The sequence below is a fragment of the Erythrolamprus reginae genome, chromosome 3 (assembly GCF_031021105.1).
Source record: "Erythrolamprus reginae isolate rEryReg1 chromosome 3, rEryReg1.hap1, whole genome shotgun sequence".
NCBI lineage: Eukaryota > Metazoa > Chordata > Lepidosauria > Squamata > Dipsadidae > Erythrolamprus > Erythrolamprus reginae.
In genome coordinates this window covers 111,179,731-111,323,909 of record NC_091952.1, presented here as the reverse complement: position 1 = coordinate 111,323,909, position 144,179 = coordinate 111,179,731, and the positions used below count along the sequence as shown (strand labels likewise).

General features: G+C 39.0%; 4 protein-coding genes across 6 annotated transcripts; 3 read left to right on the top strand and 1 right to left on the bottom strand.

Annotated features, from left to right (window-relative positions):
• Positions 1 to 31,436: 31,436 nt before the first annotated feature.
• On the bottom strand, positions 31,437 to 57,309 carry ZBTB41 (zinc finger and BTB domain containing 41). 2 transcript variants are annotated; one of them, XM_070746348.1, is made up of 11 exons: positions 57,230 to 57,309; positions 49,157 to 50,361; positions 46,959 to 47,166; positions 46,178 to 46,247; positions 45,013 to 45,160; positions 40,927 to 41,056; positions 39,354 to 39,448; positions 38,449 to 38,556; positions 38,006 to 38,111; positions 36,540 to 36,628; positions 31,437 to 34,723 (listed from the first exon to the last, which is right to left on the bottom strand). In XM_070746348.1, the coding sequence occupies exons 2-11, from the start codon at positions 50,268 to 50,270 to the stop codon at positions 34,074 to 34,076; spliced, it is 2,718 nt and encodes a 905-aa protein (XP_070602449.1). In that variant the 5' UTR covers positions 50,271 to 50,361; positions 57,230 to 57,309; the 3' UTR covers positions 31,437 to 34,073. The 2 variants fall into 2 exon arrangements, with proteins under 2 accessions (XP_070602449.1, XP_070602450.1); XM_070746349.1 differs by having other exon boundaries at positions 57,226 to 57,263.
• A 2,150-nt stretch (positions 57,310 to 59,459) lies between these two features.
• Positions 59,460 to 102,975, top strand: LOC139164361 (abnormal spindle-like microcephaly-associated protein homolog). Of its 2 annotated transcripts, none has more exons than XM_070746379.1 (24): positions 59,460 to 60,002; positions 64,777 to 64,920; positions 73,855 to 75,088; positions 75,292 to 75,387; positions 77,992 to 78,141; positions 79,833 to 80,075; positions 80,404 to 80,471; positions 80,916 to 81,057; positions 81,343 to 81,473; positions 83,433 to 83,608; positions 83,698 to 83,843; positions 83,928 to 84,013; positions 87,155 to 87,364; positions 91,089 to 91,284; positions 91,388 to 91,533; positions 91,621 to 91,740; positions 91,831 to 91,956; positions 92,231 to 96,406; positions 96,884 to 97,054; positions 98,338 to 98,530; positions 99,127 to 99,281; positions 100,648 to 100,824; positions 102,509 to 102,645; positions 102,727 to 102,975. In XM_070746379.1, exons 1-24 carry the CDS (start codon positions 59,706 to 59,708, stop codon positions 102,830 to 102,832), a joined length of 8,826 nt encoding a protein of 2,941 aa, XP_070602480.1. In that variant the 5' UTR covers positions 59,460 to 59,705; the 3' UTR covers positions 102,833 to 102,975. The 2 variants fall into 2 exon arrangements, with proteins under 2 accessions (XP_070602480.1, XP_070602481.1); XM_070746380.1 differs by lacking the exon at positions 59,460 to 60,002 and adding an exon at positions 60,221 to 60,299.
• Positions 102,976 to 108,339: 5,364 nt separating this feature from the next.
• On the top strand, positions 108,340 to 122,178 carry LOC139165774 (coagulation factor XIII B chain-like). Its single transcript, XM_070749017.1, is given in 12 exon segments — positions 108,340 to 108,387; positions 108,389 to 108,410; positions 108,900 to 109,100; positions 110,150 to 110,347; positions 111,705 to 111,881; positions 111,989 to 112,165; positions 113,440 to 113,619; positions 114,120 to 114,350; positions 115,348 to 115,554; positions 118,706 to 118,888; positions 120,997 to 121,207; positions 121,951 to 122,178. Coding segments are annotated over 12 exon segments (1,839 nt in total). The 3' UTR covers positions 121,955 to 122,178.
• A 4,737-nt stretch (positions 122,179 to 126,915) lies between these two features.
• On the top strand, positions 126,916 to 143,305 carry LOC139164346 (complement factor H-related protein 2-like). The gene is made up of 4 exons (XM_070746347.1): positions 126,916 to 127,060; positions 129,022 to 129,078; positions 138,501 to 138,683; positions 141,591 to 143,305. Exons 1-4 carry the CDS (start codon positions 127,000 to 127,002, stop codon positions 141,785 to 141,787), a joined length of 498 nt encoding a protein of 165 aa, XP_070602448.1. The 5' UTR covers positions 126,916 to 126,999; the 3' UTR covers positions 141,788 to 143,305.
• The last annotated feature ends 874 nt before the right edge of the window (positions 143,306 to 144,179 follow it).

Genomic DNA, 144,179 nt, shown 5'->3' with positions numbered 1-144,179 from the left:
ATAAATAATTGTTGAAGAAAAAAAAGGTGATGCATTACTGTGCTAATACCACTTTATAAGGCCTTGGTAAGGCCACACTTGGAATATTGCATTCAGTTTTGGTCACCATGATGCAAAAAGAATATTGAGACTCTAGAAAAAGTGCAGAGAAGAGCAATAAAGATGATTAGGGGACTGGAGGTTAAAATATATGAAGAACGGTTGCAGGAACTTGGCATGGCTAATTTAATAAAAAGAAAGACCAGGGGAGACATGATAGCAGTGTTCCAGTATGTCAGGGGTTGCCACAAAGAAGAAGGAGTCAACCTATTTTCCAAAGCACCTGAGGGTAGAACAAGAAGCAATGGGTGGAAACTAAACAAGGAGATAAGTAACTTAGAACTAAGGAGAAATTTCCTGACAGTCAGAATGGTTGATCAGTGGAACAGCTTGCCTCTATAAGTTGTGAATGCCCGACATTGGAGGTTTTTTTTAAACAGATGTTGGATAACCATCTGTCTGACGTAGTGTAGGGTTTCCTGCCTAAGCAGGGGGTTGGACTAGAAAACTTCCAAGGTCCCTTCCAACTCTGTTGTTATTATTATTATTACTTTCTGGGCGACCCACATACATTGCTCTTATCCTCAAAGTAAGTAGCCAAAAGGAAGTAGAACAAGACAAGCCTATTTACTTTTTCTTTCTTTTTCATGAAAATCATTCTTAAACATTTTAAAGTTTGAGTACAGTATTTTATATTAGGTTAAGAAAAATGTATAAATCCTTGTCTGTTTTATTATTTTTCAATTACAAATCCTATATGGAGGAAAGGCAATATTTTGGTAACGATATTTGCATGAAGAGAAAATAGATTTGCAATGCTATTTGACCTTGATAGGTTTTGGAATCAATGTTATTGTTGAAGTTCCACTTCAGCTTACTTGGGTCAATGTCTTCACATAACAAGATGGGCCTTTTCACTGTCCTCTAGTCTCTTATAACTCTGATTGCACCTCTCATGATGATTGCAATTTCCTGTCTATTTCTTGCTTTGATAATCCATCTAATTATGCCTGATTTTCATTTGACTGCCAAAACATCAGATATCCAATATGTTCTCCCCCCATATTTAATTTCTGGATTTCAAAATGTCTGATTATCTCAACTTCCATCAGCTACTTGAGGAAGGAGATTTTATTCCTCTGCTGACTTCTTGATATAGCTATGAAAATTTCCATTAAATAGGTGGGTGGACTGCTACTAAAAAATTATAAATTATGGGAAGCACGTCAAAATTATTCAGATTGTACATATTCACTCAGTTATTATGAAAAATGACAAGAACACCCTTGCCAAAGGATTGTATTTCAGGTACATAATCCTCTTCTCATATTAACTTCATATCAGTTCCTTGAGTAGGTTAGGCTAAAAGATAATACTGACTCCTGGATGTCAAAATTGAGTTGATGTTTGAAAGCATATTTATTATTTATTTATTTATTCGATTTTTATGCCGCCCTTCTCCTTAGACTCAGGGCGGCTTAGCAATAGCACTTTTTAACAGAGCTAGGCTATTGCCCCCACAATCCGGGTCCTCATTTTACCCACCTCGGAAGGATGGAAGGCTGAGTCAACCTTGAGCCGGTGATGAGATTTGAACCGCTGACCTTCAGATCTATAGTCAGCTTCAGTGGCCTGCAGTACAACACTCTACCTGCTGCGCCAACCCATATATACACAAATAGATATACACAAATCAAACCTGACAATCTGCTCCTATTTTCTCTATCCTTGTGTCTGTTCAGACTATATTCAGAATTATGGAATCTGTAATCCTTTTTATGGGATTTTGAATTTTGAGAATTACAATGATCACACTGAGTCTTATTGTATAGTAATATTAATATTAAGGGGCGTGCATAAGCACACCATTGTGCCTACTGTCCTGTTGTCCTTTTTTATCATTACTTTCTATAACATGTTTATAGAAACTACTATCCTATACTCAATTGACTAAATAAATAAATAAATAAAATATTCATTTCAACTTTATGTTGATTGTGATAAAATATCACATTTGTTATCCTTTTTTCTGACTGTGAATGGAACTGGAAGTGCCAAGATTTTCACAGTGATGTGCAAAATGTTAACATGTTAACCTTTCAGATATTCCCCACTGGATCTGCGAAACAGCTCTGTGAGAAAGATTGTTGATTGCTGGTGGGTGAATGCCATAGTTGAGTGGAAAGTCTCCTGCTTCTGGCACACTTAAAATACTTGGCAATTTATAGTTTTTAGGCTATTTCTGCTTCTCTATTCAAATATTTTCTAAACTAGTTTCCTCTTTTATACAGCTATCATGGTAGGTTAGAAACATAGAAGAAACATAGAAGACTGACGGCAAAAAAAGACCTCATGGTCCATCTAGTCTGCCCTTATACTATTTCCTGTATTTTATCTTACAATGGATATATGTTTTATCCCAAGCATGTTTAAATTCAGTTACTGTGAGTTTGCCAACCACGTCTGCTGGAAGTTTGTTCCAAGGATCTACTACTCTTTCAGTAAAATAATATTTTCTCATGTTGCCTTTAATCATTCCCCCAACTAACTTCAGATTGTGTCCCCTTGTTCTTGTGTTCACTTTCCTATTAAAAACACTTCCCTCCTGAACCTTATTTAACCCTTTAACATATTTAAATGTTTCGATCATGTCCCCCTTTTTCCGTCTGTCCTCCAGACACACTGCTCACCCATTTTGAGACTGTCAGAAATCACTACCCCTAAATCCTTCTCTTCTGAAGTTTTTGCTAACACAGAACTGCCAATGCAATACTCAGATTGAGAATTCCTTTTCCCCAAGTGCATTATTTTACATTTGGAAACATTAAACTGCAGTTTCCATTGCTTTGACCATTTATCTAGTAAAGCTAAATCATTTACCATATTACAGACCCCTCCAGACCCCTCTAAAGTGTGCAACCATATTGCACACTTTAGAGTCATCGGCAAATAGGCAAACCTTCCCTACCAAACCTTCCCCTATGTCACTCACAAACATATTAAAAAGAATAGGACCCAGAACAGACCCTTGTGGCACACCGCTTGTAACCTGTCTCTGCTCAGAATACTCGCCATTCACAATAACTCTCTGATGTCTATGCTTCAGCCAGCTTGAAATCCACTGAACTATCCAGGGATTAAGTCCAATCTTCACTAATTTATCTATCAGCTCTTTATGTGGAACCGTATCAAAGGCTTTGCTGAAGTCCAGATAGGCAATATCCACGACACCACCTTGATCCAACACCTTTCTAACTGAAAGACCAGGTTGGCTCTTGTTGTTCCAGATGACTTAATTAATCTTCTTCAACTTCCTGCCTATGAATTACTTAACCCAGGGATGGGTTCCTTCCAATTCAGACTGGATCGCCTGAACTAGTAATGAATGGCTATGATGTCACAATGGTGTCATGGATTCAGTTTGGTTCGTGTCAATCCGTGGGTGCGACCATCTTTTTTTCTGGTTTTTTTTTTATTGTTTTGAAATTTTTTCCTGCTGCTTCAAAAAGGGCCCTCCTGCCTGCCCCTGGGTTTATACTTACCTTTGTTCCTTTGCCCGAAGTACAGCTGATCAGCTCCTCAGCTGTGTTTCAGACTGATTATAGCTACCGAGCATGTACAAAAGCAGAATTGCACAACGGGATGCGCATGAAACATTGCAATGCAAACCAGTGGTGGAACCCACCCCTGTCTTAACCACAATAGCTATCTCTATGATAATTCTCTCTCCTGTGACAATGTACCATTTCCCCACACAACATCACCCGGTGAGGTAGGTTGGGCTAAAAGACAGTGACTGGTTCAAAGTCACCCAGTGAGCTTCTATGGCTGAGGGTCAACCTTGGTCTTCCTGATGCCAATCTATACTTAAACATTATACAACCCTGGTTATACACCTAAAGTTCAGGGGGAAATACTGGAATTCATCTTTCTTTTCTGAGAAATAAACATTAGAAATACTTGCCATTATCCAAGGATGAATCTTTTTTTTTTAATGTCTAGAGATAGCACGGGACTTGGTTACAGAAGAAACTGCTTTAAATGATTTTTCATCATCAATCCGTTAACTATCCTGATTGGCTGAAACTTTCAATTCTACTGAAAATAGCTAGATCCTTCTGCATGGAAAGCGTTTTCTCCATCAATGCACTCATTTTCTCCTAGTATGAACACATATGTTGTTCAGCCTCGGTTGAAGTAACATTCAAGATAAATGACTAAAAGCCTGGAACCAAGGTGCTCGCAGATGGATTCAACTCAGTAAGCCACTGTCATTTAAACTGTTTTTTGGCTTGTGCTCACTCTGTAGTATTTCTCACAGAACTATCATTCATTCTTGATCCTTTTATACAGGGATTGATCTTGAATTCTTCTTCCTGGACCTATGGGATTTCTCACTGAATTTTTCCAAAATTGATCACTGATTAAAGCATTCCTTGTTGTGTATTAATTTTATTTGGCTTGAACTGGGTTTAATTTAAGCTGAATGGAAAATTTATAATATTGCTATATGAATATTATAGCTTTTATACTACCAGATATTAGAATTGGACAAGCACTAATCACTAAATGTGAAAGTCAGAATAGCGTAATGTTTAAGTTAGATTGGGATGTGAGAAATTCTGCTTCCAATCCCCATTTGACCATTGAGATCAATTTGGGACTTCAGTTCAATACAGAGCAAATTAATTCATCATGTGAAACAAAGGCAGGCTCCCATGTATTCTCCTTGATGCTCTCAAAGCAAATATACAGTTAACAACAACAACAACTACTACTACTACTACTACTACTACTACTTGTTATTGTTATTGTTATTATAACAACACATGGAAAACCAAAGCTCTGCATGGACAGCACTTGAAAAAACAACTTGACATGGGCATGGCTTAAGAGATGAACCATCAAGAAAGAAATGGAAAATTTAATACTTGCTGCTCAAGAACAAGTACAGTGGTACCTCAGTTCTCGACCACAATTCGTTCTGGAAGTGTGGTCGAGAACCAATTTGGTTGAGAACTGAAACAATTTAAGATAAATTCCCCTCCTCAGTTGTCTCTCCCTCTAGCTTGCCTGCTTCTGTCCCCGTCCCTCTCTCTCTGTAGCTTGCCGTCTTCCGTCTTCAGCTCTATCGCTTGTCCGCTTCTGTCCCCGTCACTCTCTGTAGCTTGCCAGCTTCCAGCTTCAGCTCTCTCGCTCACCTGCTTCTGTCCCCATCTCTCTCTCTCTGTGTAGCTTGCCATCTTCCGTCTTCAGCTCTCTCGCTCGCCCGCTTCTGTCCCCGTCTCTCTCTCTCTGTAGCTTGCCAGCTTCCGTCTTCAGCTCTCTCGCTCTCCTGCTTCTGTCCCCGTCTCTCTCTCTCTCTGTGTAGCTTGCCATCTTCCGTCTTCAGCTCTCTCGCTCGCCTGCTTCTGTCCCCGTCTCTCTCTCTCTCTCTCTCTCTCTCTGTAGCTTGCCGGCTTCTGTCTTCAGCTTTCTCGAGTGTTCGAGTTCCAAATGTTTGTTCGGATTTCAGGGCAAAAGTTTCTTGAATTTCCTGGTCAAATATTGATTTGTTCGAACTGAGAAGCGTTTGAAAACCGAGGTACCACTGTACTTCAAAACTAATGGCATGAAAGCAAAGATACAAAAATCTACTGACAATCCAAATTGCTGACTTTGCAATAATAAAATTGAAACTGTTTCACAGTTAATATGTGAGTGCAGCAAAATCATGCAAACAAATTACAAGACTAAACATGATCGAGGTGTTAAATTAGTCCACTGGTCATTAGGTAAAAAATATGACATACCTGTATCCAAAAGGTCATGGGAGCACAAAGTGGAAAAAGTTACCAAAAATGAGACGGTGAAGATCTTGTGGGACTTTAGATACAGATAGATTATCCTGGTTGTTGAGAGCTGAAGTGTACAATTTATTGATATCACTGTACCAAGAGACACCAGAGTGGAAGAAAAAGAACTTGAAAAAATTATGAAACATCACTACCTGGCCATAAAAATTACATGGCTATGAATGAAACATGTAACAGTGATACCCATTGTCATTGGGGCACTTGGTACATGTACAAGAATTTTACAAAACAATCAAGAACTTGTAGCTTCCTGAAATAATACCAGCAGAACTGCAAAAAAACTGCACTACTTGGAACATCATACATTTTAAGAAGATACTTGGTTGATACCTAGGACACTGGCAGCAACCGTAATCAACCATTAGCACCAGTCAGTGGTATTGGTGACACATTTTTAAATGTTCAATTGACTGAGTTTCATGTTTAATGAATAAAAGAGATAATTTCACTAAATACAACTATATTAACAAATCACAGAAAATCCTACTTGCTTCCTAGGAAAATAAAAAGAAGTGGATACCGTAACCAGGTATCTTTGAGAGGTCATCTATATATCCATACCTACAGGTTTTGCCCCTGTGCAATAATTCGGCACATGCAATTTAGCAATAACACAAATTGAAGGGTGGATTTACTTGAAGTCTTCAGTAACCCATCATACAAATTATATACAGTGGTGCCTCTACCTAAGAACGCCTCTACTTAAGAACTTTTCTAGGTAAGAACCGGGTGGTCAATATTTTTTTGCCTCTTCTTAAGAATCATTTTCTACTTAAGAACCCAAGCCCGGAAAAAATTCCCAGGAAATTTGAGAGCAGCATGAAGGCCCGGCCAGTTTCCTGCCATTAGCCCTAGGTTTCTCTGTCTGGCGCAGTGTATAGGAGGCAGCCTTGCGCTAGGTGTATGGGAGGCGTGTGCTCCTCCTTGCCGCCTCAGAGTCCCTCTTTTTTTTTTTAAGCCTTAAAGTTTTTGATTTTTTTGATTCCTCTGACCTCACCTTCTTCCTTCGGCAGTGACTGTCCTCCTCCTCCTCTTCTTCCTCCTCTACCCCCTTTTTATTTCTTTCCTAATGGGTTTGCACGCATTATTTGCTTTTACATTGATTCCTATGGGAAAAATTGCTTCTACTTAAAAACTTTTCTACTTAAGAACCTGGTCACGGAACAAATTAAGTTCTTAAGTAGAGGTACCACTGTTTATGCTTGTGTGCATACATATGAACATAAAACGTAAGCATTGCACTGGTGCACTACTGGATCAGATCCCTGGCCCATCTAGTTCAACCAACTGCACTGGAACTACAATCCACTGTATACTGGAACTACAATAATTTTGGAAGCAGGTTGAAGAATAGAAGACAATATGAACATTAAGGACTAAAAGAGAGTAGGAGGATCTTTATCACTTTGCTAAATTAATTCTTAGGTGAGCAAGTTATGGTTACTGATACAGGATTGTAATGTAGCCCAACCTGCCACTGATGAGTGGAGTAGGCACAGCATTAGTAACCATTGTATCTTAAAATGAGATGGAGTTCACCACCTTATAGTTCCGGCAAAATAACTGGCCGGTATCCCAAAAATAAATTGCAGGGACAGTAAGTCTTCTGGACAAGGAATACAGGATGGAGACTTAGAAAGGGGTCAGCTGGCATGATAAAGTATGGGCTCGGTGATTATCCTAGGAGAAAATCCATTGCTGAATGGAATCGGAAGAGGCTTGAGATAGTTAAAGCCCAGTTCTTTCTTGATTTTAGGCTCAGGAAGAAGAGCAATTTAAAATAAAGGCTTGAATTGGTGTAATTGTACCAAAATCAAACTTTAATAGTGACCTCCCAGAGATAACAGAGACAAAACCTTTTACTGGGTTAAATTGCCAATGGAATTGATTGCTGCTACTTCTGTTTCTCCCAGTGAATACTGCTGGACTAGACACAGTTGAAAGTCCTGTATGGTAGATAATCTGGGAGGATGGCATTTTGCCATTCAAACCATTAAGGCATCTGCAATATTATGTTCTTCTCCTAGAGCAGTGATGGTGAACCTATGGCAGGAGTGCCATAGGTGGCACGTGGAGCCATATTTGCCAGCATGTGAGCTGCTGCCCTAGCTCAGCTCCAATGTGCATGTGTGTGCTGGCCAGATGATTTTTGGCTCACATAGAAGTTCTGGGAGGGTGTTTTTGGCTTCCAGAGAGTCTCTGAGGGGTGGGGGAGGGCATTTTTACCCTCTCCTGGCTCCAGGAAAGCATTTGGAGCCTGAGGAGGGTGAAACATAAGCCTATTGGGCCTATCAACAGTTGATAAACAGGCCATTTCCAACTTCCAGAGGGCCTCCGGGGATGGGGGAAGCTGTTTTCATCCTCCCCAGGCATTGAATTATGGGTGTGGGCAATCGCGCATGCGCAATAGCACAGCACGTGCTCTTTCGGCACCCGAGGAAAAAAAGGTTTGCCATTACTGTCCTAGAGCATTGTTTTGCAACTTCTTTAAGATGTACGGACTTCAACTCCCAGAATTCCCCAGCCAGCATGCAAGCCAGAAAATGAGAGGGCTACAGCTAGTCCTCAACTTACAACAGTTCATTTAATGACTGTTCAAAGTTACAATGGCACTGAAAAAAGTGACGTATGACCATGTTTCACAGTTACAACCCTTGCAGCATCACCATGGCCATGTAATCAAGGTCCAAATGCTTGACAACTGACTCATATTTATGACGGTTACAGGTGCCCCAGGCCCCCTTTTGCAACCTTCTGACCAAGTCAATGGAGAAGCCAGATTCACTTAACAACCATGTTACTAATTTAACTACTGCAATGATTCACTTAACAACTTTGGCCAGACAGGTCATAAAATGGGGACAAAATTCACTTAACAACTGTCATGCTTAGCAACAGAACTTTTGTGCTCTGTTGTGGACAGAAATTGAGTACTATAATTACATACAAATCTAAATAATAATAATAATAATAATAATAATAATAATAATAATAATAATAATAATTACATAGGCCTGTTTCATGAATGCCTATCAACATGGAGAATATTACTCATGATCAAGTCAAAGGCACTATTTACAATTTACTACTGGCAACAAGACATATATTACAAGAAACCCTATATTTCCTAAAGGAAGCTTTTAAAATCATAGATGTACAAAATAATCAAGTGGCATCATGTATTTCAAACAGAGGTTGAGATTGAGACAAATTAAAGTATTAACCTGGTGGTGTAGTGGTTAGAATCCAGAATTTCAGGCAAATTCAGTCCATAGCTTAGAGTTTGATCCTGATGGGGTTCAAGGTTGACTCAGCCTTACATCCTTTTGAGATTGGTAAAATATGGACCCAGATTATTGTGGGAAATATGCTGACTCTCTAAATAACTCAGAGAGTGCTGTAAAGCACTAAGGACGGTATATAAGCCTAAGTACTGTGGCTATTGCTTTTGCTATTAACTGCTATGTTTGGAACAGAGCTTTTAAGAGCATATAGCATGCTACTGGATGGACAAAACCTTATGTACTGGAACATCTTGACTAAATTCCTGCATATGAGCCAGAAATCACAGTTTCTATCCCAATATGAAACACAGAGATCAAGAAAGGGTGATTGTTTCATTACTTTGTTCATATTTGTCAAATGTGGCTTCTCCAAATGTTTTCATAGGTATTCATTAATCATACTCATTAGCATTCATCTGAGAATAGTATCTATACTTGTATTTACTTGTCACATTTGTACAAATAAGATATCACTAAGGAGCATTTTGTGCAAAGACATAATGTATACGGTATGTTATGCCTTTTTGGTATCTCTCATTTTCATTTATATTTACGTATGTGTCATTCTGCATGACCGGATCAGAAGGTTTATCTTAAATGCAAGTAGCTATAGCCAATACTTGGACAAAGCAACAGAAATACTTGCATGAATTAAATTATCAGCAAGTTAAAAATATCTAAACTGATTCTCTATGCACCACTGTGACAGAAATCACTGTAGCTATCACAATGTATGACGTTTCTAGCTGCATTCAAACAGATTCTATGTATCTGACTAGCAACTTCATTTAGAAAAAAAGCCCATTTTTACTTAATTTAGGAGAGAGGGGCAGCAACTAACAAGTCAAAGGAACAAGCAAACAATAACTAAATGTGTGAGAGAGGGCAGGAGGGAGGGGGAGAGAGAGAGAGAGGGAGAGAGAGAGACTAGTTCATTGAAACAGATTAGCAAGCAAACACTTGCTTTCCTATTGAATTTTATTTTTTATCCACTGATTATGTCATTATATATGCCATTGCAATAGTTTTATTCAGTTCCACCTGATAGCACAGTTTCTCAAATTGCAGAGGAATGCTTAGTTACTAGAAGCATTATTTACCAAATGCCAAAATTGTCTTTGAAAATAACTACTATTTTTGCAAGGAGTGGTATTTCTCACATGTCTGTGGCTAGACCTTACCATTACCATATATATGGCTGTTTAGACAAGCTCCATATCCATTCTATATAATGGCCATTGCGCATCCTAAAACATGATCCCAGGACAGACACTCTACACAAAGAAATAACATATATTCAATAAAAGCTTCAAATAAATTGAGTTCATTGTGTGCCTTCCACTCAAATTGAAATTCAGCTTCTTTGTAGCTTTGCAGTGTGAATTACAAAATTACCCATCAGCAAAAAAACCCAAAACAAAACAAAACAGAACCAACCCATTTCAGCTTGGTCATCTGCCTTGCTTGCCATGTTTCTAAAATCTGCTTCCATTCTTTTCTTTATTAAAGAAGAAACTGGGGAAAAGGAATATTCCTTCCTGTTATCAGAGATGCTAACCAGTGTTTCCCTCAACCAGATTCTGCCAAAAATATTTGGAACCAGATTTCCCATTCCTCGCAATGTTTAGTCCTAGAGAGGAATGATTTATAATTATTATTTCACATGATGGCAGTTTTCATGGTACATTTGTCATATGGTGCATCTTCCACTTTATTTTTTCTAATGAGAAGCTGTCTTATCTTTAAAATCTGCAGTAAACCACCATTGTTACATGATGGAGAAATTCATAAAACATGCAGATGATTGGTATGCATATACATACAGTGGTACCTTTACCTAAGAATGCCTCTAATTAAGAACTTTTCTAGATAAGAACCGGGTGTTCAAGATTTTTTTGTCTCTTCTTAAGAACCATTTTCTACTTAAGAAGCTGAGCCTGGAAAATTTTCCCAGGGAATTTAAGAGCGGCATGAAGGCCTGGCCAGTTTCTGGCCATTCCCCCTTTAATCCCAGCCATTTTGGGATTTTCTGGGCTGCCAGAAGAGCCTTTCAGTGGTGTTTAAGGAGGCTTTGGCAGTCCAGAGCAAACGAAGCATTTTCCTATCTCTGGGCACATGGAGAGGGAATAAACCACTTCGCTGTGGTGACTCCTTCGTGCTGCCTCCCATACACCTGGTGCGAGGTTGCCTCCCGGAGCATCTGAGCGCAGAAAGGCAAAAGGGGGTGCTTCACCCCAGCCAGATCAATTCAGCTGCAGCCAAACTGAGGAGTCACCACAGTGAAGGAAAGGCGCTGGCTACAAAGCGAGTGAGCGAAAGGAGAGGGGAGCCCTTCAGCATGGGAAGGAAGAGGAAGTAGGTAGCAGCAGCAGCAGCAGCCACTACCTTTTGGTCAAAGGAGCGGGAGGTACCTCCCCCCTCACCCACCTGTGTTTCTCTCTCTGGTGCAGTGTATGGGAGGCAGTCTCCTCGCCGCCTCAAAGACCCTCTTTTATTCTTTTAAGCCTTAAGGTTTTGGATTTCTTTTACAGTATTCCCCTCACCTCAACTTCTTCCTTTGGCAGCGACTGTCCTCCTTCTCTTCTTCCTCCTCCTCCCCCCACCCAAATTCTGAACTTTTATTTCTTTTCTGATGGGTTTGCTTTTGCATTGATTCCTATGGGAAAAATGGCTTCTACTTACAAAGTTTTCTTCTTAAGAACCTGATCACAGAACAAATTAAGTTTTTAAGTAGAGGTACCACTGTGTATGTTTGTGTGCATACATATGAACATAAAAACGTAAGCATTGCACTGGTGTATTACAGGATCAGACCCCTGGCCCATCTAGTTCAATCAACTGCACAAGGAAATCCACTAGCCACCCAGCTGAAGGGAGACAGTCACTGTGTCATGAAAGCTAATGGCTATTGATCCACACAATTTCATAAACTGGGTTTTTTTGAAACCAGCAACCCAGACTCACACTTTGTGATAGCAAAGTCCAAAGCTGAATTGTACATTAGGCAAAACACAGAACAAAACAAAACAAAAAGACTGTCTATCCTGATTTTTCTAGGATACAATTTTATTCAATAACTTCTTGTTCTAGAATTTTGGTTCTAGTTTGAGTACTCTTTCTTGTACTCCCTAACATGCTGATGGCCTTTTATTTTAAGCAGATGCACATTCATCAAACCGTTCACCATTATCCCCAATTCTCTTTTCTCATCAGTACTCCTAGCTCTGATCATATTAATTTGAGCAGTTCTGAAAATGTTCTAAATAAAAGATGCACTTTTATTTCATGTACAACTTTGTTACAGATTTTTGTAAAAAAAAGCATCCAATGTAATGCAATATTTCTCTCTCCTGCCTTTCTTCTTATAAAGCATGGCAGGAAGATGGATGATAAACTAGCATTCTGGTTTTTCAGATGAAGTTATTCTGGCAAAGAATTCAAATGCAGTTAAAATAATATACCCAGGAACAATTCTCACCTGATGAACTTTTATGTAAAACAGGCTTTAGAATTACTGAAGTGGAAGACCTCAGTTAGTTCATGCCCCCAAATATCCAAGTAAGCCCTAGAGGTCTGCCTCCAGAGGGAATTGAATCACAAACACACAGCAGGTGCTTTAAGAGCAAGGTGAAAAGTTATAATACTCAGTTGCAGAAAGACATTTTTAAAAAATCTGTGATTTTCAATATCTATTGTGAGAGGTTTCAGTGCAAGGAAAATATCTGATCTGTTTCAAGAGGCCAGGAAGAGCCATAATGTATGCGAAGAGGCAAAAATATTTTATAGGTCTTTGCTATTTACACCATTGGGATCCGACCATTAATGATACCCATGGTTTTTAACTGTTTTACCTTTTTTTAATTGCTGGTCTTAGATTGTTTTAGATTGTTTTTTAAGGGGTTTTAATATTACATTGTATGTTTTATCTTTTTTTGGTTGTGAGCCTCCCAGAGTCTCTGGGGAGTTGGGCGGCATACAAATTCAAACAAACAAACAAACAAACAAACAAACAAACAAACAAATATTTGGAAATGGAAGAATGGAGAATCTTTTCTTTTGCTTCCACTTTTTCTCTCTTTTGCCCTTACACTGTTGTAGGAGGCAAGGTTCAGCGAATATTTCATACTGATTTTGTTAACAAAATTCTGTTAAAAAAAAGTACTATATGGTAATATTCTTTTTTTTGGGGGGGGGGTGATGGATAGATGACACATCCAGGCTTCTCCTTAGCTAATCAGTGAATGGGTTTCATTTCCTATTTTGAGGTGGAGCACTGCCAGCTTCCAAGATTATGCTACCAAATTTGGAGTTACAAAAATTGAGATGATCACCAAAAAGACAACTTTTGACTATTAATAATTTCCAGATTTTTAATTGCAGACCAGATATAGCTAGCCTAGTCAAGGTGCAGAGTTTTGAAAACCGTCTATAGCCACATCCTAAATATTAAGTCGAGACCGGAGCGGAGCGAATATCAACAGGCTTTATTAGTCGGAAGTAACACATAACACGAACAGCACTTTGACAGCTGACAGGGGTTTTATACCCGGCACGATTATTACATAACCAATAAGGAACAAGTATTTCTCCCGCCAACCAGAACAACCAATGGCAAGACAGTAGCTATTTCTAGGCAAATACATTACACTCCTTCCCCCTTACTTTGGAAACTTCATAATCCCGTAAGTAAGCGGGGGAACGCCGCTCCCGCTCAGATCTCCGCAGGGGAGGTTCCCCTTCTGCCTGACGTAGATTGTCGGGGATGTCTTTCTGATCATTGGAGCTAGAATAGCTATTTCCCACAGGATCCAACCCAACAGGGGGGGCCACCTTCCCAGGGGAAAGAGGAAGATCAATGTTCTGCCCACTAGGGCTTGTATTTTCCTCCTGGTTACATGGAGGGGCTAGGCAACTACGACATCTAAGTTGATCTACATGGCGGTGCCACATACGCCCATCACTAAGCCCAACCACATAAGACCGTGGACCTTTAATACCAGTGACCTTTGCCGCAACCCAGGGGGGGCCCCCATCATACGAGCGGGCAAACACTGGTGCATCTAAACTAAAAGATCGGCCGGGTTCAGGCCAAGAAGGCCCATGAGAATAGGCCGGGTTTAATCTATCCAATGTAATTCGCAATTTCCGACTCATGAGAAGCTCGGCCGGGGACTTGTTTGTTGGGGTTGTTGGAGTAGAATGCTGAGAGAACAGAAATTCTGCAAGTTTCTCCTGCCAAGTGCCCCGGGACATTTTCTTTAACGCATCCTTAGTGGTCCGGACCATACGTTCCGCTTGCCCGTTAGATGCAGGATGCCAAGGGGCTATAAGGGCGTGGCGAATACCCGCCCCCGCTAAGAACCCTTCAAATTGGGAGGACGTAAATTGCGGTCCATTGTCGGATACTACCAAATCCGGGTAACCATGGGTTGCAAAAAGGGAATTTAGAACCTGAATAACCGACATGGATGTGGTTGAGTGTAATATGTTAACTTCCAACCATTTTGAGTACGCATCAACAGTCACAAGAAACATTTGACCCATGAAGGGTCCCGCCAAGTCAACATGTACTCTGGTCCAAGGGCCGGCTGGCGGTTCCCAGGCTAACGGAACCCCCAGCGGGGGAGACGGCCTATGCTCTTGGCAGGGCCAACATCTAGCTACCTGATGCTCCACGTCTTTGTCGAGGCCTGGCCACCACACATACCCCCTTGCCAAGGCCTTCATTCTTACCACTCCCGGATGCCCCTTATGCAGGAGAGAGAGCACTTTGTCCCTTAGTTGTGGGGGAATGCAAACTCGACAACCCCTTAGCAGACAACCTTGTACGACTGATAGCTCGTCTTTGCAGCGCAAGAATGGAATATATTCTTCGGAAGGGGCGACCCGGGGCCACCCTCGCAAAACCCATTGCAGGACGGTGGATAAACACTGATCATGTTGGGACCCCTCGGCAACTACGGATGCGGACAAGGCTAAAAGCTGGTCCGTGATGGCTAACACAGCGGATGCTGGAGCCGGGTCCAGGAGCAATTTAGGTGAGGACAACGGCTAAGTGCGTCCGCATGGGCAATATGTCTGCCCGGCCGGTAATTAAGGTGGTATGAGTAATTGGCCAAAAATACGATCCACCTGGACATCCTTGGTGACAAAATAAGAGGACTCTGCCGATCACCGGACAAAAGGCCCAGTAAGGGCTGGTGATCTGTTACAATATCAAAAGAGCGGCCATACAAGTAGTCATGAAATCGTCGAACTCCGGCTATGATAGCCAGAGCCTCCCTATCGATATGGCCAAAATTCCTCTTGGCTTTGGCCAGCGTCCTGGAAAAGAAAGCCAGCGGTACTTCAGCCCCATTTGGGAGTTTGTGGCTGAGTACCGCGCCCACCCCATAAGGGGATGCATCACAGGTCAAAATCAGGGGTAAGTATGGTGAATACTGCGCTAGGACAGTGTTAGACGTAAGAACTTCTTTGACGGCCACAAAAGCATCTGCCTCTTTGGGTCCCCAATCCCATTTCTTATTTCTATCAAGCAGCCTGTGTAGGGGCTCGGCCAAGGTCGCTTTATGGGGGATGAAAACTGCGTAGAAATTCAATAACCCCAGGAAAGCCTGAAGCTCAGCCCTAGAGCTCGGGGTGGGAGCCTCCCAAATGGCCTTTGTCTTTTCAGGGGTGGGGTGGATTCCCTGCTTATCAATGATAAACCCCAAAAATTCCATCTGCGGCACTCTGAACACGCACTTATGGGCTTTGAGTTTCAGCCCCGCTTCCTTAAATTTGGTTAGCACTAGCTTGACTCTATTCAGGAGATCCGCCTCGGACTGGGCGGAAACCAAGACATCATCGAAATATGGAACCGTGCCAGGAATCCCATACAACAATCGTTCCATGAGCGCTTGGAAAATCCCAGGGGCCGTAGATACCCCAAACTGTAAACGTTTGCATCTAAATACTCCCCTGTGAGTTGAAATAGCCTGTGCGTCAGCCGCCTGAGAGTCTACGGGCAGTTGTTGGTAAGCCTGGGAGAGGTCAAGTTTAGCAAATACATTGCCCTCCCCCAACGAGTGTAATAGATGTTGCACTACCGGAACAGGGTACGAATGGTGTGCCAGAGCCCTATTAATAGTGCACTTATAATCCCCACAAATTCTTATTCCACCTCCCGCTTTAACAGCCACTACAATTGGGGTCTCCCACGTGGATTGGTCAATTGGTTCTAAAACGCCCTGGGCCACAAGGTGATCTAATTCAGCATCAACTTTGGAATGTAAGGCTAAAGGTACTCTGCGTGGTTTAATTCTTACTGGTGGAATCAGGGGGTCTAACCCAAAAGAGATAGAGGAACCCTTATAGCACCCCAAACTGCTGTCAAAAACATCCGGAAATTGTAATGCTAGTTCAGAAAACGCTTTCCCACCAGACACAAAACTAACCCCTGAAACAGAAAGACCCAGGGAATCAAACCAATTAAGGCCCAGCAAATTTGCAAAAGGGCCATCAATGACAATAAGAGGTAAATGCCCTGAAAATTTCTTGAATTGGACAAGAAAACGGCCCTGACCCACAACCGGAATCAGGGACCCCTGATAGTCCCGAAGATTCAGGGGGCATGCCGAAAGAGACCTCTTAGTCACACGTGGAAAACAACTCTTGATGGTTGTCCAGGGTACAAGCGAATGGGCAGACCCGGTGTCAATCAGCATCGAGCAAGGTTTTCTTCCTAGAGTGACAGAGATGCAAATCTTCTCAGTTGCCGGGCCGGTAGCGGCGATCCTGACGGTGGTTCGAGGGGAGATACAACGGCTGGAAGAAGAGACTGAAGAATAAATGATGTTACAACTAGACCGCCGATACGTTGAATCTCTCGGCGGTGCACGAAAACCTCCAGCAACTGGATCCTTATAGCCTGTAGTCGGAGTAGAAAATGTACGGCGGAAGTTACAAGCCCGGGCGATATGTCCCCGACCCCCACAGCGGTGGCACGTCACATCCTCGAAGGGACAAACAGCCCGGAAGTGATCGCCGCCACAACCTCTGCACGGAGAGGGAGGAGGAGGGTGGGGCCGGGCGGTAGGAGGGGTCTCCCGCGGCCTGGAAACAGCCAGGCGACAAACCTCCTCCTCAGAAGCCAAGGTGCTTTCCACATCCTGAGGTAATTGCGATAGCTGCTTGACCGGGGCTAGCGTAGTAGCGTTGACTGACACATCCATAGCAGCCAGGGATTGACTAGACATTTCGAAAGCTCTCGCCTACGCGAGAGCGACTTTAAACGATAGCCCCTGGATCGCCAGAAGACAGCGCTTCAGGCGCCCGTCCTTCACACCGAAAACCAAACGATCCAGGAGGTAATCTTCCAAGTCTGCAAATTCACAATACAGGGCAGCTCTCCTGAGAGCAGCCACATAATCGTTGATTGACTCGCCCTCCTGTTGATTACAGTGAAAGAACACATAACGTCGAGCGCAACGGGAGGGGGAGGGGGCATAATGATCTTGGAGGGTGGAAAGAAAGTGTTCCCAAGGCACGTTGTGAATTAGGGTCGGAGCAAAGATAGCCCTGGCGGTCTCGAACATTTCGGCACCGCAAAAACTGAGGAAGTATGCCCTCTTTCTGTCCCCCGAAATCTCGGTGAACCCGTTTGAAATGAGAAAACATTCGAACCTTGCAACGTAGGAGTCCCAAGTTTCCACCCGCGGGTCGAATGGCGCAAATGTCAGTTGCGTAGACATGCTGGAGACAGGGACAAGTAACCATAGGCTGTGCACGCGTGGAATAAAACCTTCACCTCGTCGCCACTATTAAGTCGAGACCGGAGCGGAGCGAATATCAACAGGCTTTATTAGTCGGAAGTAACACATAACACGAACAGCACTTTGACAGCTGACAGGGGTTTTATACCCGGCACGATTATTACATAACCAATAAGGAACAAGTATTTCTCCCGCCAACCAGAACAACCAATGGCAAGACAGTAGCTATTTCTAGGCAAATACATTACACTAAAGACTGGATGATAGACAATAATTTGGTCTTTTGCCCCAGATCCAGATTGGATGTTACAACAATAAACTGGACTATAGCAAATTCTCCCACGACATTGACTTTCAGGTGATGACTAGAAATTAAGAGTTCAGACTAAATTTTTGCACTGTTTCATGAATAATGTAACTCTGATAATCAGCTAATTGGTTTTTTAAAAAATTGTGGTTTTCTGAAAATGCCCTCTGACCACTGATGAAATCTATAGTACAGGCTTCATATCCAGGTAACTATGGAAACAAGAAGATATTTATTTTCTTCTATTTTGTCAAATTGCAATCTGATTCTGGAATATATTTTCAGCTACTTAAGAGCTCATTTCTATTAACTCAGCTGAATGCTCCAAGTATGGATATTATGGTAATCAAATTGGATTCTAATGCAAGCCTTTTATAGAAATCAGTGCTGGGTTCGGAAGGTCTGAGACTTACCTTTTTAAAAAATATAAGGAAAAGAAAAGGGAATAATACAGGCCCACGGCTTGTAAGAATGCCTAGTATACCCTGAACAGAGATAAGGAATGTACAATTCTCTGTAAATTTCTTAATTGCAAACAGCAGGTAGCCAGTAGAGACAATGGTGAAGGATACTGGAAATTGTACTTCAGCAACATTTAAAGGACCACAGATTCTTCATTTGCCACAGTAAGTAGTAAGGGACATCTTACCAATCCAATTATAGTGTTTTAGAACATTGCTCTACACTTCTCAGCAGCAAATATATTGGTTTTGTTTTCTACCTAATTTGCTTCAGCTGTTGCAGCCAATCAGGCTGAGTCCTGATTATTTAATCCAAATTATTTTTGGTATAGAGGTAATGCTCGACTTACGACCACAATTGAGCCCAAACTTTCTGCTGTTAAATGAGACATTTGTTAACTGAACTTTACCCCATTTTACAACCTTTCTTGCTGCAGCTGTTAAGCGAATCACTGCAGTTGATAAATTATTATTGTTATTGTTATTTATTAGATTTGTATGCCGCCCCTCTCCGAAGACTCAGAGTGGCTCACAACACGAGTAACATGGTTGTTAAGTAAATCAGGCTTCCCCGTTGATTTTGCTCATCAAAAGGTTGCAAAAGGTGATCACATAACCTTGGGATACAGCAACAATCATAAGTATGAGTCAGTTGCCAAGCATCTGAATTTTGATCACGTATTCATGGGAATACTACAAAGACAGTCATAAGTCACTTGTTTCATTGCCATTGCAACTTTGAATGGTCATTAAATGAATGTTGTAAATTGAGAACTACATATAGTTTAAAGAATTTTGTATTTAGGTTTTGATGCAAGAGAAAAGAAAATGGGTGTCATTATTGATATAAATCTGTGTTTTTCAACCAGGGTTCTGCGGAACCCAAGAATTCTGCAAGGGCCAGGCAGGGGTTCTGTGACTTAATAAGAAAAAAAATGAGTAAAAAATTAGGGCAAAACTGACCAGGACCGTATCACGCCTAATCTGCATATCTGCACCATGCTATGCATGCTTACTATGTAGTTATTAGTTGTTGCACTTGTTTACCTTCATGCTATTTCCATTTCCGTTGTTAGACCGTACAAAGTCGTATATATTAATTTTCAATATAGTTTAAATCTAAATGTATTTTTACTGCTAACATGGACTGATTTATTAAAAAATGAAAGTTAGATGAAGCTGACATTACTGACCAATCGCCTGACATTGCAACCAAATCCAAAGAGCCAACAGTGCAGAAAATTGATGCAGTCTATTCTTGTTGTAAGATTCATTAGAACAGTAACAATTATTTAGCTATGGGATTCACTTGAACAGGAGACCCAGACTGTCCATCACCTCATTGCATCGTTTGCAGGGCACAGCTTTCTAACAATGCCATGGCACTGGCTAAATTGAAACAACACTTAACTACATTACATCCCGATGCAGGAAAGAAAGATGTTGCATACTTCGCGAAAGTACTAAACCTGAACAAAAAACAAGCAGCAACATTCGAGAAAAAAGTCAAGATTAATGAGAAAGCTCAAGAAGCAAGCTATGGCTAAAATTATGTTTGGACAAAGTGCTGTATCTGAAATCAATAAGATTCCACTGACAGACAATATGATAGGCAGGTGTATAGCAGACATGTCAACTGACATTGAAAATAATGTCCTATCAAAGATTAAGAATCGCAGATTGTTTGTACTTCAGGTAGATTCGAGCACTGATGTCAGTGGGAAAGCACATCTGCTGGGGTTTGTATATTTTATTGACAATGGTGCTATAGTTGAGGACTTCTGCTGTAAAGTGTTTTCGGAAATAACTAGAGGACAAGATGTATATGACGTTACCAGTGCATATTTGCAGTTCAGGGACTTGACATGTAAAAACTGTGTCGGCATTTTTATGGATGGTGCTCCTGCAATGACGGAAAATGTCAAATGTTTTGTGTCACTGGTGCGACAGACGAATCCAGATATTGTGGCCACCCACTGTGTCATACACAGAGAAGCACTGGTTGCTAAAACAGTGGGAGAAGATTTAAAATCAGTGCTGGACAAGGTGGTGAAAATAGTTAATTACATGAAGATGAGACCTCTTAAATGTCGCTTGTTTCCCAAACTTTGTCAAAGCATGGAAGCGGACCTTATCACACTCATCCAACATATAGACGTATGATGGCTGTCTCTAGGAAAAGTGCTATCTCGTTTATACAAGCCGAGAGAGGAATGTTTTGCATTCTGTTCCAGTGAAAACCTGAAGAACTTTGAAAATGCTCTGAGCAGCAAGAGCTAGTCTTCTAAAGTCGCTTATCTGGCTAATATATTTCAATAACTCAACATTCTGAACAGTGGTTTGCAAGTCAGAAATTAAAACATATTGTCTTCAAGTTACAAAATAAATGCTTTTCAGAAAAAACTGTTGCAGTGGAAGAAGCGCGCAGCTGCTGGGAATTTGGAAATGTTTCCCAACGTTAAGCTCACCAACCACTAAGACATTCTGCTTTTGATCATCCACCACTTGGAAAATTTGTCCAGCAGTTTCAGCAAATACTTCCCATCAATTCCGAGTCTACGGAGAGGGGCGGCATACAAATCTAATTAATTTATTATTATTATTATTATTATTATTATTATTATTATTATTATTATTATCATCATCATTATCATTATTATTATTAGTAGTAGTAGTAATAATAATAATAATAATAATAATAATAATAATAATAATAATAATAATTGTTGATCAGTATGACTGGGTTAGGAATCCATTCATTCAGTTTGAATCGTGCGAAGGACAGTTTCCTTTGAAAGAGGAAGAATAGCTGGCTAGTGACAGAAGTGACAGAATGGTTAAACTCAAACATGCAGAGCTCAACATGGATACATTTTGGTTGTTGGTTGAAAATGAGTAACCTGCAATTGCTGAGAAAGCTTTCCGACTTCTGTTGCTTTTTTTCACCCCATACATGTGCGAGTTTGGATTTTTGGCCATTAGCAATATCAAACACAAGAAATGAGAATACCCTTTGTCTGTGGAGGAAAACTTCACGTCTGTCTATTCAAAATTCAGCCAAGAATACAGCTGCTGTGCAGAAGGCACCAAGCATAATGTTATATTGAACATTTTTCCGTACTCAACCTACTCTTGTAAATACTGTTGATTAATGGTAGCTAGCATGATCAGTGATTTTTTTTTGCTCTGCAAACTACACAATTACACGATTAGCAGACTAGTTTTCTGAAGTGTGCGAGGAAAAATTGCAGGCATGAAATGTACTATAGCAGAGTGTTGACTTTTTGAAGTCAAAATTGTTAGATCCGCATATATGGAAGACCATAGACCTGAAGCAGTTGACAGTTCTTTATTACGGTTTAAAACAGGTAACAGGTATAAAAAGAAGAACGAGCTAACAGGCTGGTCTACCTGGCCGCTTATATGTGTGTGACCAGCCCCACCTAGCTCAGCTAGCCAATCAGCTTACAGTATTGTTCCACACCCCAATTATGGGCAGTTACAAACCCTGATTGTTCTCAGGACACAACAAAAATGGTCTCCAACAGTCCAACTCCCCTGAAGAAAAAAGGTTGAAAAACACTGATATAAATGAAACCTAGGATAGCTGCCTTTGGTCTCGTGTAATTTGTGCATCCTTGCAAGGATTTTTAAAAATGTATGCTTTTAATTGGTATGACACATGCTAGATCAAGAGTTTGAAGGGGAGGGGCAGGAATAAAGAAATGAATTCAGCAATATTTCCCAGTGGCTTCAAATACATATTAAACAGTAGAGAAGAGAACATGGGGTCTTACAAACCAGAGGCTTCCAGTTGAATCTCTCCCAATAACATTTGGATATTTGATCGAAGAGTCACTGTCCCATTGATAGTCACTTTCAAACCTAGATGTTGTTAGAGATAATGACAATCAAGTTTGTGGCAACTGACTGAAGTTCATGAAACTAAAATCATAGTTCATGACACTAAAATAATAGTAGATCTTAACTGACCATTTCCTAGACTAAACAGTATAGTTTCTTCATCCTTTCCCCATGAAAGTTGGTGTCTAATCCCTTATCTTCCCTAATATTCACTTGTGGAAATATGGATTTTGATGAACATTTCATCAGCAAGTCTCACAATTACATAGTTATTTCTGTACTGTAGTATATGCAATCATACAAACTTCTGTTTTGCACATCATAACTTCAGGATTTCTGTATCATGCTATGTTTTTCAACTCTCTGTAGGGCATCTAATTGAGTCAAAAGAGATTTTATTGTTTTCAAATCAGGTAATTGTACTATTAATTTATTTATAATTACCAACCTAAGTCAAGATTTGTAAATACGTCTAAATTAAAAAGACAAATTATCTGTTCTCCTGCATTCCATGAACATCTGATTGGTTCTTCTTTTTTCCCTAATAAGCTAATTTTATTTTCATGGTGTAATAAACATGAATAACTTCTGAATGCCCAAATTTCTAAGCAACACAAGAAAAATAAGTTTGAGTTGTATGGTTCCACTATTATGATGATGATATTCATCCATCGTTTTCGAAGAAGACCTTGACATCTAACAGTTGTGAGCAGTCCACAGTGTGTCTGTAGGTGGCTGGTAAGGCCTATACAGGAACAGAATGTTCTGCCATATGTCGGGCAGACATGTTTGGGACCCGTCGTTACAGTATTTGCAGCTCTGGCTTTGCGGAGTGCTCACTTCTTTTGTGCTGTTATTGTTCTTCTGTCTTCAAATGTCTGGCAGCCTTGGTGGATCAATGTGCGCAATGTTAATTAATCTTGTGTCAGGGTTTCTCAGGAGGTGGTGCCAATATTCAGGGATTTGAGAGAGGCCTTCAGCATGTCTTTGTATCACTTCCTCCATGTGATTGCTTTCTTTGAGACAGCTTACCATAGAGGGGCTGTTTTGTGATATGGTGGTCTGTCATTCTTGAAACATGACCTGCCCAGTGAGTGTGGGCTTTCATCAGCAGGGTGTAAACTGATTGCAGGCTTGCTCTGGAGAAGGCTTCTGTGTCTGGCACCTTGTCCTGCCACTGGATCTTCAGACGTCTGTGGAGGCAGATCATGAGGAAGTGGTTCAATTGCTTAACGTCCCTCCTGTATGCAGTCCAGGTCTCACTGGCATACATCAGGATAGTTAGCAATACTTCTCAGTAGATTTTGAGCTTTGTAGCAAGGCTTATTCCACAGTGGTCCCACACGTTGGTCAGTAGTCCACCAAATGCAGAGCTTGCCTTGGCAATTCTGCAGTTGACCTTGATGTCAATGAAGAACCATGTCTAATGCCTTTAGCATCCTGGATAAAGCAACCATTGGTGACTTTAAACCTTTATTTATAGTTTGCAATGATATGTACACCCAATTATTATGGCTTGGTTTTTATTATACCGTCTCTTGAAATGATAACTGATCACAAGAAGGAAGGTAAATAAGGACAATAACCAAAGCCTGCTTAATTGGATTCTTCTGTCCTCCAGGGGCCCATTCTTTGAGAAGATTCTTACCAATTTGTTTATTTTTAATCTTTTTTTTTACTTGCGGTCCCTTTGAGAGGACCGATATTTTGAAAAAAAAGGTTATAAATACATATGTACAAATATGCGAATGCAGTATTGTTATCTTTAAAACTTTCTGAAAATATATTTCTACTCTTATTCCCACATGTATCTTGGTTTCTAATCTTTATTCTTGCTGCCATTCTCTAAATTGATAGGAATCTGACAGGAAATTTTCTAACATTTTTTAAAAAAGGTTTAAGCTGTTGTGACATAGTTCACTTTATCAGATACATAGAGCAGCTAATAAAAATGGTGAGTTGGAAGACAATGCTACCAGACTCCTCATTTTTTGTTACCACAAATTAACATGGCGGTCTTCCTATAATGGAAGGAGGTAGTAAGTAGGTTCTCTTCAATGCAAAATTATCCAAATAAAATATGCATTTGCTTTAATATAATCCAGTTGTTGTTTCTAGGTTTCTATTTTGATTCCTTCTCTCAACAGCAACATATTATTCTTTATTTCTTTCAGTGCTATGCTGAAAAGGATTGAAGATCTCTTCCATCAATGTCAGTCTCAAACTCAAGTTATAAGTAACTATATTTTCTCCCATGTTTTGCAATTTGTATTTCCTATCTCTAGTCTTTTTTACATTTACATTTACATTTGGTTAACAATTTTCTTAGATATCATACTGAGTTACGGTATTTTCTTTTATACACTTGTTTCCTATCCGCATAGAGGTTTCCCATATATTTTTTCGTGAAGAAGAAAAACAAAAAATTCTACCTTTCCAAACTTTTTATTTTTAAAAAATGCATACGGTATATAGGTCCCCTCCTACTTTTAAAAATCTTCACAAGAATCATTTGAAATACATTAAACTATTAGATCCAATAAGCATGGGTGATTATTTTAACTATTTTACATTGGTGTATTTCACTGTAATTATCCAACAGATTCAAATGGGATGATTCAGAAAAAGATGTAGAGTTTCACTTTGTGGTATGTATGTAAGTTCCATTAAGTTCTAGGAGATATACTCACTACTTAACATTTTTTTGAGGGGAGGATCAATGCTCTGCATAATGTTAAAAAAGTTGATTTCTATTAATGTTTAGACTGACATATTAATTTGATGTAGAGTGGAGATGTTTACCTACAACATCTGGTCTTAAAAATATTAGGAGCAATTTTATGGAAATCAGCCACCATTTATGCACATGTATATTGTGCTATGATGAAAAAACATTTTTGATTAAATCAGGTGATTCTAAGAGTTCAAGAATATCAGGTTTCCAAAGGTGAATTATCATAGAAATTCCTGTCATGGTAATGGATCATTTAGCATTCTAACATTCTTTATTTGTACTCAAACCTTGAGGGGTGCTCAAACTGCAAATAAATACTGTTTTGAAGAATGTAAATTAGAGTCACACTGTTAATCAGTCTGACTTTCAAACCAGAATGCCTGCAGATTTTTTTTTTGCAGTAAACAAATTTGCTAAGTGACAGTGTGCTTTCGCACAAATCTATGTAATAAGCATTGAACATTTTTTAAAAAGTGGAAACATCATAATTTTTTTTAAAAATTAAATGTCAAAGCCAAGCACCATAATTTTGAATTTACCCTAAAAAGAACAATGGAGGAGGTTATAGTACATTGCCAGACTCACATTTCCCAACTTGAAATGGTATGTATCTCTCACTAGTTTTGTTTCATATTTACAGCACACACAAAGAAGTGGGAAGCAGAAGTCCACCAGCTTCTTTTATTAATTTGGTTCTCAAGATGCCTGGTTCACCATGGTTCAAGTTAAAAAAAAAGCTCTTGGAAATAATTTGCATAATTTTTAAAATTTGTTCCAATATCCATTATTTTAAAGCTAAATTGGTACTCTATAAAGCACACTTGCTTAATTTGGCATATATTTGAAGTAACTAAATATAAAATGAAATAAATATGTTAACTCAATTTTAAGACAAAGAGGTGGAAACCCAAATTAGTGTACTTCATGAAGACATCCATGTTTTTCTTTCTAGTTCCCAGAACCTCAAATTAGACCTCTTATGTTACCTAAAGCCCCTCCTCGTTTTCCCCCAAGATAGAGATAAATCTCTTCCCAACTCTTCTGGATCACACAGAAAGGTAGTTCCTCTTGATATATGAAAAATCCTTTTGTGGTTAGAAGGAGGGCAACTGTCTTCTGATGCAGTGGAACAACTGGCTGAAGAAGAGGAGGCAACAAGATAGTCTGGTGAGATTCTTGTAATATAGGTAATGTGCAATAAAGTATCTACTTGGATCTATTCACAAGTGTTTTTGATGTGCCTGATATCTGCCCAATTTTCAAACCTAATAAGGATGTATATATATTACATAGTATCATAGGACATCGCTTTAAATATACATGGTTTTATATTTGTATATGTTACAGTTAGTTGGTTGTTAAATTGTAAACTAATTTTATGCAGTGTTTTTCTTTGATTTTTATTATGCTTTGTTAAAGGGTCACAGGAAATGATGATGATCATGATTAGGGTACACGTGAAATATGAACCTCATTAGGATAAAGAAGAGCCAATATATTATACGGAAAATAAGAACTAAAAAAATATTTAACTAAAAATGCACATTTCTTCCATTCATAAACCAAATTATTGTCTAAAGATCTGAGATGAGTTTTTAAAGATATAATAGAAGCCCTATTCCCTATTTATAGTTGTTTGGACTAAAATAGAGTGATTGATTAAAATAACATCATAATATCATAGACAAGTGGAGGCTTAAATATAGGTTTCCTTGAAATAAAGCTAATATTTAATTATTATAATACATTGGCTCAGTAAATGTCAAACAGTTCATAATAAAGGGGAGAATATGGATGTTTATGTGAAAAACACACTTGCTTATACAATTTCTTATTATTGTAGTGAGTAATGCAAATTGGAGTTGTACAAAAAGTTTGAATGTGTACAAATATATGTATTCAGTAGTAACAAGTTGTCCATCACAATATATAATGCCGCCCGTGAACCAAAAATAAGACAATAACTCCCCATTGTGGTTGCTTCCATCATACCATACTGACTTTAGTTTTCTGTGATTTAGGAAATACAGCAATAGCAGAGCATTCAGTATTGCAATAAACTGATAAATGGCACCTCCTAGTGGACTCATAATCCATTTCACTCAGTTCTGTTTACAGTATATACAGTATTTGCAATTAGTTGGCAGAATTGTTAACATTTTAAAAATCACATTAATAATAACATAATGCACTTCATAATGATGGCTTCTAAAGTTCCAAGCATCTTAAAGTGTGCATATCCAATGGGTTTGTAGGAACATAAAGTACAGTTTGCAGTAATAGTACGGCTTTCAAGGGATGCTCTGATATTTGTATTAATATCATAAGCAGGCCTACAAGACACATTAACTTATTTTACAGGTTCAAGTTGTTGTTGTTGTTATTATTATTATTATTATTATTATTATTATTATTATTATTATTTATTAGATTTGTATGCCGCCCTTTTCCATAGACTCGGGGCGGCTCACAACAATAACGAATACAATGTAAGAACAAATCTAATAATTTAAAAAACACTAAAAACTCCATTATTAAAAGCAAGCATACACACAAACATACCAAGTTATGTTTGCAGAGTTAACTAACAGCAGGATGATTACACTGCTGTTGAGTGAAATAGCTGAGGCTGAATGCAAACATGACATTCTGATGTCCTGAAAGAATACCATGGTCAGAAGTCATCAGATCTTGCCCTATTTACTCAAATAATTAACGGAAAAAAACAAAGAATAGTCAGACCAAGACTTTTTCAGGTCAAAATCAAGAAGCACACAAACTCAAAATAACCCTAAGCTGATTTATTATAAAACGGGACACACAGAAAGATGGACAGGCTTTCAAAATTCTATTATTGCACCTTATTACATTTCTGGAATTCATATATCATGTCTGTTTCTTGACCTTGCCTACTTCAGAGCTGATAGGAAAGATAGAAAACCTCAGTTAACTCCTCATTACTCGGGACTTGTTACCGGTAATCCTCAATTTACGATCAAATTAAGCCCAAAATGTCTGTTGTTAAGTGAGACATTTGTTAAATAAATTTTGCCTCAATTTTGGCACAGTTAAGTGAATCACTGCAGTTAATAACACAGTTATTAACGCAGAAGCTTCCCTCTTGACTTTGCTTATCAGGAGGTTGCAAAAGGTGATCACATGACCCCGGGAACACTAATAATAATAATAATAATAATAATAATAATAATAATAATAATAATAATAATTTATTGGACTTGTATGCCGCCCCTCTCCGAAGACTCGGGGCGGCTCACGACAATAATAAAACAATATAGCAGTAAAACAAATCCAATATTAAAAAAACATATGTAAAACCCCAGCAATTAAAACCATACAGCACATACATACCAAACATAAAATATAAAAGCCTGGGGGAGGATGTCTTAGTTCCCCCATGCCTGGTGATATACTGCAACTGTCATGAGTCAGTTGCCAAGCGTCTGAATTTTGATCACATGACCTTAGAGATGCTGCAATGGTCGTGTGAAAAATGGTCACAGGTCACTTTTTTCAATGCCGTTGTAACTTTGAACCCTGACTAAAAGAACTGTTGTAAGTCAAGGACTACTTGTAATTGTGGAGAATGGCAGTTGTCTCTGCAGAAGTCAGGTGTCTAGTGTCATCTGCATGTCAAGCTAAAGCTCCATTTTCTGCTGCAATAGCCTCCTGCAGTCCTCCGTCATTGAAAACAGCTCTTCTGAGCTCCATTTTTCCACTGACAGATGGCTGTGGCGGCCATCGTTTGGCACTCTCCCTAGTCTTGCACACCTCTGCGGGAGACAATGGTCCCCCCAGCCTTTCCCAGGTCACCACAGGTACCCCTGACACGAGTAGCACTGAGCTGGCCATGTCCACCAAGATAAAACACAACCCTGATGTGGCCTTCAATGAAATCAAGTTTGGTGACCCCTGCTGTATTTGCTATTCCGTGCTTATGTCTAAGGAGTCCAAAAGAATAATAAAAGCCATGGTGACAGTAGTTAGAATGCAGCACTGCAACTCACTGCTCACTCCAGGAGCTTGATCCTGACCAGCTCAAGGTTGACTCAGTCTTCCATCTTGAGGTTGCTAAAGTAAGATGCTAGATCAGTGGTTCCCAACCTTTTTTTGGCCATTCCCCACTTCATCATTTCTAAAATCCTGAGGCCTCCCCCCCCCCATGACATATAATTTTTATTATTCAAAAAGTGAACTATTCACACGGAGGAAGCTTAAAAGGCCATTAACTAGGTTTAAACAAGGTTCCAATTGCCCCCATTAAAAATTAAATTGCCCCCACGTTGGGAACCAGGGCGCTAGATTGTTGGGGGCAATATGGTGAGTCTGTAAACTGCTTAGAGAGACCTATGAAGCACTGTGTAGTGGTATATAAGTCTAAGTAGTATTGATATTATTATCGGTGTCACAAACCAAACCTCTCCTGAAACTGCTTGGCTTTCATCTACGGTTCTTGTACCACACTTTAAAGGAATCACATCACACCAAGATATGTCAAACTTCTTCCACTCTTATTTTTTAGCCTCTTGAGAGAAGTTCTGCCTACATAAATCATTAAAATCAACATTCACAATGGTAAAAAAAATTGGTACCATGAAATAATACTGCAACACTGAAAAAATGTGTGATTTGTGTGAAATTCTGATAGAACTAAGATTCTATTCTGCCTTAGGGTGCTCTGAGTAGCAGTAAAACTGTGTGAGTTTGTAATTTGTAATTAACTTTAGGTTAAAAGAAAGATCTTTGTCCGTGTAGCTCCGGTTATTACTTAATGCAATAAACCTTGCTACTAGTTTAAAAGGTAAACTAACAAGATTAGCTATTTAATGTGTAAAAAATTATATCATTTACGTTTAGATTCCTAAATTAGTGATATAATAAAACCACGTGTATGTTTTTAAGTTTTTAAGAACTATTACCTGTTGTGGTTGTCTCTGGCCCAGCTCCTGCCCCAGGGAATGTGGAGGTGGAGGCAGGGGAAATGTCAACATGTCCTAGGCCTGTTTTGTTGCCAGCAGAGTCAGGGAGTGCAGTTTCCTCGGACGAAGAAGGTGGGGGTGACTTGGAAGAGGGGGGCTTGGCACTCAGCACAGGAAGCCAATCACCATTATCTTCGGTTGATTCGGATGACAAAGTGTTAGTCCCACGCAGGCGCAGACTTATGCATTGAAAAGACCAATTGAGGAAATATTACAGGAGATAAGAGAGGCCACCTGTGCTTGGGTGGGGCTCCAGTAATTAGAGCTACTGTTATAAATAGCAGCGTGCTAGTTTGGCCGTTGTTCAGTTCTTCAGGACCGTGCCTCGCTGTTTCTGAACTTTGTGATTTTTTCATGCCTTTGTCACCAAAGCAGAGTAAAGTGTGTGTGTGTTTCACTTCGTGGGAAGGAGGGCTGTGACGTTTCTTCACAGCTACTAGCTAAGTACGTAAGACTGATTAAGGGACTTGTACAGCCTACAAGGTTGTTTTGGGGAAGAGTGCTCTTTGCAATACAAAAAGGGTGCTTTGTTTCTTTTGAATTTTGTGATAAAGGACATTGTTTTGAACTTTCAAACGTATGTGTGTCTGAAATTTGTACCTGTGAATTTTCAGGAGGCTTCTACCAGAGAGCCCGGCAGAACATTACCAAAGTTGAAAATTTATTATTTTTAAAATATGTCTTGCAACAAAGTTTGGAAATAATCTTCATATTAAATCCTTGTATGCAGATAGTAATAGATTGCAATAGGTAAAAGATTCTACTCTATATAGACCTGATTTAAACACTAACAGTATTATTTTATGTTTAGTTTTTAATTACATGTATTTTTTTCTTTATGCACAACGAAATTCCTTTCCTTTTTTTATAATAAAAGCAATTGAAATTGGTATTTCAGTTCCACAAGACTTCATTTGTGCAGGATTTAAAACAAATTATATTTAAATAATAATAATAATAGTAGTAGTAGTAGTAGTTGTTGTTGTTATTATTATTATTCCCAAAAACTCTTCATAAAAAAGAAAGATTAAGGAAGCCATAAACAAAACCCAGGCTTACAAGGTTGATTCCTGGATGCATTTTAGATTGCTAATAGCAATGACTCCAACAATGACACTTGTCTAGGAAGCAGTATTGCTGCCTTGATTTATTTAGGCTGATATTGAAAAAGAAATGGTTTAAAAATTGTGACAATCAAAAGAAAGGCATATATAGTTTTAACTGTAAAGCTTTTTATAACATATAAAATGAGATATGTGCATAGTGGAAACACATGGGAGGGGACGTTAATCCATAATTGTTTAAATCTATTTTTTAAAAATTACAATTTTTAAGAAAAATACATGATTTTGAAAGATAAACCACTGCATTAAAATGGCAACAATAATTTTTCATGCTAAACACCTGTAAAATAACTGAAGTCAAAGAAAATATTGATACATTAACTTTTCAATTGTTAAAGAGAATTTTCAGTAGAACACTTGGTTTAGTTTGTTGTAGCAAACAGACACCATAAAGGCCAACTATGTTATAAATTTTTTGCACTGTAGCTTTCTTCATGTAATGAATGGAATATTAACACTCTTTTGGTCTCTCTGTACACCCACATACACACAGAATAGTATATACAGTGGGGAAAAATTATTGTGCAAATTCTCTCACTTAAAAAGATGAGAGAGACCTGTAATTGACATCATAGGTAGACCTCAACAATGAGAGACATGAGAAAACACATCCAAAAAATCAAATTATCTGATTTTTAACAAATTTATTTGCAAATTATGGTGGAAAATAAGTATTTGGTCAATAACAAAAGTTCATCTGAATGCTTTGTTATATACCCTTTGTTGGCAATGACAGAGGTCAAACATTTTCTGTAAGTTCTCACAGGGTTGACACACACTGTTGCTGGTATGTTGGCCCATTCATCAATGCAGATCTTCTCAAGAGCAGTGATGTTTTGGGGCTGTCGCTGGGCAACATGGACGTTCAACTCCCTCCAAAAGTTTTTTATAAGGTTGAGATCTGGAGACTGGCTAGGCCACTCCAGGACCTTAAAATGCTTCTTACGAAGCCACTCCTTCGTTGCCCTGGCAGTGTATTTGGGATCATTGTCATGCTGAAAGATCCAGCCACTTTTCATCTTCAGTGCCCTTGCTGATGGAAGGTGGTTTGCACTCAAAATCTCACAATACATGGCCCCAATTATTCTTTCATGTACACAGATCAGTCGTCCTGGTCCCTTTGCAGAAAAACAGCCCCAAAACATGATGTTGCCACCCCCATGCTTCACAGTAAGTATGATGTTCTTTGGATGCAGCTCAGCATTCTTCCTCCTCCAAACACGACGAGTTGTGTTTCTACCAAACAGTTCTACTGTACTTTGGTTTCATCTGACCATATGACATTCTCCCAATACTCTTTTGGATCATCCAAATGCTCTCTAGCAAACTTCAGACGGGTCATGACGTATACTGACTTAAGCAGGAGGGTTTGTCTGGCACTATAGAATATTGAGTCCCTGGCGGTGTAGTGTGTTACTGATGGTAGCCTTTGTTACGTTAGTCCCAGCTCTCTGCAGGTCATTCACTAGGTTCCCCCATGTGGGTCTGGGATTTTTGCTCACTGTTCTTGTGATCATTTTGACCCAACAGAATGAGATCTTGCGTGTAGTCCCAGATCAAGGGAGATTATCAGTGGTCTTGTATGTCTTCCATTTTCTAATTATTGCTCCCAGAGTTGATTTCTTCACACCAAGTTGCTTGCCTATTGCAGGTTCTGTCTTCCCAGCCTGGTGCAGGGCTACAATTTTGTTTCTGGTGTCCTTCGGCAGCTCTTTGGTCTTCACCAAAGTGGAATGTGGAGTGTGATGGTTTGAGGTTCTGGACAGGTGTCTTTTATACCGATAACAAGTTCAAACAGGTGCCATTACTACAGGTAATGAGTGGAGGACAGAGGAACCTCTTAAAGAAGTTACAGGTCTGTGAGAGCCAGAAATCTTGCTTGTTTGTAGGTGACCAAATACTTATTTTCCACCATAATTTGCAAAGAAATTAGTTAAAAATCAGATAATGTGATTTTCTGGATGTGTTTTCTCATGTTGTCTCTCATGGTTGAGGTCTACCTACGATGTCAATTACAGGCCTCTATCATCTTTTTAAGTGGGAGAACTTACACAATTGGTGTCTGACTAAATACTTCCCCCCCCCACTGTATTGCAGTCAGAAAAAAATACATTAGATAAATTATAAATAATTTTCTTTACAATGGTTGTGCATGCCTTAAAATGATTTAGAATAAGTGTTTTTGATCTTAGATAATTGTAGCACTTTTCTACTGTTCATTCAACTGCTTCTTTTTAAACATTTTTGACCAAATCTGAATAAAAATGTGGCTCTTTTAAGTCTGTGATAATGGAACTTGGTCGCCATTTAGTGATTAAACAAAAAATGAACTGATTATATTAAAGTCTAAATTAGCTAAGTACAGTTTGTATAATTACTTTCATGTATATAGTATTTTTTGTCTTCCGTCATGCAGAAGAATGCTAAGATCCCTGACAAGGAGACACGTCACAATCTCTATTCTCTACGTTTCATTTCCCTTTTCTCCCTCTCTCTCTTCTCCCTCTCTCCATACACACACACACACACACCCCTTTTCCATCATAATACCCCATTCATTTAATAAAATAGACAACAGCTTATATAATACTGTTAGCCTTCAAAATGGCTAAGAGCTCAAGACTAATGAAATATCACATTTCATAGACATGATCATTAATGTTCATTATTTGAAATGTTCTGTACAGAAGGAGCTGAATCAAGACCTAGTAACGTTCCAAGATAGGTTTGTTCTCTAGGATCCAATATTTGTTCAGGTTTAACTGGATGAACTATATTTGCTGGTTGTGGAGTAAGAGTATATTTTTCAAGAAATTCCAGATCTGTTGTTTGCTGATAATCTGTTGGAGGGGCTTGTGAAGGAAGAATTGAATGAGCTGAAGATGTAACAGGAGGCGGCTGTTGTACAAGATCAGACTGAGTTTCATGCATTCGAACAGATATCAGTGTCACTGGCGCACATGTGTCTGATGGTACATTCTGTAGCATTGCCTTGGTATCCACTTGGTAGGTTGTGTTCTGATCCACAAATGGTTTAGAATCACCCTGAAAAGCCTTATCATCTGATGTGTACTGAGCTGGTAATGACACAATTTTTTCATCTGACGAGTTTTGCAGTTCTTCTGCAGACTTCACTCCATGTACGTGATCAGTGTGGTATTTTAGTTTATCCTTTCGTTTAAATGTTGAATTGCAGTATTGACAATTGAAAGGGCGAGCATCTGAATGAATAACCATGTGTTTAGTTAATGTCTTCTTAATTCTGAAGGACTGATTACAAATTTGGCATTTGTATGGTTTCTCACCTGCATTAGAAAACCAATATTAACAGAATAAATATGCTGTCTTTTATATCCTATCTACTTATTTAATCTTTGTTAAATAGCAAAGTATTGTTTCAATTTATTTCTATAGAATGCAGAACATCTGACATATGCATGAGAAAAATCACAAAAGTCACTGATGTTTACTATCATTTCATTTTTTTTAAAAAAAAATATATAATTAATTTTAAGAATAAAGAAAACCTTCCATTTGTTTCAGGTTAGAAACAAGCATCAGGATATGCAAAACTGATATACAACACCAATAATTGATACTCTGTGATTTACAATAAATTCAGTTGAGCTGATTCATGCCAATTGCCAGCCTTGGATCAAAAATGTGCTGAACTAGTTAGGTTAACAGAAAACATTGTAGGCTATGGGAAGATTGGAAGGGGGAGTGAGGTCTTAATTTGTAGTTTTGCTTCAAGAGGATTCCCCCCCACTCCAAAAAAAGTTCGAATAAAAAAATAACTTTAAAATTCACACCTCAATAATCACACAGTTCATTAGTTTTGCTGATGTTTTGGAAACTATGTTTGACTGTTTTGTGTCTTGCATAATTTTAAAGTTATTAATGGGAAGTCAAAATAGCTTTTTGTCTTAGTGATGACATAGGGGGTAGAAATCCATGCTGAATACTATCAGCCACTCAACTTATTTATTTATTTATTTATTTATTGGATTTGTATGCCGTCCCCCTCCGGAGACTCGGGGCGGCTAACAGCAATAATAAGACAGCATATAATAATAATCCAATACTAAAAACAATTAAAAACCCATTATAATAAAAACCAAACATACATACAAACATACCATGCATAAAATTGTTATGGCCAAGGGGGAAAGGGCATCTCAATTCCCCCATGCCTGGCGGCAGAGGTGGGTTTTAAGTAGCTTACGAAAGGCAAGGAGGGTGGGGGCAATTCTAATCTCTGGGGGGAGTTGGTTCCAGAGGGCCGGGGCCGCCACAGAGAAGGCTCTTCCCCTGGGTCCCGCCAAGAGGCATTGTTTAGTTGATGGGACCCGGAGAAGACCCACTCTGTGGGACCTAATTGGTCGCTGGGATTCGTGCAGCAGAAGGCGGTCCCTGAGATAATCTGGTCCGGTGCCATGAAGGGCTTTATAGGTCATAACCAACACTTTGAATTGTGACCGGAAACTGATTGGCAACCAATACAGACTGCGGAGTGTTGGTGTAACATGAGCATATTTGGAAAAGCCCATGATTGCTCTCGCAGCTGCATTCTGCACGATCTGAAGTTTCCGAACACTTTTCAAAGGTAGCCCCATGTAGAGAGCGTTACAGTAGTCGAGCCTCGAGGTGATGAGGACATGAGTGACTGTGAGCAGTGACTCCCGGTCCAAATAGGGTCACAACTGGTGCACCAGGCGAACATGAGCGAACGCCCCCCTCGCCACAGCTGATAGATAGATTGGCCAAAAAAACATATTTTAAAACATTTTGACAACATTCTTTAATGAAAGCATTGGATTGGGGAAAATATTTAGTTAAGTGGGGAACCTTGGAGAGTTCAACAACATGGGATATAGCATAAAGCAAGGAAGGGAATTGGGATAGATTAAGAATCCAAGAGAGTCCTTAGCAAACTGCTAAACTGTGAAAATTAGAATAAAAATAAGAATAATGCTCAAAATGTTCTGGATTAATTATTTTCACTGCCCAAAATAGAGGAAATGAAAAAAAAAAAATGCAAGCATTCCCTTCTGCTGCAAGCAAGTTTTTAAAAACAGAAAAGATCCCAAACTGGATTTTTAGACTAGTCTGATTGTTTACCTGAATGTGTCCTAAAATGCATTTCTAAACTTGATTTCCCCTTAAAAACTTTCTTGCAGACTTCACATTGATGAAATGTTGCTTTGTACCTTTGAAGAAAAGCAAGTTAATAAAATATATTATAATTTATTTATTTTTTGCCAAGAAACGTTTTCAAGATTACCTAAACTAAATTACTATTACATATTTATTCTCATTCCCCACCCCAACCCTCATTTTAAATGGTTCTTCTAGAAATATATGTGCATTTAATTGTTTGCTTGTGGTCAATTTCAATACTTTCACATGAAGTATTAACACAAATAAATGTATAATCCATCAAGAAATTCAGTTCTATCCAGTGATGGGGCTGGAATCACGATATTTTGGGGCAAATTTGTGAGTCAACTTGAAGGGAGAGCTGAGTCACATATATTAATCAAATTTCGATGGCTAGTAGCATGGTAGCAGCAATGAAGCTGGCAAAACGTGTCCTTAAACATTTACTAGTGTACCACTGGTTCTGTCTCTTGTAAAAGGGACATTTTAAAGAAAGAAAAAGATCCTTAATGATGTTCTGATTCTATGTACTATATAATGCGTAGGAGTAAACCACTATGTTATATTTTATATTTTTCATTTTTCTGAAATGATATAAGGTTTCCTGCTTGAACAGGGGGCTGGACTAGAAGACCTCCAAGGTCCCCTCCAACTCTGTTATTCTGTTAGCCATATATAGGTTTGTAATGTAAACATTCATATTCTCCAGTACAAGGGTAAAGATTATTGCAAAATCCAGCTACTCTATGCTAGTTTAAAAACTTACGGCTCGAAGGCTATCTATCCGAACAGAATAAGAGTTATAATCAATTAAATATTGAAGCACATTTTCTACATCTTATTTTTCTTGTTTTTCGATTTCATCTCCCTTTCAACTGCTTGATACACACCCAATAAAATATAAAATTAGATAAGGCATTTAGATCTATAGTATCTTCTATGTTTGTTTCTCACTGTTTTGGGTATCAAGAAACAGGTGGCATGTATTATTGAAATCTTTTCTCCAATGATATTTTCCCTGAGTTGATATGTCCCACCTGTAGGTATGAATATTTATTTTATTTTATATTTATTTATTTATTTGTTTGTTTATTGGATTTGTATGCTGCCCCTCTTGAAGACTCGGAGATTTTGCTTTATATTTGTTATCTAAATCATATTTTCATACTGTTTATAATAATTGAAAATTGTATCTTATCGTACCATAATACACTATATTTCTTCAACATTAGTTTTCAAGGGGTAAAAAGACTATTTTTGGTTCAATTAAGAAAGACTATTTTTGGTTCAATTAAATCCTGATTTAAACAGAACCTGACCCTGGTTCTATTTGGTATATACAAATCAATCTAACATATCCTCAGATGTTGGATATGTTACAACAATATATCAATATTGAATATATTTCAATATTAAATTAAACTTACTTTTGCCACACTTTTTCTCCTAGATGAACACTTTTATAATGAACAGTGAGATGATCTCTTCGGCCAAAGCATTTTCCACATTCCTCACACTGATGGGCTTTCTCTCCTAAGATGAAACAGTGATATATTCTGAATTAATTTAATAAAACTTCCAGCCAAAAAAATTCCAGAGGCATCCAACTATTTCTGATTTGGGGCCCATTCACTTTCTGTCAGTCCAAGCCACCTACAGGGTTATTGTGGAGAAAATAAGAGAAGGGAATATTATGTAGGACACTTTGAGCTATATAAAATAAAGGAAGGAGATAAATAAAATAAATAAATTAGGGATCAGTGTCCAAGGCTCATCAGTACGTGGTAATATATGTGTCACCAAGCCTGGGACAGGGAGAAAAAGTAGGATTTATCAAATTGAAAAAGGTAATGTCAATGCCAATCCTTACCTGAATGTATCTTTTTGTGTTTTGTAAGGTGATCATGGCGAATAAATGCTTTTCCACATTCTTCACATTCATATCTCTTATCATCATGATGGACTCGTAGATGAAGCCAGTATTAACAGGAATACAAGATTAGCATCTGCATGCGTAATGTACCATGATATTCAAATTTGAAAATCTAAATTAGTATAACTGACACTAACATTACATAACTTATATTAAGTGTAACTTAAATCTGAAAATCTAAATTAATATAATCCAATAATAATATAATCTACTCTGAGAGATTGCTATACTATTTCTAGTATATAGTAGATGCTATATATACTAGACACTGGATAGATACTGTGTGCTGCCACTAATTTTATTAAGTCCAAATAGTTTTGAATTTTGGAAGAAAATGGGTCATGGAATCTAGTAGTCTTATTTCCAAGCAGATAGGTAAAAATTGTATTTAAATTTTGTACCCATCTATTTGGAAATATGATAATTCAGATGAGCAAACATTGGTAAGGATTGCTTATCAATAGTCCATTTTTTGCTAACATCTAAAAATAACTTCCACATGAATTTCTCTTATTATAGTAATTCATAAGGAATTTTTAATTCTACTATTTCATGACTAACTACCTATAAATACTATAATAAAGTCATTTAAGAGTATAACTGATTGCAGTATAACAGTATAGGATGTATTAGCCAGAAATGAATGATGTATATGTTTCTTAATTGTTTTTAATAGATGTTTTAGATGATTTTGAGATTTACGTTGTTTTTATCTTTGTTGTGACCCGCCCAGAGTTCTCCGGGAGTTGGGCAGCATACAAGTTAATAAATAAATAAATAAATTTAATAATAATAATAATAATAATAATAATAATAATAATAATAATAATAATATAATTACCTATAGGAGCTTCCATGACGAAAACTCTGTCCACAAATGCTACATAGATGTGGTTTTTCTCCACTGTGAATTCTCAAATGCTCTTTTAAAGTTGTTCTGTAAGGAAGAAATTTTAGATATAAAGAGGATTCCCCCCCCCCCAAATTGCAATAATACAATAATACATTTCATTGTAATGCATTTAAAATGCCCATAGTCCAATTTTCTGCAAAGTGTAACTGACATCTATTGATAATGGACAAACTGTTACCAGATACTGGCAATCCATTCCCAATGATCACTGACAGCTGGGTTTGGCTTTTTTCTGGCATTACTCCCAGCATAGCATGTAGTACTTAGGACATTTAAAAAATATTAGTGCAATACTTTGGGACACCATGTACTGTACATCCACGGTCTTTGGGGTCTCTATAGAAGTGTATGCGTTACTAAAGATAAGTATTTTTATTGTTCTTTTGAAAAGTTATTAGATTCTATCATTTTATTTGGTGTATAGATTACATTTTAATTTTGAAAATTAAACTGTTGTTATTCAATCATTCCTAATAAAACACTGTTGATATTCATAGCCGTATGGGGGAACACAAACCTATTTATCATTTTAAGTCACATGGAATGACAAAATTTAGAATTCTGCTATGCTATATAATTGAATATGTAAATATACAGCATATAAAATAAACTAAGTATGTCGATAGCAGATAAAATGCCTGACAAAAAGGAAAGGAAGAATTTGAAAAAGTCCATTTAACATATTGATCAAAGGATATTCCTATGCCTGTCCATATTCTTGTCTACCACTACCAAGAATCAAGCCCCTGCTGATCTGCCCAGTCTTTATTTGGGTTGTTTCTTAATATGTAGCCTTTCTTAATATGTACAAATGGTTAAATCTCGAATGCCCATCTTTATTAAGTGGGCAAAGCTTTTGGTATAAAAAAGAAAAGGATAGTACTTCCCAAATTAAAATGCATCTTTCTTGAGGATCATTCTGCAGCTGTATAATCCCCAAAGTGGTTGCTGACGTATTAATGATTTCCTAAACCCCCAAAGCAGTCTTTCTGTTTTAATTCAAAGTGCTGTACAACACTGACTTTATCTAACCTAAACAGCAAAAAACCTTCTAACCCCAAAATGTCACTGATATAAAAATGGAGAGCCAGTTTGGTGCAGTAAGTGCTGAACTTTCCTTAGGCACAGAAACTGGCTGGATGATTTTAGACAGTCTCTCTTTTTTAGCCCAATCTATCTCAAAGGGTATTGTGAGGATCATAGGTTTATTCATTGATAAACAAGGTATGTGCATCGAATAAAAACATACACCTGAAAACTTAACATTCAATGGTTTTCCTTGGCTTAGTAGATACAAATGCTGACTGATGAGTAAAGACTTGGGAAGTAAATGGAATGGAATATTCTGAGAAACATATAAGTGCTGATTAGCATCAACAGCAGTTCTCCACTATACAATTATATTGTTCAACTGCTTTTACAATATTTTTAAAAATACTGTATTAGCGAATTTATGGATCTACTTTCTGTTTACTAAAACACAGCATTTGTATTAAGCATACCTTTCTCTAACTGATTTTCCACAAATAAAGCAAGTCCATTTTCTCTTTCCTCCATGAGTGCATTCAATATGGCGCTTCAGATTTCCAGTGTCATTAAACTGACGACCACAAATATCACATGGAAAAGGTCCTAAAAAGACACAGGGATTCAATTTTACATTTATGCAAGTTGAGCACGTGATTTGAATAAACACATATTTTGGAACACAAAAATACAAAACAGAACAAAATAACTCTCTTCATTTTGAAAAACTTAACCACAAGCATATTAATCTTCCATTTTTATTTTTTATTTTTTAATATTTATTTTTATTTTGTTTGACATACAAACATTTAGACATCATACAATACAACATTGAACATCTACAATTTATATATTTACAAGATTTATTTTTTACAATTCTATTTGCTATATCTTTTTCTTAACTTCCACCCAGTTGTATATTTTTTCCCACACTTTGTAATAGTCCTTATTTTGTTGGTTTTGTATCTCATATGTTAATTTGCTAAATTTGGCGCAGTCTAATATTTTTTTAATCACCATTTCTTTGTTTGGAGCCTTTTCTTGTTTCCAAACTTGTGCATATGCTAATCTTGCAGCAGTAAGTAAGTGATTTATTAGGTAATAATTTTCTTTGCTATGATTACCTCTGATTATGCCTAATAAATACATTTCCGGTTTTATCTCAAGTATATAGCCCAGAATTTCTTCCATCCATTTCCGAATTCGGATCCAGAATTTTTTTGCCTCCTTACATTGCCACCATATGTGGTAGTATGTTCCCACCTCTTTTTTACACTTCCAACATTTGTTACTAATATTAACATTCATTTTGGCTAGGCGCGCTGGTGCATAATGCCATCGGAAGAACATTTTGTAAATGATTTTCTTTGTATGGTGTTGACAAAGTCATTTTATAGTTAACTGACCATAGTTTTTCCCAGTCTTCTATCTGAATTGCGTAGCCAAAGTTAGTCATCTAAGCTATCATATTAGGTTTGACTATTTCTTCAATGTTTTCATGATTTAGTAGATAGGTATACATTTTGGTTATAAATTTTTTATCGGATCCTGTCCATATTTTATCTATTTCATTTTCTTTTTTACATATTCCGGATTTCACCAAGTCCTTTTTGTATCTACTTTGAATTTGGTAATATGGTAGCCAATCTATTACTATGTCTTCCTCTTCCATTTTTAAACCCTCCATCATTTCTTTCCCAGAAGTTGCAACTGGTAATTCTGACACAATAAATTAAGTTTACCAAAACTTAACTACCAAAAAGGAAGATATTTTGTACAGCTTTGTATTTTTTTGCATTCTCTTCTTTTTGTAAAACTGAAATACAAACACATTGATATTACATTTTTATGGATAACTTGGTATAACATTAAATTAAGGTGCCATAACTATCAATAGTGACTCCAGGCTTTTAAAATTTCATTGTATGACTGAAATAATCATTTAGCATTATGAGCAAAAACAGCCTCACTGCCTCTTGAAGTGTTCTTGGATAGGAGAAAGCAATTGTTTTAAAAGACATTTATTAAATGAACAATTTTCTTCAAAATGTACTAAATTAGTAATAGCGACTTGCAGAGGGGAAAAAGCCGATTGAAGAGGGCTCTTAAAAAGGAAAGCCATGATTTATCTTTATAAAATTCATTTATTTTTTTAAAAAAATTGAAACACTGGAATGGTTATCCTCTCTTCTATAGCCTGTGTATCCAAGCAAATCTATTGTTTCATGTCAACATCACAAGCACAGCTTTTAAAATTTTCACAACTTCCAAAAACAAGGAGAGAGAAAAATGTTAGAAAGTGTAGTTATATCTTCTATGTTACATGTATTGTAGAAACCCAAGAACTCTAAGTCCTTCTCTATTATATTTTTATTTTGAGATATACTTCAAAAAATAAATATCACCTAATCTCTCTATTTCAAGTGTAATATAGTTGTACTAATGCATTAAATAGAATTGCAGCAATTTTTTTCCTAATAGATTTTAATGACAAAATTGACCCCCCCCCCCCCCGCAAAAAAAAATCAATGTTCTTTTACTTGCCTGATTATTCAGTAAATGCATAAGTTTGTTACATGCGACTAAACAAATAATGAAATATAAACCGGTCAATGTTTCATATGTTACTTTAGTTCTTAGCAATAAAGAAAATGATTTAGGATAAAATTTTAAATCATTTCTGTTCGAAGTCTAAAAGTTTACTGTTTCCAAGAAAACTGGGAAAACAATATAGTGGTACCTCTACCTAAGAACACCTCTACTTATGAACTTTTCTAGATAAAAACCAGGTGTTCAAGATTTTTTTACCTCTTCTCAAGAACCATTTTCCACTTAAAAAACTTGAGCCTCCGAAACTGTGATCAGAAAAAGCAGGAAGAAGCCTCTGTGGGGCCTCTCTACGAATCTCCTGGGAGGAAACAGGGCTGGAAAAGGCGGGGAGAAGCTTCCATGGGGCCTCTCTAGGAATCTCCTAGGAGGAAACAGGGCCTCCACCCTCCCTGTGGTTTCCCCAATCACATGCATTATTTGCTTTTACATTTGATTCCTATGGGAAAAATGTCTTCTTCTTACAAACATTTCTATTTAAGAACCTGGTCATGGAACGAATTAAGTTCGTAAGTAGAGGTACCACTGTATGTCCAAAGGTTTAGTAGCTCACAAAATTATTACATTTAAAAAACAAAACAAACAGGGAGTGATCCTGATAACTTTCCCATGTTCTGGCCCAGCTTCCTGATAACAGACCACAACACATACAACATCCTTATAAAGCTTTTTTTAAATAGTAACTGCTGCTATCTGTCTTTCTTAGCAGTTATTCTAAATTCAAAATAAAGGATATACAAGTCTTTTCTGTGCAATGGAATAACAGTCTGCAATAGTCCAAGCAAAAGAACACAATTTGATAACAGCAGATAACCCACATGAACTTTGCTCTTCTTTGGCAAACATCCCAGAAACAATTTGCAGGGAAACTTGATTATTTCAAACAGGAGCAAAACAGAGGCTTGAATTCCAAGACAAGGACTAGAAATGAATTAAGTTGCTTCCTGCAAATTCCTCAATCATTTTCATCACTTACATAGGCTATGTGAATAGCCAATTATCCTCAAGCCTTACTCCCGAGTAGCTGTTTTCTGGAACCATTCCTGCCTTTTGGCAGCTCCGCGCATGTACGCATTGAGAACAGGCTCCTCCTGTTCTTCTTCTTCACTCTTGTCAGCCTCTGGAGATTTTGAAGGCCCTGGCTGAATCCTACCTGTGGCAATAAGCCTTCTCTAGATTCCAGGCATGGTCCATACGCCTCCCCAGCTTCCTCGCTGTCCAACTCTGCTGCCAGCTGCACAGGCCACTGGCGAATCACAAGACCCCACCTCTCTTCTGTTGTTGGGCTTTTATTATTTTTGCATTTTTCAGAATTCATTGAGAAACAGTTTTTGTAATTTTAAACTAGTGTTAAAAATCAAGTAATTGGTCAGGTTAATGGAAAAGTGGCCTTCCATAAACTTCAGAATGAAATTGTGAAATCAAATAGATAGGCTGAAGTGAAGGAGGCGGAAAATACCCTGTGAACTGCACAATATATACATCGGAACCTCTGGTCACAATCGTAATTCATTCCATGAGTTTGGTCGCAACCCAATTTGATTGTGACTGGAAGCGAGATTGACTGCACATGTGTGTGCAAAAAAAAGTTTGGAAGGAGAAATCGTTGAGGCTGGGGAAATCGCCATGGCTGTGTTTGATCACTATCCAAATATTTGTTTGTGACCAGATACAAAAATTTTGCGAAAATTTTGGTTGTCACCAAATTTGGTATGGTCAGAAATGTTCGTGACCAGAGGTTCTATTGTACTATAATTATCTAACTATAGCTAGATTAACTGAAAATTGTGGGGTTTTTTCTAAACAGCCTCTAAATAAGGATTTGTTTAATTAATTTGTCTAAAAATTGAACCTCACCTTCAAGCAGTTTAAAGAATAGAGATTCAGAAAACTGGTATACAGAATTCAATTCAGCTAATTAATTTAAAGAATATACGCATTTAATATTTTCTTACCTAAATGGAACTTTTCCTGGTGTTTCAATCTCGTAAAACGGGATTTAAAATGCTCTTCACAATAGGTACATTTGAAAGGCTTATTCTGAGTGTGAAGAATTCTGTGTTCTTCCAAGTGAGGTCTTCGTGTGAAAGACTTATTGCAAATCTGTAGCAACAACATTATGCAATGATTAAGTAAAATACACAACTTTGAGCTTCCTGAAGAGAGTCAAGTTATCTGTGAGAATACATACACAAACACAATCTTATCACTCAAAGGAATGAATTATAAATAAATTATATTATATAAATTATAAATTTACATTTACAAATAAGCTGAAGATTTTAGGTGCCAAAATGTACCAAAAAATTAGCTTTACCAATTACTCACATGAATCTATCTGTAAATAAATTGATTAATTACAATACAATGACAAATGTGGATTGGCTTATTCATCGATAATGCATTTTTTATTATCTTTTTGTTAAAAATTTGAGGGTTGTCTTATCTACTGATAGGTGTACATGTGAATACATATGGTAGCTTTCTGGAAATAACTGTACTATGCATTTGCATAGTTATGACTATTTGTTTCTCTGTTTCTTTTGTTAATTTGAACTTTTATCATTATTTTAGCCTATACAGTGATTTACTCAGTGTGGATTGCTACATACTATTTTCTCCACTAAAATTACTTTATTAAACCACCTACCATAAAAGATCATGCATCAATAAGCCACAAAGTCATATTATGGTACTTTTTATTTTTATTATCCTAAACCCAATTGCACAATGCACTAATTACACACTAAAGCACATAATGAAATGTAAGTTTTCCCTTTTTTCTGATAACATTATGATTTAGTAACTTTAGCATAACTTATTTTAGGCACTTATTAGTTATCAGGTCAATGTACTCAAACAACATCCGCATATTACTCTCACAGCATAAAAGTAGCAGCATAACCAAGAGCTTTTCTCCATGTTCTGGAATTTCAAAAATTCCTTCCTACTTTCTTGACGAACATTCTAAAACAATTTACCATAATTCTAAGTAGCAATTAAAACAACAAATTCAAGAACTTCAGTAAATAAATGCACAATCTCTGATTTAGTGAGTGATTTTTTTAAAAAAAATTCAGAAGTATCAAATAATTTCAGTGAAACCAAAATCATACTTACCTCACATTTCCATCCTTCACTTTTTTTCTTTCTGGTAGACAGAAACTCTTGTACATTTTCAGGATGAAATCTGAGAAGGAAATCTACTAAGATATTATTTATTTAATAAATATAACACAATAAGCAAATCACTAGTTTGCATTTTGTTACTGCTTGCGGGCCTAATTGTATAATCATTAAAAAGAAATATTATTCTGTACTGCATATAAAGAAAGCAAAATAATTTAAATTTCTTAATCTATATTCATATTTGAACAGTTATGTATAAAACACAAACTGAAATTTATAATTTGACATCAGCACCAATTTTAACTGTTTTTTAAAATGTCATTAAAGTCATCTTTAAGCACTTTTTGCCCCAATTTACTTAAATCATCTTTCAATATCACCAAATAGAACAGCAGGACATACATTAAAAAGAATACTTAATACTACTGAACATACTGATATCTTACTTCACATGTGTACTTTTTGGTGGAGAGCATATATCTTGATTTGATTCAAGATAACTACACTATATTATTTTAAAAATATGGACAATTTTAGCCAGCCTGAGCTCCTCTAGATTTTCATCATCTCCAGGTAGGGCATGATTGGGAAAGGCTGATATATATTATGTATGCTTTTAACATTCTACATATTTAAAATAAATTGCCATGTAGGCAATAATTTAACTGAATTATTGTTTATATCTAATAAACATGTTATATAATTTTATAATAAAAGGAAACCAAATGATTATTCTATTACCCAAAATGCAATATGATTCAATGATACTTGCCTTTTTACATGCTTTATGAGGGTCTTTTTGGTGGCGTGTAGTTTGTTACAATATGAACATTTGTGTTCCTTTTTATGAAATTCCAATCCACTGTTGTGTTTTTTTCTGTGTACTGTTAAGTTAGATTTGGTTGAATAACGCTGCTGGCAAATATCACATTCAAAAGGTTTTTCACCTGTATGTACTCGAGCATGGCTTTCAAATTTTCCTACAAAATAAAAGATATATATTTCAAAATGAAAAATAGCTGATAAATATATAACTGCCATTCTACTGTATCATTTAACAGTAGCTATCAATCTATACAAGGGAGACTTATATAAAAGCCTGGAATACACAGTAAGTTGTGTAGAAACACACTGTTTTCATCTTTAACAGTGGAACAGTTCTTGTGTTAAAAAATTGCTAAAAAATGGCTGGGATTCTTTTTCTCACTTTAATCTTATACATTATCAATTCCTTTTACCTGTAGTCCTGGAGAACAAAGCAACTAAGGATTAACAAAGATAATTACCTGAATGTGATTCTATAAACTTGTGTAATAAATAAACTATATTAAGATTTAAACTTTAAGTAAACTAAGATTCTAAGCCCATACTACAATATGATAAGCCAATGCAACTTTATTTTTACCTTAAATTGTTCAGATGTTTGATCATCCATAGAATGCAGGATGGTTAGTCTTCATGTAGGCGCTTACACTTGATATTATATGAGCTTTGGCAGCCATAGAAGGCATCTTCAAATGATTTCATGTTTTTGTATTTTTCAAAAATATTTTTAATTGTAGTGTATTTTTTGAATTGTTATTGATTGAGATGGGCAGTTACAAAAATTAAATAATAAATGTTCAATTGAACTGCATACCTAAAATTGCATACTAGGCAAAGGGTATCCAAAATCAGGGATAGACCTTTTCTTCCATTAGATGGCTATACTTCTATTGATACAATAATAAATTGATAAAGTTACCAGAGTTGCCTCATACCAATTGAGAAGCAATAATTTAAAGGGCAGGCCAATAATCTGTAGGCTCTCCAGATACTGTTGAATTGTAGCTCCAAACAATCCCAGTTAGTACAACCAATGGTGAGGGGTAAAAAAAGTTCTACAATTCAGTAGTATAATGGCCAAAAACTTCTACAATAAATAGTACCAAACATGCAAATCTGCTGCAGTGTTTGAAATGAGCTATATGCATTTTTCCTTGCATTGAGTTTATATACCAGTGAAGCTAATTTGCTGTTGAATGAACATTAGGTTTTACAATGCATAGAATTTAGTATTATATATAGTGTATATCACAATGCTAATATATTTTCACAACTATAGAGACACGTTCCCACATTAATTGAAGGCCCCAAGCAACACAGGTAGAATTTGAGTGGAGATGAAATATTTGAAGTGGAGGCGGAGGGGGGGGGGGAGAGACTTTGTGTCTGTATTTTCAAGGTCTCTCTAATTTAACATTAATTATTCATATGAATACTGTTTGCCTGCAACTTGGGTGAATGTGTGAGAGCATGTAGAGTATTCTTGAAAAGCAATTGCAGGCAGATAGTATGACAAGTATAGCAGTGTAGATACTGGTACCTTACAGTTCATTTTTATTGTACTTGTTAGTAAGGCCCAATGAAGTGATTCATTTAGTAGACCTATAGCTCAATTAGATCAAGACAACTGTACAGATGTGGTCATTAAATAACCTACCTTCCCAGGCTGTGACTATTTCATCTTATTTCAGCAGCTAGGAAAGCTCTAACAGCTTTCTGAGCATTTGAAAAATGACTCTTATAAAACAGGAAAAGTTGTACAAAAATCTAATGTCTTCCAACTAGCAATCTAATTAATAGCCAGCTGGATCTTTCTCAGCTCAATTAACTGCAGGATTGTTGCTCTGGGTAAAATAGGAAGGAGCATTATGTACTGTATGTTGCCTTGAATGGTACAGAGATATTGTGTCAGCTTCTGTCGATTTAAGGATTCAGTGAAGCATTAATTTTTACAAAGGATGCCTAAAGTTTTGTATGTCCTGTTAAGTAAATCATGGATATATTTAAAATCTAAAGAATAATCACAATTCTATACATTGAATCTGGCTCTGGATGGTAACCCAAGATTGAAAATGACTTTTTTGATTGCTTTTAAATCTATCACAGACATCCTGCAAAGGTAAGATGAAACATATTCTGATTTACCTGGTCGATCAAATATTTTATCACACTTAGGACACTGCAAACATTTTTTGCTGCTGTTCTGAAGAATCGGTGAAATACATGTAGAAAGATTATCTTCAGAAATATTTCCTGCTGGACCATCTGGTTCATCAACCTCTCCACCATCTTCTTTTTCACTGTGTTGTTCAGACTCTGTATCATCTCCCAAAGTGTCCTCTTCCTGCCCATCAGTGTTGTATTCACTTCCACTGTCCTCCAATTCATTGCTCTCCTTACTAGGATCAATTGTATCTAAATTGGTATCTGATGCATTGCCACTTTCATTGTCACTCTGATCAAACTTGGCTGGGCATTTACGATTTCGCACTGATCGTCTAGTACAAATCACTGATTTCTCAACCATTTTTAGTCCATGTTCTTTTTCCCATGCAGATGATTTGTGGGCTTTGGACAAATGATTTTCCAATGACTTCTTGTAACAAAAATTACGATTGCATAAAGTACATTGATGATTGTTGGCAATTTTAGGAGTTTGTTCAGTTGTCTTTTCTATCTGAGACGGGTTTTTTGTTTTCTCTTCAGATTGTGAAATGGAAACATTTTCACTATTTAGCAATTTAACTGCGTCAATAATATCTAAAAATTTTGCTGCTTCTAAAACTAAAGGTATTTCATTTTTATTTAAGAAAAACTGTGATGTATAAAGAAACTCAAGCAGATGATGGAAAACTGAATGTGTTACATAATCCAAGGTAATAACATTTGTATTTGGGTTTTTGCTCAAATAAGCATGAAAGTAACTGCTCCCAACAGCAACTACTACTTTATGGGAGCTAAACTTCTTTCCATCAACAATTATAAGAAGATCACAAAAAGACGGCTGCTTCTGTCGATCATCATTTAAATATTTAAGTAGATTTTTATTGTATTGCAAAGAAGTTAAAAGCTTTCTTTGATCAGAGAGCAGAGAAAGTTCTTTGGAATATATGAGTTGGTCTGCAATAGCTACTTCTGCAGAATCAGCTTGAGCTTCCTGCTCAGACTCTGTTATAGGAATCTTATTAGTTTGCTCTCTTAGGTGATCAAGATGTATTTTGTCATCTACATTTACATTAAGCCTTCTTCTCTTCTTCATTGCAATCGTGCCACGTTAAAATCAGAACTGTTATAAATAAGCCAAATGTTTCCAAACAAATAGTTGCTTCAATGATACTTGAAGTTATGACCTGCAAATGGATCAAATAATTTTATTTGAAACCAATGAAAAAAACCCTTGATTCATTCCATTTTCTTTAACATCAGTTAATTTACTTCTACATTTGGTGAGTCCTAAAAATTGGCATCCACCCTCTTTCTAGAAAGCAAAAATTCATTTTGAATTGAACCAAAACATTCAAGTTACATGCATGTTATCAAATTGTAAATACGGAAGTACTTATTCCTTTATTTGTGAATAGAAGTAATTGGAAAAATAGCCTGGAAAAGATATTGTACCAGAAAGCATTTAGATCTGTCTCCAGCTGCATTATCTCTTTCATATGTTGCTACTAGTAATGTTACTCAAAGAGACATAGATTTTAAAAAAGTTTATTCTTACTGAATCGCTCTTGCTCGTCTTTAAGCAAAGCAGGGGATAATTGTTAGCATACAGCATGGAAAAAGGGGAATAGAATGCTACGTGACGGTTAATTTGCATACTGGTATATAGTCGGTTTTGGCAGTTGGGAGAATTCTTTTCAATCGTATGCTGACTGTTAGTGAATCTGTATCATAGAAAGCAGATGGATTCTCTTAATGTTAGAGTCCATGAAAGAATATATATATAATGTTCATAGATAGAATATTTAAGATTAGGACAGGATTTAAATGAAGTACAAGGACTGTACTTGAGAAGAGAGGTATAGTTCTGCTGTCAAGTTGTTATTTGTGAAAACAGGAAACAAGTTCCATGAAGAAGAAGAAATAAAATATACAGTGATCCCTCGATTTTCGCGGTCTCGATTTTTGCAAAATGCTATACCACGGTTTTTCAAAAAATAGTAATTAAAAAATACTCCACGGTTTTTTTTTCTATACCACGGTTTTTCCCATCTGATGATGTCATACGTCATCACCAAGAGTCACTTCTCTCTCCCTTTCTCTTCCTTTTTCTCTATCCTTTCTACCTCTTACTCTTTCTTTCTCTCCCTTCTTCAATTTTCTCTCCCTCCCTTTCTCTCTCTTTCCTTTCTCTCCCTCCCTGTGCCTGCCCTGCACCACCCAACAGGGACGGACAGCCCCCGATTGTCGGTTTGTCGCCCCCCCCCACAGAGGGAGATCGGGCTTCGAGGGCAGTGGATCCGCGTCCCCAGCCACCGGCTTGGATTCCCCTCCCGGCGGCATTGGGCTGCCCTGCATCGCTCACGCGCTCGACTGCGGTGGCTGCTTTGGCGGGGAAGGAGGAGTTTGGGGAGAAGATGAAGGCAGCGGGCAGCAGCTGAGGCGAAGCGAGGCGAAGGCGGCGAGGAGCGGCAAATAACAGAGCAGCTCGCGCCCGGTGGGGTCTCTTCTCCCCAGCCAAAGGAGGAATGGCTTGTGTGTGTAACACCAGCCACTGGAGGGAGATCGGGCTGGTGGGGGCGGCGAATCCACGTCCCCAGCCACCGGAGAGAGATCGGGCTGGTGGGGGCGGCGAATCCACCTCCCCAGCCAGGCAGCGGCCGGCCGAGCGAACGGGAGAGCGGCGAGAGAACGAGCGGCCGGCAGGGCGGGCGGGCGAGCGGGTGCTGGGGGGGCGGGGGCAGCCGACATTCAAAGCAATCTGTCGGCTTCCGCACTTTCGTCACTCCCCGCCTCCACCATCTGCGCATGCGCGGCCATGGAAAAAAGGGCGCGCATGCGCAGATGGTGTTTTTACTTCCGCACCACTATACCGTGGAAAATCGATTATCGCGAGAGGTCTTGGAACGTAACCCTCGCGATAATCGAGGGATCACTGTATAAGCTTATATTGGAGTCAGTGTATTTACATGGGGTGGACAAAAAATTGGAAACACTTGACTTTTTGGCATCATAATGTTGGAACATGTTCAAATCAATCAAAACTTGACATATTTTAATGGGTTTGTTAAAATTATGTTATTTGATATGTTTTTTTAAGCTACATTTTTTTTTACAGAAATTTAAGGAAATTGACCTTCTAAAAATGGCAGACCTCTCAGACTTTCAAAGAGGCCAAATTGTTGGTGCTCGAATGGTAGGTGCTAATGTAACAGAAAGTGCCCGAATGTTTGGCGTTTCAAGAGGTAATGTCTCAAAAGTAATGACTGCTTTTGAAAGAGAAGGGAAAACGTCCTCAGCCAAGCACAGGTCTGGTCGAAAGTTGAAGTTGTCTGAGAGAGACCGTCAGACTCTAAAGCGAATTGTGAGCGGATCACAAGAACACAGCTCCTAAAATCACTGCAGAGCTCAATAGACACGTACAGAACCCAGTTTCCACAAAAACTATTTGAAGGGAGCTTCACAAATCTGGATTCCACAGAAGAGCTCCAATTAGAAAACCTCTGCTCTCAAAGACAAATATTTCAAAGCATTTAGAGCGGTGTAGAAACCACCAGAAATGGTCCCTCGAGCAGTGGCAAAATGTGATTTTCTCTGGCGAATCATCGTTTACCATTTTTCCGACCTCTGGCTGTGTTTATGTTTGGAGATAGCCAAAAGAATCATTTCATCAGACTGCCTTCTCCCAACCGTCAAACATGGTGGGGGTTCAGCGATGATCTGGGGTGCTATTTCTTGGAAATCTGCCAGGCCAATCATTTCCCTTCATGGAAGAATTAACAGCCATCACTATTTAGGAATTTTGGCCGATCAAATTCATCCTATGGTTCAAGAACTGTTTCCAGAGGGGGATGCCATCTTTCAAGATGATAATGCACCAATCCATAAAGCAAGAATTGTTAAAGAATGGCACGAGGAACATTCTAATTAAGTTCAGCATCTCATCTGGCCACTACAATCACCAGACCTCAACATTATTGAGCATTTATGGTCGATTTTAGAGATTCAAGTAAGAAGTCCATTTCCACCACCATCGTCTCTAAAAGAACTGGAGGGTGCTTTAACTGAAGAATGGGCTAAAATTCCTTTGGAAACAATTCACAATTTGTATAATCAATACCTCGGAGGATTGAGGCTGTATTTGCCGTAAAAAGTGGACCAACACCATATTAAAAGATATTTTGATGATTTTTCAAGATGTTTCCATCTTGTTGTCCACCCCCTGTATGGACTCAATATACATTGTTGCACAATTCTGCTATGATAATGCCCTGCTAAGTGAAGTGAAAAAGATCACTTAAAAACATAAATCTCATAGAAAGCCAACATAATGGGTTATGGGCCCCAAAAATACCCATAATAATTTGTTGTGCTTCATTAAAGTTTAATAATAAAAAGAAAAGACAGTTGTGGAAAAGACAGTTGAAGGCTGTGGCAGTTGGTGGTGTTAACTGCAGTAGCCAGAATTTTTATGTATGAGGAGAACATGTAAAGGCACAGAATTAAAAGTGCATTTTTTTCTATGAAGATTTATCAAAATGTCTGGGGATATGATACAAAAGTCAGTAATCAGCAAATTGAATGGAGAAAACTACAGTTCATGATGTATGAGTGAAGTTATTATTGGAGCCCGAAGGCTTATGCTATCTTATTGAGCAAGATCATCAAGAACAGTGGAAGCACCAGATTAGCTGAGAGTAATATGGATAAAGCATTAAAGATGAAGAAGATGCTTCAGATGTGGGTCTGACAAATATCTTATTGGATAATGTTCAGAGAAACAGAATACCAAGAATGAATAAAACTTCCAAAGCTATAGAAGAAACCTGAGAAGATGATGTGCAGAGAAAATGATGGAGAGTAGGACAAAATACAACACTGGGTGGCTGGCTCAGGGGCATCAAATCATATGAGTTATAATAAAAAAAATTTTTTGCCAGTTAGAAAACAAGAAGAGTCAGATGGATGGGTCGAGATGGCTGATGGACAGGAGATAAGAATACAGCGGTCAGAAGGACGAAGATATCAGCACTGAAACATCCAGATCAAGACACCAATGTGTGGAACAATGTTATGTGGGTTCCAGTAGCAATTTATTGTCTGTGTCTAGACTAAATAAGGATGGTTTTTCTGTATTTTCTCTATTGAAAACAATATATGTAAGATAATACACAAGGGCAAAGTGTGTGTAACAGGTAAGATGGAAGGGCCTTCATATGTAATTGAGGGGAAGGAGAATTTGGAAAGGGCAAAAGGATTTTGCAAATTTAAGTGAAGAAAAATGTAAAGTTCCAAATTGCATACATAAATGGCACCGTAGGTTAAGCCATGTGAATTTTGGTTATTTGAATACGATGACAAATGAAAAAGATGAATATAATTTAAAAGTACAAAAATGTGGAAACTATGTAGTGTGTAACTGCTGTAACACTGAAAAAGCAAAGAGAAAAACAATTTCTATCAGACATAATGCAAGGTCAAAAAGAGTAATGGAACTTATACACATTGATGTGCATGGACCAGTATCTTGCAAAAGTGTTAGTGATAAATCTTATTTTTTAACCATTATTGATGATTTTTCCAGATATTGCTTTGTGTAGCCAATGGAGAGTAAGTCAGAGGTACTGAAATGGTTCAAATTCTTTGTTATGTGGTCAAAGAGGAAATTTGGAAATACAATAACTACAATATTAAGTGACAATGGTAGTGAATTTGCAAATAGAAATTTTGAAAATTATTTAATGTCACAAGGAATAAGTCACAGACCCACTCCAAGATATTTTTGCCCTCCCCAGGCATTGAATTATGGATGTGGGCAGTCGGGCATTTGCAATAGCGCACATGCACGCTCTTTCCGCACCCAAAGGAAAAAAGGTTCGCCATCACTGTGCTAGAGTAATGTTAGTAAAAGAGCCACAAAATTGGGAAGAAGTAAATAAAATGCCAAACGAAAAGGCAAGTAGATGGAAAAAGCAGCTTCAGAATAAACTGATTCATTGGGAAAAAATGGAACTTGGAAATTGGTAAAGCTACCAGAAGAAAAGAAGCCAATTGGTTGCAAATGGGTGTTTAATGGCAAATATAATGGAGAAGGCAACATAATGAGGTATAAATCTAGGCTAGTAGCATTGGGATATAATCAAAAGAAAGAAATTGTCTTAGAATACATGCCAACAGAAAATATGCTAGCTGATGTATTTACAAAGCCATTATCAAATGAAGGACATAGAAATTTGATGGATTTGCTAGCAATAAAGAAAAATGTAAATAATGTTTCCCCCTGCAATTGAAATAAGAAATGAATTTATATTGTTTTAGTTTGAAAAAAAATGTACCGGTAAATTATTTCAGCACGGGTATTTTAGCATACAGCATGGAAAAAGGGGAATAAAATGCTACATGGGGGCTAATTTGCATAGTGGCATACAGTCAGTTTTGGCAGTTGGAAGGGAGAATTCTTTTCATTCATATGCTGACTGTTGGTGAATCGGCATCAGAGAGCAGATGGATTCTCTTAATGTAAGAGTTCATAAGAGAATATATATAATGTTCATAGATGGGATATTTAAGATTAGGATAGGATCTAAATGAAGTACAAGGACTGTGTCTATATGTTATTACTTGAGAAGAGAAGTATAGTTCTGCTGTCAAGTTATTATTTGTGAAAACAGAAAACAAGTTCCATGAAGAAGAAATAAAACACATAAGTTTATAATGGAGTCAGTGTATTTACGTACCCAATATACATTTTTGCATAATTCTGCTATAATACCATGACACTTATTATCTGTATCTCATAACTGCTCCTTTGCTTTTTCATTTGGTGGGTAATAACTGGCCCAATGGCCACATTATTAGGGCAAGGAGCAAGATTTATTTATTTATTTATTGGATTTGTATGCCGCCCCTCTCCGCAGACTCGGGTGCAACTATCATCAGTCCTCTAGGACACAGGTCACCAACCTGTGGTCTGTGGATTACCAGTGGTCCATGGGAAAAAATTGGTGGTCTGTGGAGAAATCTTGGTCCCTTGGCCAGATATGGCCAAGTGCAATTAAATCAGTCCAGAAGAGGAGGGGAGGGGAAGGGAGGAGAGGAAAGGGAGGGAAAGGAAGGGGCTACAGCTTTGGAATATGGGACTGATTTTCCCATCAACATCAGCAAGCCACCATCAAATAAACTTCAATTATTCTGTAGTAATTACACTATCTTTAATAATTTGTAACAGTTAAACAACCTTTAAAGATTTTATGATTAAATAAGCATTTACTATTTTGTTGTAATTAAATAAGCATTTATAATTTTATTACGTTAAATAAGTGCCTTTCATATTAATAAAATGGAAGTTTTCTGATCATTATTTTACAAATGTATTTATCTTTTTTCAAAAGACATTAATATTAGTGGCCTGGAGGACTTAAATTAGGAATTAGGATCCGTGGGATTTAAAATTATGAATCTGGTGGTCCGCGGGATTTAAAATTCTGACCTCGATGGTCCCTGAGATCGAAAAGGTTGGGGACCGCTGCTCTAAGAAGCACCATTGTGTTAGTAGAGATTGAGCAAGGAGAAAAGCAGCAGAAGCGTAAAAACATTTTGTTTAGCCTGCATACCGATGCAACACAACGGAGAGGGAAGTAAGTGTGTATGGGGAAGGGGCTTCCACAAGGGGGGAAACCGTCTCCATCGCCTCTTCCACGGCCTCTGTCGCAGGGTGGGCGGGAGAAGGAATCGCCCTTCGCGGCCAGGCGCCTTCCCTTTATCAATGAGGTAGTGACAATGTTCCCTTTTCCTCCACGCACACACACCCACTAACAATAATCCGGCCTTTAACAAGGCGATCCTAACTAGGTTTAAATCAGATCTAACAGGCCAGGTTCACCCAGAAAAGGCAAGGATACTAAAGCCGAGCCTCAGACACGTCGGACTGTCGTTTACCTCTTCACCCCCACCCCCACCTCCCGACCGGGATGGCGAAGAGTAAAAAAACCTGCGCCCCTCGGAAACCCCCTGAACCCACCCGGCCTCCAACGAGGGGAGGAGCCTCTTACCTACCTTCCTCCCCTCGCCGAGGAAAGGGGCAACCAACGGTCCCAGGCGCGCGCTCTCGGAAAGCACGCTCCTCCCCCATTTGCCGTCGCTAGGCCGGCCTCCAGATTCCGAAAGGCAGCTGTGTCCAACAAAAAGGGGGGGAGGGAAAAATGCACCTCCCCCCTAAAAAAAAATAATCAAATCGTCGCGTCCCGTTAGCCCCCCACGTCAGGTTTTGCCATCACTTCCGGGTTCCATAAGGATGGGGAGAGGGTATAGGTGCGGTTAAAGGCTGACGTCACTCAGACTGAGTTTTTGACAGGAAGCTGGGCAAGTTTGTCATTCCGACTCTGGCTCTATGGCAAAAAGAAGCGGACCAAGAGGAAAAGCGAAAAGTGGCGAATCGGCGGGGAGGGCTTGGTCTTCGCCCTCCGGCTCCGGTTGGGAGGTTGCGGGGATATTTTATTTTTTTTATTTATTTTCCATTGAGGACCTGTATACTGCACGAGTCAAAAAGAGGGCGGGGAAAATATTTACTGACCCGTCGCATTCTGGACACAAACTGTTTCAAATCCTACCCTCAAAACGCTGCTACAGAGCACTGCACACCAAGACAACTAGACACAAGGACAGTTTTTCCCCTGAACACCATCACTGTACTAAACAAATAATTCCCTCAACACTGTCAGACTTTCTATAAATCTGTACTTCTATCTCTACTAGTTTTATTCATTATTCCTATCATCCTTTTCCTCCTACTTAGGACTGTATGACTGTAACTTGTCGCTTGTATCCTAAGATTTTATTAATATCGATTGTTTCTTCATTGCTTATTTGACCCCTATGGCAATCATTAAGTGTTGTACCACATGATTCTTGACAAATGTATCTTTTTCTCTTATGTACGCTGAGAGCATATGCACCAAGACATTCCTTGTGTGTCCAATCACACGGCCAATAAAATTCTATTCTATTGTCAAGTAGGTATTGGTATACAAAGATAAAACAATTTTTATATACATGATACTAGTAAGAAACATTAGGACAGGGAATGGAAGGCACCCTAGTGCACTTATGAAAGCCCCCAATTCACTGCAAAACCGTCAACCACCCTAGAAATGACTTTATTGTAATACAGCGGTGCCCAACCTTTCCGACTTTGCGGACCGGCGGTAACAGCAGCGGCGGGGTGGGGCAGAGAAATGGGAAAGGGAGATGCCAAGGCAGCGGGCTCGCAGTTGCATTTGCGCAAATTGAGTTTTGAACGCGCTCCCCCACCTGCCCGCCCGCTCGCCCTTTCGTGGCCCGGTTCCGAACGGACTGCGGTCCCGGGACCCCTTATTTATGTAAATGATAAGTGATTGGTATGTTTTGTGTTAAGTCACAGTTATTTTATTATTTTGACAAGATAAGTTTCTATTCTCTAATCCAGGGTTTTCCAACCTTGACAACTTTAAGACTTGTGGACTTCAACTCCCAGAGTTCGCTAGGATTTCTGGGAGTTGAAGTCCACAAGTCTTAAAGTTGCCAAGATTGGAGACCCCTGCTCTAGTCCCAGAAATAAATGTCTTTGATAAACGTTCAAAGAAAACCAAAAGTTTAAAACTAAAGGCAGGGGCCAAACAAGTCCGAGCACTGATTCCAAATCACCAAGAACATTTCCAAGGTTTGTTTATTTTACTAACATAAATAAAATTTCGGGAGGTTTTTAAGAAAAAGGATCTTTTCCAGATGGAATTAGTGGCTCTTAACTGGCAATTCAGAGGCTAGGGGGAAAAATCCGAACTTATTTCTGTATGATGCTGAAGCAGAAGGCGGGCTTGAGCGGAATAAACAACCTAAAGAAGAGTATCTATATGGAGATTCTCAGTCATCCGGGGCATGGTTGTCCCAAAGATGCTTTTTCAAGAGGCAACTGGACTTTGTTTTTTTTTCTTTGAACATTTTTCGCATCTCACCCAAGAAGCTTCATCAGCTCTGACTAGATGGTGGGATTCAGTCAGAGCTGAAGAAGCTTCTTGGATGAGAAGCGAAAAGTGTTCAAAGAAAAAACCCAGAAAGTCCAGTTGCTCTTGAAAAAACATCTTTGGGACAACCGAAAGAAGACAAGTCTTTTTCTCGAGAGAAATTTAAACAATTTAAATTGTTATGAATTGAGCCCTCCCTTTGTTATTGGTGCGTAACGTGATGAGCTCGACAGCATTGAGGAGAGGAAAAGGCATAAAACCAGGGAGGGAAAAAACCAAAACCAAACATCTCAAGCGATTGGCCGAATCTTTGTTCACAGCCGCTTGGCGATTGGAGGAAAAAGGTCTTACGTAAGAAACGTGCGGTCTTCTGTCAATCCTCCTGATTGGCGGAGGGTGCTAGTTTGAATTCTCGAACGGCGGTTGCGAATCTCGATTTCTTTCTTGGGAGGGAATTTGTCTATTCCTTCCCGGTGGGCGAAGGCCCTTCTGGTTGTTAACTGGAGACGTTGACGACAATCGTTTCTCCCCATATGGAGGAAAGGAGGCAGGGTGTGGGACCAGCCGGGCTTCGGGAGCCGTGTCCTCCGGAGCGGAGCAAGCGCAGCGCTGCCTCTCCAGGCTGCGAGGATGGAAACGACGCCGTGCTGTCACTCGGCCACTTCTCCCGGCCTCCCTTCCTTAGTTTCGGCTCTGTCCGCGTCGGGACTTCCTGCGTTCGCCGCCTGGCCGTGGAGAATCCCAATTCGGAGGCTGTCCGCGGAGCCGTCTTCCGCCCGCCGCCCCCCTCCAAAGGCTTTACGGTGGAGCAGGACGGTTTCCTTCTTCAGGTGCTTTTTTTTCTTTAAAGCAGGGGTAGGTGAGGCGGTCTGGGAAGGGTCGGCTGAAATGCTAGCCTAAGCCGCAGGCGAACGGGTGTTTACGTTCGTGTAGCATCGGTAGCCTGAAAGATTGCCCGATAGGTAGGAACGGTTAAATGGCAACGGCAAATGTAGCAATGCGCCGCAGTTATCTGTAGGTTTTACTCTGTGACTTTTATCGGTCAGGGACGTTATAGAATAATCTTCAATTTATGGATGACGTCTGCTGATGCTCTCCCAAAATCCTACTTCTTTTTAAAGGGTATGGTAAGTTAAAAGATAGTGAACCTTGGGGTATATTAATGGTTAATAAATGTATAGCCTCCCCAAACGAGGCTCTTTCTATGAGGATTGTTTTTGGTAGGGTGTAAACTTGGATTATAGATAGTCCTCGATTTACAATAGTTCATTTAGTGACCGTTCAAAGTTAGAATGGCACTGAAAAAAGTGACTTATGACAGCTTTTCATACTTATGCCATTTCCACCATCCCCAGGACCATCTGGTCAAAATGGAGAAACATAGCAATTGATTTGTATTTATGACTGTCACTCTCAATGTCATGTACTGTAATCACCTTTTATGACCTGACTAGCAAAGTCAATTGGAAAGTTTGTGTTACTAACTAAAATTGTTACTTAACAACTATGACAAGAAAAGTGGGGAAATGGAGCAAAATTTATTTAACAAATATGGCAGTTAATGGAAATTTTGGAGGTAAATTGTGGTTGCAAATCAGGGACTTCTTATATTAGGACTTGTTAAAAGAATTTTCCCAATCCCTTTTCCAAGCTGGGATAAAAATAAGGTGCAAGGTACATTGCATGTGAAAAGGAGATCCATTTATTCTCCAAAAGAGGCTTGTTCTTGGCTGTAGGCTGCAGAGAAAATGGGCTACTTTTATAAGGCGACTGATCCTTGGTATGGACTTAGAGGGGGCGGGAGTGCCTCTTGCTGTATCTGGACCATCCTATTTGTGGGTATGGGGAAAGTGACTGAATAGGTTCTTTGGTTAATACAGTGGTACCTTTACTTAAGAACTTAATTTGTTTAGTGACCAGGTTGTTAAGTAGAAACGTTCTTATGAAGAAGCAATTTTTCCCATAGGAATCAATGTAAAAGCAAATAATGCATGCAAACTAATTGGGAAAGAAATAAAAGCTCAGAATTTGGGTGGGGAGGAGAAGGAGGAAGAAGAGGAGGAGAGGAGAGTTGCTGCCAAAGGAAGAAGGTGAGGTGAAAAAATCCAAAACTTTAAGGCTTAAAAAAAAGGGGATTCTGAGGCGTGCATACCAAGTCTTGGTCTATTGAGAGTTAGTTTTGAGTAGTGAAGGATTGGAAGTGAGCGATGGTGGTTTGAAGGTAGTGGTTAATGAGGGGTTGATCTTGGTTGAGGGTAGATTGGAGGTTTTGGTTGATGATGGTTTGGGGGTTGGTTGGTGGGTTGCGTAAAGTGGTTTTGATGCAGCCGGCATGGTAGTTGATATAAAGATCAGTTTGGCCTTGGTCTTGACGTTTTTTTAGATCTGCTCGTAATTCATAAGTCCGGTCTAAACTGAAGTTTTTTAGGGTTTGAGTCATCTCTGTTTAATGAGTTTATGGTCCTAATGAATTTGCGTTTGCTAAGTTCATTTGTGAGAACCACTGTACAGAATTTGGGGGCTACTGAACCATCTCTATATTTGTATTCCGGGCCATCTCTGGTCACTTCAATGATTTCATCAGCTGGAAAATTGGATGTGATGATTTTTGAATTTGGTCTATATCAGGTTCATTAGTGACTTCAAGCCCAAATACAATGGCATTATTCTGTTTTTGTTCATGTTCCATCCAGGGTGTCTCTAATGAGTAGGGAAATGACATTAGGATGGTTTGAGGTAGTGGATGTTGTGACTGAACATATGGTGGAGGTGGCAGTTGAAGGGCATATGGTTGAGGTGGTGATTGTTGCTGAGTTAGAGTATGATTTAGATGAATTGGGTTTCCTTTTGATTGTGCTGTGACTTTATTATCCAAAGATGTGAAGAATGCTTGCAAGCATTCTTCAATGTGGGCTTCCAAGCGTTCTTCAATGCGTGATTCGATGGAATCTATGAGGACTTTTTGTGAGGCTATGGTTGTTTCGAGGTTTTGAAATTTTATTCACATGGTGATTAGGTCATTCATTATAGGTAAACATGAAGAGCAGAAGTTTTTTGTAGAAAGTTTTGCTAATTTCCAGGCAGGTATTATGGATGTAATTATGGCACATTTGGCATTAAGTGCATTCTTTAGACAGTAGGTAGTAAACTTTTTTCTTTGTTAAGGTCAGTGAGGTTAAGTATCTTGGGGCTTCTGAAGTTAGTTGCAATCAGGGATTGTTTCTGAAGTTAGGAGCAATCAGGGATGATTAGGCTGGGCTATTGGAGTTTATGGTAGTCTCTGGAGACTGAGATGATTCTGCTGAGCTCCAGTGCCCCTCGCACCCAATTGATTGATTTATTTAAATTATTTGGTCCCTTTCACCTATGGGATCAGGTGGTCTCTGTTCGAAGAGTGGCTTTGTTTGAAGCCACGGGGTTAAAGTTTCTTTAATGGTGGATGCAACTTTCAACAGAAGCTAGATTTGCAGGATGGGTCTTCGGGAGTCAGAGCTTTGAGGAGAAATCTCTGGGCTTCTGGAGTTTAGAGGTGGAATCCTCCTGAAGATTACCTGATGGCTCTGTAAAGGTGAGGGAGGAGGAAACAGCTGGGCGATAGAGGCTCAGGAATCCCAAGCTAAGGGGGAAGAAATCAGCTGGGCGTCTGTCTTGGGAAGGGTTTTTTTGAAGGCTCCGTGAGGGGGGGAGGTATCAGCTGGGCGAAAGGAGCTCAGGCTAGTATTTCTGCATATAATGTTGCCAAGAAAACTATATACAGATGGTATGTCTATGACCTTGAGCTTCACTTTAAGATGAAGAAAATCAATTTCAATTTGCTTATAGAAGAATTATTTTTCCTTCCCCTCCTTTCCTTTTTCTCTTTACCCTTGTTGGGAGAATTTGCCTGGGTTCCTTCCTGAGCTGGGAGAGCATTATCAATTTTCCTGGGAATGTATAACCATCCCCCAAATCAAGTATGGCTGCTTTTGGGGCAAATGGCAACAGACTGTCCATCAGCAAGATTTTTATATGATTTCAAATCTTTGGTGAAAGACATGCTGTGAGGAAAATGTATGGTTTATGACTGGGAGAAAGAAAAAAAAAGTAAAAAACATGGCTTTTTATAGTTATAGGAAATATCCTTGTTATCTCCTTTATCAGAAAAGATCTTCCTGGCCAGGGCATGGTGTAAAGAGCATGGGCATAGGTGTCAAAATTTGCAAGTCTTTTAAGTGGTGATTGATTCCAGGCTGCCTGTCAGGGTGCAATTACCTTTAAGGAGGTATTCTAGATAAGAAGGCTGTTAAAAGGCCTGGTGGGGCGAACATTTATAAATTGTTATCACCCTTTTCACAGATCCATATATTAGTGGCTGGTATGTTATTTGAACTTTGGAGACTTGTATAGGTTATTAAGAATTAAGTGTGCTTTTAGTGTTTTTGTAAACTAATGATGTTACATCTTGGTCTGAATTTATATGAGTACCTGGTATTATAAAAATATTGTGACAAAGTTGTCAATACAGTATCTTGCTTCAGAAGGGCATTTTCCTTTTTGGAATTGCATGGCATATAAATTGGAAATTAGAACTCATCAAATTTGCAGATGACACTAAGTGGCAGGAATAGCCAACGCCACAGAAGATAAGCTCAGTATTCAAAAAGGATCCTGGCAGACTTGAACAATGGGCCCTTTCCAACAACATGAAATTGAATGTGGAAAAAAGTAAGGTTTTATATCTAGGCAGGAAAAAACAAAGACATTAAATATAAAGTAGGTGAATCCTTGCTCAAAAACAGTAACCGTGAAAGGGATCCTGAAGTCCTAGTGGATGATCACTTAAAATGAGCCAGAAGGGCACGACAGTAAAAAAGCTAAAATAATTCTTGGCTGTATAAAGAGAGGCATAGAATCAAAAGCAGGTGAAGTATTAGGACTGCTTTATAAGGCCACACCTGGAATAGTGTATCCAGTTTTGGTCGCCAGATTACAAAAAAGATGTTGGGACTTTGGAAAAACTACAAAGAAGAGCAGCTAAGATGATTAAAGGCATGGAGACAAAAACATGAAGAATAGGTGCAGGAATTGCATGTGGACAGTCTAGAGAGAAGGATTGACGTCATAGCAGTATTACAGTATTTGAGGGGCTATCACAAAGAAGAGGGAGTCAATTTATTTTTCACAGTGCCAGAAGGCAAGACAAAAAACAATGGATGGAAACTAACCAAGGAGAGATGCAACCTGGAATTAAGGAGAAACTTCCTAACAGTAAGAACAATCACTGGAACAACTTGCTATCTATTAGCAAATGTACCATACTCACAAAATATATAAGCATGATTTTATTTTCATACAATATTTTAAAGTGATATAAATCTATTTTATATTTAGGGCTACACCATGGAAGCCATAGTTCTGCTAGGGAAAACTCCTAAGTTTCAAAGCAAATTTGGAGATTGCAACCAAAGCAAAATCTACCAGTGACTTTTCTGGAGAATGATACCATTAAATATGCTCCTGGGATATAACTTTTAGCATTCAAAGAAACTAGGTTCATACAAAATTGCACTTGTAACTGGATATATTCATCACACCAATTGTTTGTTTCATGTTTTTCTTTTGCAGCCTGGAGAGAGGATCTATATATTAATAACATGGACACCACTAGAAGGCGGCAAAGTTCGAGAGCTTATAACTTTTATTGTAAACGATGTTGTAAAACTTCAAGCAGTTTTGCTGGGGAATGCTGAGCAGCCTATAAAGAAAAAGGTAGGACACTCTGTAGGAAAGCCCCTCCCTCCAGAATAAAATAATCTTTATTCAGAATATTGTCCCTAAAGGAGGAGAAACATGTTAAAGGCAGAAAGTAGACCCACTCTTCCTGCTATAAGAAAACAGCCTTAGGCAAAAGCCAGAAAAGGCTAGCCCAGTGGTGGCAAACCTTTTTTTGTTTGAGTGTCAAAAGGGTATGCACATGCAAGATAGTGTGTGTGCCCACCCATAATGCAATGCCCTCCCCCTGTTTATGTGTACTGCCCCCGCCACCACATGATTTACAACCTGTTGGCTTTCTATGAGATTTATGTTTTTAAGTGATCTTCATTTCACTTAGCAGAGTATTATCATAGCAGAATTGTGCAACAATGTATATTGGGTAAATAAATATACTGACTCCAATATAAGCTTATGTGATTTATTTCTTCTTTTTCATAGAACTTGTTTTATGTTTTCACAAATAACAACTTGACAGCAGAACTATACTTCTCTTCTGAAGTAATAACATGTATACACAGTCCTTGTACTTCATTTAGATGCTATTCTTAAATATTTTATCTATGAACATTATATATACAGTAGTACCTCTAGATACGAGCTGCTCCACATGCGAGTATTTCAAGTTACAAGCTGCGACGTGAGCAAAATTTCTGTTCGACACCCGAGCTCAAATTCAGGATATGAGCTGAGCGTCCACTAGGTGGCGCAAGAATTCCATTTTTTCCAGTTATCTCCACGCGAAAAGCCAAATAAATCTAAATGCATTTGTTCGAGATAGGAGATGATCGACATACGAGGTCAGCTCGTATGTCGAAGTACCACTGTATATATATTCTCTCATGAACTCTAATATTAAGAGAATCTGTCTGCTCCCTATGATGCAGATTCATCAACAGTCAGCATACGAAAAAATAGAATTCTCCCTTCCAACTGCCAAAACCGACTGTATGCCACTATGCAAATTAGCCCTCATGTAACATTCTATTCCCTTTTTCCCATCCTGTATGCTAACATACCCCTGCTGAAATAATTTATATATTTTTTCAAACTAAAACAATATAAATTCATTTCTTATTTCATTTGCATGGGAAAACATTTTCATTTTTTTTCTTTACTGCTAACAAATCCATCAAGTTTCTATGTCTTTCATTTATTTGATAATGGCTTTGTAAATATATCAGCTAGCATATTTTCTGTTGGCATATATTCTAAGACAATTTCTTTCTTAAACACCATATCTTTCACTTGAAGATAACGAATATCAATGTGCTTAGTTCTATTTTTAACCCTTCTTTTTGATTATATCCCAATGCTACTAGCCTAGCTTTATACCTCATTATGCTGCTTTCTCCATTATTTTTGGCATTAAACACCCACTTGCAACCAATCGGTTTCTTTTCTTCTGGTAGCGTTACCAATTTCCAAGTTTAATTTTTTTCAATGAATCAATTTCTTCTGAAGCTGCCTTTTTCCATCTACTTGTCTCTTCATTTGGCATTTTATCTACTTCTTCCCAATTTTGTGCCTCTTTTACTAACTTTACTCTAGCCTTATTCACCTTTTTAACTTCAGCTACTTCCTGTTTTTTCTTTTCTAACTATTTTCTTTCTCATTATTTTTATTTCTCAACCACACATGTTCTCTCCCTATGTCTTCAAATATTATACTTCTAGACATTACTACACTATCTTCTATATAAATTCTCTGTGCATGGCTATTCTCATCATATGTTATGAAAATTATTCCTTTCTTGCCCCTTGAATCTAATTTTCCTCTGATCTGATTTGGAACATGAACATATGCTATACATCCAAACACCCTAGTATAGCTCAGATTTGGCTTTATTTCATACAGAACTTCATATGGAGACTTTCTAAGATAGGAGTGATAAATTCTATTTTGTATGTAATTTAAACACCTGAGCCCTTCAGCTCAAAATTTCCTTTCTAATTTGGCATCCAAAAGTACTGCTCTGACTCCAGCACATAATGTCTGAAGCTTCCTTTCAATAATTCCCCATTCTTCTGAGGTATATATTGGAGTGCGTCTATGACTTATGCCTTGTGACATTAAATAATTTTCAAAATTTATATTTGAATTCACTACCATTGTCACTTAATATTGTAGTGATTGTATTTCCAAATTTCCTCTTTGACCACATAACAAAGAATTTGAACCATTTTAGTACCTCTGACTTACTCTCCATTGGATATGCGTTGGTGGCGCAGTGGTTAGTGTGCAATACTGCAAGCTGCTTCTGCTGGCTGTAGTTCACCAGTTCAAATCTCACCACCGGCTCAAGGTTGACTCAGCCTTCCATCCTTCCGAGGTGGGTAAAATGAGGACCCAGATTGTTGGGGGCGATATGCTGAGTCTGTAAACTGCTTAGAGAGAGCTGGAAAGCACTGATATTGATATAAGTGATATTGATATATACAAAGAAATATCTGGAGAAATCATTGATAATGATTAAAAATAAACACTTTTGCAAGATACTGGTCCGCGCATGTAAATGTGTATAAGTTCCATTACTCTTTTTGACCTTGCATTATTTCTGATAGAAACTGTTTTTCTCTTTGCTTTTTCAGTGTTACAGCAGTTACACGCTACATAGTTTCAAATTTTTGTACTTTTAAATTATATTCATTTTTTCCATTTATCATCTTATTCAAATACCCAAAATTCACACGGCTTAACCTACGATGCCATTTATCTATGCAAATTGGAACTTTATATTTTTCTTCACTTAAATTTTGCAAACATCCTTTTTGCCCTTTCCAAATTCTCCTTCCCGTCAATTACATATAAAGACCCTTCCATCTTACCTGTTACACAAACTTTGCCCTTGTGCATTATCTTACATATATTGTTTTCAAATAATACAGAAAAACCATCCTTATTTAGTCTAGACACAGTCAATAAATTGCTACTGATTTTTGGAACTCACATAACATTGTTCCACACATTGTTGTCTTGATCTTCTGGATGTTTCAGTGCTGATATCTTCGCCTTTCCGACCCCTGATATTCTTATTTCCTGTCCATCAGTTATCTCGACCCATCCATATGACTCTTCTTGCTTTGTAACCTGCAAAAAAATATTTTTATTATACAGTAGTACCTTATGATACGAACCCCTCATGATACGAACACTTCGAGATACGAACCCGAGGTTCAGAAAAAATTTGCCTCTTTTTACGAACTTTTTTCACCTTACGAACCCACCGGAGATCGCAAAATGGCACTCCGCCCCCACCCCTTTGCCGTCCCTGTCTCCCTGAGCAAAGCACTGGGGAGGGAGGCAAGGGTCCCTCTGCTTCTCCCCAGCGCTAAAAAGAAAAGTTGCCAGCGCTGCCGCTTTAAGGAATCGTGAGCCTCCCATTCTCTCTCCCCCCCGCCCCTTCGCCGTTTCTGTCTCCCTGAGCAAAGCACTGGGGAGGGAGGCAAGGGTCTTTCTGCTTCTCCCCAATGCTAAAAAGAAAAGTTGCCAGCGCTGCCCCTTTAAGGAATCGTGAGCCTCCCGTTCTCTCTCCCCCCGCCGTTTCTGTCTCCCTGAGCAAAGCACTGGGGAGGGAGGCAAGGGTCCTTCTGCTTCTCCCCAATGCTAAAAAGAAAAGTTGCCAGCGCTGCCCCTTTAAGGAATCGTGAGCCTCCCGTTCTCTCTCCCCCCCCCCCGCCCCTTCGCCGTTTCTGTCTCCCTGAGCAAAGCACTGGGGAGGGAGGCAAGGGTCCTTCTGCTTCTCCCCAGTGCTAAAAAGAAAAGTTGCCAGCGCTGCCCCTTTAAGGAATCGTGAGCCTCCCGTTCTCTCTCCCCCCGCCCCTTCGCCGTTTCTGTCTCCCTGAGCAAAGCACTGGGGAGGGAGGCAAGGGTCCTTCTGCTTCTCCCCAGTGCTAAAAAGAAAAGTTGCCAGCGCTGCCCCTTTAAGGAATCCTGAGCCTTGCCTTAGAACGGAATAGAAACAGTTTGATCTTCGGCAGCTGGGCTGCCTCTCCTTTGCAATGATAGCTGAAGCTGCCTAGGTGAAAGTCCCGTCCTCCCCCCAAGGGCGAAGAGGACTCAGAACGGTTTCTCCTAGATGGGGCTGCTCAGGATTAGAGGGAGGAGAAGCAGCAGCCGGATTAGGACTCCGGATCGTTACTTCAATTGGGCGCCACTTCCTTGTCCAGGGAGAAAAGGGGGAGCATGTGACTGTCCCCACGGGCTCCAGAGGACGCTAAGGAAGGGGGCATCTAGTCAAGGGAGCCTTGTCTGAAGCTGAAGTGCCGGGATTCTCCTTTGCCGTCAGCGAAAACTTCTCCCCCTCCCCACGCATAATGCTTGCACGAATTATTCGCTTTCCCATTGATTCCTATGGGATACATTGTTTCATCTTACGAACTTTTCACCTTACGAACTTCGTCCTGGAACCAATTATGTTCGTATCATGAGGTATTACTGTAACTTATATGATTTGATGCCCCTGAGTCAACCACCCAGTGTTGTATTTCATCCTCCTCTGCATCATTTTCTCTGTACATCATCATCTTCTCAGGTTTCTTTTCTTCTATATCTTTGGAAGTTTTCTTTATTCTTGGTACTCTTGTTTCTGTGAACATTGTCCAATAAGATGTTTGTCACACCCACATCTGAAGCATCTTTTCTTCTTCACCTTTAATGCTTTATCCACATTACTTTCAGCTAATCTGCTGCTTCCACTACCACCACCACCCCTGATGTTTTAGTTCTTTTATTGTACAGTGGTACCTCATAATACAAACCCCTCGTCTTACGAACAACCCGAGATACGAACCTGGGGTTCAGAAATTTTTTGCCTCTACTTACGAACTTGTTTCTTCTTACGAACCCGCCACTGCCGAGAAGCCCCGCCGCCCGGCTGTCACCTTTTAAAACAGCCGGGGGGGGGGGGGGGCTTCTCGGTGGCCTCCCGAACGCCGAACCCGGAAGTTCGGGTTTGGCGTTCGGTGTTCGGGAGGCCGCCGAGAAGCCCCCCGGCTGTTTCAAAAGGTGACAGCCGGGCGGCGGGGGGTTTTTTTTGCGGGTTTTTTTGTTGTTGCACGGATTAATTGACTTTACATTGTTTCCTATGGGAAACAATATTTCATCTCACGAACTTTTTGTCTTACGAACCTCTCCCGGGAACCAATTAGGTTCGTAAGACGAGGTATTACTGTATTCTTGTATAAATTTCCTTGTCACATTTTTTACACTTATCTGTTTATTTGGTAAGTTTTCAAGAATACTGACTATTGTTGAGTAGTTATTTCCCACTGAACTTAGCATCACTGCAACTTGCTCCTCTTTATCTACCTGTGCATTATTTTTTCTCAGCTCACACACAGACTTCAATTTTGTCTAGGTAATTTATCATGCTTTTACTTTGTTTTATCTTCATTTGATACAACATTCTCCTCAGAAACAGCCTCTTGCTTACTGACGGCCTGGCATATAAGTTTTCAAATGTTTTCCAAATTAATTTAGCTGTTGGTATATCTTGAATTCTAAACAACATTGAATCTTGTATATTTATAACCAACAATTTAGTTTCGGTGTTTTATCTATTGTGGAAGCCTTCTGGCTTCACATTCTTGTTGATCTTGCTCAATAAGATACCATAAGCCTTCAGACTCCAATAGTAACTTCATTCGTGTACAGTGTTTCCCAACCTTTTTTGAGCCGCGGCACATTATTTACATTTACAAAATCCTGGGGAACATTGAGGGGGGGGGGGCTAAAAAGTTTGGACAAAAACCCCCTCTCTTCCTCCCTTTCGCCCTATTTCTCTCTCCCTCTTTCTTTCCCTCTCTCTTTCTTCCTTCCTTCCTTCCTCTCTTTTTTGCTCCTTCTCTCTCCCTCCTTCCCTCCCTCTTTCTCTCTTGCTTTCTCTCTCTCTTTCTCTCTCTCTTGCTTTCCTTTTCTCTTTCTCTCTTGCTTTCTCTCTCTCTCTCTTGCTTTCTTTCTCTCTCTTTCTCTGTCTCTCTTGCTTTCTCTCTCTCTCTTGCTTTCCTTTTCTTTCTCTTTTGCTTTCTTTTTCTCTCTCTCTTGCTTTTTTTCTCTTTCTTTCTCTCTCTCTCTTCCTCTCTCTGTCTTTCTCTTTCTTGCTTTCTTTCTCTCTCACACACACTCTTTCTCTTTTTCTCTCCCTTGCTTTCTCTCTCTCTCTTTCTTTCTCTCTTTCTCTCTTGCTTTCCTTCTCTCTTTCGCTTTCTCTCTTGCTTTCTTTCTCTCTCTCTCTTCCTCTCTTTCTCTATTTCTTGCTTTCTCTCTCTCTCTTGCTTTCTCCCTCTTTCTCTCTCTTGCTTTTCTTCTCTCTCTCTTGCCTTCTTTTTCTCTCTCTCTCTTCCTCTCTTTCTTGCTTTCCTTCTCTCTCTTTCTCTCTTGCTCTCCTCCTTTTTCTCTTTTTCTTTCTCTCTCATGCATCACGCCGGCAACAGAGAGAAAGAGAGAGAGCGCGCAGAGAGAGAGTGGAGGGCGGCTTGCCGGTCCGCGGCCCCCTGGATCAGCGTCCCCACATGGCCCCACCGCAGACTCCGCTGTCACCTTCGCCTCCGCCTAAGAGGCAGCAGCCACATTCACCCCTTCACCCTCCGAGGTGTCCATGGCGCTCAGCGCCCTGCCACGTGCCACCTCCCCCTCCCGGCAGCGCACCAGACTTCTACCTGAGGAACGGGTGGTGGGGCGCCATGAAGGGCGGCATTTGAAGGCCACCACGGCACCGTTGTTGTCATCACAGCGCAAAGCCACGCAGTCCCGGATCGCTCGCTTCTGGGGCCAACAAGCCGGCTGCCTGGGAAAGCAGCGTGCTTTTCAAACGCAGCGCTTTCCTGGGCAGCCGACTTTGCTGGCCAGAGAAGGGAGCGATTCAGGACTGCGTGGCTTTGCGCCACTTCAAAAATTTCTGCCGGGGGGGTGTTTCCTAATGGCTGTGCGGGCACACAGTGGCCGGCGCCCTCCCACCGGGCCCCAAAAGCTCACTTGCCGTCACCACCAGGGAAGCTCCAGCCAGGCCGGGCTCGCGGCACACTGATTGGGAAACACTGTTATACACCATGAACTATAGTTTTCTCCATTCAATTTGCTGATTAGTGACTTTTGTATCATATCCCCAGACATTTTGATAAATCTTCAGAGAGCGATTTGCACTTTTAATACTGTGCCTTTAAATTTTCTCATCACACTGCCAACTGTCACAGAAATTCCGGCTACTGCAGTTAACACCACCAACTGCCACAGCCTTCCACTTGTCTTTTCCACAAAATTTTTCTTCTTCTTTTTCTTATTAAACTTTAATGAAGCACAACAAATTATAATGGGTATTTTCTGGACCTGTAACCCATTACAGCAGAACTATACTTCTCAAGTAATAACATATATACACAGTCCTTGTACTTCATTTAGATCCTACCCTAATCTTAAATATTTATTATTATTATTATTATTATTATTATTATTATTATTATTATTAATTAGATTTGTATGCCGCCCCTCTCCGTAGGCTCACAACAATAACAAAGACACTGTAAGAACAAATCTAATCATTTAAAAAACACTAAAAACCCCATTATTAAAACCAAGCATACACAATATATATCTATGAACATTATATATATCTATGAACATTATATATATATATATATATTCTCTCATGAACTCTAACATTAAGAGAATCCATATGCTCTCTATGATGCAGATTCACCAACAGTCAACATACGAAAAAATAGAATTATCTCTTCCAACTGCCAAAACCAACTGTATGCCAGTATGCAAATTTGCCCTCATGTAACATTCTATTCCCCTTTTTCCATGCTGTATGCTAACACAACCCCTCCCCTCCCCTCACACATGCGCACAGGCCCTTGGGCCATTTTTCACCGTCCCTAGGCTTCAGTAGGCTTTCCTGAAAAATGATAGAAAAGAAGGCCGAAAATCAGCTGGCCAGTACACATGTGCGCTGGAGCTGACATAGAGTAATGCTTCGCATGTCCTCAGATATGGCTCTGCCTGCCACCTGTGGTACGTGTGCCATAGGTTTTCCATCAATGGGCTAGCCTTTTGGAAGGGATATTTTATATTCATTCCGCTGGACCCTGACCAGATAGGAATCTGACAACAGCCATTAAAATATTAAACGACATATTCTTGCACAAGAACATGCATGTCAGTCACAAAGGCCAAAGAATGTATAAAAGCCTACCTACTCTCAACCCCTTTTATTAACTAGCCCAGAAACATGCTGCTCTAATTGTGGTTTCTGGTTACAATTATATATTTAAATATTAAGTTTATATTTAAAAATTATATATTAAAAATAAATAGAGACCTCCTTTTCAAGATGCAGCCTGCCTCCAGTTCATTTCAACAGCATCCTTCTCCCAGTTTGGAACAGGACCAGATTTTTCTTCCAGCAGCTCTTTAAAATCTTTCTTCTTCTGCTTGTTAATAAAGTCAGTCTCTTAGTTTGACAGGCAGGATATCCATCTATGTAATAAGCTTTTCTGCATAAATTGTTGGCATGTTTGAAAAGGCATGTTTGGTTTTCTTGAAAGTGCAAAATCATATACCAATGTAATTAAAGACGCAGAAATATCATTGGTCTATGAGTTTTATATATTTAAAGTCTCCGCAACATTTACATCTGCTATATATTATTGTGCCTTCTCTGAAAATTTTAATATATCTCCCTTGGTTTTAAGCATCCTGAATTTCCCCCAACATTGAATTCAACAAAATGAAAAAATAGCCATTGTAAATAAAACATTCAGTAGACATACGTACATAGTAGAGTTAAAATGCTGCTACCAATTTTAACAATGAGAATCAGTGTTCCTTTATATTTATTTATAAATATGTCAGGCAGTATGAGCTTTTAATTTTATAGGGAAAATAAGGAAAATTATAATACTTGCCTATGTGTATTTAATATCATTTCAGAAAAATCTTTGGGATACTATTAAAAGAAGACCCCCTGCGCAGCAATTACGAAAAAGAGTGCCAGTCGTTAAAAGTATAAATAAAACATTTCAGGTGTCTGAAAAAACAGAGAAAAACAGAAGCCCTCTTCAGTCTTGTGAGAATCTGGAAGTGAATTCAAACAGAATTTCACCTAATGGAAATTCCTTAATCATTTCAGAACATAACCTATCTCTTTCCCCTATTAATCCCGTCAGTCAGAAGAACCAACATGTCTTTTATACTCCCCTATCAACTACATATTCTATTCCAGAAGCACCAGCCTGTCATAAGTTATTAAATAATGTAACAGAAACCCCTACTGTTACAACTCTATGTGCTAATGTTTTGGGGGAAAACGTATGCCAATATAATATTAACTCAGCAGAAATAAATGCAAAATCAGTCGGTACACCAGAACAATTGAATATGTCTTTGAATCGTAGGAAAATTTTAAGTCCTGATTCTTTTATAAACAATAGTTATGAAGTGACAGAAGATGCAGCAATAGCAATGCCTATTCTTTCACCTGATCAGTTTTTAAAAGAAAATCAAATGGTTGTTCAACCAATCTCAGAATGTAAAACTGTGTCCTTTTCTTCAGATGTGAAATCATGTATGTCAACAGCAAAAGTTTCAAAACAGAAAGAAAAGGTACAAGTTGCTTTTTTTATAGAACCTCAGCTTTCCACCAAAACTCCCAACAATATAAATGAAAAAAATCCTACAACACGTTGCTATAAGAAGATTGAACAAAATGTCAAATCCAAGACAAGTGATCAAGCTTGCTGCCTTCAGAGCAAAATAAAGCCTTTGCTTTCTAGCACTGCTACCAAAACTAAGCCCAATCCTGAAGGAAAAGAAGCAAAGATGTTAAAACTAAAATCTAAAAAAAGTCTTTCTAATGCAATAGAGCATTGTACGGACATTATCCCTAAAAATCTGGACATATTGCCAAGACTTCCAGTTATAGAAAGTGTTTCAAATGAAACTAAATGTATCAAAGATAAATCCGGATTCATTTATTTGGAATCGTCTCATAATCGTAAAAGAAAAAGTGGAGAATATTTGGAAGATGTTAATGGAAAAGAAGAATATGCAGAAAATTTAGGAAGAAAAAGAACTCTGGTATCCAATGATGAAAATGGAAGCAAGAATGCTTTGAAATTAGCAGTTTCCAAATCTCAGAATGGAGATAAGCAAAAGAAGAGATTTGGTAATGTAAAAAAAAAAAAAGCATTTAATTTTCAATTGTTATTCTGTTAGAAAAAATAATATTTTATGAAACTTAAGAGTGAACCAATCTTTTGTTCTCATTCTCTCTTGTGATTACAAAGTGATAGAATAGTTTACTTATATTAATTTTTGATCTTTTGCTTCAATTTCATGTTTAGAATGTTAGAAATTTATTTTTTTCAGGTTCCTCATCAAAAAAATATAAGAATTTTAAAAGGACAAAAAATATTGTTCCAGTTGCACAGTCTCATCTGACTTTTGTGAAGCCTTTAAAAGCAGGTAAACATAAATTCCTGGCATTTTGCACTTTGAAAGAAAGGGTTGCCTACACCCTGCCTAGTCATTTTATCATGGGGTGTAGTCTGCTAAAATTTTCCTTACTCTGATAAATGTTCACTTATTTACACTATCAACACAATTATTAGGCAATCTGTATTTTTGAGGATTAATTTTATTATTGAACAACTACAGTGCTCTTGGTCAATCCAAAATGTTAATAAACCTCAAACTTGAATATTAAAAAAGTAAAAGTGAGATTATGGATTTCTTAGGAAAATAACTATGTGTGCACAATTATTGGGTAGTTTATAATGTGCAAAATTATGCAATTAAATGAAAATTTCCCCATCTCATTTATTTTCATCTGTTAAAGTGAGAATAATAAACAACTCAAGATTTACAAAAGCATTTTTGACAGTTCAAACAAATAACAGTGACCAATATAGCCACCCTTCATTTCAATAACAGTCATCCATTCATGGAGCCATACATTTATGGAGTCTGTCAGTTTCTGTTGAAAATCAATTTTGTGTGAAGCAGCAACCAGTCTCCCAGACACTGTTCAGACGGGTGTACTGTTTTCTTTCACCACAAATATCCCCTTTAAGAAGGGCCCGCAAGTTCTCAATAGAGTTTAGGTCAGGTGAGGGAGGGGAACATGTCATATTTCTTCATCTTTACAGCCCTTTTCTGGCTAGCCATGCAGTGGCGTACTTCGATGTATGCGATGAAGCATTATCCCAGATAAAAATCATGGCTTTCTTGAAAGATGCAGACTTTGTCCTTTACTGCTGCTTGAAGAAAGTGTCTTCTAACAACAACAACAACAACAACAACTATTATTATTATTATTATTATTATTATTATTATTAATTAGATTTGTATGCCGCCCCTCTCCGTAGACTCGGGACAGCTCACAACAGTGATAAAAGAATACAATGACAAATCGAATATTAAAAGTCTAAAATAACAAATCTAACATTAAAAGTCTAAAAGCCCCATTATTTACAAATCATACACACAAACATACCATACATAAAACTACATAGGCAAGGAGAGATATCTCAGTTCCCCCATGCCTGACGGCAGAGGGAGTTTTAAGGAGTTTACGAAAGGCAAGAAGGGTGGGGGCAATCCTAATCTCTGAGGGGAGCTCGTTCCAGAAGGTTGGGGCTGCCAAAGAGAAGGCTCTTCCCTTGGGTTCCGCCAGCCGACATTGTTTAGTCGACGGGACCTGGAGAAGGCCAACTCTGTGGGACCTAACCAGCCGCTGGGATTCGTGCGGCAGAAGGCGGTCTCGCAGATATTCTGGTCTGGTGCCATGAAGGGCTTTATAGGTCATAACCAACACTTTGAATTGTGACCGGAAACTGATCGGAAACCAATGCAGACTGCGGAGTGTTGGTGTAACATGGGCATACCTAGGGAAGCCCATGATTGCTCTCGCAGCTGCATTATGCACGACCTGAAGTTTCCAAACACTCTTCAAAGATAGCCCCATGTAGAGAGCGATACAGTAGTAGAACCTCAAGGTGATGAGGGCATGAGTGACTGTGAGCAGTGACCCCCGGTCCAAGTAGGGCCGCAACTGGTGCACCAGGCGAACCTGGGCAAACGCCCCCCTCGCCACCTACTAGTAGTAGGTTTGGTGCTCAACCTCTGAACTCCATGAATGATATGGAAGAGTTCAAAAAATTATTGTGTAGTGATTTAGGCCCACAAAGTGGCAGAGTGAAGGCTGATAGGTGAACTCCTAAAGATGCTATTTTCAATCCAAAATGGATAATTCCTGCTTATAAACATATATATTCATGAGTGTAGTGTACAACCTGATGAGTTCCATATGTTGAACTATTGGTTGCATACACAGATTGAACAAGAAAGCAAAGAATAATAAAAAAGGAATAATTTAACCAGAATTCACCTCAAGCTTGAAAGTTTTTTTGAGAATAATGGAGAATTATGTGAAATCTTAAAACACTTGTTTCATTATAGTTGTTCATCTGTTCCATTATCTCATTTTTTGTAGTACAAAACATTAGAAAGAGACACTTCACAATCTTATTTAGCATAAGCAAGTCAATATTTTTCAGTGTTGAAGCAGTCATGTGATTTGAAAAGCTTGTGCTGCTCCTTTAAAAGCTTGTCCCCGCAACTATTTGCATTACATTTTTGATTGTAGCCAAAAGGCCAAGAAGCAATCTGTGCATACAGACCTGCCTCACTTTATTGGTAGTTACAATTGTTGTTTCTGAATGCATATTCATATTCAAATAACCAGAACAACCTTCAAAGCAGTCACACTAAATAAAAGAGCCAGTTAAGTGCACGTTTTATGTATGGTATGCTTGTGTTGTATGGTTTTAAATGACGGGTTTTTAGATACTTTGTTAAAAATATTAGATTTGTTACATTGCACATTGTTGTTATGTGCCGCCCCGAGTCTGCGGAGAGGGGCGGCATACAAATCTAATAAATTATTATTATTATTCATTTATTATAAGGGTTTATGTATTTCAAGAAAATCCTATTTCCAATCCTTTGCCCAGCATTTCCTAGTGTTCGTTTACAGTTATAAATGGAGCTTTGATATATTCTCATTAGGTAATATTCCTAGGCATCCAATGCCTTTTGCAGCAAAGAATATGTTTTACGATGAGCAGTGGAAAGAAAAACAACAACGAGGTTTTACATGGTGGTTGAATTTTGTACTTACTCCTGATGATTTTACTCTGAAAACAGACGTTTCACAAGGTAAAGTTAATCAATGGCATCTTAATTTTTCAAGGATTAAGAGTTATTACAAAATATAAGAACTGTTGCGCGTTCCAGAAATTAGCTGTGTGTATATGCATAAAAATGTTTCAGTATGATTTTTTCATGCATCTACACATTTATTACAATCAGCTAGAAATATAGTTGTGTTGGACCTGATACTATTATCTAAAGTCAGCCTAGCAATCAGATTAAAAGGTCTTTTCTTTTGATTGCTAGACTTGCTTAGGATTTGGTGTCACTTGTACTCAGCAAGTTTTAGCCATCTGGCCATCCTTCTGCTGTGGCCCGCCAGCAGCCCATGGAGCTGATAGCGGATCCTGTTTAGGAGGAGATCGGCTTCGTGATAGACCAGCGGCCTGTACAGCTGGCATCGGAGTTGGACAGTGAAGAGGATGGTGAGAACTTGATGCCAGAGGCAGAGGTTCAGCCAGGGTCTTCGAAACTTCCAGCACCTCATGGCAGATGCAAGAACCCGCAGCTGCCAAGAGACAGGAATGGTTACTCCAGAGGAGGTCTCTTCAGGAGTAAAACTGGGGTTAATTGGCCACTCCCCTAGTTTACTTAAGAACAGTAGAGGCAGCTAAAACTCAGCAGAAAACAACAATTTAGGCTCGTCTATCTTTTGTGATTGTCTTGTGAAAATCTACTCTTTCTGCCTTGAATAGCTTATCAAGCAAGACTCCCGGGCATTTTGCCAAAGTACAAAAAATTATTTATTTTGTGATATTTATATGCCTCCCAATTCCAGACGGATTCTGGGTGGCTCACAATAACAATAACCACAACTAAAAAACAGCAAACAGCATAAAATACATAACTAATCCAAAAAACCATGCATAGACTCAGTCATTCCTAGTCCCAGAATTGCCGAAAAAGCCAGGTTTTCCAGAAGATTGGTGGGATGGGGATAGCACGGATCTCTGGAAGCAGTTGATTCCACAGGGTCAGAGCTGCCACAGAGAAGGCCCTTCCCTGCAGCCCCACCAGCCGATATTGTTTGGTGGACGGGACCTGGAGAAGGCCAGCCCTATGGGCCCTTGTTGGCCATTAAGAGGTATGAGGCAGAAGGTGGTCCTGTAAGTAAGTACCTGGCAATCTCGGGTGCAGAGATCCTGTGATGACTAAGAGTTTTCCGGACTATAATTGCCACTCTTCCACTGCTTCCCTGGTATCACGGCTGGTGCAGTACCTGAAACTCGTCTGGGCACATCTCCAAGAGGAGAACAGCCCTCTCAGGGCCCAGCCAGGTCTCAGTTATGCATGCCAGGTCTGCCTCCTCCAGGAGTATATCCCGGACCAGACGGGCCTTGCTGATTACAGACCTGACGTTCAGCAGCAGCAGGCTGAGACCAGGGCTCTGACATGCCTTGCCACCATCTATACAAGTTAAGACTGTCTGAACTTACACCATCTGCTTATGAAGATTAACTAGCAATTTATAAATAATAAATTAGCAGCTGACGTTTTGCAAGAAAGGATCACTTTTTGATTTCTGTGTGTGTCTCCATTGCTAAGCCAATCATTAGTGGTTTATTGATTAAGTTTGTTCAAATGGTGTGTTTTGATATGTTCGTAATTGGAGGCAGAACACCTAATGACAACTCAAATTATTTTTAAGATGAGATAGTGTATGTTTTACATGCATACAACCATTTTCTCTTTATTAGTTAATACAGCATGTCTCATCCTGGGAACAGAGACTTATAAAACCAGTGTTCCTAAAGCACCAACAAAAGAAGAAGCATCATTAAGAGCATATACGACTCGATGCAAATTAAACAAACTTCGTAGGTCATCTTTCCGTTTGTTTACTTGTGATGAAATGATGAAAGCAATAAAGAGGCTGGAGATTGAAATTGAAGCAAAACGTTTGCTAGTTCGAAAAGACAGACATCTGTGGAAGGATATTGGTAAGAATATAGTTGTGTTTTAGAGCAGGGGTCCCCCAATCCCTGGACCATGAACTGGCACCCATCCATGGCATGCCAACCAAACTGCAAGCAAGTGAAGCTCCATCCACGGGATGCAAGAAAAATCTTCATGGAACTGCTCCCTGGTGTCCAAAAGGTTGCGGGCTGCTGGTTTTTTGCTGGTTTTTTGTTGGGAGGGTGGGGAGGAGGTGTTGGCTTAAGAAAATTGATAAATAAATTGACTGTGTCTGCTACTAATGTGTTCAATATCTTTCTGTAACATTCAGAAATGCTTTCACTACATAATACTTTTGTGTCTTTCTTTCAGGAGAACGACAGAAAATCCTCAGCTGGCTGTTATGTTACAATCCACTGTGGTTGCGCATCGGCCTAGAAGTGAGTTTGTACTTTGTAATGATTATTCTGTAAGCAGTATGTTATTTTGTAGAGTAATCTTTATTGTGTTACAAGAAACTGTTCAAGGTCAGGTACATGACCTTGATTCTTTAAATGTAAAATTCTTCTGCTTGAGAACATAATGTTTATATGAATAGGTATCATATAACAGCAAAACAAGTGTAGTATTTTGTGGCTCATTAAGCTGATTTTCAGTGATGATAACAACTGCATTAACATAATAATATTGTATATTGTTTTCTTACTTTCCCATACATTATTCTATTGCTTGCTAAAATATTCTGTGAAGATAAATTAATGAAATTGCAATGAAATTAATGATATGTTCATGTACCAAATTGTTTCAAAAATTTGAGTGCTATCCTATTGCTTCAATAGTTTTATTCATAGTTTGAATTATTTTCACCCTTTTCTCTTTGTCAGACAATCTTTGGTGAACTGATTGCTTTGGAAAGTAACAGTGATATGATGGGTTTGGCAGTGTTTATACTAAATCGCTTGTTATGGAACCCAGTTATAGCAGCTGAATACCGACACCCAACCGTGCCTCATCTTTATCGAGATGGTAACATTTTTCTTTGCTATTAACGTAACAGAATTTTGAAATTGAGAGCAAGCTTGGTATAGTGGTTAAAGGTACCAGGCTGGAAACTGGAAGTTTATGAATTTTAGCCTTAGTCATGAATTCAGTCAGATATCCTTGGGCTAATCATTCTATCGTAAGAAGGAAATGGCAAACATTTCCAAAAATGTTTTTAAAAATCCTTGTACGTATCCAGATTGATTGAAAAGAACAAAGGTAAAAAAATAGTTACAAGAAGCATCTCTATATAAAATATTGCATTTGTAGGTCATGAAGAAGCACTGTCCAAATTTACACTGAAAAAACTTCTACTACTGGTTTGTTTCCTTGATCGTGCCAAAGTATCTCGAATTATTGAACATGACCCTTGCTTATTCTTCAAAAATGCAGAATATAAGGTATTCCTTAAGCTTGTCTTGAATTATGTTTGCCTACAATATGTATGTATTTGTGTATTTGAAAGACACAAGCCATGCTTATTTCTTTTTGATTTTTTAAAAATAATAGATATAAAGTACAATAATTTTTCAGGGCTGAATTTAATCAACAATGGGTTTATTACATGTTTTTGAACTGCATAATATCTAACTGGAAGTTTCATTAATGATTGTAATTAAAGGAAATACAGTGGAACCTCGACATACGAGCAGCTCTACTTACGAGCTACTCGAGATAAGAGCTGGGAGGGGAGAGACATTTCTGTTCGTCTCCCGAGCTCAAATCCGGGCTACGAGCTGAGAAGAGCCGGGCTGGTTTGCTTTCCTTCCTTCCGGCGCTGATGCAGAGCAAAGCGTCAGGCCCCCCTGGCGCTTTCGGCGGCTTCCGAAGCAACGCTGGGCTCTTTTGCCGCCCAAAGCGTCAGGGGGGCATGACACTTTGCTCTGCATCAGCGCGGGAAGGAAGGAAAGCAAACCAGCCCGGCTCTTCTCAGCTCGTATCCCGGCACTTGGTGAGTGGAGAGGCGGTCGCCTCCCCTGCCGCCCCACTCTGCGGGTCCTTGGCTTCTACTGGGGGTGGGGGGATCTGAATGCTTTCCTGAAAGGGACGGAGAAAGCCCTCTCTCGCAGCGAAAGCGCTCCCAGCCAGGGGGCTGCGAGAGAGGGCTTTCTCCGTCCCTTTCGTGAAAGCGTGCCGCGCCCCTCTCACAGCTCGGAACTGACAGGGCGCTGCTCTCTCTCTCTCTCTCCCGTGACGCGGGGGGGGGGGGAAAAGCAAAAAACCCCTTCTTGGGGGCTGCGAAAGGGGCGCGGCGCGCTTTCCTGAAAGGGACGGAGAAAGCCCTCTCTCGCAGCCCCCTGGCTGGGAGCGCTTTCGCTGCGAGAGAGGGCTTTCCCCGTCCCTTTCAGGAACTTCCCCGCTTCAGGAGTCAGCGGAGAAGCGCGCGGCTGTTTTAAAAGATCGGAGCCGGCCTGGGGGGGGCTTTCCAGCAACCCCCGAGCCCCCAACCCGGGCTCGGGGGTTGCTGGAAAGCCCCCCCCAGGCCGGCTCCGATCTTTTAAAACAGGCGCGCGGCTTCTCCGCTGACTCCTAAAGCGGGGAAGTTCGCCAGGAGTCAGCGGAGAAGCGGCGCGCCTGTTTTAAAAGATCGGAGTCAGCCTGGGGGGGCTTTCCAGCAACCCCCGAGCCGGGTTGGGGGCTCGGGGGTTGCTGGAAAGTCCCCCCAGGCTGGCTGCGATCTTTTAAAACAGGCGCGCGGCTTCTCCGCTGACTCCTGGCGAACTTCCCCGCTTTAGGAGTCAGCGGAGAAGCCGTGCGCCTGTTTTAAAAGATCGCAGCCGGCCTGGGGGGGCTTTCCAGCAACCCCCGAGCCCGGGTTGGGGGCTCGGGGGTTGCTGGAAAGCCCCCCCAGGCCGGCTCCGATCTTTTAAAACAGGCGCGCCGCTTCTCCGCTGACTCCTGGCGAACTTCCCCGCTTTAGGAGTCAGCGGAGAAGCGGCGCGCCTGTTTTAAAAGATCGGAGCCGGCCTGGGGGGGCTTTCCAGCAACCCCCGAGCCCGGGTTGGGGGCTCGGGGGTTGCTGGAAAGCCCCCCCAGGCCGGCTCCGATCTTTTAAAACAGGCGCACCGCTTCTCCGCTGACTCCTGGCGAACTTCCCCGGGCTTGCACGCATTAATCGCTTTTCCATTGTTTCCTATGGGAAACAATGTTTCGACATACGAGCTTTTCGACGTACGAGCCTCCTTCCGGAACCAATTAATTTCGTAAGTCGGGGTTCTACTGTATTACCAATATTATTAAAGTATACAGCTTGCAGTAATATTTATATTATAGTTCAGTGACTTAAGACTCATTAATTATGTAGGATAATAGCTCTATTTACGTGTACTGATTCTTTCTACCCCCTTTTCCCCCCCTAGTCTAGTAAAGAAATATTACTAGCATTTTCCCGGGACTTTTTAAGTGGAGAAGGTGATCTTTCACGTCACTTGGGCTTCATGGGTTTCCCTGTTAATCATGTACAGACTACGCTGGATGAATTTGACTTTGGTGTTACAAATTTAGCTACAGACTTACAATGTGGCATTCGTCTTGTGTAAGTTTTTACTGAATTTTTTCATTACAGTTACAATGTTGCATGAAGAAATTAATTACTTTTTAATATGAAATATTAATGTATTTAAGGAGAACTTTAGAACTGCTGTCATCAGATTGGACTCTTTCAAAAAAATTAAGAGTGCCTGCAATCAGCAGACTTCAGAAGATGCATAATGTTAAACTTGCTTTTGAGGCATTGAATGCTCATGGAATTCAGTTGAAAGATGAACTTGGTAAGTATTAGAAAATAATGTGGAGCCGGTATCCTACCAGTCTGTTGATTGTGCTTTTCATTAACATTTTTCATTGATTTATAGGTTCAACCATTGACGCAAAGGATATTGTAGATCGACATAGAGAGAAAACATTTGCTTTATTATGGAAAATAGTGTTCGCTTTTCAGGTACTGTGTAATCATTGGTCTAATTTATCTTTAGAGCATAAAATAAGAAAGTGCATTCTCTAGCTTCAGAATATCAGCATGAAATGGTCTGTGCAAAATATTTCTGTTTCATGCATAAAGTCAATGTGTAAAAGTAGATGTGCTGTGCACAAACTCAATTTCAGAAAAAAATTAAAAATAGATGACAGCACTGATGTGGATACATTTGTACATTTCGAAGGCTTTCATGAAAAGCTGTCATACAAAGTGGCAGCTATAGATATTAAGATTTGAAACCTTTAAAATATGCACATATTATCAAGAAATTGATTGCTGTCATTATTTAAAGCTTAATTTTCAGCATCATTTTTCAGCACTGCAACTTTTTAACCCTGCTGCTTTGTTCAAAACCACTATACACTTTTACTGTTTACGAGTCTGTGTGACTCGCACCGAAAATTCTTTATTTTAAGTGCTTATATTTGGTCAATTTGAAAACTTCTTTCCCTTGGAAACTAGGTTCAACATTTCTGCACACAATGAAATGAAAATTGAAATAAAAAAATAATGCTTATTGGTTTATTTTTCCATAAAAGCTCCCCCTCCTTTTTGTGAATTTGTTTTCAATTTATAGATAGTTTTGCCTGCAAACAACATACAATTTTACTAAATTTGGTGTGGAATTACTAGTTTGAACATTTCTGAACATAATGATATGAAAATTGAACTGAAAAAAAAATGATATAACAAGCAGGAAGAGGGAGATTATGATCCCACTATATAGAGTGCTGGTGAGACCACATTTGGAATACTGTGTTCAGTTCTGGAGACCTCACCTACAAAAAGATATTGACAAAATTGAACGGGTCCAAAGACGGGCTACAAGAATGGTGGAAGGTCTTAAGCATAAAACGTATCAGGAAAGACTTAATGAACTCAATCTGTATAGTCTGGAGGACAGAAGGAGAAGGGGGGACATGATCGAAACATTTAAATATATTAAAGGGTTAAATAAGGTCCAGGAGGGAAGTGTTTTTAATAGGAAAGTGAACACAAGAACAAGGGGACACAATCTGAAGTTAGTTGGGGGAAAGATCAAAAGCAACATGAGAAAATATTATTTTACTGAAAGAGTAGTAGATCCTTGGAACAAACTTCCAGCAGATGTGGTAGATAAATCCACAGTAACTGAATTTAAACATGCCTGGGATAAACATATATCCATCCTAAGATAAAATACAGAAAATAGTATAAGGGCAGACTAGATGGACCATGAGGTCTTTTTCTGCCGTCAGACTTCTATGTTTCTATGATGCTTATTTGTTTATTTTGCTCATGAAAGGCCCCCCCCCCCGTTTTTTCAAGCAAGTCACTTTATTAATTTTTCTAGGCCCCTAATTCCAAATATTTTCAATAACTTTGGCATTGAATTACCAGTTTGAACATTTCTGAACATAATGATATGAAAATTGAACTGAAAACATTGATACTTATTTGTTTATTTTGTGTTCAATTATTTCAATTTATATAAAAATTATGCTGCTAATTTCAAAATTACATACTTGTTTTTAGTAAAATGAATTTCTTTCATAAAATTAGTTGTTTGGCTATCATGTGCTTGCTTTTCAAAAGGATATTCCCAATATTTCTAGCCAAATCTATATAAAAAGTGAAATTAATGGCACACAGCAAGGTCGAGGGGGTGGCCTTTTTGTGACCAAAATAAACAAATAAGCATCATTTTTTTCAGTTCATTTCTATTTTTCTTATGATCAGTAAGGTTCAATTTAGTATATCAAAACTTTTGGGGGGAAATTTCTTGGAGATTTGTAGCCTTAAAAAAATATAAACTGACACGAAATGCTCAAAAAATGGGGGGGGGGGCTTTTTGATCAAAATAAAAATATAAGCATCGATTTTTTTCAGTTCAATTTTCATATTATTATGTTCAGAAATGTTCAAACTAGTTTCCCAGTGAAAAAAGTTTTCAAAAAGACCAAATTTAAGTAGCCTCCCCCCCTCAAAAATAATTTTATGATGGTCAGCAATGTTAAATTGAGTAAATGAATGCCTAAGATATTAAAAATATTTCGGATTTGGAGCCTAAAAAAAATTTAAAGTGAAAATAGTTGCAAGCAGCCGGGGTGGGGGTGGGTGGGTGGGGGCTTATTTCTGATTTTAAAAAACCAATAAGCATCATTTTTTTCCAGTTCATTTATATTTTTCTTATGATCAGGAATGTTCAAACTAGTAATCCCACACCAAATTTAGTAAAATTGTACACATTTTGCAGGCTAAAGTATGTAAATTGAAAAAAGATTCACAAAAAAAGGGGGCGGGTGGGCTTTTATGAACAAAATAAACCAATAAGCATTATTTTTTATTTCAATTTCCATTTCATTGTGTGCAGAAATGTTCAACCTAGTTTCCAAGGGAAAGAAGTTTTCAAATTGACCAAACATAAGCACTTAAAATAAAGCATTTTTGGTGCGAGTCACACAGACTCGTAAACAGTACAAGTGTGACTTTTTTTGCCCAGCAAAAACTAAGCCACCCCACCCCACCCCACCCCCCAAAAAAATATAGAGAGAACCCCTGAAATGATTAAAAGTTGTGAAATTTCAAGTTTCAGAAATGCAGGGAAAATTTTTTACAGGGTCTCAAACTTCAATTTCATGTTGCACAGACTCGAACAGAACAGCAGGGTTAAAGGAGCCATGTCTTATGACCGTGCAGCAACTGTAAAAGTTAGCTGCATAATTCCAAGAAAATAACTCAGTTTCTTTAAAGCATTACAGAGTTTATGATAGTGATCTTTCATATTTCGGAGCATGTTTTTAGAATTTAGAGCAAAGCACTGCAGAGTCCTAATTAGTTTAAATAAAGACATTATTTTCATAGTCTCTGAATTATTAGAATTTTCTGTAGGCTCTTTTCACAACCTGAATAAAAATAAAAAAAATTCAATATGTGTTATATCATACACTTTACCTGTTTTAATTTTGATAATTTGTCTTAGCAGTTTGTTAAGAGTTGATACCTTTTAACATCCTAAACATTACTCAGAATGTTTTCTAAAATTCCATCAATAATACTATCGGTTTAATTATTTTGCTACATAAGGAATGGTTATGAATAAAATTGTGGTTGGATCTTATTTAGGTGAATATTTCCCTTGATGTGAATCAATTAAAAGCAGAAATTGCATTCTTAAAAAACATGCAAGTTAGAAAATTAAAAAGACCTGATGTGGAATGTGTTAACAGCATGGGATATGAAACCAGCATGTCTTATTCATATGAAAGCTATGGTGAAAATGTAAAACTGCTGATGGACTGGGTGAATGTTGTCTGTGGATTTTACAATATTAAGGTAAATAATTATTTCCTTTAACCATCTCACAAAATGCAGTTATGAGTATGGTAATTATTAAACTTAACCAAATATAATAAAAGTGAATTGAAATGTTGAAGGGAGTATATTTATGCTTTGATTATATATTTGTTATATGGATTATTACTGCTGTGAAAACAAAATATTTATGAGTTGATTATGATAATAATTTATTTGTAAAAGTATAGCATTTGCTACTGTTCTCTCTATTCTTGGTATACTTCATTGATGCTAAATGGCATGTGAATAGTTACTTGCTGGTTGTGGGGGGTGATTTAAAGCAACCTATGGCACATAAAAAAGTATAAATATAATGGCCTGTCAGTATGATTGGGCTTAACATATAAAATATAATACTACAGCGGTACCTCTACTTAAGAACTTGATTCGTTCTGTGACCAGCTTCTTAAGTAGAAAAGTTCTTAAGTAGAAGCAATTTTTCCCATAGGAATCAATGTAAAAGCAAATAATGCATGCAAACCCATTAGGAAAGAAATAAAAGCTCAGAATTTGGGTGGGAAGAGGAGGAGGACAGTCACTACTGAAGGAAGAAGGTGAGGTGAATTTTAAAAAATCCAAAACTTTTAAGGGTTAAAAAAAAAGAGGCAGTGAGAAGGAGCACGCGCCTCCCACACACTGCGCCAGACAGAGAAACCCAGGCGAGTGAGAGGGGAGAACCTCCAGCTCCTTTGACCAAAAGGTGGCTGCTGCTACCTGCTTCCTCTTCCTTCCCATGCTGAAGGGCTTCCCTCTCCTCTCGCTCGCTTTGTTGCTGGTGCCTTTCCTTCACTGTGGTGGCTCCTCGGTTTGGCTGAAACCGAGTTGATTCGGCTGGGGCAAAACGCCCCCCTTTGCCTTTCTGCGCCCAGACACTTTAGGAGGTAACCTCACACCGGGTGTATGGGAGGCAGCGCGAGGGAGTCACCACAGCGAAGTGGTTTATTCCCTTTTCAAGCGCCCAGAGAAAGGAAAATGCTTAATTCGCTCTGGACTGCCAAAGCCACCTTAAGCGCCACCGAAAGGCTCCTCTGGCAGCCCAGAAAAGCCTGAGATGGCCGGGATTAAATGGGGAATGGCAGGAAACTGGCCAGGACTTTGTGCCGCTCTCAAATTTCCTGGGAAATTTTTCCAGGCTTGGGTTGTTAAGTAGAAAATGGTTCTTAAGAAGAGGCAAAAAAAATCTTGAACACCCAATTCTTATCTAGAAAAGTTCTTAAGTGTTATTAAAAAATGTACTGTATTCCATATTGTTAGATTAAATAATTAGTCTGTACATTACTTAACCAAAGTAAGAGATTATGTGACACTGATTCTTTTTAAACACACTTAAATTTTCTACTAGTTGATCTGTTTGCTCTTAAGGTAAGTTAATTATTTAACTTGATCTAACAATTTTAGTAACTTTATAATATGGGCATATATTCTTCCGTTTTAGTTCTAACAAGTTGTTAAAAAACACAAGATAAATTGTGTGCTGAAATCTTTAAATAGATTTAGAAAGAGCTTAACTTGATGCTTCAATTTAGTTTAGCAACAGTGAAGAATGAGATATGTCTCAATGTGCCCTTTCTATCCCTACCCCTAAAAAGCACTGCATCATCTAGTTGTGGAATACTCTCTGAGTAATCTCTAGAGCAAGAATTTTCGAACCATTTAGCATTATGTTTTATTTTTAGAAAATCTTCCTAGCTATCATTTACTACACTACACACTTAACAACAAATTTTCTTTCTTAGTTAAAATTGAATAGACAATATTTGTAGAAGCAAAATGAATTTGCCCTTCCTTCCTCCTTCCCATCAGCTGACCTAGCCATCACCTTTCTGCCACAATTTACTATCTTGTTTCTTTCTCTCCTGCTTGTCTCCCAGTCCTAAACTGCCTGAAAAAAAAAATTAGGATAGTGTGTAAAAAAAGGTAGATTTCTATATCTTACTTTTTTAAAATAAGAGTTTTGTAAATATATATACAGTGATCCCTCGATTTGCGCGTTCTCGGTTAGCGCGAAACGCTGCAACGCGGTTTTTCAAAAAATATTAATTAAAAAAATAAAATATTAAAATAAAATATTAAAAAATAAAAAATAAGTCCACGCTAGTTCTCTCTCTCTTTCTCTCCCTGTTGCCGGCGTGGTATATGAGAGAGAAAGAGAGAGGCAGAGGTCGGGCGCATTACCGGGAGGTGGAGGCGGCGTGGGGACGCTGGGTGCCGGGGACACCGAGGAGGGGGCGCCGGCCGCTCAATCGGGCCGGCAGGGAACAGAATGGAGCCTTCCGCGGTGGGGCTGGTAAGGGGGGGAGCCGAGGGGGGAGCCGAGCCCAGCCCCGTGGCATTCGTTTTCCTCCCGCCCGCAGCCGACTGATCGTGGGCTCCTTTGCAACCTCGGAGAGCTTCCTGGTTTTCGTGAGCTTTCATGCCCTGGAAGCTCTCCGAGGTTGCGAAGGAGCCCACGATCAGTCTCGGCTGCGGGTGGGAGGAAGGCGAATCCCCTGTGGGCTCCGTTACATCTTCCGCTGCCAGCCAGGCCATGCTGGCGGCAGCGGAACAATCGCTGGCTGTCAACTTTTCTTTTTAAAACTGGGCAGGAGCTGACTTGCCTCCCCAGTGCTAAAAAGAAAAGTTGACAGCCAGCGCTGCGACTGACGGAATGCTGAGCCTCCCGTTTTCTCTCCCCCCCCCCCTCGCCCCTTCGCCTCCCTGTGTTCCTAGGAGAAGTGCTGGGGATTGAGGCAAGACAGACCTTCTGCTCCTCACCAGCACTTCTCCTAGGAACACAGGGGGGCGAAGGGGCGAGGGGGCGGAGAGAGAACGGGAAGCTCAGCATTCCGTCAGCCGCAGCGCTGGCTGTCAACTTTTCTTTTTAAAACTGGGCAGGAGCTGACTTGCCTCCCCAGTGCTAAAAAGAAAAGTTGACAGCCAGCGCTGCGACTGACGGAATGCTGAGCCTCCCGTTCTCCCCCCCCCACCTCGCCCCTTCCGGTTTCGGCGTTCGGCAACGGAGTCCGGCGCTGGGGCCATGCGGGGCCGCTCATCCAGGGGGGCGTGGACTGGCAAGTCGCCCTCCTTTCTCTTTATTTCTCTCTCTTATACCACACCGGTAACAGGGAGAGAAAGAGAGAGAGCGGAGGGCACCTTGCCGGTCCACGCCCCCCTAGATGAGCGGCTCCGCATGGCCCCAGCGCCGCCCAGGGGTTTCCCCTTTGCCTGGGCGGCGGGAAGACCAAGGGAAAGTTCCTTCAGCCGCCCAACACCTGATCCGCTCCGCAGCGCGGCAACGGGGAAACCCCATCTTCGGATCCTCGCTGCTTCGGCGCTGCGGAGCAGATCAGCTGTTGGGCGGCTGAAGGAACCTTCCCTTGGTCTTCCCCGCCGCCCACACGCAAACTCCACCATCTGCGCATGTGCGGCCATGAAAAAAATGGCGCACATGCGCAGATGGTGGTTTTTACTTCCGCATCCAGTATAACGCGGAAATCGGTTAGCGCGGGAGGTCTTGGAACGTAACCCCCGCGCTAATCGAGAGATCACTGTATTTGCAATATATATCTTCTGGAAATATATATCCAGAAGAATACGTCTCAAGGAAGTTATTTATCTCAGAATGACTATTTCAGAACTGTTTTAACATACATTTATTTATTTATATATTTATATTTTACAACCATCCCAGAGCTATCACTGTTTTTATGTTCCTTTATTTTAGGTAGAAAATTTCACAGTGTCCTTTTCAGATGGAAGAGTATTATGTTATTTGATTCATCATTATCACCCATGTTATGTGCCCTTGGACGCTGTATGTAAACACACTACTCAAACTGTAGAATGTACCAGAAGTGGCACTCTTGGGCTAAATTCCTCTTCTGAGTCTGATTCTTCTTTAAATCTCAAAATTGATCAAAGTGAGTTCATTAAAAAAATAGTGCTGGCTTCAAAGCAGTTTGAAATTATGAATTACCATTTCTGCTTTAATATATTCCACTTTTTATGTTTCTATTTATAAAGCTATAAGTACTTCCGTGCTTTATAAAGAACTCCTTGATAATGAAAAGAGAAATTTTCAACTGATCAATGCTGCCGTTTCTGATCTGGGAGGTATTCCAGCTATGATTCAGCATTCAGACATGTCTAATACAATACCTGATGAGAAGGTAATCAGTCAAGTCATTAAAATTCAGAGTTGTTTTATTTCCTCACAACATATAGTAAGATTCTGTTTGTATGTTCTTCCTTTTTAGGTAGTCATTATTTATGTGTCATTTCTGTGTTCAAGACTTATAAGTCTTTCTAAAGAGATTCGAGCAGCTCAGTTGATTCAATCTGCTTGGAGAAAATACAGATTGAAAATACTTGCTGAGGTATTCATTTGCTTTCTATTTCGCTCTCTATTGTCAATTCAGACTACTGCTATTGGACGGAAATATGATTGTTTGTATTATTTTTTTCAGACCAAGGAACAAAAATTTAATGCTGTAATTGTACTTCAAAAACATTGGAGAAGATATTTGGCTGTGCTGGAATTTCAGAAATTAAAAAAGGCAAAGCAAGAAGAAACTGCAAGAATAGCAATCCAGGTATAATTGACTTTATTATTATTATTATTATTATTATTATTATTATTATTATTATTATTATTATTATTTACATTTGTATGCCATTTGTAACCATTGGTATATAAATGGTTTTACATATAAAACCATTTGATCAAAACGAATCCCTTTCTTATTTAAGATAGTTAAGATTGTCATTCCTTAAGCCATTAAATTTTAAGTTCAAATAAATAAAGTTTTCACTAAAAAATCCTGAACAAACAAATGTATAACTTAGTTTTTTTCCCTTGTTATTCAGAGACGGCAAGAGGCTGTAATTGTCCTTCAAGCTTGGTACAGAATGAAGAGAGAGAGGCAGCGGTTTTTAAAAATGTCTGGAGCTGCATCTGTCATTCAAGCATACTATCATGCACATAGAGAACGGACCTTTCAGAGACAGAAGTTTTTGCAAATCAAAAGGGCAATTTTGCATTTACAAGCTAGCTATAGGGGCTTTAAAGTACGAAGAATGCTAAGACACCAACACATGGCTGCTACTAAAATCCAAGCTTTGTACAGGGCTTATGCTGCTAGAATGAAATATCAAAGTTTGATTCAAGCTTCCATTGTAATTCAGAAATGGTACAGGACTTCTAAAAGCGGATCCAAAATAAGAAAAAGATTTCAGAAGACAAAAGCAGCTGTGATTTCCTTACAGGCGGTTTTGCGTGGTTGGCAAGTGAGAAAATGGCTTCAGAAGCAGCATGCTGCAGCAATTACTATTCAATCTGCCTACAGAAAGTATAAAGCTATGAAAAAGTTCAGGATAATGAGGCATTCCGCTATTACTATACAGCAGCATTATCGGGCTCACATGTCAAGTAAAAAACAGCAACAGGAATATATTGTTCTTTACAATAGCATTGTATTATTCCAGGCAACTTGGAGAGGAACAATTGTGAGAAGGCAAATAGAAAGGCAGCATCAGGCTGCAGTGACTATTCAGTCCTATTATAGGATGCATGTAAATCAAGCTAAGTTTAAACATTTCAGGAAAGCTGCAGTTACAATTCAGAGATGGTATCGTGCTGTTATTCAAGCCCGTAACTCACGACAAAAATATCTTACTTTAAAGGAAACAACTCTTAAAATGCAGGCAATTTACCGAGGTTTGAGAGAAAGGCGAAAAATCCAACGCATGAACCAAGCAGCTATTTGTATACAAGCCATGTTTAAAATGCATCAATGTAATGTTCAATATAGGACTCTGAAAAAGTCAGCTATTATAATTCAAACACGATGCAGAGCTTTCTGCAGAGGACAAGAAGATCGGAAAAAATACCTGGCACTTAGAAAGTCATCTCTCATCCTACAAGCAGCTTACAGAGGTATGAAAATTAGACAGGAATTGAGAAGTAGTCACCAGTGCATAATAGTTATTCAGTCATATTATCGAATGTACAGAGAACGGAAAGCTTATTTAAAGCTAGTTGCAGCAATAAAAGTGATTCAGCGATGGTATCGTGCTTCCAGAGATACAAATGCTCAGATGTATGAATACAAAATGATGAAGATTTCTGCTCTCAAAATCCAGGCAGCTTTCCGAGGTATGAAAACTAGAGTCCTTTTGAAAAAGATGCACATGGCTGCCATCATCATTCAAAGAAATTTTAAAGCTTTTCTTCAGAGGCGTACATTTATTTTTCTTAAATCAGCTGCTGTGACAATTCAGAGAAGGTATCGAGCAACAGTACTCTCAAAACAGCAACGTGAGAAGTTCCTTAATTTGCGTAGGGCAGTGATTATAATACAATCTGCCATCAGAGGCCTGCTTGTTAGGAGACACGTAAAGCAAATGCATCTGGCTGCTGCAGTTATCCAAGCAACTTTTGGAATGCACATAGCCTATACTCAGTACAGAAGAATGAAATCTGCTTGTGTTGTAATACAGCAACATTATAGAGCATATCAAGCAGCTAAGCAGACCAGAGAGTTGTACTTGAAACAGCAACGGTCTGCTCTAATTCTCCAGGCAGCTTACAGAGGAATGAAAGTTAGGCATATGTTAAAGAAAAAACATGAAGCTGCGGTAGTAATACAAAGTAACTATAGAAAACACAGGCAATGGAAATCCTACAAAAATATTCAGTGGGCAGCCAGACTCATCCAGGTCAGAGTCAGAGCCAACCAAGCGAGCAAAATGGCAGTCCAGCAATATTCTTCCATTAGGAAAGCTACCATCTGCATCCAGAAAGCCTTTCGTAGGATGAAGGCAAGGAACCAAAGAAGACAGGAAGCTGCTCTCTTGCTTCAGCAGAGTTTTAAAAGGCAGAGAGCACGTAAGAATGACCTTGCCTTAAAAGCCGCTGCTATATCTCTTCAGAGAAGGTATCGAGCAACAGTACTCTCAAAACAGCAACGTGAGAACTTCCTTAATTTGCGTAGGGCAGTGATTATAATACAATCTGCCATCAGAGGCCTGCTTGTTAGAAGACACGTAAAGCAAATGCATCTGGCTGCTGCAGTTATCCAAGCAACCTTTCGAATGCACATAACCTACACTCAGTACAGAACAATGAAATCTGCTTGTGTTGTAATACAGCAACATTATAGAGCATATCAAGCAGCTAAGCAGACCAGAGAGTTGTACTTGAAACAGCAACGGTCTGCTCTAATTCTCCAGGCAGCTTACAGAGGAATGAAAGTTAGGCATATGTTAAAGAAAAAACATGAAGCTGCGGTAGTAATACAAAGTAACTATAGAAAACATAGGCAATGGAAATCCTACAAAAATATTCAGTGGGCAGCCAGACTCATCCAGGTCAGAGTCAGAGCCAACCAAGCGAGCAAAATGGCAGTCCAGCAATATTCTTCCATTAGGAAAGCTACCATCTGCATCCAGAAAGCTTTTCGCAGGATGAAGGCAAGGAACCAAAGAAGACAGGTAGCTGCTATCTTGCTTCAGCGGAGTTTTAAAAGACAGAGAGCACGTAAAAATTACCTTGCCTTAAAAGCAGCTGCTAACTTTCTTCAGAGAAAATATCGAGCAACAGTACTCTCAAAACAACAACATGAGAAGTTCCTTAATTTGCGTAGGGCAGTGATTATAATACAATCTGGTATAAGAGGCCTGCTTGTTAGGAGACACGTAAAGCAAATGCATCTGGCTGCTGCAGTTATCCAAGCAACCTTTCGAATGCGCATAACCTACACTCAGTACAGAACAATGAAATCTGCTTGTGTTGTAATACAGCACCATTATAGAGCATACCAAGCAGCTAAGCAAACCAAAGAGTTGTACTTAAAACAGCAACACTCTGCTCTAATTCTCCAGGCAGCTTACAGAGGAATGAAAGTTAGGCATATGTTAAAGAAAAAACACGAGGCTGCAGTAGTAATACAAAGTAACTATAGAAAACACAGACAATGGAAATCCTACAAAAATATTCAGTGGGCAGCCAGACTCATCCAGGTCAGAGTCAGAGCCAACCAAGCGAGCAAAATGGCAGTCCAGCAATATTCTTCCATTAAGAAAGCTACCATCTGCATCCAGAAAGCTTTTCGCAGGATGAAGGCAAGAAACCAAAGAAGGCAAGAAGCTGCTATCTTACTTCAGCGGAGTTTTAAAAGGCAGAGAGAACGTAAAAATTACCTTGCCTTAAAAGCGGCTGCTAACTTTCTTCAGAGGAAATATCGAGCAACAGTACTCTCAAAACAACAACATGGGAACTTTCTTAATTTGCGTAGGGCTGTGATTATAATACAATCTGGTATAAGAGGCCTGCTTGTTAGGAGACATGTAAAGCAAATGCATCTGGCTGCTGCAGTTATCCAAGCAACCTTTCGAATGCACATAACCTACACTCAGTACAGAACAATGAAATCTGCTTGTGTTGTAATACAGCAACATTATAGAGCATATCAAGCAGCTAAGCAAACCAAAGAGTTGTACTTGAAACAGAATCGGTCTGCTCTAATTCTCCAGGCAGCTTACAGAGGAATGAAAGTTAGGAATATGTTAAAGAAAAAACATGAAGCTGCAGTAGTCATACAAAGTAACTATAGAAAACATAGGCAATGGAAATCCTACAAAAGTATTCAGTGGGCAGTCAGACTCATCCAGGTCAGAGTCAGAGCCAACCAAGCGAGCAAAATGGCAGTCCAGCAATATTCTTCCATTCGGAAAGCTACCATCTGCATCCAGAAAGCTTTTCGCAGGATGAAGGCAAGAAACCAAAGTAGACAGGAAGCTGCTCTCTTGCTTCAGCGGAGTTTTAAAAGGCAGCGAGCCATTGAAGCCAAAGAACAATACCAGAAATATTGGAAAGCTGCAGTTTTAATACAACAACATTACCGATCTTACATGACTATGAAACATCACTCAACAGTTTATTTGCAAACATGTAAGAGAATAATTATTTTGCAAGCTACAGTGAGGGGTTTCATTGAACGACAGAGGTTTTCCAGAGTGAAAAGAAGCACAATAAAAATACAGGTATTTTTAAAATTCAGTTTTCTCCAGCATTATTTGTTTCCAGTGACAATAGAATAAGCTTGAATAAATAGCAATAGCACAGGCTTAAATACCGCTTCACAGTGCTTTACATCCATCTCTGAGTTGTTTACCGCGTCCGCATATTGCCCCCAACAATCTGGGTCCACATTTTACCTACCTCCAAAGGATGGATGGCTGAGTCACCCTTGAGCCTGTGAGATTCGAACTGCCAAACTTCTGGCAGCTGGTGATCAGCAGAATTAACCTGCAGTATTGCATTCTAACCACTGTGCCACCGCGGTTCTTATAAATATCCTTTGATACAATTTAACTACAAATTAAAAGCAAAATTATCTAAGTCCAGTACATTTAAGATATGGAATATCCTTTTATAGCTGTCCCTCACTTATTCCAGGCTGCTGCTTTCATAATTTTATATTATGAAGTTAAAGTTTCATTTATATTCCTTTAAAACAGAGATGGTTTCGAGGAAACTGGCAGAGGAGGAAATATCTGCAATATCGTAGGAACATTATTATAATACAAAGAATGGTGAGAAGATGGATTAGTCACAGAAATACAAATACAGGTGGAATTCCAAAAGACATAACCCCCCAAAATGTTAACACTGGAGTAATTAAATTTCAGGTAAATAAATTTTCAGAAAAATGATACTGTTTAGGAATGTGCATAAAAGACAAATTTGGTTCCAAACCCAAATATTTTCTTTTGGAGTTTGTTTTTTCTTGGACATGCAGTGATCCAGATAAAAGAAATTGGAGCAGCTTATAATGAAGTTTCTATTGTTCATAACTTAATTATGAATAAGAGGGCTGTTCTGACCTATATTTTATCAAACCCAGCAGGGTATTTGGGAGGGAGGTTCCCCTCTGAAGTGTATTTCCCCAGGTTTCAGATATGGCAACTGAAACTTAAAATATTGTCATCTTGTTGGACTTCAGAAGTGTACCATTTCTATAATAGCTCATTTCTTCTTAGTGTTAGGGTTCCGACCGATGCCCTGATAAAAGTAGGAGCTTCAAGCCAATTTTGAATGAAAATCCAGTTATTTATTAGTACCATATGAGCATGGACCTAGTAAAACCAGTCTGACCCCACTTAGTTTGTGCCTTGCCTCTGATCCTCTTTCCCCCTCCTCCCAAGGTGTATCATCAGTCACATTCCCCAACAAAGCAATGTCACAGGTCATAGAAGTCACTCTAAGAGTTCCTGGTTTCTGTGGAAATAGCCTTTGGCTGATTAGGATGCGCATTGTTTTGACTGAGATGCAAATTCCTCAATGCAGCTGCAAGGCTCGATTCCCCATGCCTATGAGAACTGGGGAGCAAGTTAGGAAAGCTTGGCGAGTTGACACTGAGGTCTAACAGTCTTCTACCCTTCTGTTCACCCAGAGAATACTTAAAACTTGGCTCTTCCCACAGACAATGGAAAAGGAAAGCCCAGGTTGAGATGAGAATATCTGAAAATGGGGCTGGGGCATAGGGTTTTTCTGTTTTTATTGTTTTTGTTGTTTTTTATAATTGTTTATATTGCTTTATTGTTTATAAGCTATTGTAAGTTTTAAGGTGGGCAGCTAAATGAATATTATAAAAGAATGAAAAATAGTCAAATGATTTAAACATTCTGTTCAGATCAACTGACTGAAAACTACAAACATGGAAACAATGATTTTTCTCTAGGATATTCTGTGAACTAGATCTAACATCTTGCATATTGCTCAATGGTTATCTGGAAATGTTTTATGAATAGCTTATTCTCTAAAACTCTCCATTAAGAGAGAGAGAGAGAGAAAGAATTGCCTGGAAAAAATAACGGAATTTATTTTTAAATAATAAAAGCTATATTCTAGGAAGTTTCTGCCTCATCTTTTATTCCTTAAACATGTTACTTTTCCCTTCTTCCTTTATAAGGCATTGTGGAGAGGATATTCATGGAGAAAGAAGACTGATACTCCAGAAACCAGATCTCTGCGAGACAGTTTGATCATTGCCAATAAAGAAAGCAAAGAAGAGAATAAGCTGTATAATAGAACTGCAGTTGCCATTGATAATCTTCTTAAATATAAACATTTTTCTTATATTCTGGTAGCTTTGAAGGATCTGGGTTAGTAATTTGATTTGTAAATATCAGTATACAAACAATCTTCTATCTACAAAGTGAAAAACAGGCAAAACTTAACTAAAAAATAATTATTTTTATGAACATTACTTAGACTTTAGAAGCATTGGTGTCTCAAAGAAAATTAGAACGAGAGACACCACTGAGTTGCTCCCATAATCAGTTGTTATACATGGTGCAGTTTGATTCATATGTATGGAAGGGAGGGAATATGATGTCTTGATAACTTATCTTGCCTTATTGATAGTTTTCTAATTATCCCCCACATGTAAGTCTGAATTTGTGCAGTTGAGTCCTCACAGGCTATAGAAATCTGGAATTTAAATAATTGTATGACTAGCAATGTAGATTATAGTAACTCTAAATTCTAAATAATGTTGCGTTTTAATTTTGTGAGCGCAGAGCATAAGCTGCAATAAATAGAATATTATAGCACTAGACTAAGAATTGACACTTGCAATCAGTTCTGATGTATCAGTTGTATGATGAATACATTGGTCATGAATTTATATTTCTTTCTACAATAAATGTAGGTATTAGTCTGAAAAGATGTTAATATTTTTCCTGTTTTTTCTTGTCAGAGATTGTTACAAGATTGTCTCCTGTATGCTGTGAAAATATGGCCCAAAGTAAAGCAGTCTGCACTATTTTTACTTTGATACGGAGCTGCAATAGAAGTGTCCCTAGTATGGATGTTATTAAATATTCTGTCCAAGTCTTGCTTAATTTATCAAAGGTATTAATTTATTTCATGTTTGTGGAAATTAAACTTTTTATTTTTGGTAAATTGGTATTATCAATTTTACATCTGTTATTATTTTTTTCATTTATAATAAGTACCAGAATTTAAATGTCAGGTTATATTGCAAATGAGAGTTACATTCATTTACACTATATTGATTAGCATTTTACACATAATATGCTATTCAAACTGCAAAAAAAATTACTCATTATTCTTGGAGCTTGTATCAGTCTGCCAAATAGTCAAAAAGTATTTGAAGAAAACACTTCATTACAAAAAAATTAGGGAAAGTATATTTTAAATTAAATACTAAGCATGTTACTTAGTCCCACATCGTTACTGGACCTGCTTATCAAATAATTTATGAAAATGTACTTTTAGTGGGTTTTGGTTGAATTTAGTATTATGTTTGAAAAAAGAAATACATTTGCAGATGATGAAAAAGTACCACCTAAAAGCACTGTTTCAATTTCCTATACTGTCAGGATATGGTTTGGAAAAACTTCTGAGCGAGGTTAAGAAAAGAAAGCCCTGTTTAAACATTAGAAAATAAATTGAATTTTATTAGGCAATAAAAAAATATTAAGGTTAATTTTCAAAACATTTAAGTAGTAAGATACTTAACCCCTCCCCCACCACTAGGACATTATTTTTGCTAGTAAAAGAAGACACCTGCCCCTCAATTCATAAGAATATATATTTTAGTTATTGTCCTGCCTAAGTAGAATCTGGAATTTTAAATATTTGCTAGAATAAAGTTAGTTGATTCTGCTTATATTGTTTACACTTTAACAAATCAAAAAGAATGAGTTTACTTGTGCCTATATATTGATGCTGTAAATCATTGACATTTATTTGTCATAAAGCCCTACATGGCTTAGGGCCAGACTACTTATGGCACTGTCTTCTGCAACATACCTCCCAGCAACCGATTAGGGTCCACCGGGTTGGTCTTCTCTGGGTCCCATCGACTAGACAGTGTTGGCTGGTGGGGCCATATGGGAGGGCCTTCTCTGTGGCAGCTCCGGCTCTCTGGAACCAACTGCCCCCGGAAATCTGTACTGCCCCTACCCTTCTAGCCTTCCAGAAAGCCATGAAGACCTGGCTTTGCCGGCAGGCCTGGGGTCATTGAACAATACCATCTAGCTTCTGCCAAGAAGGAAGAATGTTTTATTTTAGGGTTTTAATTGTTTTTAATTGTTGTACCCTTCCTAGAGTCTGGAAGGAGTTGGGCGGCTTAGAAATCTAATAAATAAAATGAATGAAATGAAAGTTTACAGTTTCCATAATGATTTTACAAATGATGAACAATCCTAGGATTTTTTTGAGAATTAACTTACAACTCTTCTCATCTGTTTAGTATGAAAAGACTGCTGATGCTGTTTATTCAGTGAAAAATTCAGTGGAAACACTGTTGGATTTACTTCAGATGTATCGGGAAAAATCTGGGGACAAAACTTCAAAAAAAACTGGAAGCATTTTTACCAAGACATGCTGCTTATTTGCTCATCTCTCAAAGGACTCGAGAAGAGCTTCTGTAAGTTTTCTTTGTTAACTTTTTGTGTCTTCGTTCTGTAAGAATTGCCAAAGTATATATTCAAATATAAACATTCAAAAATTGGAATGTAAATTCTTTTTCCTTGTTTGGCCCTGCATGCCAAAAAATTGCTAGAATTAGCCTTCAGGTTCAGATGCAGAAACTAGTACTTAAGAGCAATTGCTGGAGATTTTTAAAAAACAGACATTCTAAAATGAAGTATTTTAGAACTGAATAGTGAACAAATGTTCCTACTCGTTCTTTCTCACAGTGAAATTGGTTGTTTTAAACTAAAATGTATTTTCTGAGTGGGCAAAATAACAAGTTGTTGTTATTATTTCACAGATATCTGGCCAATTAATACTTGCTTATATATAATGGTTTTATATAGGATGCCGCTGATGCATGGTATGATTGAATTGGTTGAGTGATTAAAATATTAAATTTTTAGCTGTAGTTTTTAAATGTACTAGATTTGTCCTGTATGCTTTGCCCTGTATGCTTTGTTTTTTATATTGTACCTTGTGAGCCGCCCCAAGATTTCAGAGAAGGCGGCATACAAATCTTAATAATAATAATAATAATAATAATAATAATAATAATAATAATAATTTAGCAACCACAATTGGGGCTGACATCTTGGTTGCTAAACAAAGCAGTTGCTAAGTGAAAACATGACACTGCTTCAGCTTTCCTTTGCTTTCAAACATTTGAAGTTTGTAAATGTGAGGGCTGGTTGCAAAGCTCTTTTTTCATAATTTCTTTGACTATAACTTTTCAGGCACTAAATGAAGCAATCACTAAATTAGGACTACCATAAAAGCAAATCCTAGATATTAGATTCTAACAATGAGATTTGCTTTTCTGAGCTATGCTGACAAATTTTAGATATGCTGATGGAGATAGGAAGTTGCTTCTATTACAATTCACTACAGCCAACTCCCTATGGCTAACTTGTCACCACTCACATCGCTGCAAGGCAGCTTGCTACAGCCATTCACCACAGGACAACAAAGGTGTGCGACAAGAGTTACAAGTTAATATCAAAGAAATGATGGAGTAGAATCATTGGGATGCAAAAGGAAGGACAGAATGAAATGTGAATGGCAAAAATTAAAATATTTTTAGTTATTTTAAATAATTAAATAGAATTGTTAACTTGTCCTGCAGCAAGTTGGCCCACGGCACGTTGGCTGTGGCAAGTTAGGAACGGCAAGTTGGCTGTGGTGAGTTGTCCCATTTCCTCTTTGGGGAATATAGTTGAATACAGACAATTTCTACTCAACTTTGCCTTATAGATTATAAATCAGGTTGACTGGATCCCACAACATTTAACAGCCTTTAAAAGTTAAAATCAGTTCAAACTATTCACAATTGGTAGACCACACTACTTTATGGCATATGCTTTTTAAAAAATTACTAGCTCTTCTTATTCTATTCAATTCTGTGTTTTAACAAAATATGTCTTATTTTAAATGTTTGAATTTGCCCTATTCTGTAGAGTGACTCCTGAATTTTGTGTAATATAGTCTGAGATTTAAAAGAAGTACTTGAGGCATACTGAGATTATAGAAAGAACATTAAATTGGTCCAATTGAAAATTTGAAAGGATTTTCAAAGATGTACAGTTGTGAGGTTTCATTGAACAAATACTATATTTTAACAATTGTGCCTTATCTTTTAGGAGATTCAAAACAATCATAAAACAGTTGCTAGACTTCGGAGATTGTTTAAAGTTACAGCCCGTAAACATCAAATGGATGTCCAAAGAATGCGTGCCAAACAGAGTTCCATTCCTGTAAAAACAAAAATAGTTTCAAGGTAAGTCTAGGTTATTGTAACTTTAAATTTTCTGTTTCAAATCATACCTTTATTTTTATGGAATTTTTTTTCATCCTGTAGGCAGAGGCCGGATTGGGATTTAAGGAAAGATAATATAAGAGAGATTGTTGATCCATTGCAAGCCATCGAGATGGTTGTGAACACACTTGGAATTTCCTATGATTAAGACATGAAAGGGGTTATAATTATGACATTTTCAGAAAGAAATGGACTGGATTTTTTGCATCTATGTACATATGCATTTGTTTTATAAATATTTTTTATTTGTGTTTGTACTCACTTGTCAATTAAACTAACTTCTTATTGATATCTCAACTATTACTTTTATATAATTTAGAGATAAAAGTGCATACTGTATACAATATAATAAGATTTATTTTATACAATAAAACAGAAAAAATAAGGTTGTTAATGTGAAGTGTTTTTCTTGTGCTTTAGAGAGAAACAGTTTAATAGCATAAAATGAGTAGGTAAAATTTGTTTAAGTTGAGGGTTTCTTTGGAAAATTGCATTCTAAGGAACAGAGCAGGATTATTGAAAGATAACATCAGAAAAAATTAATTAAAGCTCTGATAGGATTATTTCCCAAAAAATATTGAATATTTTTTTCCTTGCAACATATTAAAAATAATATTTTTTTACATTTTGTTTTTAATAACATTATTTTCTGCCTTACAAATGGAAAGTAGATTTTCTTATCCATAGAATTCCTAGTTTTGCTTTATCACTATGAACCCTAAGTTTCCTATTCGTTACTTCATCATAAATTATTTCACAAGATATGACTACGTGGAAACATCAAAATTATGAGGAAGGAAAAAACCGATCAGTAACTCCAAGGTTTTGAATTCATATTCAGTTCATCCCACACTCTTACAAGTTTTATTATCATCTGTATTATCAATATATCCTTATAATATATAAATATTATCTGTATATCCTTCCACTGAAATATTTGAGCCTACATATGCCTCTTTCACTTGACCCATACAATTTGTCTTTGGAGTTTAAGTAAAACACTTTAGCCATAATTTAGAAACAACATTTGTTATGGCTTTTTAATTGTATCAGTTGCTTTAATTTTTACTGTTTTTAACAAACACACAAACACATTCTCTCTCTCCCTCGCCCCTCCCTCCCTCCTTTATATCTATTCAGGCATATCAGGCTGTTTATATAAAGGGATTATCTCACATAAACAGCCTGGTAAGTGTCGATATCTATCTATCTATCTATCTATCTATCTATCTATCTATCTATCTATCTATCTATCTATCTATCTATCTATCTATCTATCTATCTATCTTTCTACACACACACATTGTGGGCAAACAAAGCACAACAGAGCGCAAAGCCAAAGACAACAGCCTGAAGATGATGAGTGGGACCTCGTCAAAACATCACCAGGAGTCTATCAACCTTACATGGGAAAAGACCCAAATATGCCTAGACCTACACACACACATATGCTAGCCTATTGTGTTACTCAGATGAGAGAAAACACAGCAAACACATTTTACTATAAGGCTTCATTCTTATACACAGAAATTGGTAGAATTATTTTCTAAATAATTTGACTTCGAATAAGCTTTTGATTTACCTCCAAATCACAGAAGATTTAAAAGTAATTCCTACATGTTTAACCCTGGTACCCTCCTCGCATTTACTATACACTTGTTACCCTCTGAGTCCTTTTAGACCCGGAGTATAAAAAGGTTGGTTCTAGCTACCGGAATGGTCTTTTTGAATATTTTTTTCACTACTATACTAATTTGAACATTTCTGAACACAATGAAATGAAAATTGAAATGAAACAATTTATGCTTATTTGTTTATTTTGCTCAGAAAAGGACCTCTTCCCCACCGGCTGTGTGCACTTTTTTCAATTTATAGATAGAATAGCCTGCCAAATCAGATTTTTTTTTGACCATATTTGGCATTAGCATACTAATTTGAACATTTCTGAACATAATGAAATGGAAAAAAAATTATGTTCTGAACACTTGGAGTCCTCCGGGCTTCATATGTGACCAGGAGTAAAAAATGTTTCTAGCTACTGGAATGGGGTTTTTTTAAATACTATTTTCACTAGTATACTAATTTGAACATTTCTGAACACAATGAAATGAAAATTAAAGTGAAAAAACTAATGCTTATTTGTTTATTTTGCTCATCAAAGCCCGCCTGTTTTTGTGAAATTTTGTTCATTTTCATCTTGATTAAGCTGCAAAATCTGACTCTTTTGACCATCTTTGGTATTGGGAAACTAATTTGAAAACACAATGATATGAAAATTGAAGTGAAAAAATTAATGCTTATTCGTTTATTTTGCTCATAAAAGCTCTTCCCCCCCCATTTTTGTGCAATTTTGTTCATTTTTATCTCGATCAGCCTGCAAAATCAGATTTTTTTTTCACCATCTTTGACATTGGCATACTAATTTGAACATTCTGAACATAATGAAATGAAAATTGAAATGAGAAAAAATGATGTTTGCAAAGATTATACACTTGTGCTCTTCCGGGTCCTTTTAGACCTGAACTGTAAAAAGGTTGGTTCTAGGTACTGGAATGGTTTTTTTTAATACTTTTTTGAACCAGTACACTAATTTGAACATCCCTGATAAAAAAAAAATGAAATGAAAAAAAAAAAGGATTTTGCAGGTTAATCTATCTATAAATTGAAATAATTGCACATAGCCGGGGGGGGCAGGCTTTTCTCAGCAAAATAAACAAATAAGCATTACTTTTTTAATTTCAATTTTCATTTCATTATGTTCAGAAATGTTCAAATTAGTACACTAGCAAGAAAAGTATTCAAAAAAACCATTCCAGTAGCTAGAACCAACCTTTTTTACTCTGGGTCACATATGGCCCGGAGGATTACAAGTGTTCAAAACATTTTTTTTTCATTTCATTATGTTCAGAAATGTTCAAATTAGTTGCCAATGCCAAAGATGGTCAAAATTTTTGATTTGGCAGGCTATTCTATCTATAAATTGAAAAAAGTGCACACAGATGGGGGGAGGCTCTTTTCTGAGCAAAATAAACGAATAAGCATCAATTTTTACATTTCAATTTTCATATTGTGTTCAGAAATGTTCAAATTAGTATTTCAATGCCAAAGATGGTAAAAAAGTAAGATTTTGCAGCCTAATCTAGATGAAAATGAACAAAATTTCACAAAAATGGATGAGGCGGGCTTTTCTGAGCAAAATAAACAAATAAGCATTACTTTTTTCATTTCAATTTTCATATCATTGTGTTCAGAAATGTTCGAATTAGTATACTAGTGAAAAAAGTATTCAAAAAGACCATTCCAGTAGCTAGAACCAACCCTTTTATACTCTGGGTCTAAAAGGTCCCGGAGGATAACTGATACCTTTTTTTGCCCAGCAAAAACTATACACCCCCTTCCAAAAAACCCACCACCTTTAGAAAGAATCCCTCAAATGAGAAAAAGTCATAGAATTTCAAGTTTCAGATATGCAGGGAAAAATTTTTACAGGGTCTCAAACTTCATTTCGAGTCCTTTTAGACCCGAGGAGAATACCAGGGTTAAATGCCTTGGCCAGTTTGGTGGTAATGTTATTGTCTATCAATGAGTATGGCTAGCAAGACCTTTAGTAAAAACCTTATTTTTTAAATAGTCAATTGCAAAGCTTACTTTGAATAAAGTGCATCAGCCTAAAGATTTGACCTATATTCCTGGAGGAGGCTAGAATAGTTTACAATAGAAGAATAAAAACAATAAGACTATTGCAATAAAATCAACACTTAATAATGGATACAAAAAATAATGCAAATTTCATTTTAATAGAAGCAAAATTATGTTTAAAAGTTATGCTTATTTGCCATTGTCTTGACATGATTTTACTTTTATATGTAAATGAGGAGGAAGCAGCCAACATCCCTTCAGAAGAATTATATTTATTTATTTAATTAATTTGACTTATATGCTGCCCAATCCGGAGGACTCAGGGCGGCTTACAACATAAAAATACAAGTACAATAAAAAAAGAACTCAAATATCAAATTGAACAGCAAAACCAGATTAAAACCCATAATAAACTAAATAATCAGCATACATACATAACATTCCTACAATTTGGTCATGATAGTTGTTAATTCACAGCCCCCAGCCTGCCGGTGAAGCCAGGTCTTCATGGCCTTATGTAAAACCATTAGGGTGGGAGCAGTATGGACTTCGGGAGGGCGGAGTTGATTCCATAGAGCTGGGGCAGCAACAGAGAAGGCTGTCCCCCATGGCTCCGTCAACATGCGTTGCTTAGTGGTCGACAGGACCTGAAGGAGGCCAACTCTGCTCTTATAGGTCTCTGGGAGGTATGCAGCAAGAGACAGTCCCGTAAATATATATAATTGGAAAATGTTTGCTGGCAACTGCAGTAAAAGTTAACCATCCCTCAGATTATGAAAAAGTCCAGTCAATTTATTTTACTTTAAATTCATTAAGGGGCAATTGATTATCAATGTTTACAATGAATTTGTACTGCAGTATTTTTAGGAGTAGTGCTATCTAGTCCTTACAAAGTGGAGATTATTATGTATTGGCATTTAAAAACAGTCTACACACACACACACACACACACACACACACACACACACACACACTGGATAGCTCTAGGCTGTTTTTTGTAATAATTGTAATATTTGTTATAATGTGTGTGTATACACACACACACATAACAAATTACAACTAAAGTTGTTAAACATTTGCTCCATCATGTATAGAATCATTCATTTAAGTATTCAGTATTTTAATACACAATACTGATAACCATGATGATATTTTGTCTTAATGTTAAGACAGTCATATTTCAACTTCTGATCATTTCATCCACATACTGATTTTAAAATATTATATAGTAATATGCATAATAATATTTTCCTGTTTCTAATTTCTATCTCTATTTAATTCTTGATAGCACAAATCTTATATTAATAAATACCCTATTTCTATCCATCTCTTGTCCGTCTTACTATTTCAATTCTTGTTGACTTTTTGACATGTTTTCCATACTCCTCCCCTTGATATTACCTCCATGCATCATCCATATTTGATCTAAATGAAATACCTTTTAACAGATCACATAAGAGTTGCAGATTTTTTTACATCCGAATCCATCTGATAAATTTGCTAAATTTTGAATTAGTATTTAAACATTTTTTCAACCTTTTAATGTTACATTAGTTGATATATTATGAAATATCCTAAAGGAGGTGCTGCCTTCCTACAATGTAGATGTACTGTAGATATATAATTCTATAGGGGAAATAAAGTTTCTTAATGAAAAGAGGAATATTTTTATCTGTCAGACTTCATATAGCTGGCAAGGCCAAAGAAGTAAGAAATGATATGGATTTCAATAAATTATTTTATGCCGGTGCAGGAGTAAATACAAAATAAACTATAATAATTGCCAGCTTGATTAAAGTAAATTAATTAAGATTAAATTATATTTTTGAATGAATCTGGGGGCTCAAATAGTCACAACCTAGACTGAATAGTTGTTGAAGAAATAATCTTTCAACTTCTCTTCTAAAACCTTCTAGTCTGTCATGCTTTCCTATAAATTATTAACTGAACTGCCTTCAGAAATAGAGTAAACTAGCAAAAGTGGGCTAATACAAACTTGCTAGGAAAGCATTAAGGATGGAGTTTAAAAGGTGGATGCTTTCATTTATATTATTGTTTGCTGCAAATCAGGAAACTTCTTGCTGAAGGTAAAAAATCAGATATATGTATGTTGTGGTTAAAATGTCACAATTTTTCAATAATTGTAAGGCAGTAGATACTGATATCCTAGGTTCAAAATTTATGTGTGTATCCTTCTGATTATGTCTTTATTTTTATGAATATATGTAAAGATGTATGATTGCATGCATCCGGAGAGGCCGAAAGTTGAGCTAGCAATCAAAATATTTTGGATAACAAGTTATCCAGGTGGGGGGGGGGGGGGGTTTGGGGGGAGGAAAAATGATCAATATAAGGTCATGTTTATCAGGCTATAACAGATCATTATACTGTACAATAAACCTCATATTACAAACACATTCATTTTAATTGCATTGTTTTGTAAGATTTTTTAAAGGATTGGTATTTATTCAATAGGCTTTAACATCACTTTAACAACTTCACTTTCCAGGATGTTTAGGTTTGATAAAGTGAACAAACCAAACTTTCCTACCTGAATATTAATACATTTCTTCTAGACAAAACTTGTGATTTCCCCAGTATAGAAAATGGAAGAATGGCACTCTATTATTATAGTTTTAAAAATTATTATTTTCCAATGAAGAAAGGTGAAAAGCTCTCATATACCTGCTTGGCTGGGTATTCAGCTGAAACTGGAAGTCAACGTGGAAGGGTAAACTGCACCAATGAAGGCTGGACACCAGTCCCCAAATGTTACAGTAAGTCCACATCCTTATCTTTTTAGTCTGGTTAGAAAAGAAATGTAGTATTTCTCATATAAGAAAATTTGAACGTCACACACGAAGTATAGCAAGGACATAGGTCACCAACCAGTGGTCCGTGGAGAAAACCTTGATGGTCCATGGATGGAGGAGCTGCTCCAGGATGATTAATGGCTAGTCCTGTGACTAGAGCTCTGGAATATTGGACTGACAAGGCAGTTCTTGGGGGGTTGGAAATATTTGCCATAGAATATAGGGAGAAAGAAAGAGGGGAGAGAAAAAGATGTCAGAGAGAGAGAGAGAGAGATGAGAGGCAAAGAGGGGGAGAGGGAGAGGGGAGAGAGATGAGAAGGAGTGAAAGGAGAGTGGGAAAGAGAGGGAGAGAAAGATGAGAGAAAGACAAAAGGGATTAGAGAAAGATGAGAGAGAAAGACAAAAGGAAGGGATTAGAGAAGGGGAGAGAGAAAGAAAGAAAGGGGGAAAGAGAGAGAGAGAAAAGGGGAGAGAATGCCTGAAGAACCCCATCCCATCACTGGGAGTCCAGGTGCTTCAGCAAGCGGTGCCTTGGAGTTGTAGTAGTGATCTGTGGAATTAAAATTATGAATGCAGTGGTCCCTGAGATCCAAAAGGTTGGGGACCCTTGAGCTAGGATGAACAATCTGTATATACAATTTGATAGTTAAATAACTGATTAAAAAAAGTTTCAGATTGCTGTCATGTGCCCATGGATGCTGCAACTGTGAGCTAATTGCCAAACATCTGAAATTTAATCACTTGACAGTGTGGATGGATATGGCAGGATGGGTCATAAGTACCTTTTGGAGGAGTTTGTTGTAACTTTGAATAGTTATTAAGTATCCAGTAAGTAAGCAAGGATGATCTGTAGATTTCTCAAGCTATTAACATGGCTTCTTGATGTATGGAATTTGGTTAAGTGACTATGGGTCCTTTCTATAATATAATTCTTGCCATGTATGAGTTTAACTTTTATGAACAAAGGAAAAATCTATAACATTTTTCTCCTCTTTTTCTTTAACACACTAAAGAGAAATGCATCCAACCTACTTTAGATAATGGTGTTTTTTCTGATACAAAATTATCTTATGACATCTGGGAAAACTTGAAATATAGTTGCAATTCAGGCTACCAAACTCCAGAAGGCAAGAGGAATGCAAGTATACAATGTCTTCAAGATGGATGGTCAGTTCAGCCACAGTGTATGGAAGCCACTAAAGAACCCTTAGGTATGTAGGCAACCCATGAGCCTCTGGATCATTGTTTCAAACATATTTCCTTTTTTAAAAAAATGAATGACCACAGGTAGATAAAAAAAGAAATCCATTGAGTTTCCTTGAGGGAAGATGAGGGTAACCACTGAAACCCTTCCTTCCTCCCTCCCTTCCTCCCTCCCTCCCTTCCCTCCCTCCCTCCCTTCCCACTTTTATCACTCTCTGCAAGTTGCAGAAATTTTCATCCTTTAAAAAGTCTTGCAAAGATTGAAGATGCAATTCTGGGCAGCCTTAGAACTACTTACAAAGAACCTGCCAAATAACCCAAGAGACCAACAGAATTAATTGATCAGCTGAAGTCAATTAATCTGGGGAAAAAATATTTTGAGTTATTTTGACTATGCTACACCTTTCTTAATTTATGACAAACTCATTGCTTCTATATGTAGGTTTTGCTCCAGGTAACTTAAAGTGTTAGTGAATTAAAAACTAAAACAACAATAAATATGAGGGTTATTGGAAAAGTAAGGTTACAAGGCATGTAGCTCTCATGGGGAATGTTCATGGAGGAAGTTGGTATTACTACCATGTAGCGGGAAGCCAGTGGAAGAGAATGAGCAGAGCCATGGTCAGTAGATCATCGACTGGCATTGTGATGAAGGTTAGAGAGGAGAGTCCTCATTCCATTTCCCTCCAAGTGCGAAGAGCGCGCTGTAATAAGTTACCTGAATGCTATGGGCATGAATGTTGCTGCGATGGGTGCCCAAGATGCTTACTGAAGTGCACAAAATTGACAGCGTCAGTGCCACCCAAGAATTTCTTGACCATTTCAAGATTGAAGGCGAGGCTTTTCTCAACTGTATAATGACAGGAAAGAAACTTGGACTTATTACCATACTGCAGAGAGCAAACCTCAATCAATGCTATGGCACCATACCCAATCTCCTTCAGCCAAAAAATTCAAAACTCAGCAATCAGTGAGAAAAATCTTGGGCACCCATCACGCACAAATCTTGGGCACACATTGCAGCAGCGTTCACGTCCTTAACATTCAGGTAGCGTATTACAGTGCACACTTTGCACTTGGAGGGAAACATAATGAGGACGCTCATCTCAAACCTTCGCCACAATGCCAGTTGATGATCTATTGACCACTGGCACTGCTTGTTTGCTTCCACTGGCTTCCCACTACACGATAATAATACCAACTTCCCCTGCGAACATTCTCTGGGAGAGCCACATGCCTTGTATCCTTACTTTCCGGATAACCCTTGTATAATGATATCCATATCTTATATTGTTTTCTGCACAACCTATTTTCCCACTTTCCTTTTTTCATTGATTGTTTGGTTTTTCTGTTATTTGTTTTCAGGAACTTGCTTAGCTCCTGATCTGTTGTATGGTCACTATCCTACAGTGCAGAGAGTGTTCAGTTTGAATGACAAGCTCAACTATGAATGCCTGGATGGATATGTTACAGTCGGAGGAAACACAACAGAAGAAGTGATATGTCAGATTCAAGGGTGGTCTCTTGTTCCCAAATGTACTAGTAAGTTAATTCACGGGAAAAACAACATTCCTAATTAGCTGATATCGGTCAATACTGCAAAATAGATCATTTATTCATGTTCATTCTTATTTTACCTTGCTTTTTAGAATCAGAGTGTTTATCTCGAAAACCTGTTGAACATGGAAAGGTTTATCCCATGAAAAGCACTTATGAAGAAGGAGATGTAATTCAGATTATCTGTTTGGAAAATTATACTTTAAGAGGATCTGACTTAATTCAGTGTTATTATTTTGGCTGGTATCCGGAATTTCCAATATGTGAAGGTACTTCTTTTATATGACTCATAGATCCCTATAACTTTGTTTGGTAATTTGTATAATTGCCCATCTCACAAACATGAGTCTGGTGCACAAATCAAGAAAAAGCTTAACAAAAATCTATTAAAGACAGTTTTAAAAAATTGAAAGTCATTTAGAAATCCATCTGCAAGACAGTTCACCCAATTTTCCTAGCAACAGAACTACTTTGCAGGTTCCATGTCTTCTGTACATTACTGGATCCTCACAGCCACATGGTAAAGCCATGTTTTCAGGCCCTTCAGTAAAGTCAGCAAGGTCAGGGCCAATCTCTTTTTTTGGGGGGTGGGGTGGGGGTGGGGGGAGTTGCAGGAATGATCTTTCAAGGGTAGGTTCCACATCAGAAAAGTCTCCTACTGGGGCCCATTAGATGGATTTCCTGTTTATAGCACCTTTTTGCCAGACTTAATGGAATGGGCAGATGTGATTGGGGAGAGACAGTGCCTTAGAAAAACTGGTCCCATACTTAAAGTTCAAACATGCAAGTGCTCTCTTCGTAGGATGTCCTATTAAATTTGCATTCTAATAGAGCATATGTTAAATCAACTTTGAGATTGGTCAGACAGGAAATTATTTGGCTGGCTTCAGAATCAGATTCGGATTCCAGGACTTAAAGAGCAGGTCATTTTGCCATTAGCAATAAAGACTTGCTGTTCAAGAGACATAGCCCACAAACAGTTAAAACTCTGGGGACAGAGTAGAAGTTGTTAGAGCAACCTGGTTTATTGGACAAGAGTTAAGCTTTAACCATAGAATTAAGTCTACCAGCCATACATAACCCTCTATCTTGGTAGAACAACCTCCATTAATATTTTCATTATACAATATACTGCTTTTCCCTATGCTTCATCAAAATCAATGATTATGTAACTTGCTTTAAATACATTGCAGAAATAGTTAGGAGGGAAAATTATACTGAATTTCCTTCTCTATATACAGTATGTTTATCTTTTACAATTATTTTTTCCAAGTAGGTGTGTTTTACATTTTCGTTAAGGTTACTTTGATTTTGCTTCACTTATTATCTTTGAAAATAGTAGTACAGTATTTTGTAGTGTGATGTAGGGCGATGATGTAAGTGTGATGAGTTTGATTTTTTTTCTAGGGAAAAAAAGATGTTTTGTGTCTGTTTTAGTCCTCAGATTTCTTTGGACAAGACTTTTCTGAAAAAATATACCATAAAGCTTTTACTAAAACAAAATAGTATGTTGTTGTTTATTATTTTATTATTCTGATTACAGAAAGAAGAAACAAATGCCCTCCCCCACCCCATCCCCCAAATACCAGATTGCTAACTAATTTAAAAACCTACCGTCATGGAGACATGATACTTTATCAGTGTGAGCGTTCATTCCAGCTTAATGGAAGTAGAGAAATCAGATGTGAGAATGGGAAATGGACTTCACCTCCCAAATGCATAGGTCTGACTCTAAATATTAGTGTTAAATAATTATATAATGTAAGACAGAATTTTACTATATAGTGCAATTCCTATGTTGTGTATTTTCTCTTCAAATATAAATGTGATATGCATTCAGGGATATTTACTAATCCAAAATAGAGTATTCTAGATATCAGACATTCTTGATAGCCAGTTTCAGATCTGAAAACTTTCAGATATTTCTGTAAGATTATCTTTATTCCTGGAACTAAAAACTGTCCCTTTTCTAAGTCAAAGACACAGTAGAAAATGGATTGGTAACAAGCAAATCCTTTTGCTGAATTCTGAATTTTCCTAGCTATGACTTTGGCTCTATTAAAATTAACATGTTAAGAAAGAGAAAAGGGAAATTTGTAACTTAAAAATGCAAGAGGATTGAAATGCCATTTACAGTATGCATGTAATAATTTTGATAAAGTATAGTTGAGCATCATTAGATTGTTACTGTTGTATTTCTGTTTCCATCATTTTATTTCTCAGATGTGGGCAGGATATTGACCACAGAAGATTACCGGACTGTAGAAACTGATGGAAACTGCAATTCCCCTCCTGTAGTTAGAAATAGTATTACTGTTAATAACATTGGGCTGTTGGCAAGTTACAACCCTGGATCTTTAGTGGAATATGCATGCCATCCTTTACATATAATGAAAGGATCCAATACAGTTCATTGTATCCATGGAGCTTGGACTGAGCCACCAACTTGTTTAGGTAAACCTGGGAGAATAAATACTGTACATTATATAAATGGTTAAATTGAAGAATACTGTGATATCCTGAATAAATGATGTAATGCCAGATCTTAATATTTGTAAATTTTAAGATAGTTGCCAGCTTTCATTTGAAGACCTTCTGAAATATTTCTAGACAGCAGATATGTACTACAGGAATATTGAGAACAGTTATCATGGACATTTCCCCCCACTATGATGAATGAGCTCAGAACTTTGTGTTAAAAGTTCCCATCTCCCATAAGCCAACATATATCATCTTTTTATTTTATATAAAATTATGTGTTATATTATTCTGCAGCAAAGACATTTGCTTGAAAGACCACTATATTGTATTACTATTGTATGAAATGTTTATTTACAAATTAGACTAAAGAAACATGCAGCATTATGTTTCAATAAAACCTGATTATTCTTTAAAAGTATAATAGGTTGTTTTTCTCCAAAAAATTCCTCTCCAAAACCACTTGAAACTGATTGCTTGAAGTGTGGTTAAAAGAAAACATTTGACCAGCATAGTTAATATTCAACAGGTATTTGAACATATTATTTGGTTATCCCAACTGATATATCTTCATTTTATAAGAAATAACTAACAATAGATCAGTTCTGCCCATGATACATTTTGTGTTATGGATTGAGTTGCTGCAATGTTAATAATACATGAAATAATTAATCAGGTATTTTATTCATTCATTCATTCATTCATTCATTCATTCATTCATTCATTCATTGGACTTTTATGCTGCCCCTTTCTGGGGACCATGATTCTGCAATTATTGTTGATCACTACAAAGCTTTATTCTCTAAGGCAGGAGACTATAAAAGGCAGCAAATCATTGCTGACCATAAATGAAAATTAGTTCCCATCTCCTAATATCAACAATCAACTAGATTTGAGCTTTGGTAAATTACTGAATACTAATAATGTTTTAATCACAGAATTTAACACATTATTGTTGACTCTTGTCTTACAGAGCCATGTTTAGCTAGGGAAGAAACTTTTGTCAGTTACAACCTAGAAATGAAATGGAAGCTTGAAGAAGAATGGTATTCCATACATGGTGAATCTATTGAATTTGTATGTAAACAAGGATATGTTTTACCACCCTTAGTCTCAGAATCCAAATTGCTGGTGCAATGTAATGATGGACAATTGAGATACCCTCAGTGTATTTCCAAAGGTAAAATTATGCTGTTCTTAGGAAAGGTTTTATTAGCAGTTTGGCAAATTCTAACATCCTCAGATAGCAACCATTTACAGTTATTGCAGTGATGAAAAGTATGACAAAAAAACTGTTTTAAGCCCAGTACTCTTCAACATCTTCATCAAAGATTTGGACGAGGGCATAGATGGGGACCTCATCAAATTTCAAGATGATACTAAGGTTGCAGGTATAAGCCAATTCTCCAGAAGATAGGTTTAAGATACAGAAGGATCTTGATAGACTTGAATATTGGGCACTATCTAACAAAATCAAATTCAGATGTGAAAAAAGCAAGGTTCCATGTTTAGACAAGAAAAACAAAATGCACAGGCACAGTATATGTAGTGCCTTGCTCAATAGTAGTAAATAACAACAACAACAACAACAACAACAATAATAATAGTAATACTAATAGTAATAATAATAAGTAGTAGTAGTAGTAATAGTGTGAAAGGGATCTTGGAGTCCTAGTGGACAACTATTTAAATATAAGCCAGCAGTGTGCTGAAGCTGCTAAAAAAGCCAACACAGTTCTAGGCTGCATAAACAGAGCAATAGAATCAAGATCACATGAAGTGTTAATACCACTTTATAATGCTTTACCTAATGCCTTACCTTGGAATACTGCATCCAGTTTTGGTCACTAGGATGTAAAAAAAGATGTTGAGATTCTAGAAACAGTGCAGAGAAGAGCGACAAAGATAATTAGGGGGTGGAGGTTACAACATATAAAGAAGCGTTGCTGGAATTGGGTATGTTTAGTTTAATGAAAAGGACTAGGAGTGACATGATTTGTTTATTGATTTGATTTTTATGCTGCCCTTCTCCTTAGACTCAGGGCGGCTTACAACAGGTTAGCAATAACACTTCTTAACAGAACCAGCCTATTGCCCCCACAATCTGGGTCCTCACTTTACCCACCTCGGAAGGATGGAAGGCTGAGTCAACCTTGAGCCGTTGGTAAGATCTGAACCGCTGACCTGCAGATCTAGTAGTCAGCTTTAGTGGTAATGTAGTACAGCACTCTACCTGCTGCACCACCCCTGCTCTTGATAGCAGTTTTCCAATATCCAAGGGGTTGCCATAAAGAATATGTGATCAAGCTATTCTCCAAAGCACCTGAGGGCAAGAAACAATGGATATAAAGTAATTGTTGTGGCTTGCCAGTAAGGAGGTTGGGGAGAACATAAGAAGAGCCATGCTGAATCAAGCCAAAGCCCATCGAGTCCAGCATTATGTGTCACACAGTGGCCCACCAATTGTCCATGGGGATCTTGAGCAGAAAGAGAAGGCAAGACCCTCCCTTTCCCTTGACCCCCAACAAGTGGTACTCAAGCGAATCCTGCCTGCCTCAACCAACATAGAGGCAGCACTTGGGAGGAACATAGGCCAGTTCTGGAGTCTGGGGAAGGTTCTGATGAGCGCTCTGTGTCAGAGACACAGAGCGCCAGGGCCAGGGCCATCCGACAATTATCAGCTACCTGTCAGTCAGAGATAAATGGGACTGAAGAACAGCTGGAGCCTGTTCCTAATGTGCACATGTGCAGAGCCGTCAGGAGAAGAGAACAAATAAGGAATAGAAGTCAACTCAGGAGTAAAGACACAAGGGGACTCTGAATGGCCCTCCCAAAGGAATAAATAGGAACAAAAGAAGAGTGGTGTTTGCAGGAGACAATTAGTTGGTTAATATGAAGATTTGCTTATCTGAGAGAATCCTTGCCAAATATTATTTGCAAGATGTACAGTATTGAGTCTGGAAGCTATTGGTCTGGCAACTATCCAAGGACTGAAAAGGTCTGTGGTTGCAATTCACCCTTGAAAGATTGTTTGCTAGATGTGCATACTAGGAATTCACATTCGCCAAATAAAAAAGGTGGGGGGGGGGTTTCGGGACAAAGAATCTTTTTCGTGATTTGGTGAAGCCTAGGTCAGAATAGTAATCAAGAAGAGAAGCATCCTAGAACTAAGGAGAAATTTGTTGACAGTTAATCACTAGAACAATTTGCCTCTAGAACGCTGGAAGTTTTTAACAAAAAATTGGATAACCATTTTTCTGAAGTGGTATAGGATTTCCTATCTAAGCAGGGAATTGGACTAGAATACCTTCAAGATCACTTCCAACTCTGTTATTCTATTCTATTCTATTCTAATTATGCAACCCATGCCCATATTTATGACCTTTGTAGTCCCATCCTCTCTCTTTCTTGTGTTCACCATTATAATTAGTTATTATAATCAGTTATTCTCTTGGGCCTAACCATTCCCTTAACCCTTTGCAGAGCAAAGAGATAGCCTAAATAAGTTATTTCTTCCTGGGCTGCTTTTCTCTCAATGTGTTTTCTCTAAAATGTATTTAACCACAAGTTAATAAGTTCAGCTCCATGATGTTAGTTAATTAGAATCATGGCCGGTTGGCAGTGTATGCCTAACCAGGTTTCACAGTAAAGATTTGTGAGTCTCCTTAAGGGGCTTGTGGCTTGCAGTTGCAAGCAAACTGGACCAGTGGTTCTGAATCTGTGGCCCGTGGACTTCTGCGGGTTGCACTGTCATCACAAGGAGTCAGCAAAGACTTAAATAAATATTATGATTTAAATCTGGAGTTATGTCTTGGGATATGTGGATATAGTCTGTGGCTACAAAAGATATCCATTGTCCATGGTGTTCTAGGCAAACAGCCAATGCTAATGAATTTTTAAAAATGTATATTCTTCACTGTGTGCATGATTATTCCTTTAGGTAAATATAAACAACAATTCTGTTCTTCCTAATTTTCCCAGTGCTGGAAGTGGTGGGGGAATGAGGAAAATGGGTTATGGATTTGTCCTTTTATTTGGCTTCCTCATGAATCAATTTATGAAAACTTTCCCTACTGTTTGGGCTCATCCAGCTGTTTGGGGCCATATCCTTCTTTTACTGCGAAGCAAAGAAAAAGCAAAGTAAAATTTCAAGCAAGTAATGTGATTCACATTGAATGGGGAAGCATTTTACCCCAATTTTATAGTTTACTACTAATAGAGATTGCAGCGAAAATTTGTGCAAAAGTACCTTTCCTCTCTCAATTTTAAAGCTGAATTTAACCATAAACATTGCTGTCTTTTGCTGCCTTTTCCCCCATTGTGTTTTGTAGGCTTAAATGCTAAATGTGGTCCTCCACCTTCCATAAAAAATGGGATTGTTATGGGCTCATTAACAGAAAATTATGAAGATGGTTCAACAATACAGTACAGTTGCAATGAATATCATGTTTTGCAAGGTTCCATAACAGTCTTTTGTTCAAGGAGCCAATGGACTACTCCACCTGTTTGTATAGGTATTGAATATTAGTGTTATCCTTATAAGACAATACAAATAGATACCAAATAAACATGCAGCTTCAATGCATTTCAATACATTTTGGAAAATCATTGGTGTCTTCATGCCTAAAATGGAGGGCCTTCAATGTAAAGTTTTCCAATTGCTGAATTATATTATCTAGCAATGAATTAGATGTTGCATTTATGAATTGCAATACTGGAATGAAAGCTCAGATTCGATATGTAACATCAATGAGAATAGACTTCTCTTGAGGAATGTTATTCTCATTCTGTGAACAGCTTGAATGTTAAATCATTCTGCATGCACAGAAGCATTACACACGCAAGCATGCACATGAACCAGTAGTGATGGGATTTTGAACCCATCACTGGTTCAGTAGCCTGAGTTTTGATTTAAAGGGTGGCATGTAATGATGTCTTCCTGATTCATGATTTGATAGTGGATGAGAGGGTTGATCTCGCATGTATTAGTGAAATCTGCTTGGGCATGGAAGAGTATATTCTCATCTCAGAAATGAGACTATCTGGGTTTCAACTGTCTTCCAGTTGCCATTCTTAGTGATGGAGTGACTATTGTTATCTGAGAGATGCTACTGACTTTCAGAGGCACTGCCCCACAGATAATCAGCTGTGAGGCACCACTGATAAGATTGGTTTCTAGAAATCAACCTTAATTGTTGCTGTTGTATCCTCATTTTGAGATTCCCTGCCTGAGCTGCTCAGTGTAGTAGACATGTTGGTGTCAGAGTTCCCCAGACTTACAATATTGGGGGACTTCAACTTGCTTTCCCTAAATATGGAGTAGGAAGCAGCTCAGAACCTCATGGCCACCATGTAAATCATAGATCTGATTTCACTCAGATTATTTTAAAGTCTGACTCACAGCAGTGGTGTTAATCCTTTGAGGTTGTCCAGACAGGAAACACAACAATGTGTAGCTCTATCTTCAAATTAGTAATCTAATGGAGTGAAAATGAACTCTTGATAATTCTAATTAATGAAGTTGTAGTTCATTAATATTTACATTTTATCAGATGCAATATAAAAAGAATCCTAGTATCTAAGTGAAATGTTCTATTACTGTGAGAAAAGCCCCCTTGTTCCCTCATATGACCCTTTGTTCTGGTAAGAGACTAGAAGAAAAGGTGTTACAAAACAAGTGTTACAAAAAAGGTGTTACAAAATAAAGATTACATACTAAAATGTATTTTGGCATGCTAATCAGCAGTTAACCTTAATAAACAGGATATGTTTGCCTCTAGAGAGGAATGGTTTATGGTCAATATGTTGGAGAATCAGGCAAGTTGACCTGATAAAGACATAAACTTGAAACATATAGTGGTTGTATAAGTGATTAATAATAATGGTCATCTGAAATGTTGGAAAGCAAACTACCATGAATAAGAGCCAAGTGATGTAAAAGCTTGCCAATACACATTATATAAAAGTATTGTGTAAGGGAGGAGTGGCTTGAAGGAGGAGGAATAAAGGTACAGAGATGGATGTACAATGGTACCTCTACTTACGAACTTAATTTGTTCTGTGACTAGGTTCTTAAGTAGAAAAGTCTGTAAGAAGAAGCAATTTTTGCTATAGGAATCAATGTAAAAGCAAATAATGCATGCAATTGGGGAAACCACAGGGAAGGTGGAGGCTCTGTTTCCTCCCAGGTGATTCCTAGAGAGGCCCCATGCAGGCTTCTCCCCGCCTTTTCCAGCCCTGTTTCCTCCCAGGAGATTCCTAGAGAGGCCACACAGAGGCTTCTCCCTGCTTTTTCCGGTTACAGTTTTGGGAGGCTCGGGTTTGTGAATGGAAAATGGTTCTTGGGAAAAGGAAAAAAAATCTTGAACACCCGGTTCTTATCTAGAAAAGTTTGTAAGTAGAGGCATTCTTAGGTAGAGGTACCACTGTATAAATATATGGCATTTTGTATTTGAAAGTTACCTCTGTGATATGGACATGTTTATCCTATCTCTCAGGTCCGCTCATGAATGAATGAATAAAAGCTTTTTATTTTATTATTCTTCTGGACTCCTGTTGATTGATCTCACAATTACATTTCATGGTATGGTAAAAAAAACCATATTGTGTTTATTTTCTAAAGAGCCATGCACGTTGTCACAGGAAGAGATGGCCAAAAAAAATTTGCTTTTGAGATGGAGTTTTGATAATCGACCTTATTTTCTTCATGGAGAATTTGTTGAATTTGTATGCAAAGCATACCACACTAGACTCCTATCAAATTCACCCTCTGATTTTAGAGTACAGTGTCAGAATGGACAACTATTTTATCCACAATGCGTTAGAAATAAAGGGTAAGCAAAACATTATCTGCAACCTCTTTTTATATTTTATGTAGTCCTATGTTTTCCTTATTCAAATGTATTTTAAGAATTAGGATATATTGGCTAACAAAATGGTATTGGAACAATGTATATTAAATATATTTATCCAAAGTGTTCAAACATGTATTGCTATCTCAAAAATATCAGTTTCCAAAGACTTCCTCTTTGGTTTTTTACATTCTGCCATAATTAGAAAAATAGAAGATTTTTATTTTTTAATTTACCAAAGCTCTGTTGAACCTGACATATTGGCAATATTAAAAACAAACATTTTCTTCTCTATTAAATTAAATAACTCTAACCAAGACTTAGCTGGATATAGAAGACTTAATGGATATTTATGCAATGTGTCTTGTAATTCTATAAAGCACCCTGTAAAATAGAGAAAGGGAAAGTATTCTACTACAGGTACATAAAATGAGATTAAAGCATCAGTCAGTGTCAATCTGTTCAAGAGTATGGAGAAAAAAACTTATTCCTATAAAATTCTTCCTTTTTTTGATAGGGTTCAGTTGTTTAAAAGTGCAGAATTTTGCAATAAATTACTTGGAAGTTACATTGGTTTATATAATCTCTCTCTCTCTCTTTTTAGTTGAACGGTACTGCTCTTTCCTGATTTGGGAATAATTAATCTTAATCCAAACTTTAGAAATACTGGTTATAATTATATACTTTATCTCTCTTTGTAAGTAATAATTAACTTTTTTTTTTAGATGAGAAAGTTGAAAAAAAAAACCTCAAGTGACTTCTCTGCCTCATATCGTGTTACAAGGAGCATGCAAATTAACTTTAGTACCTTTTTTTTACTGCTGCAATACTATAGTTACTCAGATTTATGGAAATAGCTGTTGATTTCAGCATGCAACATTTGAAGATGCTTACAAACAGAATCATTTTGATTTGGATCCTGATAAATAAACATTCATATTTATTACAATAAACAGATTTGCATTTACTTGCTTCATTTTTAAAAAATTACTAAAATTACAAAATTCCTTCAAGTTATTATTTTATTTTTCATTAATAATATACCTGAAAGGACTTTTTCATATCTGAGATTATTCAGCATGGTTCAGATACTCTTATGTGACACAGTAACAGCAGATTTATTAACCACAGTCATTTTATCAATCAAGCCTTTTCAGAGTGAAGGTTCATTCTCTGAGCTTGTTAAAAAACATTTGCTTAACATAATAAAACGTGTATATTAGGATGCACTTTTTCTAATGCAGAAATCTTATTGGCCTTCGTGCACTGTAACTTCGTCCACTGTACAATTCCAGTGGGAATTTTAATTGCTATGATTGTACATAGAGAAATGTAGGAACTCTATGAAAAAAAGTCAAGAGCAGAATCTTGGCTTTCAGATTTGAGTGGTTCATTGCAAGAACAACAGTTGAGGTAGACAAATTGTCTTCACCCTACATTTCCACTTCCAGGAATAAAGAAAACACCTATATGAATGCTTTGCTATTTCATCCCTAGCAACTTCTTGAACAACAGGTAGTGTTTCTTGGATAGGGATATTTGAAGATCAGGTGTCAAGATGAATTATAATCTAGTATCTGTCTCCCTTTTATATATCACTGGAAATAATAAGCAATCAAACTTTTCCAGATAATTTCTTCATTCTATGGCCACCCCTCACAATTGTGAGCAACATACAAGACTAACAAAGATTCTTAATTGGTTGCACTTTTCATGTGGTTCTGTGATTGAATTTAGCAACTCAATATGCATAACTCATCTGCTGTGTTAGTCATATTTATTATTATTATTATTATTAATAATAATAATAATAATAATAATAATAATAATAATAATAATTGGATTTGTATGCCGCCCCTCTCCGCATGGGCGGTTATTACCTACCATGAGGTAGTATGCCCGACGGCCACATCATGAGAAGTGCTCTGCTTATCATAGAAGACATTAGCAATAGTACATAGATTTATATACTACCCCATTGTGCTTTACAACACTCTCGAGGTGGTTTATAATTTGCATTTTGCCTCCAACAATCTGGGCCCTCATTTTACTGAAGAATGGAAGGCTGAGTCAACTTTGAGCTCCATCAGGACTCATCTCAAAATTTGCCTGCAATACACTTTGCCTGGACTCTTCATTCTTACATTTTCACTCTATTGAAACCAGTACACGCTGAGGGAAAGGTAAGAAGACACAGCCCACTCTAAATGGACCAAGATAAAACAAACATAAAGACTTCATCTTATTGCTGCACTATTCAAAACACTTTCTTGCTGCATCCATGATTGGGGTAAGTCCTGCCTGGCTGGCAAAATTGCTGAATGAGATTATTAAAGCAGTTGGTGTAATCAGATAAAGAAGGTGGCAGAATCTGTCATCATCCAACAAACAGAATAGCTAGCTGGTCATTCAAAAGTATAGTCTGATGTTTTTGAACCACTCTTGCTGCCAAAAGACTGCTTCAAACTGTGGAGGGATCTTACTGTTTGAGAACCAGTCATTTTTTGCTAGTAATATGTGCTCTGTTGTAGTTATTATGTATTAATGTCAGGTATAAGCAAAACAGGTAATTTAGTGCTGCCAAAATGAAACATTCCCTCCATATATTGCAGTGGTTGCAAGCAGCACAGAACTGTCTTTTAAGCACAACTGAGAGTTTTCCAGTAATGGGAAGTCTGTTCAATTCCCAATACCACTACATTAGATTCAGTGACGGCCTGCTACTGGAACGGTAAGGTGCTATGTTCCGGTAGCTGTGTCCCTGATGTGTGCCCCTGCATGCCCACGTGAGATTTGGCTTTTGTGCATGTGCAGAAAGTGAAATCTCATGTGAAGGCACTCACACAAGTGAGATTTTGGTGATTTTTGACAATTTTTGCATGCGCAGAAGCAAAAATATTGGTGAAAATTACCAAAATCTTGCTCTCGTGCACGTCCTCGTGCAAGATTTCACTTGCACATGTGCGGAAGCCAAATCTTGCACTGATAGGTGTGCACGCACACGCCAGACATGTGTGCACTGAAGACAGCCTCGGAAGGCACACTGGTAGCGCCGAAGATGGCAGTACTTCACTGATTACATTGTCTCATATACAGAAAGAATCATCTTCTTTACCCTGACTTTGGCCTTCAATTCCAGGGTTTCTAACGGAGGGAATAAACTGACTCCATGTAAGTGCTTGCTTATCAATTGTCTCACACAACAACCATTCAAATGATGACAATTCTAGAAAAAAAAAACCCTTTGTGATCAATTCTCATAATTACAATTTTTGAATTCCTGCAGACACATGATCACCAATTGCATGGTTCACAACCAGCTTATGACAAGCAGAATTAATACAAAAGGTAGAATTAAAATCATAAATTACAATCAAGATTTCTTTTTTTGCTCACTAATCACTTAAAGTGGTCTTGTTTAAAAACTGAAGGGGAAGTAAGCTCATAAGCCTAGCTGCCACCCATGTGATTTTCTGCTTGGCTATCATATTATTCCATGGCAGAGATGCTAATCTCAATAGTGGTTACTAAGTGAGGACTATTTGTATCTAAAATATCAATATCACTCCTGCCTTTACTTGTGTGGGTGAATAACTCCGCTGGTCCCTTTCTCAGTCTTGCCCACTGCATCATCGGTTGATAGAAATTTGGCCTCAAAACTCAAAGATCTCAAGTTTGGTGGGGAGCTATTAAGAACTTTATTTGGAACATGTTTACTTTTGCAAATAGGTTTCTTTACCTACTCCAAAATGCAAATCACCAAGTAATTCAGGCAAAGCAAAAGGATTTATTAAGGAGGATCAAGTTGTTGCAGAAATTAGTTATATAGTAGCTAGTCCACAAGGGCTAGGAGTGACATGATAGTATTCCAGCATTTGAGGGGCTGCCTTAAAGAAGAAGGGGTTAACTTATTTTTCAAAGCACCAAAAGGCAAGAAAAGAAAAAATGGATGGAAACTAGTCAAAGAGAGAAGCAATCTGGAATTAAGAAGACACTTCCTAACAGTGAGAACAATTAACCAGAGGAATGGCTTGCCTTCAGAAATTGTGGGTGCTCCATCTTGGGAGGCTTTTAAGAAGAGATTGGGCAGTCACTTGTCTGAAATGGTATAGAGTCTCCTGCTTGAGGAGGGGGTTGGACTAGAACACCTCCAAGGTCTCTTCCAACTCTATTCTGATTATTCTGATTATAATAAATGTCCATTATTGAAACAAATAATGGACATTTTTCTATGTAGGTTAAAAGGCAAGTGATCAAAGAACAAAAGACTGGTTACATGTCAGAACAATAGAAAACATTATTCTACATAACATTCCAGAAGTGACATATTTATAGAATAGAATTAGAATTGAATAGGATAGAATTTTATTTTTATTGGCCAAGTGTGATTAGACACACAGGGAATTTGTATTGGTATGTAGCATATGGGTTACATTTCCCTTTCCCTTTCGTTATCTTTCTTAAAACTTAAAATTGTATTCATGGACTTTCAGAATACACTCTCCATTGTTTAGTAATGAAAAAACAAATGGCCTGGACTAAGGGGGGAAAAAAATCCTTGGAAGTTTTTTTTTTTTAAAAAAGGCCTAGACCAGTGATGGCGAACCTATGACACGGGTGCCACAGTTGGCACACAGAGCCATATCTGCTGGCACGCAAGCCATTGCCCTAGCTCAGCTCCAATGTGCATGTGCGCAGGCCAGCTGATTTTTGGCTCACACAGAGGCTCTGGGAGGGCGTTTTTGGCTTCCAGAGAGCCTCCGGGGAGATGGGGGAGGTCATTTTTACCCTCCCCCAGCTCCAGGGAAGCTTTTGGAGCCTGGGGAGGGCCGAACACGAGCCTACTTGGCCCACCAGAAGTTGGGAAGCAGGCCATTTCCGGCAGCAGAGGACCTCCAGGAGGTGAGGGAAGCTGTTTTCGCCCTCCTCAAGCATTGAATTATGGGTGTGGGCACTTGTGCATGCACGACAGCGCACACCCACAATCTTTTGGCACGCGAGGAAAAAATTGTTTGCCATCATTGGCCGAGAATGTTATGCTAAAAAACACCAATATCACCTTTTAAAATGTTAAAAATGAAGCCTAAAATTCTAAGTAACCTATCACTTTTCCCCCAGGAAGAGGAGGAAGAATACTAAGAAGTAATAAAAGTATTTCTTAGAACATATTTTTTTTTTACTCTGCCCCTTCCTATTTGTGTAGGAAAGCTTGGCTAGCCCGTCTCACTTCCTAATTCTCTAATTGGCCTTACTCTCACAGTTATGGCTTATTTAATTGTTTTATTTTTTATTTTTACTTAAGGGAAGCCTTAAACTAAGGGTAGGGAGAAGCCTTAAAGGCAAAACAGATCACTTTTTAAAGTAGAAAGATTCTTATTTAGAATGTGTATGTGTACTATATCTAGTAAACAGCAGTGAACATACACACAAATATATTATCCTATATCCAAAATACAATGTATCTTTTATTTTATGCACACTGAAAGCATTGTATGTTGTATGAATTAGGTTAGGAATTTCAAGTCTGCTTTCCATAGACCTTTCCTTTGACAAATTCTGAAAAACATTTGTCTTGGGTAAGTATTGCATATTGCTTAATACTTTATCATGCAAGTTTCTAATAAACACAGAAGTCTTGTGGACTTTGGAGCACGCATAAGTAAATATTCATTTGAATCCAAAGTTGAAAAACCTTCCCAAGGACAGTCATTGGTGTCAGTGATTAAAAGCCCCGACTGTTCACAGTGTGAATGTTGACAATCTGAAATACTGATATGTGCTATTTTGGCTATATAATTTTTGTCCTATTATGGACAAATTGTGTTCTTCAGAAGGGTAAGTTATTCAAGGAGAAGTAAAAGTTGGCTTTTTTGCAGGGCAAAAAAAAGTAGTACTTTTTAGGAAAACTAGAAAAAATATGTTATTTTAAATTAAGTTTTCTAAAACAAGAACATGTCATGAGAAAATTGTGATTTAACATATCTGTATCTAAATCAGATAATAGAATTGTCTTTTAGGTTGCAGCTCATGTCTATTGGCTGAGTAATTGTAGTTAGATTCTCAATTATGTCTATTTAGCTTATTTGCTGGAATGTAATATATAATGATACCTGATATCCCTTTCTGAATTTTGTAATGAGTACAGCACTCACAGGAACTTCACCATTAAGGATGGATGGGTACAACTGTTATGGCCTCTAAAGTCAACTTTATCTCATTTTAAAATTTGGAGTTCTATATTCCACTTCAACAGAGGCAATAATTGTCTGTGACAAACACAATTGTGTGTGTTTATCATTAAATTATTGGTAAACAATTAGTTTAGGTGGAAATGAAATACAGATGGTATGTTATATTGTAAATAACAGAAAGATTTTGTTGAAGATTCTTATCAGTTCTCATCAACAATCATCAACTGGTTTTTATTAATCAATTATTAATAATTCAGTTATTAGGTAGAATTGAAAAAGTTGTTTTAATTAGCAAATTCTGAAAGACCAACATATTATTTGTTATATAATTTGTTGCACTTGTATATAGTTGTTGACAGGGGAAACTGGTTACAACAGTTTTCATGCGCCAAAATTATTTGGCTGGGTTTTGTACTTTGTCAAGGCATAAACACATATTATAGTCTAACCTCCAGCTACATGTGTTCGAAGAACTAGGTAAAGTTTGCAAAAGTTTACGGGAAAATAACTTTTGCTAGGCATTAAGAAGCTTTAAGTCAGTGATGGGCTACCAAATTTTTTACTACCACACTGTGGGCGTGGCTTATGCATTTTGTTTCAACATCTTTCAGTGCAAATTGGGTGCTCTTGGGTGGAGCTCTAAATTTTACTACCGGTACTGCGTACCTGACCGTACCCGTAGGAGCCCAAATGGCTATCCACTGAGGCATATTAATAGCATCTATAACTCGGGGCTTCCCTTAACATTTTCTCTGAGGACAAGTGCCACAGTTGGTGGGACAATAATACACAATGTGAAGTATTTGTATTTATTAGATTTGTATGCCGCCCCTCTCCGAAGACTCGGGGTGGCTAACAACAATATAAAAAGACAATATAAACAAATCTAATATTAAAAATAATTTTAAAAACCCCAATTTAAATAACCACTCATACATACAAGCATACCATGTATAAATTCTATAAGCCTAGGGGGAAGGGAAATTTCAATTCCCCCATGCCTGACGATAGAGGTGGGTTTTACATCAATCTTGCAATTTCCCTTTCTCTTATCTGACCATTTCTTTGGCTGTGTCTCTTTGCCCAACCTCACAAGGCCTTTCCATACACAATTACAGCTGCTTTACTAGCTCTGACTCATGCTAAAGGAAAAAAAACTCCATTACTATTCCTGACTCACAATCTTCTCCTTTGCAAAACATCTACATTATAAAGGGAACAAGGAAAGTGGTTTCACAGAAAGAATGCTTAACCAATATTGAAAGGGTTCCAGAGTGAAGTTTAATGAAACTTAAGATTTACATAACAATTTCATTCATTGATTTCAATGTGGGTGTAAAGTAGTCTAACTGGGAAAAAACCCTTTGGGGGGAGGGAGGAATCAGTTACTTTGAATTGATGCTTCTTTTTCATACATAGAAGGACTGGTTCCATACATGAGAATGGAAAGTAGCTATTGCATCCCCCCCCCAAATGGCAGTATTTATCAGTGCAGAAAAAGATCATCAACTTATTCCATTAATAGAAATTTAATTCTTCTCTCTGCAAAACTTAATATAATTGAAATTTATTACCTCCGTGTTGCCATCCGCATTGCTCTTTCAGTACCGCAGCAGATGCAAGTTCCATATGATGACTTGGTCAATCTACTTACTGAGCCAGGTAAGATATAAACTCAACTACCCTTTAATATATTAAAAATAAATTTGAAGAAAGGCACTAAACCTTATATGAGATACATCTGTATGTGACTTTTTTTAATTGAGCAAGTAAGCAATAAAATACCTCAAACTCAGCCATCTCAAACTCAGATTATCATGTATACATACACATACTGTACATCATGGACAAATTTAGATAAAAACTCAAGGTGGTAAAAATATTTGATATTCCGGTCTCCTGTGAGATGTGTTGACCTAAAAAAGAATAACTGGCACAAAGTCATTCAGCTATCATTCATGCTTAAGACAGGCCTAGAAATCAGTCTCTTATTGCAGAAGAGACGGAGTAACGACACGGACACAAGAGCTGGATTTAAACTGGGTCATTTTTATTAATAATAAATTAGCATAATTTATTCAATTAAATTAGCATAAATTAACATACCCAACTATGACCCAAACAATGGACCTGCAGGGTCAAACAAATGCTTCCGGGGTGGAAAATGACGTCAGATAAACTTCCTTGGCAACTTATGGGCGTAGCTCCATGCTAGTCCAGGTGAGGGACCCCTCCCTCACCTGAGACCCTGCCATGCACTTGCATGAGGGGGGTCCTGCCGGCTAACCCCTAACAGGGGACTTAAAGGTGCGGGACCCAAAGACAGGTTCCCCCCAACTGCTTAGGTCTCTTCCACCACAAGCTTGGAGAGAACCTGTCAATCATCCCCAAAGATGCCCAAAGGAGAACACGCAGTTGCTAAACCACCACCCAGTTTTCCGCCCCTAACCTGCCTACCCAAATGACCAAAGGTAAGCCAATTAGCCTAACAGGTGCAAGCACCCCCTAACCGCACATCCATCTCCCCAGTGTGGAATGGGCGAAAAAACGGCCTGGCTAAAAGGCAAAGCCGCAAAAAATTCCCATTCGGCCCCCTGGGGCGACCCACAATAGCACACTGCAAAATAGGGCGGGCGGGTGGGTGTCTGCTCTGCTGCAATGGTCCGGGCGAAAAGGCTGAACCCGGGCCTGCGCGCCCTTAAATAGGGCCGGCAAGCCCCGCCCGGACCTGTCAGCAGTCAGGCCACGTCGGCCTGACTCTCGGCCGAAGTCTCGCCTCGCGAAACTTCGTACGAGACCCAAGATGGCGGCCGCCAGGAGTCTGGTGTCTGCCCGGCCCTCCTGCAAATGCCGCCGGCGGGTAAGTCCGCTGGCGCTATTGCAGAAGAGACGGAGTAACGACACGGACACAAGAGCTGGATTTAAACTGGGTCATTTTTATTAATAATAAATTAGCATAATTTATTCAATTAAATTAGCATAAATTAACATACCCAACTATGACCCAAACAATGGACCTGCAGGGTCAAACAAATGCTTCCGGGGTGGAAAATGACATCAGATAAACTTCCTGGGCAACTTATGGGCATAGCTCCATGCTAGTCCAGGTGAGGGACCCCTCCCTCACCTGAGACCCTGCCATGCACTTGCATGAGAGGGGTCCCGCCGGCTAACCCCTAACAGGGGACTTAAAGGTGCGGGACCCAAAGACAGGTTCCCCCCAACTGCTCAGGTCGCTTCCACCACAAGCTTGGAGAGAACCTGTCAATCATCCCCAAAGATGCCCAAAGAAGAACACGCAGTTGCTAAACCACCACCCAGTTTTCCGTCCCTAACCTGCTACGGAGCGGGGGTCAGATCTCTATCTTGGCCCCCCGACTCCCCCCTCTAGCTGCGCCAGCTCACGCAGAGACCTCTGCAGGTCCTGTAAGAAAATGGCGTTCCCCTGTTCTGACAGGTGAACGCCATCGGCCCGGTAAAGCCACGGCCGATCTACAGTGATGAGGGGATGGGCCACTACAACCCCACCTAATTCCCTGACTATCCTGCCCAGGGCCTTATTTACTCTACGGCTGACCCGGTGAATGGCCCTAAGGGAAATGGCGTCCCTCCACGTGATCCTCGGGAGGATCTCTGACCACACCACTTGTGTGTGTGGCCACACCGTGCGAAGCCGCTGCAGGTCTTCGCTCGCCTGGATGATCAATGACAGACCCCCAAGCAGGCACAGGTCATTGCCACCGAGGTGCAAGACCAGCCATCTGGGCGCAGCAATGGGATGCCGCCCTCCCAGTCCAACCTGGGCACATCCCTGGGAATCCGCCTTCCCAGTACCGCTGGGTGCAGCCGTGGGATGCTGCCCCCCCAGCAATGCCGGCAGGAGTCCCTCCCACCGCATACCTCTTTGGCCCATCCAAACGACCTTGACCCACTGTCCCAATGACAACTGGGTCCCGATGGCACTTCTGGCTGCAGAGCGGCCGGCCCAAAATATCATGCTGTGGCTGCACAGCAGCGCCGTCGGTTTCGTATTGGCATGGGGACCTGGAAGAGGACACACAGAGAGGTTACCTAGCCTAAGCCCTGCCTAGAATCCTCAGCGGGCCTAACATAACCCAAATATGCCGCTGACCGCCAGCAGCCGATCTCCCGAATCCGCTGGGCCGGGAAACCAGAAAGTGCCGCGCTAGTGGCGGTGCCAATACGGAACGAATGCGTTCCATAGCCGGCGGGATCCATGCCTACCTGAGCCATTGCCCTGGACACTAACACCCAGAATTGATAACGGGTCAGAGGGGTACCGTCCAGATCCTTAAAAAGGTACCCTTGCCCCGACCCCCGTAAACTACAATAATGCTGCAAGGCGGCCACCGGACACACAGACTGGTCGGCGGCCACACTGAGCTCAATACAAACCCCTCTGTGCAGCTGATCTGTCTTAGAATGCCTTACTACAAGGGATACCCCCCCCCTGCCTGAAGGCTAGATCAGCATACTGGAAGGCACGGAGCGACGTGTCAGCTTGAGAGGAGGCCATGGCCTCACTGACCCTGAGGGCCCCAAAAAACATGACACAAGTCGCTGCCCTAAAAAGACGGGCCTCGTACAAGGAGGCACACAGACTGTCTAAAGCCTGATTAATCAGGGACAGCTGCTGAACCGTCAGGGCCTGACGAGTGTCACAAGGGGCTCCCAGTCGCTCCCTCATCCAGCCTTCCAGCATCTTCCGAATGCGGAAGTCACCAGAAAAATCTCTAAACCCCCCCGCCTTTGACAGAAAGGCGAGGCCGGCTAACCTGGACCTAATAGTCCTAACTGAAAGGCCACGCTGCCTAAGCTGGACACAAAATTCTGCCAGGTGCTCAACTGGGGCAGGCCAACTATGGGGGTAACCCCTATCCTGCCTGAAATCCCCAAACTCCTTACCTGCACGCTGGTAAGCCCGCAGGGTGCCCGGTGCTACCGAGAGGGTGATAGCCCTGGAGGCCTCGTCTCTCCACCGCTCGGGAGCCCGCCCAGGCTCCAAAGGTGGTCGGGGAATGCCTCTGGCGACTCTCGGGCCCACGGGGCCAGGGTCCGAAACCTGGACAACTGACCACGGGACAAGGCATCAGCAACCCCGTTATCTAACCCGGGGACATGCCTAGCCAAAAACAATGTGTTTAGGGACAAGGACCTGTGCACAAAATGGCGGACAAGCCGCATGACCCTGTCACTCTTAGAGGACAGGGTGTTCACAACATGGACAACTGCTAGGTTGTCACACCAAAAATGCACGGTTTTGTCCCTAAACTGCTCCCCCCAAAGCTCTAAGGCCACTACCAAGGGGAAGAGCTCCAAAAAAGTCAAATCCTTAACCAATGAAGAGGCACTCCATTCCGGAGGCCAAACCGACCAGCACCACTGGTCACCTAACACTACCCCAAAACCACAAGTCCCCGCGGTATCGGAGCAGAGCTGCAACTCAGCTTCCAAAAGAAGCTCGTGCCTCCAAAAAGACAGCCCATTAAATTGATCTAAAAACTCCCGCCACACGCAGAGGTCAGCCCTGACCCCTGCACATAAGCGGGTATGATGATAGGGCAAATGGAGCCCCTTCATCGCAGTATATAACCTCCTAGAAAAGGCCCTGCCCAGCACCACGACCCGGCAGGCAAAATTAAGTATCCCGGCTAGTTCCTGGAGCTGCCGAAGAGTGACCTTCCTGCAGCCCAGAACCGTATCGAGCTTACCCCTGATTTTAGTCAACTTATCCAGGGGCAATCTGGAAGATTGCTCCTCTGAGTCCAATTCAATACCGAGGAAGGTAATCCTGGTGGCGGGGCCTTCGGTCTTCTCAGAGGCTAAAGGCACCCCCAACTGAGCGCAAAGGGCTTCGAAGTCCCGCATTAGAGCAACGCATTGCTCCGAACGCGCAGGCCCCGCCATCAGGAAATCATCAAGGTAGTGAACGACCGAGCCCAGACCACTGCGCCTCCTGAGCACCCACTCCAAGAAGGTGCTAAAGCTTCCAAAAAGAGAGCATGAGACAGAGCAACCCATGGGTAAAGCCCTGTCCACATAAAAACCACCTTCGAAATGGAAGCCCAAGAACTCGAAGTCGTCTGGGGAGGAGCCGGAATGTCGCATTTACCCATAAGGGCTCCAACCCCACACTTCCTAACCATGGCCACGGCCGCATCAAAGGATGTGTACCGGACTGAACAAAGTTCGTCAGGAATGAAATCATTCACCGACTCCCCTTTAGGAAAAGACAAGTGGTGAATCAACCTAAATTCACCACTCGCCTTTTTGGGGACCACCCCCAATGGGGATACTCTAAGATTCGGGAAGGGCGGCTCCAGGAAAGACCCGAGGACCCTGCCCTCGGCCACCTCCTTCCGAATCTTTTCCCTAACAATGTCTTCATGTCCCACAACCGACCTAAGGTTGTCGGACATGAAGGCTTGCCTAACCCCCACGTAAGGGATCCTGAATCCCTTGGAGAAACCTAGCAAGAGAGCAGCCGCTCTCGAGCGAGGGTGGTAGTCAATCAACCAACCCTCAAGTGCTTTAAAATTAATTGGGCTGGGCCCCTTTTCCCCCAGTAGGTGGGGGAGGTTTTCCTGGACCCCCACCCTTCTTTTCCGCCCCCTTCTTGGGGCGGGGGCACACGGAAGAGGCATGGGTCCCCCCACAATTCCCGCATGCATGTTTGTACTTGCAAAAGGGACGAAAACACGCCCCTTTTGCAGCAAACTCATGACACGCAGGGGAGGCTCCCCTCCCCGCTCCCCCCGTAGCCGCCTTGGCTGGTGTGGAAGCCACGAGCTCCTCCTCCATAAAATGACTGCTATCAGTCCTATCGCACCCTTCCTTGCCGGACATATATGTGGCCTGGAACCATATGTCCGGCACCACCATATCCCAGGGCAGGGAGGGGTCGTGAGCTATCCGCATCCTAAAACCTTGTCGTAATGCCGCCAGATAGTACCTTTATACTCAAAATGAGCCCTAGCAATTAGGTCAATATATTTGAGCATGGAAGCAGCCCTAGCCGGCTGCCTTTGAATCACAACTGATGCGTAAGTCAGGAAAGCGTACAGCCATGAGCTGAAGCACTTGGTGACTTTGGTCTTTTTTGGCTTTTCCCCGGGCACTACATCCTTGTCCTGCTTGGGGACCTCTCTGTTCAATAGGGAGAAGAGGTCCACATACTCCCCCCTCCAAATCGCCTCCTTCACCGACGGGTGGAGGTGGTACCCCAGGGGAGTGGCTGGCAGCCCACATGGGATGGCCCCAGCGTTGATGCTGGCGAACGGGTCCCACACAGTGGAGGCCCCCGTTCCCAACACCCGTAGCCCCGGTGGGTACACCAAAGGGGGCGGGGGCATAATAGCGGACGCTGGAGGGGTCCAACCCCCCACCCCAGGCCCCAGTGGAAAAACTACCCCCGGCGCCACTGCTGGCGGAGTCGGCGGGGACCAAACCTGACCGCATGTGCCTGACAGGGGCCCCATAAAACTAGCCCCAGTCCCCAAACCCGGCGGGTTAAGCCCTGAACCGGGTAAGGGAAGGAGCGAAGTGGTGGACATGAGTGGTGCAGCCTCACCTGTCCCGTACGGGGTGGATGACATCCACGGGGGGCCCATCCGTGCAGGGCCCTGCAATGCCGCCATCTGCCCCGACTGGGCCATCTGCCTGGTCTGGGCCATCTGCCCGGTCTAGGCCATCTGCCCGGCCTGGGCTACCTCCTCCTCCGGATCTCTTTCCCAGGCCGCCGATGCAGGCAGGGGGGGGGGGCGCCCTGGCCCGATCCGGACCGCCAATGCTCCAACTCATCCAACCTCTCCAGGACCCTGGCCCAAGAAAGAGAGGGAGAAACATCGGGGTGAGGGGCTGTGGGCAGAAACCCCACCCCCCCCTCTGGTGGGACCACCCCAGGGGGCCCCTCCATACTAGCCCGAGCCTGGGCAAAAGGCCTAAGAGCCCTCCTAGGCCGCACTGCTGGTTGGGCCGGAGGGGCCCGAGCTTGCCTCTTCTTTGGGGCCATACCCTTATTGTTATTTTCTATTATATCCTTTTATACTACCCTTCAACCAAAGAGCTCTTGCTGGGAAGCAAGGCCGACACCAATCACCCAGGCCTTACCAGGGAAGGCCCCTCGGCAGGCCAACCCCCCAGCGGTGACAGCGAAGCCTCACTGCCCACCACCTTTATTAAGGGCCCGGAGAGGAGATAGCCCACCCTGGGTGAATGCCCCTGTGTAGAGCTGCCGAATACCCTCCCCAGGAGGGAAGCGCCAAGCCGCGCCACCCAACGGGCACCCCCCACGACCCCCCAATCCCGGGGGAAACCGGAGCATGCAAATAGGAGGTGGAGACCAGCCGATGCCGGCTCCGCAATCCAAAACGGCTCCCGCCGCGCTGTAAGCTCTCTTTTGCCAAAGCCAAAATGGCGGCCGCAACACGAGGCCGTCCAAAATGGCTACCCCAAGCAGGCACTCAGCCGAGTGTCTGCTCTGCTGCAATGGTCCGGGAGAAAAGACTGAGCCCGGGCCTGCGCGCCCTTAAATAGGGCCGGCAAGCCCCGCCCGGACCTGTCAGCAGTCAGGCCACGTCGGCCTGACTCTCGGCCGAAGTCTCACCTCGTGAGACTTCGGCCGAGACCCAAGATGGCGGCCGCCAGGAGTCCGGTGTCTGCCCGGCCCTCCTGAAAACGCCGCCGGCGGGTAAGTCTGCCAGCGCTATTTTCTAAGGTATTGTGACTAATATATCAAACTGGATTTCCATTGAATGTTCACTGGGTGACTTTACAGTGGAATCACAGTTATTGAAAGAATTCCACTAAATTTGAATCCAGGCTAAGATGTTATATATTTTCAGTATGTGAGGGGAATATCTTTAAAGCATATGTTACAATATTATTGTTTCATGCTAATAAAATGGCAATGGGCTATGAGTATTGTATCACACTTTGAAAGTGTGATATTTTATCTTTATCTAGTAACTGTTGATGACATCAACTTTGTATATTGTCACACTTTTGTCAGACTATTTAAGAAAAATGGTTGTTATATCTTATAACTTATGAAAATATCCTAGCTCTTTAAAGTTTCAATTTTCACAAGTGTACAGTGATCTCTCGGTTAGTGCGGGGGTTACGTTCCAAGACCTCCCGCGCTAACCGATTTCTGCGTTATACTGGATGCGGAAGTAAAAACCACCATCTGTGCATGTGCGCCATTTTTTTCATGGCCGCACATGCGCAGATGGTGGAGTTTGCGTGTAGGCGGCGGGGAAGACCAAGGGAAGATTCCTTCAGCTGCCCAACAGCTGATCTGCTCCGCAGCGCGGAAGCAGCGAGGAGCCGAAGATGGGGTAAAGGCAAAGGGGAAACCCCATCTTCGGCTCCTCGCTGCTGCCGCGCTGCGGAGCGGATCAGGTGTTGGGCGGCTGAAGGAACCTTCCCTTGGTCTTCCCGCCGCCCAGGCAAAGGGGAAACCCCAAGATCGCTTGCCGCTTGCCGCTTTGCAGCTTGGAGCCTTGCTTCGCCTCCTTCGCTGCAATAGGCAAGCGGCAAGCGATCTTGAGAAAGAGAGAGAAAGGAGGGCGACTTGCCAGTCCACGCCCCCCTGGATGAACAGCCTCGCATGGCCCCAGCGCCGGGCTCCGCTGTTGCCTCCGCCCCCATTCGGCTCTGCAGCTGAGAGGCCTTCCCGACAGAGCCCTCCCCAACAGCACCCGCCGCCAGCGCAAAAAAGAAAAGAAAAAAAAATCCCCAAAAGAGGCAGGCACAAAGCGGGGGCACAAGGGGAGCTGCCCGGCAGAGGTTGCTTTTTTTCTTCTCGTGGGCAAGTGGAGGGGGGGAGAGAGAAGGGAGGAAGAGAGTGTGAGAGAGGAAGAAAGAGAGAGAGAGAGAAATGATAGAAAAAAGGGGAGAAAAAAGAGAAATGAGAAAATGATTGAAGCATAGTGACAGGAAAGAAAGAGAAAGAGACAGAGAAGTGACTCTTGGTGATGACGTATGACGTCATCGGGTGGGAAAAACCGTGGTATAGCAAAAAAACCGTGGAGTATTTTTTAATTAATATTTTGTGAAAAACCGTGTTGTAGCGTTTCGCACTAATCGAGACCGTGCTAATCGAGGGATCACTGTAATTAATTGTGCTAATTCAATATTATTAATTAGTTAAGAATTTATTTATTTTTTAAAAAAAATACTTTTTAAAGTTTTACTTTTAAAGTAAACATTACTTAAAAAACAAAATAAATCTTGATTTTAGGAAAAATATGGAGATGCAAACAATTTTATATCTGGCAATATTAATTCTTAAAAGATGTACATTTCCACACACACACATAAAAAAAGGATTACATATTTTTTGTAATTTTTATTCTCAGGCAGATATGTTTCTAGCCTGTAATCTGTGACTTTGGAAACCTGAGCTTGCCGGAACATAAAGTAATTCTATAACTGAGCTATGGTTCCTCTTCAGAAAAACATGTCCTAATACCATTTTGTAACAGAGTTGGAGAAAAAAATGGGGAATAGTAGATAGAAATTATAACTTACTACTTAATGTTCCAAAGTTAAATGCTTGGTAAAGTGGGAGATCAGAAGTGTTAGAAATGGAGAGCTTCTGGAAAGATCCACTTTTTGAGATATGATAGATTACGGTATCCTTTTGGAGTATTTTTAAACCAAAAACATAATGGCACAGAAGAAACTGCTTGTAATATAAAGAGGAAATCACTCTACTTCATGATCAGGCTAGATTGGAACAAATTTATTAAGATGGATTTTAATTCATGATTTCATGATTTTGTGGAATTTTCTCATGATTATTAGAATTTATCACTCTTTATAATGAAATAAACTATATCTTTGTCTAATGATGGTTTTTACTTCCCCCATAATTCTCTCATAATAATTGAACAGGAGCAGAAACAGTCACGTATAGATAGAATCCAGTGATAAATAGGAGAAAGTCTTTTGAAATCATTCTGTTTATTCCATGTTTTTATATAAGGTAGTACAATTATACCCAGGACTGTTTTGTTAGCCAGTCTAATATATCCATTTATTGAATATTTTAATTGTAGAGATTCCAACAAGTTGTGGTCCTCCACCTGCTATTCGTAATGCAATGCTTCTAAGCGATGAAAAACAGGAATTCTTATCAAGTGAATATGTGATATATCTGTGCTACAGGCTGTATGAAATGGAGGGCACTCCAATTGCGACATGTGAGAATGGCCATTGGAGAGGTGTTCCAAGATGTGTTGGTAAGTATATAGTTTACAATTGAGAAATCTTGTTGTGATGGTAAAATATTCTTCTAAGAAAAACACCAAATATAACACAAAAAAAGCATAAAAAATGCCATTTGCTCTGATATTATTGCTTCCCTACAAAGAAGCGCATTTTAGGTAGGGATTTTTCTATAGCGGCACCAATACTTCAGGATTTTCTTCCCCACTCAGTATAGTTACCCTCATTTTTATTGTCCTTATGACATATGTTTTATACTTTAGTATACTTTATATTTTAAACATATTTTTATAATTTTTCCCATAGTTGTTGTGCCCATTTTGCTACCACATCTTAATATGCCATATATTATTCATGCATTTTCTATTTTTTAAAATAATTAGTAGATTTTGATGCTTGCAATGCTTGCAGATAATTTGGGATATATTTTATTATTTATTTTTAAATTTTTGGATCTAGTGTTTATTTTTGGATTCTATTTGTAAACAGCTGCAGGATTGCTTACTGGGAGCAAGAATTGTACAGGGTGTGTTCCAAAAGTAATGCAATTAGATTTTTAAGTAATTTATTGAACAGATTTGCACAAACACTTAAAATTCTTCAAAGTACTGTCCTTGGGCCTCTACCCATTTTCCAGTGACTCTGCTATGCCCGGTATGCGCCCTGGAAGGCGTCTTCGGGGACCTCTCACAAGGTCTTCGTCACTGCTGATTGGATTTCTTCTATGGACGAAAAGCGGGTTCCTTTTAGGGCTGGGAACAAAAAGGAATCTGCTGGGGCGACATCAGGACTATAAGAGTGTGGGGAGGGGCAGCATTGGCACCTGGTGTTTGACCAGGTTCTCGCGGACTCGTAGCACATTGTGGCAAGGTCCGTTTTTCGTCAATAGAAGAGATTCATTGCCTCATGCTCCGGTCGATGATATGAATGATTGATAGTGAATAAGTGTCAGTCTAATGGTTTTTGTATGGGGAGTTTTAGACTTGATTTTACACTGTTTTTAGGTTTACTGTGTTTCTGTGATGTGTATTGTATTGATTTTGCTATGTAAGCTGCCCTGAGTCCACAGGAGAAGGGCAGCCTAGAAATCCAATAAATAAATAAATTTGCTATGTAAGCCACCCTTAGTCCTTTGGGATTGGGCGGCATAGAAGTAAATAAACAAACAAATAAACAAATAAACAAACAAACAAACAAACAAATAAATAAATAAATAAATAAATAATATCCAAAATCTAAATTAAAATCTAATTATCAGGTATACCAATTCTATTAGTCTGATGAAATTAACATATTTGATTTATTATCCCTTTCAGTTTATCTGTGTTTTATCTAAAGGTTCACCACTGTGCCATAAAATTTGACATAAGACTTAAATAAAAAAATATTTTTTATAAATGCTGTGGGGGTGGGGGGTGGTAAAACACCCTTAGCAAACACCCTTAGCACCCCTAGGGGCGTGTGTGTGTGTGTGTTCGGGCATAACTCTGGAATGCCTCAAGAAATTTCAACCAAACATGGTACATAGATGAGTTACTATCTGGGAAAAAATACTGTGGGGGTAAGACACTCCAAACATCCCTGGGTGTGTGTATATATCCCAGCATAACTCTGGAATGCCTCAAGCAATTGCAACCAAACACACACAAAGACACCCTAGGGGTGCTATGGGTGTCTTAACCTCATAGTATTTGTTTCCACATAGTAAGTCACCTGTGTATCAGATAGTAAATCATTTGTGAGGCTGCAGGGAATCTCACCTCCGGACCTTTGGGGACCCTCGCAGCTGCCAGCAGTGCATTTCTAGAAGCTGTGTGCTGAGTAATGAAGGGCTACCCAAATTTTTACTACCACACTTTTGGCATGGCCTATGCAGGACACCATTTTATTTATTTATTTATTTATTTATTTGTTTGTTTGTTTGTTTGTTTGTTTGTTTTTTGTTTATTTATTTTATTTTATTTTATTTTAATTTCTATTCTATATATATATATAATATATATGCCGCCCTTCTGCTTAGACTCAGGGCGGCTTACAACATGTTAGCAATAGCACTTTTGAACAGAGCCAGCATATTGCCCCCATAATCTGGGACCTCATTTTACCCACCTCGGAAGGATGGAAGGCTGAGTCAACCTTGAGCCGGTGATGAGATTTGAACCACTGACCCACAGATCTAGAATCAGCTTCAGTGGCCTGCAGTACAGCACTCTACCTGCTGTGCCACCCCATCTCTTTCAACATCTTTCAGTGCAAATTGGTTGCTCTGGGGTGGAGCTCCACATTTTTGGTACCCCACTGCGTTCCACCCCATCCGGGCAGTAGCCTTCCCCTGGCGCTGAGCCATTCTCTGGCCAGCAAAGCAGCGACGCATTGAGCAGCCACGGCTCCTCCATTGTGGCAGGCTCCATCTGGCCATCCATGAGTGATGCTTAATTTCTTCCATGCCAGCCATCCACCCTGACTGGGTCTCCATAGTGCAGCCCTGAGCAAGACCTGCCATCGCCTTCTCGGCTTCCTCTGGCTTCTATGGAAGTCTTAGCGCTGCAGTGGTTTCTGAGCAGCACCAATCATGGGTCTTGACAGAGCATCCTCTAATGGCAGCTGGGGGGCTCTGCCACACCTGAGCGGGGGCCCCTGATAATGCCAGCATCGCTAGCCCTGCTGCAGCTGAGCAAAGTAGTGGAGGCATGGCGGGCCTGACCTCTTGTACCAAGTTTGGTTCAAATTGCTCAAGTGGTTCCAGAGTTATGCTGGAATATCCACCCACACCCACATACCCATCCACACACACACACAAACACACTTAGGGTGCCTTATCCTCAGCATATTATACAGGATTGGGATAAATATTGTAAATACCCAGGCCATGATGGGTTATCAGCTAGTTTAATATATAAGTATATTTATTTATTTTTCAGAAACTTGTAGATCTGATCAAGTGGACATGGACCGCAACAATATTCAACTGAGGTGGTTTACTAAATCAACCTCTACAAGAGCATCTGATTATTGGATGGACTTTGAGTGTAAACCAGGATTTCGTAGGCATCCATTATCACCACCTTTTAGGAAACAATGTAAAAAGGGGCCATGGGTGTATCCGAGATGTATATAATAGAGTTAAGTATTTCTTAATTCACCTATAAAAATCCATAGATATTCTCTATGGATATCCATAACTTTCTCCTTGTGTGCTGGCATGTAATTGCCTGATTTAAGGTACTTTTAAAAATCAGAAAGAAATAATGCAGGGGCAAATCGTGTTGATTTTAATTCTGTCTGCTGACATCTCCTGTATTGGTGATTATTGTTGAGCTCTTTGATTTTTAGAAACCTCAGAAGTGAAACTAAAGTGACATGTGTTATCATCTGCTCAAAAGCATAAATACTATTCAGTTTTTCTATTTAATCATAATTCTCCATCCCTTCTTGATAAGTAATGATTTATATTGTGTGCCATCTGGAAATCCCATCTGAAGGATGGATCCCAGTACATTACTCTGTCAAATCACCTTTCAACTGTAGACCATTGTAAGATTCCTAGTACCTAGAACTGTTGTTTCAAACTATGCCCTGGCATTTCAGGTTGCCATAGCGAGCTCACAGGAACCTGGATATTTTAAAGAGAAACACAGTGATATTCAACATCTGCAGCACAGTAACTGCTAATAGAGAATCCTGTTTTTCCTTGAAAATTTAAAATATCCCACAGCACTCTTATGTGAATTCATTGTTTCTGTTAAACTTTCCCAAACTGTTTGACATGATGCCCAAGGTATCAAAACCAGTTCATGAAGTGAGGAACACTGTGAAAAAACTATTGACACACTATGGGCACCATAAACCAATAATATTTGGGATCTACTCATTTTTCAAAGATTGGTTTAGTCCTGCCAACTCATCAAAGTCACCTGCAGTGGCCTCCCATTAATTTAAAGGGGCTATGTATTACAGCACTGGTATATGAACTATCCTTACAGCATTCTGGCCTGTAGTTTCTATTTTAAAAATGTCCATGTGACAGGATAACTTGTGTAATTATTTTTTCAGCCATTAATTAAAAACAAGGCCATTACTTGTCAAACAAACAATGTTAAATTAATTGCTTTAAAACTTTTTGGAGCTTACTAGGATAGCAACTAACAGAGCAGGTCATATTGTACTGAAAAGAATTTCAAAGCTACCAGGTGGTAATTAAAGAAGCTACAATTAAACAAGAAAATGTGAGGATTACTGTGTTTGCCATAATCTGTTTAATTCAAATGATATACAATACATAGATCATTGCATTAGTTTTTATCTTTGTTTAAAACTCTCATTTTTAGAAAGCTGGGATTTGTATAATTATTCTAATTACATACTACTTAAGTTGTTCTAATATGTTAATGTTAAAGAAGATATACAGAAGAATGAAACCTGCTGGGATGAAATAATGTAAGCCATAAATTTGCCACATGTGGAAAGTTAGGTAGAATCAATATTCTTTATTGTTTGAATCTCACATACTATCAATGTCTTTTATTTTTTGATCACTTGCTTCCTGATGTATCACATATATCAAATGTATGTATCATTTGTTTCTGTATTGTACAAAAAGGCTCCACTTGAATAAAGATTGCTTACTTTGCCTGAATAACTTGGTGATTCGTATTTTTGGGTGGGCAAAGAAGACCCATTGCAAAGGTAAAGTTTCTCAATCGTATTCAAGGATCCAGTTCTTATCAATGCCATGTCAAACTTGTAGTGCCTGAGTTATGAGGAAAGTTAGATAAAATTAATCTTAAAAAATGCTGCTGCTTATAACTGCAGCTAGTATCTGTCACCATAACAGATTATGAAATTTGAAAATGTCTCACCTAGTTTTTCAGCAGTTTCATTTTGCACATATGGGGAGCAGCCAATGAGCTTCTTCTGAGAAGCTTGTCAGTTATTTATTCAAGTAGTTGCTTAGGAACCGGGTGGAATGTGGGGGGGGGGGGGGGAGAATTCTGCAAAATAGAATGACAGTTATTTATTCCTTTGTAGTAATACGGTGAAAGGTAAAACCTACTGAGGGGATAAAAAGGAACTGTTTCTGACAGCCAGGATAGACCCAGAGTGGATTATTTTCTCTTCATCTTCAAGCTCCAGAATAGACTTCAACAGTATGAATCATATTTTAAGGATACCAGGAATGGGAAAAGGCAAACAGCTGCACATATGACATCACATTTCATACTTCAGTTTCTCCATTTCAGTTGTAGTCAGAGCAAAGTGAATCAGCAAAAAAGCGGATTGAAGAAGGATGTTTCATTATGCAATTCCTGTTTCATTCATTCACTTAGTAGCTTTTCATTGTTTTTCAGGCCATTTTTCTTTTCCTATCCCACAGAAAATCTTTTAGACAGGAAAGAAAGAGTAAGTGAATGTCTTCTGATTAATGGCACTGGGAGGCCTCCGTGAGACAGTACCCAACATTTGGTAGTTCCCCATGAGTGGATGATTTGTAATATATATATATGTTTTTT

Coding starts and splice junctions, on each gene's coding strand:
- ZBTB41 (XM_070746348.1), bottom strand. CDS start 50,270: ATGAAGAAGAGAAGAAGGCTTAATGTAAATGTAGATGACAAAATACAT. Junction 41,057..45,012: donor CCAGGAAAAGTTCCATTTAG/GTAAGAAAATAT, acceptor GTGTCTTTTTAG/GACCTTTTCCATGTGATATT. Junction 39,449..40,926: donor GGAAAATCAGTTAGAGAAAG/GTATGCTTAATA, acceptor TCTTCCTTACAG/AACAACTTTAAAAGAGCATT.
- LOC139164361 (XM_070746379.1), top strand. CDS start 59,706: ATGGAGGAAAGGAGGCAGGGTGTGGGACCAGCCGGGCTTCGGGAGCCG. Junction 75,089..75,291: donor TAAGCAAAAGAAGAGATTTG/GTAATGTAAAAA, acceptor TATTTTTTTCAG/GTTCCTCATCAAAAAAATAT. Junction 87,365..91,088: donor GTGGATTTTACAATATTAAG/GTAAATAATTAT, acceptor CCTTTATTTTAG/GTAGAAAATTTCACAGTGTC.
- LOC139164346 (XM_070746347.1), top strand. CDS start 127,000: ATGTGCTATTTTGGCTATATAATTTTTGTCCTATTATGGACAAATTGT. Junction 127,061..129,021: donor AAATTGTGTTCTTCAGAAGG/GTAAGTTATTCA, acceptor TTGCTCTTTCAG/TACCGCAGCAGATGCAAGTT. Junction 138,684..141,590: donor AGGTGTTCCAAGATGTGTTG/GTAAGTATATAG, acceptor TTTATTTTTCAG/AAACTTGTAGATCTGATCAA.